Here is a 115,901-nt window from a genome sequence, read left to right on the forward strand (position 1 = left end):
TCAAATGGTGTAATAATAGATGATCGAATGGTGTAATAATAGATGATCAAATGGTGTAATAATACATTATCAATGGTGTAATAATACCTGATTAAATGGTGTAATAATACATGATCAAATAGTGTAATAATAGATGATCAAATGGTGTAATAATAGATGATCAAATAGTGTAATAATACATGATCAAATGGTGTAATAATACATGATCAAATGGTGTAATAATAGATGATCAAATGGTGTAATAATACATGATCAAATGGTGTAATAATACATGATCAAATGGTGTAATAATAGATGATCAAATGGTGTAATAATAGATGATCAAATGGTGTAATAATAGATGATCAAATGGTGTAATAATAGATGATCAAATGGTGTAATAATACCTGATTAAATGGTGTAATAATACCTGATTAAATGGTGTAATAATACATGATCAAATGGTGTAATAATACATGATCAAATGGTGTAATAATAGATGATCAAATGGTGTAATAATAGATGATCAAATGGTGTAATAATAGATGATCAAATGGTGTAATAATAGATGATCAAATGGTGTAATAATAGATGATCAAATAGTGTAATAATACATGATCAAATGGTGTAATAATAGATGATCAAATGGTGTAATAATAGATGATCAAATGGTGTAATAATAGATGATCAAATAGTGTAATAATACATGATCAAATCGTGTAATAATAGATGATCAAATAGTGTAATAATAGATGATAAAATGGTGTAATAATAGATGATAAAATGGTGTAATAATAGATGATAAAATGGTGTAATAATAGATGATAAAATGGTGTAATAATAGATGATAAAATGGTGTAATAATAGATAATAAAATGGTGTAATAATAGATGATCAAATGGTGTAATAATACATGATCAAATGGTGTAATAATACATGATCAAATGGTGTAATAATACATGATCAAATGGTGTAATAATAGATGATCAAATGGTGTAATAATAGATAATAAAATGGTGTAATAATAGATGATCAAATGGTGTAATAATACATGATCAAATGGTGTAATAATACATGATCAAATGGTGTAATAATAGATGATCAAATGGTGTAATAATAGATGATCAAATGGTGTAATAATACATGATCAAATGGTGTAATAATACATGATCAAATGGTGTAATAATAGATGATAAAATGGTGTAATAATACATGATCAAATGGTGTAATAATAGATGATCAAATGGTGTAATAATAGATGATCAAATGGTGTAATAATACATGATCAAATGGTGTAATAATAGATGATCAAATGGTGTAATAATAGATGATCAAATGGTGTAATAATAGATGATAAAATGGTGTAATAATAGATGATAAAATGGTGTAATAATAGATGATCAAATGGTGTAATAATACATGATCAAATGGTGTAATAATACATGATCAAATGGTGTAATAATACATGATCAAATGGTGTAATAATAGATTATCAAATAGTGTAATAATACATGATCAAATGGTGTAATAATAGATGATCAAATGGTGTAATAATAGATGATCAAATGGTGTAATAATAGATAATAAAATGGTGTAATAATAGATGATCAAATGGTGTAATATTAAATGATCAAATGGTGTAATAATACATGATCACAATGGTGTAATAATAGATGATCAAATGGTGTAATAATACATGATCAAATGGTGTAATAATAGATGATCAAATGGTGTAATAATAGATGATCAAATGGTGTAATAATAGATGATCAAATGGTTGTAATAATAGATGATCAAATGGTGTAATAATACATGATAAAATGGTGTAATAATAGATGATCAAATGGTGTAATAATAGATGATCAAATGGTGTAATAATAGATGATAAAATGGTGTAATAATAGATAATAAAATGGTGTAATAATAGATGATCAAATGGTGTAATAATAGATGATAAAATGGTGTAATAATAGATAATAAAATGGTGTAATAATAGATAATAAAATGGTGTAATAATAGATGATCAAATGAACTAGAAATCTCATGTAAAAATATGCAAAACAAGTTGGCGATAAAAACATCAACAATGAATAAAGCTAAAAGTGTCTTGGAGCAAACAACACTCCACAGTCCCAACTGCTCACTAGTGTCACATATGTGACTTAGTGTGCAGAAATAAGTACACAAGTATACTTTGTAACACTAACTGTGTTACAAAAAAGATCACTTATAATAATACATCATGTTGCATATAGACAACATACAAACACTTTATTTATTACATCAAAAATATTGAAATGCCTGAATCAGTCAATCATGTTGTATGCATGCATGTGTGATGTATCATGTTGTATGCATGCATGTGTGATGCATCATGTTGTATGCATGCATGTGTGATGCATCATGTTGTATGCATGCATGTGTGATGTATCATGTTGTATGCATGCATGTGTGATGTATCATGTTGTATGCATGCATGTGTGATGTATCATGTTGTATGCATGCATGTGTGATGTATCATGTTGTATGCATGCATGTGTGATGTATCATGTTGTATGCATGCATGTGTTATGTATCATGTTGTATGCATGCATGTGTGATATATCATGTTGTATGCATGCATGTGTGATGTATCATGTTGTATGCATGCATGTGTGATGTATCATGTTGTATGCATGCATGTGTGATGTATCATGTTGTATGCATGCATGTGTGATGTATCATGTTGTATGCATGCATGTGTTATGTATCATGTTGTATGCATGCATGTGTTATGTATCATGTTGTATGCATGCATGTGTGATGTATCATGTTGCATGCATGCATGTAGGATGTATCATGTTGTATGCATGCATGTGTGATGTATCATGTTGTATGCATGCATGTGTGATGTATCATGTTGTATGCATGCATGTGTGATGTATCATGTTGTATGCATGCATGTGTGATGTATCATGTTGTATGCATGCATGTGTGATGTATCATGTTGTATGCATGCATGTGTGATGTATCATGTTGTATGCATGCATGTGTGATGTATCATGTTGTATGTGTGTATGTGTGATGTATCATGTTGTATGCATGCATGTGTAATGTATCATGTTGTATGCATGCATGTGTGATGTATCATGTTGTATGCATGCATGTGTGATGCATCATGTTCTATGCATGCATGTGTGATGTATCATGTTGTATGCATGCATGTGTGATGTATCATGTTGTATGCATGCATGTGTGATGCATCATGTTGTATGCATGCATGTGTGATGTATCATGTTGTATACATGCATGTGTGATGTATCATGTTGTATGCATGCATGTGTGATGTATCATGTTGTATGCATTCATGTGTTATGTATCATGTTGTATGCATGCATGTGTGATATATCATGTTGTATGCATGCATGTGTGATGTATCATGTTGTATGCATGCATGTGTGATGTATCATGTTGTATGCATGCATGTGTGATGTATCATGTTGTATACATGCATGTGTGATGTATCATGTTGTATGCATGCATGTGTGATGTATCATGTTGTATGCATGCATGTGTGATGCATCATGTTGTAAGTGTATGCATGCATGTGTGATGTATCATGTTGTATGCATGCATGTGTGATGTATCATGTTGTATGCATGCATGTGTGATGCATCATGTTGTAAGTGTATGCATGCATGTGTGATGTATCATGTTGTATGCATGCATGTGTGATGCATCATGTTGTATGCATGCATGTGTGATGCATCATGTTGTAAGTGTATGCATGCATGTGTGATGTATCATGTTGTATGCATGCATGTGTGATGCATCATGTTGTATGCATGCATGTGTGATGTATCATGTTGTATGCATGCATGTGTGATGTATCATGTTGTATGCATGCATGTGTGATGTATCATGTTGTATGCATGCATGTGTGATGCATCATGTTGTATGCATGCATGTGTGATGTATCATGTTGTATGCATGCATGTGTGATGCATCATGTTGTAAGTGTATGCATGCATGTGTGATGTATCATGTTGTATGCATGCATGTGTGATGTATCATGTTGTATGCATGCATGTGTGATGTATCATGTTGTATGCATGCATGTGTGATGTATCATGTTGTATGCATGCATGTGTGATGCATCATGTTGTATGCATGCATGTGTGATGTATCATGTTGTATGCATGCATGTGTGATGTATCATGTTGTATGCATGCATGTGTGATGTATCATGTTGTATGCATGCATGTGTGATGTATCATGTTGTATGCATGCATGTGTGATGTATCATGTTGTATGCATGCATGTGTGATGCATCATGTTGTAAGTGTATGCATGTTGCAAACAAGCAGAAATAAGGTGAGTATGCTGGCATAGCTAAAGCTAACATTGACATCTCCTCATCACTTTAAGGACTAAGTACATTCACCTAAGCTGTAAGAGTTGGCTTTCAAAAAAAACAATCCAAAAAAAAAGGCTCACTGATGCTGTGCAGCTCATTTTAGCTGGTTGCGTGGAGACGGAGCGCCAGGTGATGCATCAGCCAGGTGATGCATCACCTGGCTGATGCATCAGCCAGGTGATGCATCAGCCAGGTGATGCATCAGCCAGGTGATGCATCAGCCAGGTGATGCATCAGCCAGGTGATGCATCAGCCAGGTGATGCCAGGTGATGCATCAGCCAGGTGATGCATCAGCCAGGTGATGCATCAGCCAGGTGATGCATCAGCCAGGTGATGCATCACCTGGCTGATGCATCACCTGGCTGATGCATCAGCCAGGTGATGCATCAGCCAGGTGATGCATCAGCCAGGTGATGCATCAGCCAGGTGATGCCAGGTGATGCATCAGCCAGGTGATGCCAGGTGATGCCAGGTGATGCCAGGTGATGCATCAGCCAGGAGATGCCAGGTGATGCATCAGCCAGTAGCAGGAAGCCAGAGGCAGATACAAGCGTCAAGGTTGGTGCGCTTGATGGATGCAAGTGTGGCCCCGAGCTCTAAATCATGTTTACTCCCCAAAACCTCCTGTGCACCTGATTATATCTCATCAGCAAGCTGAGATATCACACTGGCGTCTCCTCAAACGGATTTATAAGCTCAGCTGCCAACTGTTGGCTGTTTGCAAGCCCGGGAGATTCCCTTCAAAAGTGCATTGATGATGTAAACATGTACATCATTTAACCTCCTGACAACCAACGTCCTCTGCAGTGGACATCTGGCTTTTGCATAACACCAAAGAAACCCCCTAAAGCAGGCAGGAGTGGCCCCGTCATCTCAGCTCAGGGGCCACATGGAGGAAGATATATCCCCTAAAGCAGGCAGGAGTGGCCCCGTCATCTCAGCTCAGGGGCCACATGGAGGAAGATATATCCCCTAAAGCAGGCAGGAGTGGCCCCGTCATCTCAGCTCAGGGGCCACATGGAGGAAGATATATCCCCTAAAGCAGGCAGGAGTGGCCCCGTCATCTCAGCTCAGGGGCCACAAGGAGGAAGATATATCCCCTAAAGCAGGGAGGAGTGGCCCCGTCATCTCAGCTCAGGGGCCACAAGGAGGAAAATATATCCCCAAGTGGGCCGGACTATCTAAATCATGGCATTGAAACTAAAAAATAAAGACAACTTCGGATTGTTTTCTTTTTTTCTTTTCTTTTTTTTTTTTTTTTTTTTTAATAATGTCCTGCCCAGCTTCTCGGGCAAATCATATAGCAGATGTAGATGATCATATAGTAGATGTAGATGATCATATAGTAGATGTAGATGATCATATAGTAGATGTAGATGATCATATAGTAGATGTAGATGATCATATAGTAGATGTAGATGATCATATAGCAGATGTAGATGTAGATGATCATATAGTTGATGTAGATGATCATATAGTAGATGTAGATGATCATATAGTAGATGTAGATGTAGATGTAGATGCCCATATCGGCTGTTCAGATTTACTTTACAAAAGAGAAGTGTAGGATACTTCTCTTGTTGCATTACTTGTATTTTGACTTTATTAAATGTATTTATATTATCATTTGGTGCAGCCGGGCCGGAGCAGGAGGGGATAGAAAGAGAGAAAAAGGAAGACAGAGGGGGGAATTGTGGGGACAAGAGGGGGATTAGACAGAGAGACAAAAACAACAACAACAACAACAACAACAACAACAACAACAACAGAGCAACATCAGCAAATAGGACATGTACAAATATGATGGTAAAAGTAATAGCAAATAAGCAGTTAGCGAAAATTAAAAAAAAAAAAAATACAGAAATGACAATGAGCATTATTACACTAAAAATGGAGCAATATGAATACCAATAGAAATAGTGCTATTGATAATAAACAATACCAGTACTTTACCTTTATTATCAACAATACAATTGTTCAAATGCAACAATACATATACGTAATGATAACTTGAGATACAAAAGAATGCAGAAAAATGGAGGGGAAGAAAGAGAAGCAACCTTAACCTTGTAGATTGTTATAGTAACAATAGGTTAAGCTTTGTCAGTGTGCCATGTGTTACCCAGTTTACCCTAGGGCAACAACGTTAATATATGTTTGATGAAACGTGATTATGTGCATGAGTGTATGTGTGCATATGTACTTGTATATGTACAGTATGTGTATGTGTGCTTGTACAGTGAATGTATATGTACAGTATGTGTATGTGTGTGTTTGTACAGTGAATGTATATGTACAGTATGTGTATATGTGTGTTTGTACAGTGAATGTATATGTACAGTATGTGTAAATGTGTGTTTGTACAGTGAATGTATATGTACAGTATGTGTAAATGTGTGTTTGTACAGTGAATGTATATGTACAGTATATGTATGTGTATGTTTGTACAGTGAATGTATATGTACAGTATGTGTATATGTATGTTTTTACAGTGAATGTATATGTACAGTATGTGTATACAGTATGTTTGTATAATGAATGTGCGTGTGGATGTACGAACTTTGAGTGTGTAAATATGTACTGTATTTATTTGTATATGTATGTGGGAGCGTAGGTACCTATGTATGTGTGTATGTATGTGTGTGAGTATATGTGAATTTGCATGTACAATACATTTGACTCCCAGTGTGTGCGGGAGCCAGAGTACGGCCCCAGCCTCCCCGAGAACCCATCCCACAAACAGTAGGTGTGGTGCCCAGGGAACCAGGGGCCACCGCCCCCACGCAGCCAAGCCGGACAGCGACAGGAACCCCAGAGCCTGGCCCACCGTGCCGCCCACAAGGGCCAGCAGCAGGCCGCAGACAGACGCACCCGGCAGAGGACAAGGCACGAGAAAAACAGGGGGAAGCCAGACCCCAAGCCAGCGAGAGACCACACCCCACACGGACAGAAAGGCGGGACGCCCCGCCCGAGGGGCACGGAGACCCCCCGCAACCGGACGGGAAGACCACCCCCGCCCCACCGGCAACAGGGACCAGACCCAGCAGGCCCCAACCAAGACGGGCACCCGGAAGGGATGGACGGCGGGACCCAGGAGCTCCAGACACGCAGTCCGGATGCAGTAGCCTGAGGCGCCGACCCCCACCCGACAGGCAGGCCCAGAACGTACCCCCAGAAATATACATACATATATATATACATACACATAAACATACACATGTACACATACACACACATACACATGCATACACATACACATATATATACATACACATATATATACATACATACATACATACATACATACATACACATACACATACACAGTTTGTCAGCCCCGACAACCACCACGCGCGCGCGCTGCCACCAGTCACAACATCAGCCACCCCCCTGCACCAGACCCAGCAGCCACGGGCGCCCACACCACAAACAAACGGCAGCAGAAACAGCAGCCACAACACCCACAGACAGCCAGCACCACCCAATCAAATCAAAGCGATCAAAAAATAAACCGCGACCGGCAACCACACGCCAACAGGATCACAGATACCAGCCAGCGCCAGCCCGCCAGCAAGCCCAAACGCCAACAAGAGACACCAACACCCCCCCCCCCCCCCGCCAAAAGACCCCACCACCCCAACCCAAACCCGCACAAACACACCACCGCCCAAACAACCGAGACACAGTATCCAGACCAGACACGGGCGCCGCGCCGCCACATCAAGTCGCCAACAGAGACCCCACAGCGCAAGGTCGGGCCACGCGGGCACGGACCCCACCCAACAGGAAGCGAGACCCGCGCGACGCCACACACAAATAAATAATAAGATTAAACAAAAATAACAATAATTTAAAAAATAATAATAATAATAATAATAAAATGAAATAGAAATTAAATTAAAAATAACAAATACAAATAATAAAATAAAATAAAGTAAGTAAATAATAAAAATTATTTAAAAAAAAAAAAATAAATAAATAAATAAATAAATATATATATATATATACATATATACATACATATACATACACATATATATATATATATATATATATATATATATATATATATATATATATATATATATATATATATATATATATATATATATATATATATATATATATATATATATTGTAGATAATGCATATGTTTAAGAGCTATTTCTTTATTCATAATCATGTTTGAATCAGCTCATTTCTTTCCTTAATTTTACTCTGTATACTAGTTTCTCTTTGTCTTCAGATTGCCTGGTTAGATAGGGTCGTAAACCATCAGGAATGTGAACACAACCCCCAAGTCTCTCTTCTTATCAGTGTTGGGGGGAGGGGAAAGGCGGGCTTTCTTTGTGTGAAAAGAGTTGCTTTTGGCCTGTGGAAGGCCAGATCAACTTGGGCTGCGCATTTGTATGTGTTGTTCGAGGCTGGTCTCATTATTGCCAAAGCTTTGACAATAAAATTACAAAATACCTATTCTGTGCTTGGTGGTACGTTTGAGTTCAGTTGATATGTCATTAAGGAACTTGGGACTGACCAGCGTTTTACATCCCACTTGGAGGAACATCTGGTCAAACGCAACAATTTGGGGGCTTCGTCCGAGATGACACGCTGACAATTGGACCTTCTCTTGCAATCTTCTGGACAGACTCACATGGCCAAAACATAATTCAAGGTAAGCAGAACCTTTCTTTTTAGATAAAATCTGCATTAGGAGTCTGCCCAGAAGTCTGTAAGTTAAACACTGCTTTGTACCGCAGACACAGAATGGTGATTTTGATAGATTGATTGCATTTTTGCCGAGCCTGCCATTGCATTAAAATTGTAAATAGGTGGTCAACTCACGCCATTGTGTCTCGATTACCGTGACGGGCAGTTTCATTGACGAGTGAACTAATAGTTGGGTGTGGCTCACCCTGGGTAGTTGGTCGCCGCCTAAAAGAGTAACGGGTTAAAGGCCCTCGTATGATATGGAGGTTAGAGGCCTGCATATTGCACGATAAATTGCACGGGTTAGAGTTAGAGGCTCTAGCTGCGTATTGTACGAAAAATTACGGGGTTAAAGGCCGCCGTATGGTTTGTGGGTTAAAGGCCTTCAGGGGTTCGAGGCCCTTCTGAAAAAAATAGACACAATGGCCAAGGAGTGTGACAGAAAAGAATGTGATGACGGCTGGGGAAAATGTGATGAATCATTACTGTTTAATAATCCATTGAATGCACTGTTGTCGACAATGGAATTAGCAGGTAAAGTTTAAAAAGAAAATAAAAAAAAAAAAAAAAGAAAAGAGAACGTTCCTTGAAAGGGTTAAGAGGGAGTTTACAATACTCGAAAAGTTGTGAACTCAAACGTCTGGTAAAATAAAAAATAAAATAAAAAAGTAACTGGAAGTTTTATGGTAAAGTGAAACGCAGAGAGAGTGCTTACGTGTGCGTGGGTGTGTGTGCGTAGGGCTGTAGGCACTTGCTTGTGTGTGCGTGAGTGCTTACACGTGCTTGTGTGTGTGCGCGCGCTGGTGAAAATGGAACAGGGTTGGTGCTCGAGAATTTAAGAGTTTAGCGTATGATAAAAGTAAACGGGGATTACGTGGAAAAACGAAATGCAGCAAAAGAACCGATGATTAATGAGACAAATAGGACAGACTAGACTGATTGGTGTTTTGCCTGCCGCGCATGCGCAAGACAATTCAAACGACCCGCCCAGACTTTGACTAGGCCACCGCCCCCTACTCCAGTGAGAAGGAGGGAGAGAGAGAAAAAGAGAGCAGGTGAAGGAAGATTGAGGGAGAAGAGGATGGTTTGAGAAAATATGGGAAAAGGATGTTTATAACCTTACGTTATGTGAATGGTTTCTAGGAGAACAGAAAATAGAAACATTGTGTGAAGTGTAAGGAAGAGATGGATACAGGATGTTGTTTGTAAAGGAAAACGAAAGTGAAGAAAAGATGAGAAAGTGACAAATGAAGGTATTCGTAAATGGTATGCTGTTGATTGTGGTTAGCTGCAAGTTTGTTTATTTGTTTGTTTGTTTAGTTGTTTGAGTGAAATGGGAAGAAATCAATAGGAGACTTTAGAAGCATTTTGTATCGTTGTGTTTCCACACAAGATGGCAAAAATACAGAACAACAAGTAGGATTAATGGCTGAATCTTCGACCTCACCGATAACACCATACGTTACAAACATAGCTACTGCTATGCGCAGTCTCTTTCCTCAAGATGAGGATGATAAGGCTAATGACAGAGCAGCAAGGAAGCAACTCCTTAATTTACAGATCGCTGAAAATAAAAGGTTAAAAGAACCAAAAGGTCAAAGATCAGCTAGGATATATTCAGCAGTGGGTGACCTTGCTTTTGAGTTCCAACAGGTGGAGGAAAGAATCCTCAACAGACGTGCGACCAGACGGTTGGACTCGGGTGGTGGACAACACGATGCTTCAAAGCCAGTCCGGGGTGGAAACTGTTTCGGCTGTGACTAGCCTGGTCACTGGAGTCGTGAACATTTTCGAACGGGAAAGGTTCCGTAGTGCCAACAAACGAACACAAAAGCGTGGCAAAGGACGCCCACCGCAGGAGCCCCAGCAGGAGATACAGACTGGCCCCCTGCTGGACATGAGTGTCAACGACAATGTTATCAGTTCGTGATTGACACTGGCGCCACCCATTCGATTCTGAATGCAGAGGTACCAAAGAAACTGTGTGCTTCCTCTTTAAAGGTCGAAGGCTTCGCTGGGGTCACAAGGTTGCCTGTCACCAAACCACTTCCGGTTCAGATTGCTGGACCTCCTTTACAGACTGTACCCTGACATTCAAATCGCACAGAAGGAACATTCCTGGTGTTACCTGACGGCTTAACCACCAAGCTGCGACACCACTACCAAGGCTCCTACCACAGCCTGAAACAACAGGAATGGCTGACATCCAACTGCTCTAACAGTGAAAACCCTGACTGGCTGAGATGCTTCCGTGTGTTCTGCCACCCGACTCGCCATATGTTATGATCACCAGTTAGACACTCATACCAGGAGACCTTTGACTCCTTTGTATATTTATATATGTTGGAACTCATGGTGTGGTTGCTCATGTTGACCTATCTTTGCAACAGCTAGCATGATATAAGATGGACACAATTGATGTCCCACATTGTTCCCTTGCTCTCTGTCTCGCCTACAAAACCAGAGAACTTAGGTGCAATGATAAGACACGGCGTAGCTGCCAAACATTACACCGACACCCAAATACCACATTTTTAATTGTTTAGGTTTAGCACATAGTTGTGTTAAACACATAACTATGGGCTGCACTTTAGACACCTGTAGGCTACGAGGAGCTAGCAGCTACACAACAGCTGAGCTAAAACGACACATTACACATTTAAGCATATCAAATAATTATAGTTGCTCATTACATACACAAAGTTGTCAAGACAGAAGTCTGATAGAAAGTATTCAGTAACAAACGTGTCTGCATTATTCAACTTTCTACAACATGAGCTTGACTTAATGAATTATTGGGGCCACCAGGTGTGGTAAAATTTCAAAATACTATTGCTAAAGCATTCGCCACAAGGGTAGTATTTTTCTAGTATTGGTGACAATATAAATATAAGCATATTTGTTACTTTCACCATATTAAATAAGTTACATAAAAGTTAGGGTTTAGTTGAGTTTGAGTTAATTGTGATATTGCTAAGGGGTCCCCTACCCTAACAACACCCCCAGTGGACCATAGAGGCTAAAGAGACAATCATTGACCTCAAACATGACCTGTCCTCCGCTACTTGACTATTAGCTGACCTTTTTCTGAGATGTTTCTGAAAGTGATAGTATGACTAACACAGTCCTTTTTTCAGAAACAGAAGGGGGTGAGTGAGGGTGGATACAGACTCCTTGGAACAAAATCGACAATCATCCGACTCTGACACATTCCATAGTTTTAACGTTTTTCCCGTGGGTAAGAAGTTATAACTAATTTTAATTTGAAAATAACGATTTTACACATCGATAGTAGTTTAATAGATCAAATTTAGAAAATGGAGGAGGTGAGGGTGAACCATGTATAGTCTTTGACTTCACTGATATGATCAATACGGTACAAGGGAAAAGGTACGTACTGACTTGTGTTGACAATCACAGTGGTTGGCCGGAAGAAACAACAACCTCAAAAGAGGATGCAATATCAGTGATTAAATGACTTGTGAATGACCTAGTACCCCGACATGGTTTCCCCAAAAAGATTAGGTCAGACAACGGCAACCATTTAAAAAAACAAAAAAAAACAACCTCACTTAGCCTTGGTCGAAAAGGCTTTCGGACTAGAACACAGGTTTGGGGTACCATCCTGAGTCCCAAGGTAAGGTTGAAAGGATGGACCAGAACATTAAAAACTAATTGGCTAAAATCTGTGCACAGACCAAATTTAATTGGATTGACATGTTGCAATTAGCGTTAATGATCATTCGAAGGTCCGTGAATAAAACTGTTTTACCGCCCTTTGAGTTTTTTCACCCTATGAGCTGCATACAGGTCAGCCCAGGACCAGCAGCCGCCATGGAAGGAGGACTCAGCGTAAAACCAAAATGGTATTTTACACAAAAAATGCAGAATTTGTGTGCCAGTTCTTCTGTACAGATACGAGGATGACAGCCCGCCACTCCAGATTCCCTTCCGGCCGCTGAGAGGGTCAAGATCAAGGTCATCAAACGCAAGTGGACGGAGCCCAGGTGGTCCCTTCAAGGTCATGGAACGGACGTCTCACGCCCTTCGACTAGCTGGAAAAGGGGACACCTGGTACCACCTCTCCCTCTACACTCCTGCTGAAGAACCTGACAGATTACCAGCGGATGTCATTGCTGACATCGCCACTACATCTGCCCCACTCGACCCCCCAGCAGTGCCTTTTGAGCCTGAGGCAGCTGAAGAAGAACGGGAGCAGAAAACGACTCATTTTTAGTGTCATAGAAGAGCGAGGCTTTAATTACACACACATAATCCTACAGCCCAGAAGACGACGCTGAGAGAGAGATTTTCTACCTATATTACTCTTTTTAACTTCTATATTGTATATCCTTATTTGAGACCAGCCTTTATACTCGAAGTTATCCAATTTCTCTTGCTTGTTTTCAGCATAACTATCTGTGTCGTTATATTAAGTGAAATGTTTGATGTTTATCCCCGTTTCGTTACCTGAATTACTCTGATTTTGATAGACGAAAAGCAGGATGTCACACCCGGTAGTGTTCCCTGACGGACTGGTGCTTGGGCGTGTTCTACTGTCTTTGTGTCTCAGTTCTTCCTTCCTGACGACAGTGACTGACAAGTGTCTAAGAACAAACAGCGGACTTTAAATAGACTGGGTCAAAGGGGATAGCAAGACTTATTTTTTGACCTATGCAGTGTGATTAATTACGGGGGACACAATAGCTATTACCGTGGTAATAACCTCTATATTTGTTACGACTCAACCCTGAACCATTGGTGTCGCATGCAGACAACATACTCTGGTAAGTTGTGCCCATCTTCCCTTTTATGTTGTTTTGGGGGTTGACCTGACTGATACAGACTCTAATTATTAAAATTAATGTCCTTGAGAGGGCGTTAACTACCACACCCTCTGTAGCACCTAAAGTACCACCCCACCTTGGTGGTGTTTCAAAGGCTCTCACATCTGTGCGTGCTAATGACATCACCACCGAAGGCCTGGTAACTTTGACCTTAGGAGCGGGTACAGGTAAACCTGTGGCTCAGGTGGATGCCAAAACCTGGGTGACTGTGTTGCTTGTTCCGCTGGACGTCCTTTTCCCCACACTTACCCCGCCCCTTTTAAGTTGACTGACATAAATGGCTCAAACTGTCTTATTTCCTTGTTCTCTGAACCCACGCCACCAGGGTGCGATTTGTTGGCTAGTGTGTACCCTCCTGTTGACAATTCCACCCGACTTCTTCCCTTTGTGGCCCAAAAGCTGAATTACACGTGTTTTCAATTCAAAGGACCCTCTTCGTCCCCCAACAAATTGGGTGACATTAACCCTTCCTGGTGCACCACACTGATAGATGGCTCAAGGATAGGCCCTTGGGCACGAGCTGACTTATTCTGGTATTGTGGGGAGCACAGATTGTACATTAGAATCCCAAAGTTATCCGTAGGGCTTTGTGCTATGGTTAGACTGGTGACCCCACTCACCCTAGTGGGTACCAAATTAACTCCCCTTGTAACTCCTGTCTCAGCGGCCTCTCTAACTTCTCGCCGACGCTGCCATGTTTTATCTCGAAGGAGTGTAAAGGGCTCCTTTGATCTGATGAGAAACCCTGATGGTGTTTACTTTGATGCAATTGGACAACCAAGAGGGGTCCCCTCACAACACAAATTGTGGTGTGAATCCTGTGCAGGTTTCGAGAACCTTCCTATCATTGGTGCTATTTTCCCTGTGACTGCTACTAAAAATGTAGAACGCATTAACTATGTTTTTTATAATCTGTTGAGACTGAACAACCTGACTTGTGACGCCGTTGAGGGACTTGCTGAACAACTTGCCCCGACCTCCCTCATGGCCATCCAGAATCGCATAGCCCTTGACCGCATCCTAGCCAAGGAAGAAGGTGTGTGTGTGCAATGTTTGGTGACCAATGCTGTACCTTCCTTCCTAACAATGCTGCCCCCGTTGGCTCGGTCCAGAGCGCCTTAGAAGGCCTCAGAGCCTAAGAACTTACTGAATTTTCCGGTGTCTCTGACCCCTTTAAAGATTGGCTTCATAACACCTTTGGCAGGTGGTCTGACCTAATTAAGTCGGCCCTGGTCTCCATTGGAGTTTTCTTGGCCGTCATAACCTCATGCGGATGCTTTATTGCCCCTTGTGCTAGGTCTCTATGCACCCGCATCATTGTTAGAGCTGTCAAAGGTCAACCCCACCCTGGTTCTGGGCTTGCTATGTCACTGAAGGGGGTCAAGCATAGTGGTGACTTTCAGGGACCGTTAGTTTCCTTCCCTGACAATGACGACATTGACGTTGACTCCCTCCTTCTCTCTCCCATGTAACTATGGTTTGATTGTTTATCGATAGCTTGCTCGAAAACCAAAACAGCACCTACTTTAATGTAGGGCGTGCTTTAGAGGTGTTGCTCTCGTAGGAGAGATCTTTTGGATAAGATCTGAAGGGGGATTGTAGATAATGCATATGTTTAAGAGCTATTTCTTTATTCATAATCATGTTTGAATCAGCTCATTTCTTTCCTTAATTTTACTCTGTATACTAGTTTCTCTTTGTCTTCAGATTGCCTGGTTAGATAGGGTCGTAAACCATCAGGAATGTGAACACAACCCCCAAGTCTCTCTTCTTATCAGTGTTGGGGGGAGGGGAAAGGCGGGCTTTCTTTGTGTGAAAAGAGTTGCTTTTGGCCTGTGGAAGGCCAGATCAACTTGGGCTGCGCATTTGTATGTGTTGTTCAAGGCTGGTCTCATTATTGCCAAAGCTTTGACAATAAAATTACAAAATACCTATTCTGTGCTTGGTGGTACGTTTGAGTTCAGTTGATATGTCATTAAGGAACTTGGGACTGACCAGCGTTTTACATCCCACTTGGAGGAACATCTGGTCAAACGCAACAATATATACATACATATATATACACATTAAAAAAAAAAATAATAATAATAATAAATTAATAAAAGCCTGGCAGGCCACCAGAACGCAGTCCCCGGAATCCGCGCCGGCGGACGAGGCAATGAGGGGTGCGCCAAACCCCAACCCCCCCACATGCATGTGTACAAGGCCCCCAAAGTGTCTACTGTGTAGTTAAAATTAGGAGGTCAGCCATTACAGCCGACCTCCAGTCCCTATTGATGTGTGTACTGTAGCGTGAGTGAGATATGTATGCTTGTGGGAACTAATAATGCCATTAAAATTGGGGGACATCAAGGTCTTGGTGGGTCCCAACCAAGCCGAGCCCTCCAAATCCTAAGTGTCTAATATGCAGCTAAGATTGAGGGATGGCCGAGCAGGGGACAAGACAGGAGGACTGGAGCCCCATAGGAGGCATCCTCAACCCCCCGCCATGCCTCCCCGCAGGACAATCCCCCAAAGTCCTATATTTGTGTGACTGTGTGTGCTATAAGTAGGAGTAGAGTTTTCTTTTTCTTACTTTGGCCAAAAATAGAACAAACACATTCTGAAAATATTACAACAAAAATATAGAAAAAGCAGTAAAGTTTAGATCCATGAAGGAAAGAAGAAAGTCAATGAATGTTTATAAGTGAATACATTTACATAAACATGTGTTGTCTTTTGTATTATTATTATTATTATGAATGAAGTAACGTTTATGACAACCTTTTTCCAGAACACAAAATAGAATTTGAGATATAACAGGGTAATGTACAACACAATATAGAATGTGAGATATAACAGGATAATGTAGAACACAATATAGAATGTGAGATATAACAGGATAATGTAGAACACAATATAGAATTTGAGATATAACAGGATAATGTAGAACACAATATAGAATGTGAGATATAACAGGATAATGTAGAACACAATATAGAATGTGAGATATAACAGGATAATGTAGAACACAATATAGAATGTGAGATATAACAGGATAATGTAGAACACAATATAGAATGTGAGATATAACAGGATAATGTAGAACACAATATAGAATGTGAGATATAACAGGATAATGTAGAACAGTGGTCCCCAACCACCAGTCCGCGGACCGATTGGTACCGGGGCGCACAAGAAATTAAAAAAAATATATATATTTTTTTTATTTACATAAATAAATACAATCATGTGTGCTTACGGACTGTATCCTTGCAGACTGTATTGATGTATAATGTATATATTGTCTTTTTTATGTTGATTTCATTAAAAAAAAAAAATCCTTCAGATCCTTCAGCCTTGACTTTGACACTAAAGACAAACAGTTCAATATGGATGAATGGATGTATGGATGTATGTATGTATGGATGTATGGATGAATGGATGTATGGATGTATGGATGTATGGATGTATGTATGTATGTATGTATGGATGAATGGATGTATGGATGTATGGATGTATGGATGTATGTATGTATGGATGGATGTATGGATGTATGGATGTATGGATGTATGGATGAATGTATGGATGAATGGATGTATATTCATGAAAAGTTAAGAGTAATAATGCACAACAGTTCACAGTTGTATCATTCCTGTCTTGTCATTTTTGACAGTGACCTATTTTTTAATAATGTGATGAATGTGACTAAGGTGTTACTTTGGTTTCTTTAGCTCACACGCAGTCAGCAGTCATTTCTTCAACTTCTGGACTTTTAGTTCCTCAAGGCTCCGTTTGAAGTCCTGCTTGTTTTCATCATTTTGGGCAAGCGGCGGCTCCGAAGTTCAGTTGAAGTTTGTGTTGTGCAGCAGATTGTTAAACACGTCGTCCAGGTGATCTTTGACTAGCTTGTTTTGCAGGAGGTCCTTGAACACAACAGAGCTCTCCTGCCACTCGGACAAAAGAAATGACGCTCTAAGACATTTGTGGAATTGTGACTTGACTTCAGACATTCTGACAACTTTCTTTTTAAAAAGCATTTTATTACATGTTATTTATTTATGAGGACATTTGTGTTGCAAGCCTTCACCACAAGTGTTTTGGCAGCAGAAGTCACTCCTGTTAGAGCATTTCCACTAGAAGGGAAGGCATGCATTTCCAGTAGAAGGGAAGGCATGCATTTCCACTAGAAGGGAAGGCATGCATTTCCACTAGAAGGGAAGGCATGCATTTCCAGTAGAAGGGAAGGCATGCATTTCCACTAGAAGGGAAGGCATGCATTTCCAGTAGAAGGGAAGGCATGCATTTCCAGTAGAAGGGAAGGCATGCATTTCCACTAGAAGGGAAGGCATGCATTTCCAGTAGAAGGGAAGGCATGCATTTCCAGTAGAAGGGAAGGCATGCATTTCCACTAGAAGGGAAGCCATGCATTTCCAGTAGAAGGGAAGGCATGCATTTCCAGTAGAAGGGAAGGCATGCATTTCCAGTAGAAGGGAAGGCATGCATTTCCAGTAGAAGGGAAGGCATGCATTTCCACTAGAAGGGAAGGCATGCATTTCCAGTAGAAGGGAAGGCATGCATTTCCAGTAGAAGGGAAGGCATGCATTTCCAGTAGAAGGGAAGGCATGCATTTCCACTAGAAGGGAAGGCATGCATTTCCAGTAGAAGGGAAGGCATGCATTTCCAGTAGAAGGGAAGGCATGCATTTCCAGTAGAAGGGAAGGCATGCATTTCCAGTAGAAGGGAAGGCATGCATTTCCAGTAGAAGGGAAGGCATGCATGCACAATGCAAGTGCACGACGTTGACTGAAGCTAAACATGGCAGCTTTTCAAAGAGGGCGGTCAAAACACACGTGTAAACTTACCACCCTCAGTGGGATGCAATTCCTACATTTCCATTGTGTACTTGCTCTGAGACAGAGACATTGTGTACATGTTCCGACACAGAGACATTGTGTACATGTTCTGAGACAGACATAGTGTACATTGTGTACATGTTCTGAGACAGACATAGTGTACATTGTGTACATGTTCTGAGACAGAGACATTGTGTACATGTTCTGAGACAGACATAGTGTACATAGTGTACATGTTCTGAGACAGACATAGTGTACATAGTGTACATGTTCTGAGAAAGAGACATTGTGTACATGTTCTGAGACAGAGACATTGTGTACATGTTCTGAGACAGAGACATTGTGTACATGTTCTGAGACAGAGACATTGTGTACATGTTCTGAGACAGAGACATTGTGTACATGTTCTGAGACAGACATAGTGTACATTGTGTACATGTTCTGAGACAGACATAGTGTACATAGTGTACATAGTGTACATGTTCTGAGAAAGAGACAGTGTACATTGTGTACATGTTCTGAGACAGAGCCATAGTGTACATAGTGTACATTGTGTACATGTTCTGAGACAGAGACATAGTGTACATGTTCTGAGACAGACAGTGTACATAGTGTACATTGTGTACATAGTGTACATGTTGTGAGACAGAGACCTTGTGTACATAGTGTACATAGTGTACATGTTGTGAGACAGAGACATTGTGTACATAGTGTACATGTTCTGAGACAGAGACATTGTGTACATAGTGTACATGTTGTGAGACAGAGACATAGTGTACATAGTGTACATGTTGTGAGACAGAGACATTGTGTACATAGTGTACATGTTCTGAGACAGAGACATAGTGTACATTGTGTACATGTTCTGAGACAGACATAGTGTACATAGTGTACATGTTGTGAGACAGAGACATAGTGTACATAGTGTACATAGTGTACATGTTCTGAGACAGAGACATAGTGTACATTGTGTACATAGTGTACATGTTGTGAGACAGAGACATTGTGTACATAGTGTACATGTTCTGAGACAGACATAGTGTACATAGTGTACATAGTGTACATGTTGTGAGACAGAGACATAGTGTACATAGTGTACATAGTGTACATGTTGTGAGAAAGAGCCTCCCTCAAACATTAAGTTCCACTGATATGCACGACTTACAATGAAAAAGCATGTTTATAAAAATAGAAAATACATTGTGTATTTTCTATTGCTAGTTAAGATGAGGTTAAGATGAGGGAATTAAAGCTGGACAAAAACACGTCTACAGATTATATTCAAGAATGACTCAAACGCATTCCTGGAAAAAACTCTATTATGGTCATAAAAATAAGAGTAGAGTGTAAATATATTTTCATATTTATATTTTCCTGGCTGTATTTACAAGAATAGTTATGGTGATATTTGGTCACAATAAAAAGCCAGTTCTTGAGTCTCCTGTCCTACGTTGCTAAGTGAGACCCTTTCCTGACCTGGGACCAAAAGAGAAGTGCCCCACAAACAAGTCCACGGTCCCACCAAGCTCTGGTCTCCTGGAGCAGCAGCAGTCCTCAGCTTCATCTCTGGGAATGTAGCAAAGTCTCAATGTTTGCCCGCATGGACGTGACGTGTCAGCGCTTCTTAATGGCCGCCACCATTGAATGGGGAGGCAGTTTGGGCAGGCAGGGCTCCTCAGCACCTGCATCGTGGGAGAAGACCGAGTCCTCGCCTGAAGAGCAGGTGGAGCTGCGGGTGTTGGGGGAGTATTGATCCGAGGGCACGGACAGCTCCAAATACTCCTGCATGCATGCGGGACATCATTTAGATAGCAAACAAACATGGCTCACCTGTAATGAGGACAGCACGCACCTGGTTGGAGGTCATGGCCAGGCAGCGGTCCAAGTCCTCCACCAGCTGCTTGAATGTTGGCCTGTGGGAGGGAACGGCGTGCCAGCAGTCCCTCATCATCATGTACCTGCGCCAAGGACTACACTTGTCAAGCATTCAAAGAACGGCGTGCCAGCAGTCCCTCATCATCATGTACCTGCGCCAAGGACTACACTTGTCAAGCATTCACCGACATGTACCTGCGCCAAGGACTACACTTGTCAAGCATTCACCGACATGTACCTGCGCCAAGGACTACACTTGTCAAGCATTCAAAGAACGGCGTGCCAGCAGTCCCTCATCATCATGTACCTGCGCCAAGGACTACACTTGTCAAGCATTCAAAGAACGGCGTGCCAGCAGTCCCTCATCATCATGTACCTGCGCCAAGGACTACACTTGTCAAGCATTCACCGACATGTACCTGCGCCAAGGACTACACTTGTCAAGCATTCACCGACATGTACCTGCGCCAAGGACTACACTTGTCAAGCATTCAAAGAACGGCGTGCCAGCAGTCCCTCATCATCATGTATCAATCAATCAATCAATGTTTATTTATATAGCCCTAATGCGCCAAGGACTACACTTGTCAAGCATTCACCGACATGTACCTGCGCCAAGGACTACACTTGTCAAGCATTCACCGACATGTACCTGCGCCAAGGACTACACTTGTCAAGCATTCAAAGAACGGCGTGCCAGCAGTCCCTCATCATCATGTACCTGCGCCAAGGACTACACTTGTCAAGCATTCAAAGAACGGCGTGCCAGCAGTCCCTCATCATCATGTACCTGCGCCAAGGACTACACTTGTCAAGCATTCACCGACATGTACCTGCGCCAAGGACTACACTTGTCAAGCATTCACCGACATGTACCTGCGCCAAGGACTACACTTGTCAAGCATTCAAAGAACGGCGTGCCAGCAGTCCCTCATCATCATGTACCTGCGCCAAGGACTACACTTGTCAAGCATTCACCGACATGTACCTGCGCCAAGGACTACACTTGTCAAGCATTCACCGACATGTACCTGCGCCAAGGACTACACTTGTCAAGCATTCACCGACATGTACCTGCGCCAAGGACTACACTTGTCAAGCATTCAAAGAACGGCGTGCCAGCAGTCCCTCATCATCATGTACCTGCGCCAAGGACTACACTTGTCAAGCATTCACCAACACACTTCAAGTCAACGTCTCTGGGAATAACATACAGTATATATATATATATATATATATATATATATATATATATATATATATATATATATATATATATATATATATATATATATATATATATATATATATATATATATATATATATATACAGTGTTTCCCATAAACTGCCAAGATACCTGTGGCGGTGGGGGCGTGGCTATGGGCGTGGTCACCATGACATCATCAAGTAATTTGCATAATTTACTACAATGATATGATTTTCTCTAAAAGGCTCAAAAACTGTATAATTACTAATTAATAATAACAGTTTTGTTTTAAACGTCCATCCATCCATCCATCCATCCATTTTACAATATAATTACAACACTTTATGTACATATTTATATACAGATTTGAACAATAAGTTATTCACTGAAATATATTTATTAATTGTGGTTCTTACAAAAAATATATCTTATAAAATATAAAAGCTCAAATGTCTCTTGAAGCTCTGCCCCTTTAATTAGTGCATACTAAATCATTTAACTTTAGCCTACTACTACAAGCATATTATTTACCAGCAACATAAAGTGAAACAGAGGCAGAGGTGTCCTGCCACAGTCAGTAACAAATAAACAGAAAACAGTAGTGGTCAAATACAAATAAGGCAACAAGAGAAGTATCCTACACTTCTCTTTTATAAAGTAAATGTGAACAGCCTATATGGGCATCTACATCAACTATATGATCATCTACATCTACATCTACATCAACTATATGATCATCTACATCTACATCTACATCAACTATATGATCATCTACATCTACATCAACTATATGATCATCTACATCTACATCTACATCAACTATATGATCATCTACATCTACATCAACTATATGATCATCTACATCTACATCAACTATATGATCATCTACATCTACATCTACATCAACTATATGATCATCTACATCTACATCAACTATATGATCATCTACATCCACATCTACATCTACATCAACTATATGATCATCTACATCTACATCTACATCAACTATATGATCATCTACATCTACATCAACTATATGATCATCTACATCTACATCAACTATATGATCATCTACATCTACATCAACTATATGATCATCTACATCAACTATATGATCATCTACATCTACATCTACATCAACTATATGATCATCTACATCTACATCAACTATATGATCATCTACGTCTACATCAACTATATGATCATCTACATCTACATCTACATCAACTATATGATCATCTACATCTACATCAACTATATGATCATCTACATCTACATCAACTATATGATCATCTACATCTACATCAACTATATGATCATCTACATCTACATCTACATCAACTATATGATCATCTACATCTACATCTACATCAACTATATGATCATCTACATCTACATCAACTATATGATCATCTACATCTACATCAACTATATGATCATCTACATCTACATCTACATCAACTATATGATCATCTACATCTACATCTACATCAACTATATGATCATCTACATCTACATCTACATCAACTATATGATAATCTACATCTACATCAACTATATGATCATCTACATCTACATCAACTATATGATCATCTACATCTACATCAACTATATGATCATCTACATCTACATCAACTATATGATCATCTACATCTACATCTACATCAACTATATGATCATCTACATCTACATCAACTATATGATCATCTACATCTACATCAACTATATGATCATCTACATCTACTATATGATCATCTACATCTACATCTACATCAACTATATGATCATCTACATCTACATCAACTATATGATCATCTACATCTACATCAACTATATGATCATCTACATCTACATCAACTATATGATCATCTACATCTACATCAACTGTATGATCATCTACATCTACATCTACATCAACTATATGATCATCTACATCTACATCAACTATATGATCATCTACATCAACTATATGATCATCTATATCTACATCTACATCAACTATATGATCATCTACATCTACATCAACTATATGATCATCTACATCTACATCAACTATATGATCATCTACATCTACATCAACTATATGATCATCTACATCTACATCTACATCAACTATATGATCATCTACATCTACATCTACATCAACTATATGATCATCTACATCTACATCAACTATATGATCATCTACATCTACATCAACTATATGATCATCTACATCTACATCAACTATATGATCATCTACATCTACATCAACTATATGATCATCTACATCTACATCTACATCAACTATATGATCATCTACATCTACATCTACATCAACTATATGATCATCTACATCTACATCAACTATATGATCATCTACATCTACATCTACATCAACTATATGATCATCTACATCTACATCAACTATATGATCATCTACATCTACATCAACTATATGATCATCTACATCTACATCAACTATATGATCATCTACATCTACATCAACTATATGATCATCTACATCTACATCAACTATATGATCATCTACATCTACATCAACTATATGATCATCTACATCTACATCAACTATATGATCATCTACATCAACTATATGATCATCTACATCTACATCAACTATATGATCATCTACATCTACATCAACTATATGATCATCTACATCTACATCAACTATATGATCATCTACATCTACATCAACTATATGATCATCTACATCAACTATATGATCATCTACATCTACATCAACTATATGATCATCTACATCTACATCTACATAAACTATATGATCATCTACATCTACATCAACTATATGATCATCTGCATCTACATCAACTATATGATCATCTACATCTACATCTACATCAACTATATGATCATCTACATCTACATCTACATCAACTATATGATCATGTACATCTACATCTACATCAACTATATGATCATCTACATCTACATCTACTATATGATCATCTACATCTACATCAACTATATGATCATCTACATCTACATCAACTATATGATCATCTACATCTACATCTACATCAACTATATGATCATCTACATCTACATCAACTATATGATCATCTACATCTACATCAACTATATGATCATCTACATCTACATCAACTATATGATCATCTACATCTACATCAACTATATGATCATCTACATCTACATCTACATCAACTATATGATCATCTACATCTACATAAACTATATGATCATCTACATCTACATCAACTATATGATCATCTACATCTACATCAACTATATGATCATCTACATCTACATCTACATCAACTATACGATCATCTACATCTACATCAACTATATGATCATCTACATCTACATCTACATCAACTATATGATCATCTACATCTACATCAACTATATGATCATCTACATCTACATCTACATCAACTATATGATCATCTACATCTACATCAACTATATGATCATCTACATCTACATCTACATCAACTATATGATCATCTACATCTACATCAACTATATGATCATCTACATCTACATCTACATCAACTATATGATCATCTACATCTACATCTACATCTACATCAACTATATGATTTGCCTGAGAAGCTGGAAAGCACAAAAAAAATTAAAAATTAAAAATACATTATTTTTTTTATTTTTTTTTTTTTATTTGTGGCGGACGTAATTCTTTCGTGGCGGGCCACCACAAATAAATGAATGTGTGGGAAACACTGAGTATATATATATATATATACATATATATATATATATATATATATATATATATATATACATACATATATATATATATATATATATATATATATATATATATATATATATATATATATATATATATATATATATATATATATATATATATATATATATATATATGCCCTCGAGTCAAAAAGTTTGGGGACCCCTGGTTTATGTTGACAAACTGGTTTATGTTGACAAACATGGTTGACCGTGTATGTCGACGTGGACTTAAGCGGCCACTTTGTAGTAATCAGAAGAAGACTGGGAACTGGAACTTGATGACTTGGTGGACAGACTAGATGTTGACATAAGTGGGATCAACTTAAGCAGGTTCCACGCCACTAAAACAGAAAGAGTCATAGACGACCACAAGGTATCCCACCCCTCAGCCCCTGATAGTTTTAGTGAACGTGTAATATTTCAACAACACACTCAGGCTCACATGAGATCGTCTAAAAAAGCTCAACTATATTTGAAGAACATTTTTTATTGCAAAATATTAGCTAGCTACTAAACATTGTGGCTATGCATGAAATGTAGCCACAAGGTATAAACAACAATATATCAAAGCTAATGGCATTATTATATTACATACATAATAAGACAATTAGAAAATAGATGAGGTAGGAATCACGCAAAAATAGAACATTTTAGTGGTGTTTAAAAAAAAAAGGGGTCAAAAATTGTCAGTGCTATATTTTCTATGATTTAGTTTGTGAGCTGACAGACGTGTTCACACAGCTACTCATTATTTGAGTATTCCAGTAATCTATTAGTTAGTGAGCTGACAGATGTGTTCACACAGCTACTCATTATTTGAGTATTCCAGTAATCTATTAGTTAGTGAGCTGACAGACGTGTTCACACAGCTACTCATTATTTGAGTATTCCAGTAATCTATTAGTTAGTGAGCTGACAGACGTGTTCACACAGCTACTCATTATTTGAGTATTCCAGTAATCTATTAGTTAGTGAGCTGACAGACGTGTTCACACAGCTACTCATTATTTGAGTATTCCAGTAATCTATGAGTATTTCAGTAATCTATTAGTTTGTGAGCTGACAGACGTGTTCACACAGCTACTCATTATTTGAGTATTCCAGTAATCTATTAGTTTGGTCAACTAACTGCAAAGTGGATACAAAAAAAAAGACACTTCATAGCTTGAGTTGTATTTCATGGAGAATAGTTGAGCAATGTTTCTGCTAGAGCAGAGGTTCTTAAACTGGGTTCCATCCAAGCCTAGTGGTTCTGTGAGTCGGGCTCAGGGGTTCAGTGGAGCCTCCACCGCAGAGGTCAAGACACACCCGACTCATCGTGTAAATACAAACTTCTCCCTATCAGCGTCTTATGGATACCCTCAAACAATGTTCCCTCTAATGTTCCATGTGATTTGCAGGTGTGTCATTTGTTGTGACTTCATGTTGCTGTTGTTCTTTGAACAAGGTGATGTTCATGCACGCTTCATTTGGTGCACCACTAAAAAAAATATATAACTTTGTCTTGAATTTGAAAAACAATATATATATTATTTTTCACTAAAGAAGGGTTGGGTGAATGCGCAGATGAAACTGGTGGGGTTCAGCACCTCCAACAAGGTTAAGAAGCACTGTGCGAGACATAACCTTCATTCTTTTTTTGAGATCATAGAACATGAAACAGCCTGGAATAGCACGTTTAACATGAGTGCAGTTTAACATGAGTGCAGTTTAACATGAGTGCAGTTTAACATGAGTGCAGTTTAACATGAGTGCAGTTTAACATGAGTGCAGTTTAACATGAGTGCAGTTTAACATGAGTGCAGTTTAACATGAGTGCAGTTTAACATGAGTGCAGTTTAACATGAGTGCAGTTTAACATGAGTGCAGTTTAACATGAGTGCAGTTTAACATGAGTGCAGTTTAACATGAGTGCAGTTTAACATGAGTGCAGTTTAACATGAGTGCAGTTTAACATGAGTGCAGTTTAACATGAGTGCATGGATAGAAAGAACATGTTGTCAGCTGCACTTTAACTATTGCAGCACTCCCAATTTCATCAATTCTATAACGTTGATATTCTACATGAATCATAACTGCATTAAAGCCATTAAACCCATCAATTAATTAATTGAATGTATTCATTTGTGCAGCCCTATATAGAGTGAATGCAAGGACCATGCCATGTTTCTTCTATTGGACCCTTCCATACTTTGACACTTTTCAAAGCTAACATCATTATCTGGATCCTCACAAAGATGCAATAGTTAACTAAAACACTATCTTACTAAGAAGCTAACTAACTCACAAAGATGCAATAGTTAACTAAAACACTATCTTACTAAGAAGCCAACTAACTCACAAAGATGCAATAGTTAACTAAATAACTATCTTACTAACAAGCCAACTAACTCACAAAGATGCAATAGTTAATAACTAAATAACTATCTTACTAAAAAGCCAACTAACTCACAAAGATGCAATAGTTAATAACTATCTTACTAAGAAGCTAACTAACTCACAAAGATGCAATAGTTAACTAAAACACTATCTTACTAAGAAGCCAACTAACTCACAAAGATGCAATAGTTAACTAAATAACTATCTTACTAACAAGCCAACTAACTCACAAAGATGCAATAGTTAATAACTAAATAACTATCTTACTAAGAAGCCAACTAACTCACAAAGATGCAATAGTTAATAACTAAATAACTATCTTACTAAGAAGCCAACTAACTCACAAAGATGCAATAGTTAATAATTAAATAACTATCTTACTAAGAAGCCAACTAACTCACAAAGATGCAATAGTTAATAACTATCTTACTAAGAAGCCAACTAACTCACAAAGATGCAATAGTTAACTAAATAACTATCTTACTAACAAGCCAACTAACTCACAAAGATGCAATAGTTAATAACTAAATAACTATCTTACTAAGAAGCCAACTAACTCACAAAGATGCAATAGTTAATAACTAAATAACTATCTTACTAAGAAGCCAACTAACTCACAAAGATGCAATAGTTAATAATTAAATAACTATCTTACTAAGAAGCCAACTAACTCACAAAGATGCAATAGTTAATAACTATCTTACTAAGAAGCCAACTAACTCACAAAGATGCAATAGTTAATAACTATCTTACTAAGAAGCCAACTAACTCACAAAGATGCAATAGTTAATAACTATCTTACTAACAAGCCAACTAACTCACAAATATGCAATAGTTAACTAAAACACTATCTTACTAACAAGCCAACTAACTCACAAAGATGCAATAGTTAACTAAAACACTATTTTACTAAGAAGCCAACTAACTCACAAAGATGCAATAGTTAACTAAAACACTATCTTACTAAGAAGCCAACTAACTCACAAAGATGCAATAGTTAATAACTAAATAACTATCTTACTAAGAAGCCAACTAACTCACAAAGATGCAATAGTTAATTATTAAATAACTATCTTACTAAGAAGCCAACTAACTCACAAAGATGCAATAGTTAATAACTATCTTACTAACAAGCCAACTAACTCACAAAGATGCAATAGTTAACTAAAACACTATCTTACTAAGAAGCCAACTAACTCCCAAAGATGCAATAGTTAATAACTATCTTACTAAGAAGGCAACTAACTCACAAAGATGCAATAGTTAATAACTATCTTACTAAGAAGCCAACTAACTCCCAAAGATGCAATAGTTAATAACTATCTTACTAAGAAGCCAACTAACTCACAAAGATGCAATAGTTAATAACTATCTTACTAAGAAGCCAACTAACTCACAAAGATGCAATAGTTAATAACTATCTTACTAAGAAGCCAACTAACTCCCAAAGATGCAATAGTTAATAACTATCTTACTAAGAAGCCAACTAACTCACAAAGATGCAATAGTTAATAACTATCTTACTAAGAAGCCAACTAACTCACAAAGATGCAATAGTTAATAACTATCTTACTAAGAAGCCAACTAACTCACAAAGATGCAATAGTTAATAACTATCTTACTAAGAAGGCAACTAACTCACAAAGATGCAATAGTTAATAACTATCTTACTAAGAAGGCAACTAACAATGCATGTAACGATGCAGCCAACTAAATATGAGATGATTTCAATGCTGTTAAAAGAAAGTCGAGGGTAAGTTGAGGTGAAAAGGTGTCCTTACAGCTGATTGCTGTTAAAAGAAAGTCGAGGGTAAGTTGAGGTAAAAAGGTGTCCTTACAGCTGATTGCTGTTAAAAGAAAGTCGAGGCTAAGTTGAGGTAAAAAGGTGTCCTTACAGCTGATTGCTGTTAAAAGAAAGTCGAGGGTAAGTTGAGGTAAAAAGTTGTCCTTACAGCTGATTACTGTTAAAAGAAAGTCGAGGGTAAGTTGAGGTAAAAAGGTGTCCTTACAGCTGATTGCTGTTAAAAGAAAGTCGAGGGTAAGTTGAGGTAAAAAGTTGTCCTTACAGCTGATGAGTGCAGGTGGTTGGTTGATCCATGCGGTGACCTTCCTTCAACAGCTTGAACAGCTCTTCCACGGGTACACCGGGGTACGGAGAGCCTCCCAGGGTGAAGATTTCCCAAAGCAGCACCCCAAAGGACCAGCTGCAGACAATCACCGCAAAGGAAGCCATTAAGTCTTTGGATGGATATTTGGAGAGAAAGCAATGGTATGACACTCACACATCACTTTGGTGTGTGTAGATCCGATCAAACAGAGCTTCAGGAGCCATCCATTTGACTGGTAAGCGCCCCTGTGGGGAAGATGCACTTGATATTGCTGATTATCTGCAGAAGTATTAGTCCCCAAGAAGATGCACTTCTTATTGCTGATTATCTGCAGAAGTATTAGTCCCCAAGAAGATGGACTTCTTATTGCTGATTATCTGCAGAAGTATTAGTCCCCAAGAAGATGCACTTCTTATTGCTGATTATCTGCAGAAGTATTAGTCCCCAAGAAGATGCACTTCTTATTGCTGATTATCTGCAGAAGTATTAGTCCCCAAGAAGATGCACTTCTTATTGCTGATTATCTGCAGAAGTATTAGTCCCCAAGAAGATGCACTTCTTATTGCTGATTATCTGCAGAAGTATTAGTCCCCAAGAAGATGCACTTCTTATTGCTGATTATCTGCAGAAGTATTAGTCCCCAAGAAGATGCACTTCTTATTGCTGATTATCTGCAGAAGTATTAGTCCCCAAGAAGATGCAAGCACTTACATTGGTGGTCTTCTTGTAGTAATCAATGTGGTGGATGTCTCGTGCCAGACCAAAGTCGGCTATTTTCATCACATTGTCCTCAGTCACCAACACATTACGAGCAGCAAGATCTCTGTGGATGCACTGGACACAAGCACACATACAACTTCACTTTCTGTGGACACAAGCACACATACAACTTCACTTTCTGTGGACACAAGCACACATACAACTTCACTTTCTGTGGACACAAGCACACATACAACTTCACTTTCTGTGGACACAAGCACACATACAACTTCACTTTCTGTGGACACAAGCACACATACAACTTCACTTTCTGTGGACACAAGCACACATACAACTTCACTTTCTGTGGACATAAGCACACATACAACTTCACTTTCTGTGGACACAAGCACACATACAACTTCACTTTCTGTGGACACAAGCACACATACAACTTCACTTTCTGTGGACACAAGCACACATACAACTTCACTTTCTGTGGACACAAGCACACATACAACTTCACTTTCTGTGGACACAAGCACACATACAACTTCACTTTCTGTGGACACAAGCACACATACAACTTCACTTTCTGTGGACACAAGCACACATACAACTTCACTTTCTGTGGACACAAGCACACATACAACTTCACTTTCTGTGGACACAAGCACACATACAACTTCACTTTCTGTGGACACAAGCACACATACAACTTCACTTTCTGTGGACACAAGCACACATACAACTTCACTTTCTGTGGACACAAGCACACATACAACTTCACTTTCTGTGGACACAAGCACACATACAACTTCACTTTCTGTGGACACAAGCACACATACAACTTCACTTTCTGTGGACACAAGCACACATACAACTTCACTTTCTGTGGACACAAGCACACATACAACTTCACTTTCTGTGGACACAAGCACACATACAACTTCACTTTCTGTGGACACAAGCACACATACAACTTCACTTTCTGTGGACACAAGCACACATACAACTTCACTTTCTGTGGACACAAGCACACATACAACTTCACTTTCTGTGGACACAAGCACACATACAACTTCACTTTCTGTGGACACAAGCACACATACAACTTCACTTTCTGTGGACACAAGCACACATACAACTTCACTTTCTGTGGACACAAGCACACATACAACTTCACTTTCTGTGGACACAAGCACACATACAACTTCACTTTCTGTGGACACAAGCACACATACAACTTCACTTTCTGTGGACACAAGCACACATACAACTTCACTTTCTGTGGACACAAGCACACATACAACTTCACTTTCTGTGGACACAAGCACATATACAACTTCACTTTCTGTGGACACAAGCACACATACAACTTCACTTTCTGTGGACACAAGCACACATACAACTTCACTTTCTGTGGACACAAGCACACATACAACTTCACTTTCTGTGGACACAAGCACACATACAACTTCACTTTATGTGGACACAAGCACACATACAACTTCACTTTCTGTGGACACAAGCACACATACAACTTCACTTTCTGTGGACACAAGCACACATACAACTTCACTTTCTGTGGACACAAGCACACATACAACTTCACTTTCTGTGGACACAAGCACACATACAACTTCACTTTCTGTGGACACAAGCACACATACAACTTCACTTTCTGTGGACACAAGCACACATACAACTTCACTTTCTGTGGACACAAGCACACATACAACTTCACTTTCTGTGGACACAAGCACACATGCAACTTCACTTTCTGTGGACACAAGCACACATACAACTTCACTTTCTGTGGACACAACCACACATACAACTTCACTTTCTGTGGATGCACTGGACACAACCACACATACAACTTCACTTTCTGTGGACACAACCACACATACAACTTCACTGCACTGGACACAAGCACACATACAACTTTCTTATTACAGAACATGAGGCATTGTGGGCTCTGTACCGAGGATGTGGTTGTGGCTTGTGCAGCCCTTTGAGACACTTGTGATTTAGGGCTATATAAATAAACATTGATTGATTGATTGTTTTCCCTTTACCTTTCTTTTTGCTATCACATTCTAGTTGTGCATTTCAGCTGCCCTGTTGATGAACTACCATGCATCCAGAAAGTATTCACACTGCTTCACTTTTTACACATTTTTTAAATCTTACAGTCTTATTCCAAAATGGAATAAATTCATTTTTGTCCTCAAAATTCTGTAGACAAATATCCCACAATAAAAAATTTAAAAGCTTTTTTTTTTAATTTGCAATTTTATAAAAAATAAACACAAGTATTCATAGCTTTGGGCAGCACGGTGGCACAGGGGTTAGTGCATGTGCCTCACAATATGAAGGTCCTGAGTAGGCCTGAGTTCAATCCCGGGCTCGGGATCTTTCTGTGTGGAGTTTGCATGTTCTCCCCGTGACTGTGTGGGTTCTACTCCGGCTTCCTACCACCTCCAGAGACATGCACCTGGGGATAGGCCCCTCCCACCTCCAGAGACATGCACCTGGGAATAGGCCCCTCCCACCTCCAGAGACATGCACCTGGGGATAGGCCCCTCCCACCTCCAAAGACATGCACCTGGGGATAGGCTCCTCCCACCTCCAAAGACATGCACCTGGGGATAGGCCCCTCCCACCTCCAGAGACATGCACCTGGGGATAGGCCCCTCCCACCTCCAAAGACATGCACCTGAGATAGGCCCCTCCCACCTCCAAAGACATGCACCTGGGGATAGGCTCCTCCCACCTCCAAAGACATGCACCTGGTTGATAGGTTGATTGGCAACACTAAATGGTCCCTAGTGTGTGAATGTTTATTGAATGCATCCCCATTAGCTGACGCCAAGGCGACTGCTAGTCTTCCATGTAGGAACATACAAAATAAAAAGACATACATTACCAAACATTATACAAAGGAACATTACAACATAAGATACAATATGTGAGTGTGAATGTTGTCTATCTGTGTTGGCCCTGTGATGAGGTGGCGGCTTGTCCAGGGTGTACCCCGCCTTCCGCCCGAATGCAGCTGGGATAGGCTCCAGCACCCCCCGCTACCCCGAAAGGGACAAGCGGTAGAAAATAGATGGATTCATAGCCTTTGCTCAATACTTTGTTGATGCACTTTTCAGGCTGCGAGGAGGAAAGGGTGAAAGTGACAAAGATACAGTAGCTTGAGGGTGAAAGTGACAAAGATACAGTAGCTTGAGGGTGAAAGTGACAAAGATACAGTAGCTTGAGGGTGAAAGTGACAAAGATACAGTAGCTTGAGGGTGAAAGTGACAAAGATACAGTAGCTTGAGGGTGAAAGTGACAAAGATACAGTAGCTTGAGGGTGAAAGTGACAAAGATACAGTAGCTTGAGGGTGAAAGTGACAAAGACACAGTAGCTTGAGGGTGAAAGTGACAAAGATACAGTAGCTTGAGGGTGAAAGTGACAAAGATACAGTAGCTTGAGGGTGAAAGTGACAAAGATACAGTAGCTTGAGGGTGAAAGTGACAAAGATACAGTAGCTTGAGGGTGAAAGTGACAAAGATACAGTAGCTTGAGGGTGAAAGTGACAAAGATACAGTAGCTTGAGGGTGAAAGTGACAAAGATACAGTAGCTTGAGGGTGAAAGTGACAAATATACAGTAGCTTGAGGGTGAAAGTGACAAAGATACAGTAGCTTGAGGGTGAAAGTGACAAAGATACAGTAGCTTGAGGGTGAAAGTGACAAAGATACAGTAGCTTGAGGGTGAAAGTGACAAAGATACAGTAGCTTGAGGGTGAAAGTGACAAAGATACAGTAGCTTGAGGGTGAAAGTGACAAAGATACAGTAGCTTGAGGGTGAAAGTGACAAAGATACAGTAGCTTGAGGGTGAAAGTGACAAAGATACAGTAGCTTGAGGGTGAAAGTGACAAAGATAGAGTAGCTTGAGGGTGAAAGTGACAAAGATAAAGTAGCTTGAGGGTGAAAGTGACAAAGATAGAGTAGCTTGAGGGTGAAAGTGACAAAGATACAGTAGCTTGAGGGTGAAAGTGACAAAGATACAGTAGCTTGAGGGTGAAAGTGACAAAGATACAGTAGCTTGAGGGTGAAAGTGACAAAGATACAGTAGCTTGAGGGTGAAAGTGACAAAGATACAGTAGCTTGAGGGTGAAAGTGACAAAGATACAGTAGCTTGAGGGTGAAAGTGACAAAGATACAGTAGCTTGAGGGTGAAAGTGACAAAGATACAGTAGCTTGAGGGTGAAAGTGACAAAGATACAGTAGCTTGAGGGTGAAAGTGATAAAGATACAGTAGCTTGAGGGTGAAAGTGACAAAGATACAGTAGCTTGAGGGTGAAAGTGACAAAGATACAGTAGCTTGAGGGTGAAAGTGACAAAGATACAGTAGCTTGAGGGTGAAAGTGACAAAGATACAGTAGCTTGAGGGTGAAAGTGACAAAGATACAGTAACTTGAGGGTGAAAGTGACAAAGATACAGTAGCTTGAGGGTGAAAGTGACAAAGATACAGTAGCTTGAGGGTGAAAGTGACAAAGATACAGTAGCTTGAGGGTGAAAGTGACAAAGATACAGTAGCTTGAGGGTGAAAGTGACAAAGATACAGTAGCTTGAGGGTGAAAGTGACAAAGATACAGTAGCTTGAGGGTGAAAGTGACAAAAATACAGTAGCTTGAGGGTGAAAGTGACAAAGATACAGTAGCTTGAGGGTGAAAGTGACAAAGATACAGTAGCTTGAGGGTGAAAGTGACACAAATACAGTAGCTTGAGGGTGAAAGTGACAAAGATACAGTAGCTTGAGGGTGAAAGTGACAAAGATACAGTAGCTTGAGGGTGAAAGTGACACAAATACAGTGACAAAGATACAGTAGCTTGAGGGTGAATGTGACACAAATACAGTAGCTTGAGGGTGAAAGTGACAAAGATACAGTAGCTTGAGGGTGAAAGTGACACAAATACAGTAGCTTGAGGGTGAAAGTGACAAAGATACAGTAGCTTGAGGGTGAAAGTGACAAAGATACAGTAGCTTGAGGGTGAAAGTGACAAAGATACAGTAGCTTGAGGGTGAAAGTGACAAAAATACAGTAGCTTGAGGGTGAAAGTGACAAAGATACAGTAGCTTGAGGGTGAAAGTGACACAAATACAGTAGCTTGAGGGTGAAAGTGACAAAGATACAGTAGCTTGAGGGTGAAAGTGACAAAGATACAGTAGCTTGAGGGTGAAAGTTGCCAAAGATACAGTAGCTTGAGGGTGAAAGTGACAAAGATACAGTAGCTTGAGGGTGAAAGTGACAAAGATACAGTAGCTTGACGGTGAAAGTGACAAAGATACAGTAGCTTGAGGGTGAAAGTGACAAAGATACAGTAGCTTGAGGGTGAAAGTGACAAAAATACAGTAGCTTGAGGGTGAAAGTGACAAAGATACAGTAGCTTGAGGGTGAAAGTGACACAAATACAGTAGCTTGAGGGTGAAAGTGACAAAGATACAGTAGCTTGAGGGTGAAAGTGACAAAGATACAGTAGCTTGAGGGTGAAAGTGACAAAGATACAGTAGCTTGAGGGTGAAAGTGACAAAGATACAGTAGCTTGATGGTGAAAGTGACAAAGATACAGTAGCTTGAGGGTGAAAGTGACACAAATACAGTAGCTTGAGGGTGAAAGTGACAAAGATACAGTAGCTTGAGGGTGAAAGTGACAAAGATACAGTAGCTTGAGGGTGAAAGTGACAAAGATACAGTATCTTGAGGGTGAAAGTGACAAAGATACAGTAGCTTGAGGGTGAAAGTGACAAAGATACAGTAGCTTGAGGGTGAAAGTGACAAAGATACAGTAGCTTGAGGGTGAAAGTGACAAAGATACAGTAGCTTGAGGGTGAAAGTGACAAAGATACAGTAGCTTGAGGGTGAAAGTGACAAAGATACAGTAGCTTGAGGGTGAAAGTGACACAAATACAGTAGCTTGAGGGTGAAAGTGACAAAGATACAGTAGCTTGAGGGTGAAAGTGACAAAGATACAGTAGCTTGAGGGTGAAAGTGACAAAGATACAGTAGCTTGAGGGTGAAAGTGACAAAGATACAGTAGCTTGAGGGTGAAAGTGACAAAGATGAGGTATAGAAGACTATAGGATGAAGTATAGAAGACTATAGGATGAAGTATAGAAGACTATAGGATGAAGTATAGAAGCCTATAGGATGAAGTATAGAAGACTATAGGATGAAGTATAGAAGACTATAGGATGAAGTATAGAAGCCTATAGGATGAAGTATAGAAGACTATAGGATGAAGTATAGAAGCCTATAGGATGAAGTATAGAAGACTATAGGATGAAGTATAGAAGACTATAGGATGAAGTATAGAAGCCTATAGGATGAAGTATAGAAGACTATAGGATGAAGTATAGAAGCCTATAGGATGAAGTATAGAAGACTATAGGATGAAGTATAGAAGACTATAGGATGAAGTATAGAAGCCTATAGGATGAAGTATAGAAGCCTATAGGATGAAGTATAGAAGACTATAGGATGAAGTATAGAAGCCTATAGGATGAAGTATAGAAGACTATAGGATGAAGTATAGAAGACTATAGGATGAAGTATAGAAGCCTATAGGATGAAGTATAGAAGCCTATAGGATGAAGTATAGAAGCCTATAGGATGAAGTATAGAAGCCTATAGGATGAAGTATAGAAGACTATAGGATGAAGTATAGAAGACTATAGGATGAAGTATAGAAGACTATAGGATGAAGTATAGAAGACTATAGGATGAAGTATAGAAGCCTATAGGATGAAGTATAGAAGCCTATAGGATGAAGTTTAGAAGCCTATAGGATGAAGTATAGAAGATGTCCACTGTCACGTCTGTCAAAGCATGCATGACAGAAGACATTTATGAGGACAGGGACATAGAGAAGCCCCTTAAAGTGCTTCATACAACCAATGGTGGCCATATAAAAGTGTGTTAAAAGAGGCATTAAAGGCCTACTGAAATGAATTTTTTTTATTTAAACGGGGATAGCAGATCTATTCTATGTGTCATACTTGATCATTTCGCGATATTGCCATATTTTTGCTGAAAGGATTTAGTATAGAACAACGACGATAAAGATTGCAACTTTTGGTATCTGATAAAAAAAAGGCTTGCACCTACCGGAAGTAGCGTGACGTAGTCAGTTGAACATATACGCAAAGTTCCCTATTGTTTACAATGATGGCCGCATGAAGTGAGAGAGATTCGGACCGAGAAAGCGACAATTTCCCCATTAATTTGAGCGAGGATGAAAGATTTGTGGATGAGTAAAGTGCAAGTGAAGGACTAGTGGGGAGTTGAAGCTATTCAGATAGGGAAGATGCTGTGAGAGGCGGGGGTGACCTGATATTCAGCTGGGAATGACTACAACAGTAAATAAACACAAGACATATATATACTCTATTAGCCACACCACAACCAGGCTTATATTTAATATGCCACAAATTAATCCTGCATAAAAACACCTGCGTGTTTGTTATGCTAGCTCCTAGCTCCTCTGCTAGCTCCTAGCTCCATAGAACACGCCAATACAATTCAAACACCTGATCAACACACACAATCACTCAGCCCAAAAGACCGTTTACCTAACCCAAGGTTCATAAAGCTTATATATTTTTAAAAAGTTACGTACGTGACGCGCACATACGGTCAAGTTATCGAATGTTTAGCAGCCAAGGCTGCATACTCACGGTACCTGATATTCAGCTGGGAATGACTACAACAGTAAATAAACACAAGACATATATATACTCTATTAGCCACAACACAACCAGGCTTATATTTAATATGCCACAAATTAATCCTGCATAATAACACCTGCGTGTTTGTTATGCTAGCTCCTAGCTCCTCTGCTAGCTCCTAGCTCCATAGAACACACCAATACAATTCAAACACCTAATCAACACACACAATCACTCAGCCCAAAAGACAGTTCACCTAACCCAAGGTTCATAAAGCTTATATATTTTTAAAAAGTTACGTACGTGACGCGCACTTACGGTACGGTACGTGTTATGCTAGCTCCTAGCTCCTCTGCTAGCTCCTAGCTCCATAGAACACGCCAATACAATTCAAACACATGATCAACACACACAATCACTCAGCCCAAAAGACCGTTCACCTAACCCAAGGTTCATAAAGCTTATATATTTTAAAAAAGTTACGTACATACGCAAAAAAAAGCCAAAGCTGCATACTCACAGTAGCACGTCTGCGTCTTTGTCATCCAAATCAAAGTAATCCTGGTAAGAGTCTGTGTTGTCCCAGTTCTCTACAGGCGTCTGTGTATCCAAATCAAAAGTCCTCCTGGTTAGAGTCTCTGTTATCCGAGTTCTTCCATCTTGACTGCATCTTTCGGGAATGTAAACAAAGAAGCGCCGGCTGTGTACTGTTGTGGCTGACTACGTTCGAAAAATACGTCCATTTCGCACCGACAACTTTCTTCTTTGCTTGCTCGGCTTCCTTCTCCATAATGCAATGAACATGATTGAAACAGATTCACGAACACAGATGTCCAGAATACTGTGGAATTATGAAATGAAAACAGAGCTTTTTCTTATCGGCTTCAATGTGGAAGGCATACCCGTGTTCGCCGGGCTACGTCACACGCATACGTCATCCTCAGAGGCGTTTCGAACCGGAAGTTTAGCGGCAAATTTAAAATGTCACTTTATAAGTTAACCCGGCCGTATTGGCATGTGTTATAATGTTAAGATTTCATCATTGATATATAAACTATCAGACTGCGTGGTCGGTAGTAGTGGGTTTCAGTAGGCCTTTAAAACATCAGTATCTCCTCTTCGTATATTTGTGAAATAATGAACGTGTTTGTGTTAAATGGTCAAAAGGCTTCATGGACACGCTCTATTTCCATACCAGAGCTTTTTGAGGTTGCTGGTTTTTTTTTAAGTTTTTGGGAATGTTTTCTATTCAAAGAGTGGATTTACATTTCAGTCCATTTAGAAGAGGAAATCGAGCGAGGGTCGTCGTGCTCGTATTACTTCTATTACCTTCTTGGAAGACAGGTACTCCATGCCTCGGGCCACTTGGTAGGCACAGGACACCAGGTCTTTGATGGACATGTTCTCTACAGGGACTTGGTCCGGGTTGTAACAGTACTCCATGCCCGGAGGGCGTCGTGCACGCAAATACTCTCTTAAGTTGCCCTTGGATGCGTACTCCACAATCACATACAAAGGACCTAGAAGCATAATGATGGTCGGAATATTACGTTGAGGTTTTTTCACAGGTAACTAAATCAATATCTTCACCTATAATGACTACATTCCTGCCAATCTTATACACTTTGGCAAGGGTGAGTAAAAACTGACATCCATGAATCCATACTAGCTGTTACTCAAGGGATACATCAATTGTCAGAACTCTTACCATCCTGAGTACATGCCCCGAGCAGATTTATGATGTTCTTGTGCTTCCCAATGATCTTCATCATCTCCATCTCTGAAATAAGGTCCGAAAGGTCTTTCTCTGTGGCATCAGCTGGAGGGTGTCACAAATAAATGATGTTAGAGGACCTCAACTTCTCAGAAGCAAGCATTGCAGCTCTGAGACTTAAGATCTTTTACTGCAGTATAACATTTCCTACTTCAGCCATCCACATAATGAAAGTCAAAGAAAGAAGCTGGTGTAAAAGAAACACTTTGTGGACAAGGACAATTGACGACATAATGAAAGTCCCTCTCTGCTTCAACTACTATTCTGATTAGGATTAATGCTACTACCAATCAAATTAATTTCAGCCATTGACACATTCAACACTTTGACTTTCAGCTATTAAATAAAAGGTATTACTATTCTTATGACTCACACTGCACAGCCATTTGCAATGTTTCAAGTCTGGATGATGCTTCAGTGTAGTCAGTATATACACTGTCTCTATGCTTCAGTGTAGTCAGTATATACACTGTCTCTATGCTTCAGTGTAGTCAGTATATACACTGTCTCTATGCTTCAGTGTAGTCAGTATATACACTGTCTCTATGCTTCAGTGTACTCAGTATATACACTGTCTCTATGCTTCAGTGTAGTCAGTATATACACTGTCTCTATGCTTCAGTGTACTCAGTATATACACTGTCTCTATGCTTCAGTGTACTCAGTATATACACTGTCTCTATGCTTCAGTGTAGTCAGTATATACACTGTCTCTATGCTTCAGTGTAGTCAGTATATACACTGTCTCTATGCTTCAGTGTAGTCAGTATATACACTGTCTCTATGCTTCAGTGTAGTCAGTATATACACTGTCTCTATGCTTCAGTGTAGTCAGTATATACACTGTCTCTATGCTTCAGTGTAGTCAGTATATACACTGTCTCTATGCTTCAGTGTAGTCAGTATATACACTGTCTCTATGCTTCAGTGTAGTCAGTATATACACTGTCTCTATGCTTCAGTGTAGTCAGTATATACACTGTCTCTATGCTTCAGTGTAGTCAGTATATACGCTGTCTCTATGCTTCAGTGTAGTCAGTATATACACTGTCTCTATGCTTCAGTGTAGTCAGTATATACGCTGTCTCTATGCTTCAGTGTAGTCAGTATATACGCTGTCTCTATGCTTCAGTGTAGTCAGTATATACGCTGTCTCTATGCTTCAGTGTAGTCAGTATATACACTGTCTCTATGCTTCAGTGTACTCAGTATATACACTGTCTCTATGCTTCAGTGTACTCAGTATATACACTGTCTCTATGCTTCAGTGTAGTCAGTATATACACTGTCTCTATGCTTCAGTGTACTCAGTATATACACTGTCTCTATGCTTCAGTGTACTCAGTATATACACTGTCTCTATGCTTCAGTGTAGTCAGTATATACACTGTCTCTATGCTTCAGTGTAGTCAGTATATACACTGTCTCTATGCTTCAGTGTAGTCAGTATATACACTGTCTCTATGCTTCAGTGTAGTCAGTATATACACTGTCTCTATGCTTCAGTGTAGTCAGTATATACACTGTCTCTATGCTTCAGTGTAGTCAGTATATACACTGTCTCTATGCTTCAGTGTAGTCAGTATATACACTGTCTCTATGCTTCAGTGTAGTCAGTATATACACTGTCTCTATGCTTCAGTGTAGTCAGTATATACAGTCTCTATGCTTCAGTGTAGTCAGTATATACACTGTCTCTATGTTTCAGTGTAGTCAGTATATACGCTGTCTCTATGCTTCAGTGTAGTCAGTATATACACTGTCTCTATGTTTCAGTGTAGTCAGTATATACGCTGTCTCTATGCTTCAGTGTAGTCAGTATATACACTGTCTCTATGTTTCGGTGTAGTCAGTATATACGCTGTCTCTATGCTTCAGTGTAGTCAGTATATACACTGTCTCTATGCTTCAGTGTAGTCAGTATATACACTGTCTCTATGCTTCAGTGTAGTCAGTATATACAGTCTCTATGCTTCAGTGTAGTCAGTATATACACTGTCTCTATGCTTCAGTGTAGTCAGTATATACACTGTCTCTATGCTTCAGTGTAGTCAGTATATACAGTCTCTATGCTTCAGTGTAGTCAGTATATACACTGTCTCTATGCTTCAGTGTAGTCAGTATATACACTGTCTCTATGCTTCAGTGTAGTCAGTATATACACTGTCTCTATGCTTCAGTGTAGTCAGTATATACACTGTCTCTATGCTTCAGTGTAGTCAGTATATACGCTGTCTCTATGCTTCAGTGTAGTCAGTATATACACTGTCTCTATGCTTCAGTGTAGTCAGTATATACACTGTCTCTATGCTTCAGTGTAGTCAGTATATACACTGTCTCTATGCTTCAGTGTAGTCAGTATATACACTGTTTCTATGCTTCAGTGTAGTCAGTATATACGCTGTCTCTATGCTTCAGTGTAGTCAGTATATACACTGTCTCTATGCTTCAGTGTAGTCAGTATATACACTGTCTCTATGCTTCAGTGTAGTCAGTATATACACTGTCTCTATGCTTCAGTGTAGTCAGTATATACACTGTCTCTATGCTTCAGTGTAGTCAGTATATACGCTGTCTCTATGCTTCAGTGTAGTCAGTATATACGCTGTCTCTATGCTTCAGTGTAGTCAGTATATACACTGTCTCTATGCTTCAGTGTAGTCAGTATATACACTGTCTCTATGCTTCAGTGTAGTCAGTATATACACTGTCTCTATGCTTCAGTGTAGTCAGTATATACACTGTCTCTATGCTTCAGTGTAGTCAGTATATACGCTGTCTCTATGCTTCAGTGTAGTCAGTATATACACTGTCTCTATGCTTCAGTGTAGTCAGTATATACACTGTCTCTATGCTTCAGTGTAGTCAGTATATACACTGTTTCTATGCTTCAGTGTAGTCAGTATATACACTGTCTCTATGCTTCAGTGTAGTCAGTATATACACTGTCTCTATGCTTCAGTGTAGTCAGTATATACACTGTCTCTATGCTTCAGTGTAGTCAGTATATACACTGTCTCTATGCTTCAGTGTAGTCAGTATATACACTGTCTCTATGATTTTATAATGCTTCATTGTCAACTAAGTGAGCAACCATGTCATACACCATGAGCTTGTTAGCTTCCTTTGTCATGGGTGAGCAATGGAAATTGAAAAGAGACGGCAGAGTGTTATTGTAGCTGGAACTAAAGTGTCAATTTTATTACAAAAGTTGATCCCAAGTGGAAGTAGAAGTTGCTCAGGGCTGTCTTACAGTATACACACAGGAAATAATGTACTACAGTATACTTACAGTATACACACAGGAAGTAATGTACTACAGCATACTTACAGTATACACACAGGAAATAATGTACTACAGTATACTTACAGTATACACACAGGAAGTAATGTACTACAGTATACTTACAGTATACACACAGGAAATAATGTACTACAGTATACTTACAGTATACACACAGGAAATAATGTACTACAGTATACTTACAGTATACACACAGGAAGTAATGTACTACAGCATACTTACAGTATACACACAGGAAGTAATGTACTACAGTATACTTACAGTATACACACAGGAAGTAATGTACTACAGTATACTTACAGTATACACACAGGAAGTAATGTACTACAGTATACTTACAGTATACACACAGGAAGTGATGTACTACAGTATACTTACAGTATACACACAGGAAATAATGTACTACAGTATACTTACAGTATACACACAGGAAGTAATGTACTACAGTATACTTACAGTATACACACAGGAAGTAATGTACTACAGTATACTTACAGTATACACACAGGAAGTAATGTACTACAGTATACACACAGGAAGTGATGTACTACAAGCTGACCAATTACAGCCTTGACGGTCTGGTTAGATTTTGTGGGAGGTGCAATCTCAGCAGGAGTGATTGAGAACATCAATCATGTGTTCCAGATAATCCGACACAAGCCTAAATCATACTTACACTTTAACATTTTGACTGCAACCTTGGTCACACGGTTTGGTTTCTCTTTGTCCAGACCCAGCGCCTCTCCCATCACGACTTGACCGAAGCAGCCCTCGCCAAGGGGCTTCCCAAGAACCAGACTGCAGGAAAAGAATGTAGTAACTGTGATACAAGAGTATGTTTAAACAGTGTCTGTCTATCTGCCATGAGATGGCCACGGCTGGGATAGGCTCCAGTGCCCCCGCCCCTCCGAGAGCAACAAACGGTAGAAAATAAGTGGATGGATTTTAATTCCATAACACTCTAACACAGTAGTAGGGATGGAAATCTTCTTCAGAAGCGGTTCCCAGTGTATCAATTCCATAGAATAGCTTGCTCATTTTTCAAAGGGTTCCCTTATGGATGCCAGCGGTTGGGAATGCAACATGCGTAGTGACGTCAGAAAGCAACATGGCGATGCCCGGGCCAAACAAACGCTCTAGAGTTGACTACATTTGACAAGAAAGGATTGCAACAGTACTACTTGAAAGAACTACAAGACTGCTACTTCACCCAGAGGAGGACATCACTGCAATATGCTGAAACATTTCAACACGCAGCAAGCAACGACTACAAATGCATGTGGCATCAATCTCATCCTAGCAGGAGTAATGCTAGTCAATACTAACTGACCGCCTATCATGTCAGTGCTACTAATACTAACTGACCGCCTATCATGTCAGTGCTACTAATACTAACTGACCGCCTATCATGTCAGTGCTACTAATACTAACTGACCGCCTATCATGTCAGTGCTACTAATACTAACTGACCGCCTATCATGTCAGTGCTACTAATACTAACTGACCGCCTATCATGTCAGTGCTACTAATACTAACTGACCGCCTATCATGTCAGTGCTACTAATACTAACTGACCGCCTATCATGTCAGTGCTACTGATACTAACTGACCGCCTATCATGTCAGTGCTACTGATACTAACTGACCGCCTATCATGTCAGTGCTATTGATACTAACTGACCGCCTATCATGTCAGTGCTATTGATACTAACTGACCGCCTATCATGTCAGTGCTACTAATACTAACTGACCGCCTATCATGTCAGTGCTACTAATACTAACTGACCGCCTATCATGTCAGTGCTACTAATACTAACTGACCGCCTATCATGTCAGTGCTACTAATACTAACTGACCGCCTATCATGTCAGTGCTACTAATACTAACTGACCGCCTATCATGTCAGTGCTACTAATACTAACTGACCGCCTATCATGTCAGTGCTACTAATACTAACTGACCGCCTATCATGTCAGTGCTACTAATACTAACTGACCGCCTATCATGTCAGTGCTACTAATACTAACTGACCGCCTATCATGTCAGTGCTACTGATACTAACTGACCGCCTATCATGTCAGTACTATTGATACTAACTGACCGCCTATCATGTCAGTGCTATTGATACTAACTGACCGCCTATCATGTCAGTGCTATTGATACTAACTGACCGCCTATCATGTCAGTACTATTGATACTAACTGACCGCCTATCATGTCAGTGCTATTACCTGTTCCATTGATAAAACTGACCGCCTATCATGTCAGTGCTATTACCTGTTCCATTGATACTAACTGACCGCCTATCATGTCAGTGCTATTACCTGTTCCATTGATACTAACTAACCGCCTATCATGTCAGTGCTATTACCTGTTCCATTGATACTAACTGACTGCCTATCATGTCAGTGCTATTACCTGTTCCATTGATACTAACTAACCGCCTATCATGTCAGTGCTATTACCTGTTCCATTGATACTAACTGACTGCCTATCATGTCAGTGCTATTACCTGTTCCATTGATACTAACTAACCGCCTATCATGTCAGTGCTATTACCTGTTCCATTGATACTAACTGACTGCCTATCATGTCAGTGCTATTACCTGTTCCATTGATACTAACTAACCGCCTATCATGTCAGTGCTATTACCTGTTCCATTGATACTAACTGACTGCCTATCATGTCAGTGCTATTACCTGTTCCATTGATACTAACTAACCGCCTATCATGTCAGTGCTATTACCTGTTCCATTGATACTAACTGACTGCCTATCATGTCAGTGCTATTACCTGTTCCATTGATACTAACTAACCGCCTATCATGTCAGTGCTATTACCTGTTCCATTGATACTAACTGACTGCCTATCATGTCAATGCTATTACCTGTTCCATTGATACTAACTAACCGCCTATCATGTCAGTGCTATTACCTGTTCCATTGATACTAACTGACTGCCTATCATGTCAGTGCTATTACCTGTTCCATTGATACTAACTAACCGCCTATCATGTCAGTGCTATTACCTGTTCCATTGATACTAACTAACCGCCTATCATGTCAGTGCTATTACCTGTTCCATTGATACTAACTGACCGCCTATCATGTCAGTGCTATTACCTGTTCCATTGATACTAACTGACCGCCTATCATGTCAGTGCTATTACCTGTTCCATTGATACTAACTAACCGCCTATCATGTCAGTGCTATTACCTGTTCCATTGATACTAACTAACCGCCTATCATGTCAGTGCTATTACCTGTTCCATTGATACTAACTGACCGCCTATCATGTCAGTGCTATTACCTGTTCCATTGATACTAACTAACCGCCTATCATGTCAGTGCTATTACCTGTTCCATTGATACTAACTGACCGCCTATCATGTCAGTGCTATTACCTGTTCCATTGATACTAACTAACCGCCTATCATGTCAGTGCTATTACCTGTTCCATTGATACTAACTGACCGCCTATCATGTCAGTGCTATTACCTGTTCCATTGATACTAACTGACCGCCTATCATGTCAGTGCTGTTAGACTTAGACCAACTTTAATGATCCACAAGGGAAATTGTTCAACACAATCCTTGTGTATTGAACATTACCTGTTCCATTAAGACCAGAGACATTCTCCCTGGCTCCGAGGCGGGCAGTAAGGACTAGCTCCATTTCATGTCTGCCGGCTGGCGCTATAGCGTCTACTTTCAAGGAAGTGTACAAGCAGTGACTACGTTTGTGTTTAAAACTTGCACACATTTGCCACAGTGCTGCTGATTTTCATGAAGTGAATGTTCAATTGTAGTTGGAGAAAAGTTGCATGTTTTCCTGCAAGCACATTTTCACTCAGTCATTTCCATTATTCAGGTGAAACTCATAAAATTTGAATATTGTGTAAAAGTTCATTGATGGCAGCAGTTTAACTTGAAATATGAAACTAATATGTGATATTACCTCATTACATGCAAAGTGAAATATTTGTTATAGTTTTAATGATCATGGCTTACACTTTATGAAGACCCCACATTTGATGAGATTTTCAATTCAAGGTTTTCATAAACTAAGCCATAATACTCAAAATGAAATCAAAAGAAGGTATATTGTGTTGCATGTTACGTATATGATAGTTTCATCTTGTAAATATAAACAAAGCATTCTAATAGTTTGAGCGTCACCAATGTATTTTAGGGAGATGACAAAAGATTCTTAAACATTTTGAAAATGTTAATATAAATGTTACATTCTTGAGTATTTTCCACATGTTTTATTTTGTTCAATTCTACAGAATAATATGTATTTGTTATATTTATTGTATATGCTATGTGTCTCTTAAGACCTTAATGTTGGCTTTGTAAGGTCATGTTAGATCTAAACTAATCACAACTGATGCTAATTTACCTTTTTGTTCTGGTTTTTCCCAAATAAGAATAAATAAGAAAACAGTTAAAGAACCGTAACATTAAGCAGAATCGAAAGTGGAAAAATGGTAGGGTCTATGCATGCACAATTTTCCTTTTCACCATGGATGATTTAAGGACCTATTAGCAAAGAAATGGTAGAACATATACTGTACTAAACGTCACCCTTCTAAAAGTAAAGTAGTATCCTTGTTTAAAGTTGTAGTTTTCAGGACATACCAATCTCGTAGAAGCTCCCAGCGAGGATCTTGGGGGAGTTCATACTCAGACACCCCTGACAACATGGGGGAGCCGCTGGAAGATAGACGGGAAGGCCGCACCAACATCACACCGGAGTGGATAGAGGAACTTGAGTCCACAGAGACCTGAAGTAAAGAAGCCTGACATTACTCCCCTCATAGTGAAACACACACCGATTGCATATGCTAATTTAGCCAAGAGAAAGCCCAGGACTACAAATCCCACTAGTTTGACAATATTCCAAAAGAACACTAAACCTACCTGGTAAGACTTGCGCTCTTGACACTCTCAATGGAAGCGTGCTTTTTGTAAGATTATGGGGTCAACATACACTCATACAGATGTTTTACAAAAAAGGTATTGTAATACAAAAGAGTTGAAAGGTAAATATATTCCAAACCCCCTATCTACTTTCTGTTACCTGTCTGCGCAGGGGTATGCTTTTGGCCAGCTTGTGGACAGCCTGCTGACTGTTGAAGTCACTCTTCTTGGAGGAGGTGCGTATCTTGACAATGATTACGATGGCAATCATGACAGCGATGAAGAAGAAGCCCACACAGTAGATGACCACCTCCAGGTAGGTGTGGCTGGCCTCAGGATAGTGTGGGACAGCTAGACAGAGGTGGGGGAGCATTGCATCAACTGTAAATGAACTTGACATACATCTGCACAGCCAACCATACTCATACTCAAAAAAACCTATTCAACAACACTAGATCAACCACATTCATACTACGGTGTGTAAAAACCAGTTTGACACGTGTGGGTGCAACACCACCAAAAAACAATGGTATTTAGCCACATAGCAACAATTTGAGAGTGCCAAAGGTATGGTTGTTATACACAAAAGTCACTCACACATCACACACAAACCATGCTTCATAAGTAGTAATGTATATGTTTTGAAGCCCTAGTTCCCAATATGTGTAGGTGTAAGAGGGCACAATGTCATTTTAACTCATTAGTTTATGTGTTGGTGTGGGTGATAATATCATTGTTGAAGAAAAAGCCAATAACTATGCACTTGTGTGCTATATAAAGTGTAATGTGGAACTGATATTGAATCAGATTGTGTTTTTATCCTCCCATAAGCTAAAAAGGCCCAACTTGGATAACTTAGTATTAACCTCAACAGTTGGGACAGCAAAACAAAAAGGTACATGTTGGCTTGGGATGGGATTGTGTCATGCCTTTAAGATATTGTTTTGGTCATAGGACATAATTACACTTTGTAAGTGTAACAGGCACTCAAAAGTGTGCAATCTCATGGTAATGATGTATGTGCTACTAATTGGAATCCTTTAACCATCCCAAACCAAAATGTGCTCCCCAACAACAGCAACACACAAGACAGCTGCACTTATGTGAAGAGGCTGACCCACAAGCAACTTGATAATTGGACTAATGCCAGTTCCTCCAGTGAGGAATGAGACACAAAGTACAGAGGGCCAATTATCAGAGTCCGACAGCGCTCTCACAGCAGGAAATGACATGAGGCATACATGTCATTGGAAGCACTTGTCAAACAAATTGGCTTTACCCCAAATGAAATGTAAACATAAATCAAAAAGCAGAATGGTTTCAACAGTTCAAAGTGAAATCTGACCATGACTGCCAAACAATTATTTTAAAAATCTTAATCAAATGTGGCTGGAACACATAAGAATTGCTCCTTTTTACATATGTTTATTTAATTCTTATATAGGGCTAGATTTGAGGCAGCTCGTGATTTGTTTGGCATTCTTAAACTTCATGTAAGCACAGCATGGCATAGAGTGAGGAAGGACGCATACTGAGAGGAGGGAAGTTAGGTAAACAACCTGTCTCAGCTTCTGCTCACATTTTCCCAGATCATTTCATTCGCTTTCACTTCTGACAAAATGTGACGGCAGATAGCCAGATTGTTGCAAAGAACAGAAGAGAAATTTAAGGAGAGAGTGAGAGACAGAACCACTGATACCTTCAAAAACGGTCAACCATGCAGAGTGATGAGAGAACCCGATAGAATTGCCCGCCAAGCAGGTATACTCCCCAGCGTCATCAAGAGACACATTTCTCAGTTGCAGGACTTCCATTTCCTTGTCTGTGGTGTTAAGGCCCGCGGTCTAGAAAAGAAAGGAAGCAGACCCAACAAGAGGCCCAATAGGGAGAAAGGAACCATGAGTAAAGCATTCTGAAAGAGAAAAGTGATAGAGGAGAGTTGTCCTCCTCCACCAACACCAATTGCCCAACAAAAACCGAGAACCACAGCCAAGAACTTGTCCACGGCCACCCTAGAATCTGTTAGTGGAGGAGCTAGTTAGGTTGGATGTGTCTGGCTGAACACCACATTGGGCCATCCCGTCACCAGGTCAAATACCTCAGTCTCACCTCTACATGCAAGAGATGGGCAACATGGAAAAGTCCACAGCAGAACAGGTCACACTCACATTCCTTTCCCTGGACAGTGAGCGTTGGACACACAGCAGGAGGATGGTAAAAGATGAGGATAGTTGGGGGAAACAAAGCCAGTCCAGGGAGCAGGAATAATGAAAGAAGATGGCACAGGAAAGGAAAGAGTGAGACTTAAGAACAGGTCCAAAGTAAACCTGAGACTAAACACTTTCAACTGTTCTGCTGGGAATTTTCCATAGCGTCATTTACAGTCAGGAGCACTGAGGCAGGAGAGAAGGAGGGAGGAGAGAAGGAGGGAGGCAGGGAGGAGAGAAACAGCCGAGGTTGTCTCCAGTTATACGGCCCTAGCTTTTCCAGGTGCTCTTTAAAGTGTCTCCACTGTGTTGTCCCGTACAGCTGCAGTCATGTTTACCTGTGGCCTCAAATCTGGTGACAGTCAGCCAAGCCGACTGATTGGCCTCCCCTATATAATTGGACACTTTACATATATATTCTCCACTGTCCTCCTCTGTCACATTGTAGAGTGTCAGCAACTGAGCATCCGAACTATTGACCCCAGAATGCTGGAAATAAAGAAATGTTAGGTGCAGCTCATAACAAAGTAGTCGCACAACTCAATACTTTGGCAAAATCACGTTTTGACTTGCAGTGTTTGAAGCCTGTTGCCGTCATTCTTCTTATCATTTCAGCTATCAAAGGAAAATATTACAGTGTTTCCCACAGGACTGTCATCTATTTGTGGTGGTGTTCGGGGAGATGACAAATTGACGTCATCATCAAATTTGCGTATTAGACATTGATGCATTTGAAAACAATTGCAACAGATGCTGTAGGAGAATGGAGTAACGAGTGAGAGAAAACAAGTAAGTAAAACAAATATGTTTAGAAGTACAAATAAACTTTCTTCTGTTACTTCATTTTTACCAAATGCCATAAAGAAGACAGCGTGAGTGCTTTTAAATAGGGGAGGGGCCACCGCAGCACTGAAGTGAAGTGAAGTGAATTACATTTATATAGCGCTTTTTCTCAAGTGACTCAAAGCGCTTTACATAGTGAAACCCAATATCTAAGTTACATTCAAACCAGTGTGGGTGGCACTGGGAGCAGGTGGGTAAAGTGTCTTGCCCAAGGACACAACGGAAGTGACTAGGATGGCGGAAGCGGGGATCGAACCTGCAACCCTCAAGTTGCTGGCACGGCCGCTCTACCAACCGAGCTATACCGCCCCACTCACTGCTTCTTGAGAAGAGCAAGACATGTTTTCATGTCACGGTTTCAAAAAATCTCTTCAAGAGTTTTGTTGCTTTTTTGAAAAAGAGAGTATCTAGAGGAGTCTGCCTATTCGCTACATATTGCCACAAAGATGCTAACCCAGCAACACTAATCCCTCCTTTTCTTATTCACTGGCAGACCTGCTTTATGCAAGATGTGTTAGTGAGTGCAAATACCATGCATATTAGCACCTACAAGCTAATCCACAAACAGTCTCTGTATAAAGTGTAAATATGTTGTGGCGGTCCAAATGTATTCATGCGTGTGGGCAAAAGTAATGAATGTATGGGAAACACTGTTGAACAGCATCACTTTGATTATATGAAAAGACATCAGAGTGAGATCTTACCTTGAGTACGCGGACGTACGGTAAGCCGTCTGGACCGACACGACTCCCGTTGACCTCGATGTGTTTCAACCACTGGATGTGAGGCTGAGGATCACTAAACACCTTGCACACAAACTCCACATCACTGCCCACCACTGCACTGCGATTAGCAGGTAAGCCAGCCTGCAGGATTGGCCTGTGTGGAGAGCGCTCTGCAACAAATCCAAATACAAGATTTATGTTGCTGAGCAAGTATGATGACAACTTTCAAAATAGGCACACATTGAAAATAAAATATCAATGTGGTACAGAAAACAGAAGCAGCAAATGACACACAATTAACTTTGTATTGAACTGCAACTTGACAGGTTACAAGCTAAAAACAAAATGTCCCTTCCTGAAGCAATATGACTACTTGTCAGGGTTATGGTCCCCACTGAGGTCCCCACTGAGGTCCCACCATACCCTGGAGACACTGGCATGGGGAATATCATCTATGGCTCCAGAATGAGAGAGAGTCAAGACAGGACTGTGTCACGTCAACCCTCATCTATTTGGAGTATATATATATATAGGCGTGGCGCGGTTGGGAGAGTGGCCGTGCCAGCAACCTGAGGGTTCCTGGTTCGATCCCCACCTTCTACCAACCTAGTCACGTCCGTTGTGTCCTTGAGCAAGACACTTCACCCTTGCTCCTGATGGGTGGTGGTTAGGGCCTTGCATGGCAGCCCCGCCATCAGTGTGTGAATGGGTGAATGTGGAAATAGTGTCAATGCGCTTTGAGTACCTTGAAGGTAGAAAAGCACTATACAAGTATAACCCATTTATATAAATACAAACATATATACACATTTTTACGCACACATGCAGTATATATATATATATATATATATATATATATATATATATATATATATATATATATATATATATACATATATATATACATATATACATATATATATATATATACATATATATATACATACATATATATATATATACATATATATATATATATATATATATATACATATATATATATATACATATATATATATATATATACATATATATATATATATATACATATATATATATATATATATATATATATATATATATATATACATATATATATATATACATATATATATATATATATATATATATATATATATATATATACATATACATATATATATATATATATATATATATATATATATATATACATATATATATATACATATATATATATATATATATATATATATATACATATATATATTTATATATATATATATACACATATATATATATATATATATATACATATATATATATATATATATATATATATATATATATATACATATATATATATATATATATATATATGTATATATATACATATATATGTATATATATATATATATATATACATATATATATACATATATATGTATATGTATATATATACATATATATATACATATACATATACATATATATATATATATTATATATATATATATATATATATATATATATATATATATATATATATATATATATATATATATATATATATATATATATATATATATATATATATATATATATATATATATATATACAGTACAAGACAACCACACTAAAAATAACTCAATGTGTGCTTTTAGATGATACATATTCTCACATAACCAAACTTCTAATGCTGACACACAACATGAAAGTTAACATAATGGTGTGAGAAAACTTGAGGGAATGGTTTTGTGTGTGAATCACTTTAATGGAATCCCTTGTAAAGCATTGAAATTGATATTTCCTGAAATTCTAGCCAGAAAAACATGGAAATTCCCTCTGCGTTGTGATGAAAGCCATAACCTACCGACAACATCCAACTGGTAGGTATGATTGATGCTCCCATACTGGTTTTCCACCACACAGGTATAGTTTCCCTTGTCTGAGGGCACCACCGATTCCATGATGATGGTCCACACATGGTCACGAACCTGGGCATTGGAGAACAGATGCTGGTTTAAAATGTTTTACTTTTAAACAACTGCATAAACATTATGTTTGGAGGAAATCTGCTTGTAATGTGGGAATCTTTCAGGGTTAGTTATCAATGTCCACACAAATCCCTTCTGGAACCAAGTCTGCATTTGGAAGACTGCATACACTAAATGTATTTTGTTGGGTCCAACTGGCTCATAAATAAAACTTCTGAGGACTCAGAACTGGTGTACGGTACTCATTAAGACGAAACAAAAGCTAGTTATTTGTTGTCCATGAGCTTTTTGTGAATATGAATAATCCCCAAAAATGGTGGCAAACAAGGTAGATACATTGGAATGGGACAATAACAAGGTCCAGAGCTATTGTCACTTCCTGCTGCCAACATATATTTCCAGCAGGAGATCTTTGTTCTACTCACAAGAACATTGGGTGCATGTTTCATATTTGCAGCAGCCCGTCCTATTAGCACCACCAGATGACTGCTTCTTTTCTTCTAGACATGTTCTCATTTTTCTTCCATAAATCTGCCCAGACCAGCACTGTGTGATTAGCCAACAAAGCTCTAAGGCAATGGCAACATCAAACATGCATGTATTGAGACTAAGCCTTACGGTTTCTCCTGTTTGACTAAAACATGAGGGGACTCCAACTGCCTGCTGCCAGATGTGTTGTGCTTGGCTTCATACATGTGGTCTACATTATTCCCTTCTTCCTGCAGACCATATACTGCATATGAACAATGGAACCCCGGCCATAAAAACAAGAGTAGGAGAGATGAGAGGCATCCCGAGCCCACAATGCAGACCTTAGCTCTGGGAGTGAAAACACAGCAGCCATATGGTGAAAGTGTGCTTGCTGCCCAGCCTGGCTGTGCAAAGAAGGAGGGAACAGGCAGCTGAAAGGAAACTCCTAAATGTGTCCCAGCTGGGAAGGGAGAAGACTTGGGGATGCAGAGGACAGGGGCTGGACCAGCCTACATCTGGATGGAAACAGCAGACTTTCTTTATTTTTAATGTGCAAATGCATGGACCACACCTGTGCTACTGAATCTTTCCTCGTGTGAACACAAGATGACAAAAAAGCCCAATAGCTTTTCAAACCTGAAGCATCATGTGCCCAAAAGAAAGTGATTGATCGAGAATTTTACAACCGCTTAAATATCCAACAATCATTTATTAACTGTGTCAGGGGGAAGCATTTATGAAAAAATGTATATATATCTGGACATTTCCCGATTGAATAAATATTGGGCAGAAACTTGAGCTGTAACAGCTGCGAGTGGAGCCTACCCCCTGATTGAATCCTTCATAAAGTGGGTCACATGGTTTGTGTATTTGGGTATTTCAGACAATTACCCTTTAATACTTTCTGTCATGTTGCCTGGCTCTCAGAGCAAACTATGCATCCATGTGTGCTGTGCCATCTACATGTCAACTGCAGGCAGATCTTTTAACGCCTCTCACACTCTCCGCCCCTCTTCCAACATGGACATTGACAAACTCATCTGTCTCTTTCATTGCACCTGCAGGGACATTTTTGACTCAATTGCTCCGTTCATAAATAGGCAAGCAAAGCCTGCTAGAGAGCCGTGGCTTAATGACCCTACTCATGCACTCAAGCGTGAATGTTGTCACGCAAACAGAAAGTGGAAACAAAAATCATACTTATGCTTTTCTGGAGATTCTAAGCAACGGTCTAACTACCAAAAAGCTGTTAAGACAGCAAATCCCAGTATATGTCTCACAACAGTCAAAGCTCGGGTCTTTTTTTATGTTTTAAACAGAATTGCAAATCCACCTGAATTCACGGGTATTGCCCCATCTGCATCTTCATGTGACATGTTTTCTATGTTTTTATTGATGAAATCTTAAAACCTTTATGTTAACTATTTTTTATACTCCCTACCTTCTTTTGTGGTTCCTTAAACCAAGTAGTAAAACCACAAGTCTTTCTTGTCTAAGTTTAGCAGCTAATCTAGTGTTTCTCAATTCTTTTTTGTCATGATCCTCTAGGGCAGGGGTGTCAAAGTCAAGGCCCGCGAATGAATGATCTATGGCCCCCGGGATGATATTTGATTAGTATTAGAACCGGCCCACAGGCCACAGCCGCCTGCTGCTGTTTTGCACGCACAAATACTCCATCAGTGTTGGCGCTAGGAATATGGTGTCCCACAGTAAACTTTTTGGGTCCCACTTTTTTGTAAGCGTTTTGAAAACAAATAAATGTATGCATGATCCCGTTATATCTCACATTCTATATTGTGTTTTGGAAGCGTTACTTAATTCATGACAATTCATGCATATATAAATGTATTCAGTTATTCACTCCTGGCTGCCAAAGGAGAAACAGCTTTAGGAGAGAACAGCGAGATCTGTAGGAGAGCTCAAGGTCAAGCTCAACCATAACAACCTCTGCTGCACGGAGAGTACATTCGATGACAGAAAATCCGTTTGGAAATCAAGAGGATTGAAAATGCCAGACCGCAGAAAAGACAAGTCCAATCCACAGGACATGTCAACAATATGGAACAGTCTTGGTCACCCTTGAGGGTATCAAGGGCCAACTGGAAAGCCTTGATGGCATCAAGGTCCAAATGGACAACTTTATGAAGGAGATCCGTTACCTCAAGGACCAAAATATCAAAAACGACCAAGAAATAAAATCCCTGACCAACAGAGTTGAGGAGCTCGAGCAAGTTGGGAAACTCAACGATGTCATAGTGACAGGCCTGAAAAGAAGGCCCAGGGCTCAGTGTGAACCCAAATGAGTGCTGGAAGAGGTGAGGGAGAGATGAAAGTTGAGGAGTTGACTACCAATGAATGATGTCCCAATCATGTTTTTTTCATTTACATTTTGAATATCGATGGCAGAAATACAAAACCTCCCATTTGAGGAAAAAACAAAAAACAATCTTTTGGAAAACAAAAAACCTGTCAGTTTCTAACAGAATGCTTTTTGGTCAAGTGACTTTTTTGTCACAAGGGAATGTACTGCATTAGCGCAGTACATTGCAGGTGGTTAGTCAAAGATCTGGACAACATCATAGTCTGATATGATTCAATATTTTAAAGAACTATTTATGTTTTTTTATGATAAATAAGTGATGAATCTGTTTTTTTTCTGGCACACTGTGCACACTCTCATAAATTCGGTGTGCCCCAGTACAGAATTAGGTCTAGTGACGCCCCTGGCTGACACCCAATACAGGAAGTATCTGGCAGACCTCTGTCAGGTAAAGCGTTGCTCCAATCACAGACTTGGTATTATCTTGCACACTTACAGTTTACAAGCAGTATCACCATTTCCATTCAGCTTGCTTGGTTACAGGTTGTGCTCATGTTTGCCTTGTGTGGTGTAAGATTTCAACTGCCTCTGTTATGCATCTCATTTACACTTGCAGTAAGCATTCTTTACTCCAGGGGACGATATTGTGATTGTAAAGACCAGATCACTGTTATGTTCACACTTCTGGTCAAAAGGTTTGAGATTCAACAACCAAATGTTGAAGAGGGTGTTGTTCAGTCTACAGTTGATGTTAAAAGAATATTCACAGGTGTAAATTACAGTTTTACTAACCTTGAACCCTCCAATGCGATGGTCTCTTTTGAACTCTTTACCATTCTTGTACCATTTCAGAGTGGGTATTGGGTTGCCACTGGCCTGACAGCGAAACTTGACAGTTTTACTGGCAGGAACAGCATGAAGCTTTTTCTCCATTTTTTCTGGATGAGCCCACTGTGGAGCCATCGCTATAATAAACAGACAAAGAACACAATGTACACAAACATCAATACACTAAACTAAAACAACAATCAAAATGCTAATTGGCTGCCTAATGAGTAAGGATTCAATATTAGATTGTGTTTTTAAAATGTGCCGACTTTGAATTTCAGAGGCAGATAGACTCAAAGGGTCAGTCTGACAGGCATTCACAGAGAAATACTAACACACACATAAACAGTGCAAAAATTAGGATTTCCTACAGCAGTAATAGTGACTAAAAAGGAATCAGACAACTTACGAAGCAGTTTTTGACTGCCTAACAGTTTAGATTCCTCTGAAGAAGATTCTTCGTCCTCATCATCGTCCTCAGACGAGGCCAGAGTATCGACTGTTAAAATAACACAAATTTGGTCAGTCATTTTCAATACAGTATTGGTTTATACGGCTTGGGATTTGTGGTGGCAAACTAGCAATGTTACCATGTGATTTTATGACTCACACTGGTTGGAGTTTTATGACAATACCTGTGACGTTGAAAAAGATGCTTTGGTTGCCAAAGGTTGTGCATGTGTACAGGCCAGAGTCTGCCAGCTCCACGGTCTCAATCTCCAGCTGGCCATTACGGATGCGTGTGTGCTCTCCATCCACGATGGCCACTTGGTCTTTAGTCCAGTTGACAGCATGAAGGGAGTCCTTCGTAGAACAGCTTAGGTCCAGATGACCCCCAAGATAGAGGGTGAAGAGTTCTGCTGGTGTTTCTGTGGAGACTAAGAGGAACATTGGGTGAGCTGAAAAGAATCAGATAATACAGACATTGACAAATAATCACAATAAAAAAGCAGGTCCAACTCTAATATTAACACAAATCACAGACCGACAAAATGAAAACTATTGCTGACCTAAAACAATCAGACTGCACACATAAAGGAGACTGTCTCTTTTTGAAAAATGTTCTCTAATATTATGACCAAGGGACACCAGGAAATACTTTTCTTGATTTCCTTCTGGCACACAGCCTGTTGTGGCTCTTCCCCAAATTAAATTGCAACCTAAATGGGGCCCAATCATCTAACCATCAAGAAGCTACTCGGGATTCGATTACAGGAATGAAGAGCGAGGAGGCGTCACAGAGCGGGACACCTGAGCTCCCCTCTTCTAAATGACTACATAACCCAAGAGGGAGGGAGTAACCCAATTAGAATGACACACAGTCCGTCACAATGGTGTTGTTTGCAAGGCTACAAAGGTAAGAAGCAACTTTCCACTTATGAGAAAAGCACAAAGTGTACACTTTCCTAATTTATTTTATAGTTAGTTTTATCAATGTTTGCATCACAACATTTCTGAGTGTCAAACCTCTAAATGCATCACAGACCTAGCATTACAGCAAAGCCATGGACAGTGAGCATATGCACATGAGTGAGCAAGTGAGGGCCTGCAGCAGCAGGTTCTAGCGCCAGTTGCTATGGTGACCCCACTTGGGCCTAGTAAAGGTATTTCCTGGAATGCATACGTCTGACAGGCCCTTAATCCCAGCAGGAAAAGGGGCCAGGGGGTAGGATCAACTTTCTCCTCAGAAGCGCAAGCAAAGTGTCCAAAGCAGAAGAGCCATTTACAGTGATTGGTTACAGTTATCCAATCGACATACAACACAAGGAAACCTTTTTACTTTCTGTTCCTGCCCTCTAAATGGAGATGCCACTGATAAAGCTGTGTCAACATCCCAGCTGTTAATCTAGCTGCAGACATCATAAAACGCCCTGAAAAGCTGTAAAATCTGCTTGTTGTTTTATTGAAGACCACAGTCAAGACCATTTGTGCTTCTGTGACAACTGGGGTAAAAAAAAGTGACAGAATGTAGGTAAAAGGTGCCACTAACTGAAAAGGGTTGTGTGGAAATGGCATGATAAACACACAACTTCAGTTTCTACTCACACACTGAGCTAAGTGGCGACCTCTACATTTATTTTGAAAATGAGGATGTTTGATCTTAGCTAAACCTCCTGGTGCTATGATTGGATTATAAAGGATTAAAGATCCTAGCCAGCCATCTGCACACGTCTTCCGACTATTTGGAAAGACAATGATTGACAGGATTTAAAATCAGCCTAATAGGAACAATCCCAAAAAGGAATTTAGGTGTAGAGGTAAGCACTGATACGTTATCAACCAAGGGTACAAAAAAGCTCGATTTTGTGTAAATTCAGAAGGAATAGTTGGCGCCAGTCATCAGAACACGCTCTAGCTAGGCGATAGGAAGCAATATGCTGCATGAATGACTTCTGGGATTTCCTGCTCCCACTGAAGTGACGGCTAAATGCAGCAAAGTCTGTCTGGTTCTTCTACGCTGTAGTGGTGCATTGAGGAAAAAACATGTTTCCGTACTTAAACTGCCACAAGCAACTGAAAGGGTGGACAATGTGTAAAAGGGATTGATTAGAGACAAAAGTCAAGACAAGTAGAAAGCGAAAGAACAGGACCATGTCCATTAGCAAGCCCCCCAAATTCACCAAGAGGCTGTTTCTCCTGAAAGCACTCCAGTAGAGGACCTTTTCACTGCTGCTCAATTAGCATGGATTAACAGTTGGGAGCAACAAGGTTTAACACAGTGTTGTGCAAAGTTAACCTTCAAACTCATCCACTATCATTCAAATGAGCTTCACAACATTTAGCACTACACCACAACTTTAATGCCTAGTTCAGGACAAATAGGACAACCTACAAGAAACTTCTACAAAACACTTATTTTGCTATCATTACTAAGGCTATGTCTACACTAAGTTGGATAACCCCTTAAACCAATAATTATTTAGCTTAAGCCCCGTTTCAGCCACATTAAACCATCATTTAAGGTTCCCCTCCTCGGACAATTTTTTACATGGGTAAGTGCGCCGTGTATTTCTTGAATCTCCGGCTCTTAGCTTTGTATGGACTCATTGATCGTTTACAAACTGAGTTCAGAGAGGAAGTGACGCCAGAAAGACCGCGCCCCACACAGGAAGTGACATCAGAAAGAACGCACCACAGCCAGCTTCTCAATGAAGCGGTTTCGTAACTCGGAGCTAACCACTGGAAATATGGAGGTGAGTCATCCAGACATGCCGTGTTTCTCCTTCTTCTACATGTACAGACACTTGTGGAAATCACACATGAATACCTTAAGAGAAAACCATTGCAGCTATTTGGGATACAACACTTCTCAGACGGCAAGAGAACTTTCCAATGTCCAGGTCAGCTGTGACTCTATTTAGCCAAAAACTTTGTCCATTTGTCCAAGGAGAGACAACGAGAATGCGGGCTACCGTGGATGTGATAAAAAAAGATAGCACGTGCTTTGTATTACCTGGCCGACGAGTGAAGACTACGGGAAACAGCGAATGCATTTAGACTGGCAAAGCAGACTGTATCAGTTCTTGTCCGCCATGTATGTCCCGGACTCAACGTCTAGGGTTAAAGAGTTGTGGCTGAAATGTTTTCCACTTTGTCAACAAAACCTCCAAAGTTGATCAGTTAAAATATGTTTTTCTAAAACATGCTGTGTGTTGTATACACGTGGGAGGGAAAAAAGTTTTTAGAAGCATCACAGATGTTAATTATTCAGAATTAATTTATATTTGTCAATAATCGGTCGATTAATGCTGGTATGAAATAAAGTTGGAACCTGAAAGTGACATTTCCTAAGGATAAGCACGGTGGTGAGAAAATAGCATTTCCAATACAAAACTAAAGTTACATTCAAACTAGGTGAATCTTATTTTGCTTAAAGTCTGGCCCAATTAGCTTGTGTAGTGCTCTGATCTCTGCTCAGTTGCCATGATTGGAATGGGTGGACCAGGACAGGGCAGGATGGCATGTACAGTCCGTCCCTCGCTACATCACACTTCCAATGCGGCTTCATTAACTTTTTCTTTTAAAACACATTCTACATATTTTTGGACAAAAGTTAAATAAGTTTTAATGTATGTATTATATGTAATGGAGTATGTGTCTTATTTTCTGTTAGTATTACTGGTCACTATGTTGTGGCAACCGACAAATATTCTCCAAGCACAACTTCTATTGCCAGGTTAAGGGTGATGCCTACTAAACTCAACATAGCACTAATGCTAGCGATACTCTATCTTCACCGCGACAATCTCAACTTGACCCTTTTGGCAGAACAACTTTCTGATGGACTTCATTTTCAACTCCTATCTCATCAATAACACATGTTTACATTGGTGAGCCTTTGACGCTAGCGATATCGAAAGACAACAGCTGGAAGTAGCATTGGACATTCGGCGAGACACCTTCCGCTAATGGAGACTGCTATCAGCTATCAACCGCTGTCCAGCCAAAGCGGAGATTAAGTCTTTCAATGCACTTTATATTCCACATCAATAACACAGCTTTGACTTGGATAATGTGGAATGACAACGCATACATGGAATGCTAATACGGAATGCTTACATCAAAGCTAACTAATCTAGCTGCGACTGTCAAGTTTACCAAGTTTTTGCAGAACAACACACGCGAGTGGTTTCTTTTTTTTTTAAACTTAAATTTTTATTCTGTCACATGCATACATATATCAACAGGGTCAACATCTTACAATATATACATAGTCAATTTATATTCCATATCAAGCATTTGTGGTGTCATTTTCCTGAGTTTTGTATTCAGTCCATTTTGTCCATTTCTCAAGAAATAGTTCCTCCTGTATTCTGAGTCTATGTGTAAATCTTTCCATTACATATAGTTCTTCCACAATGCACAGCCACTGTTCACAGGTCGGTGAGCTGCTACTACGCCACAGTCTTGTAATTGCCTTTTTGCTGGCTGCTAACAAAACCTTGACTAAATAGAAATCATCGAATTGCATATATTCCTGCGTCAAGTTTCCCAAGTATAGTATCATACTTGTTTTTGGAATGTCATATTGTAGTACTTCTTTTATCACTGACCACACGTCATACCAATATTTTTCAATATTGGGACAGTTCCAGAACACATGTTCGTGGTCAGCGTCCATATTTCCACATAGCCTCCAACATGGTTGTTTCTTTGCTGCGACTCTTCCGCTTATTTTTGGAGTTATAAAGTATCTAGTCATGTTTTTCCAGCAAAACTCCCTCCATACCCTAGAACTCGTGGCCGTGCACTGCGTTTTACAAATATTATACCAGTCCTTTTCAGTGATCTGCTCCCCAAATCCTCTTTCCCATTTCTCTTTAATGTACATGGTTGAAGTCCCCTTGCTTGTCATCAATCCCTGGTAAACAGCTGAGATCACTCTACATTTTTTATTATTATAAGCTTGTACCATTATTCTAATTAGCGGGTTCATTGATGCCCTTTTAATTTTTTTAATATAGTAGTCCCTTATCTGTAAATACCGGAAGAACTCATGTTTGTCTAGATCATATGTCGCCCGTAGGTCTTCGAAACTCCTCATCTGCCCATCTTCCAACAGTGTGCACATTGCCGTCAAGCCTTTTCGTTCCCACTGTTTAAACCCATGATCTTCGAACCCAGGCTTGAAATTGGGATCACGTGTCAACCATCCTAGTATCTTTCTTTCATCCTCTAATTTGTATTTTTTTGAGATATTATTCCAAATTCCAATTGTAAATTTAGTAATCGGACTCAGTTCTGCCTCTACTCTCTTTTCTATTGTTTTATTTGCCAACAAGTTTTGGATAAGATCTCTCCCCTGGTCTAATTCAATTCCCTTCCATTTCGCTTCGTATTCTGGTCTACACCAGCATACTAGATACCGAAGTTGGGCTGCATGGAAATATTCTTTCAGATTTGGCAATGCCATTCCCCCTTTTACCTTGGGCAGCTGGAGAGTTTCGAACCTAATTCTGGGTCTTTTACCCCCCCATATGAATCTCGATATATTTTTATCCCACTCATCAAATTGTATTTGTGGTACTGCTACTGGTAGGGATTGAAACAAGTACAAGAGTCTCGGCAACACATTCATCTTGATTATTTCTATTCTTGAGCTTAAGTCCAGACACAGCACTGACCATCTCTCCAGATCCATTTTAAGCCTCAGATTTATCGACCCATAGTTGGCTTCATATAGTTTATCTCTTTCCTTTGTTATATTAACTCCCAAATATTTGACCATTTCCAGGTCCCAATTTAGTTTATACGTCTCTCTAATTTCTAATGAGGGGTTATAGTTTAACAATAATATTTGTGTTTTTGTGACATTTAACTTATACCCCGAATATCGTCCATAATCTTCGAGGGTTCTCATTAATCTAGGGAATGTTTCTTCTGGATCTCGGAGATAGATCAGTACATCGTCTGCAAAAAGCCCCACCTTGTGTTCATTATGTCTAATCTGTATACCTTTAATTTCCTTGTTTTCTCTAATCAGTTGGGCTAATGGTTCTATAAATAATGCGAATAACGTCGGGGATAAACAGCAACCCTGCCTGGTAGACCTCTCCAATTTGAAGCTTTTCGAAAGACTTCCATTTATTTTGACTCTAGCTGATGGTTCTTGGTATAGTGACTTTATTATCTGTACTGATTTTTTGTTAAAGCCTAGTCTTTCCATTACTTTATACAGGTATAACCAATTTACACTGTCGAATGCTTTGTGAGCATCAACACTCACGAGCATAGCACTTGTTTTTGTCTTCTGTATTTCATCAACTAAATGTAAGGCTCTCCTTATGTTATCCTGAGTTTGTCTTTCCCTAATAAATCCAGTTTGGCAGTCCTCTATTAGATCCGACATAAAGTTTTCAAACCTTTTTGAAATAATAGATGTATACAACTTGTAGTCCACATTCAGTAGCGAAATAGGTCTATAATTGTTACAGTCTTCTTTATCTTTACCTTCTTTATGTATTACTGATATAATCGCTTCTTTCCATGAGGGGGGAATTTTTCCTTTTTTAAGGGTGTAATTAAAGGAGGTCTGTAATAAGGGAATCAACTCTTCTTTAAATGTCTTGTAAAATTCGGCACTAAAGCCATCTGTCCCCGGGGATTTGTTATTTTTGGTCCTTTGTATTGCTTCTTCAATTTCCCCAATTGTTATATTAGCGTTTAGCATCTTGTTTTGGCTAACTCCCAATGAAGGCAGGTCCAATGAATTTAAGAGAAGTTCCATTTCCTCCTCTCTTGCCGCAACTGGTTGTGTATATAGTGTTCGATAATAATTTTCAAATACGTTTTCAATCGCTTCTGGATCGTATAATAGGTTGTTGGTCTTGGGGTCCCTTATTTTGTGAATATTATTTAATGTTTGTTGTTTTTTCAGTCTCCTAGCTAACATCTTTGTTGCTTTAGAGCCTCCCTCGTAGTATGTTTGTTTCACAAACCTGGTCTTTTTTTCGACCTCATCCATAAGCATTTCGTTTACTTTTTTTCTCATGTCTTTAATCTGATCCATTATCTCAGAGGTTCCCACTGTTTTATGTTGTTGTTCCAAATCTTTCAATTTTCCGATTCGTTTTTGATATAATTCTAATCTTGCCTTTTTCATAAAAGATGTTTGAGCTATCAACTTCCCCCTTAAGACCGCCTTCAGAGCATCCCATAAAATTGTCGGCTCCACCTCCCCGTTATCATTCTCTTCTAAGTATGAGGTTATATCTTTTTTTGCTGATTCTATCACACTTTCACTATTCAGGATGCCCACATTCAATCTCCATAACGTGTTTTTCTTCCTACTATTTAGATGAATTGTCAAGTATATGGCACTATGGTCTGAGAGATCCGTTACTCCTATGTTGCACTCCTTCACTCTGTGTATTTCTTCTTTGTTCATCAGATACATATCTATTCTACTGTACATTTGATGTGGTGCTGAGTAATGAGTATAGTCCTTCTCCAACGGGTGTAGTTCTCTCCATATGTCTATTATTCCCAATTCCTTCATCATTATGTTCACATATTTGCTAATGTGTTCCTTACTTCTAATCGTGCTTGTCGTGTCTAAGTTATAATTCAAAGTCAGATTAATGTCACCTCCACACAGCCAAACCCCCTCTGCTTCTTTGTTAATAACATCAAATATTTTCTCATACGTGGATTTACCGCTATCTGGGGGGACATAGACATTAATTAACGTTACTGTTTGGTTTTCCAATTTCCCTTTCACTATTATATATCTCCCCTCTTTATCACATATTTCCTTGATTAATTCAAATTTAACTGAGTTCGATATTAATATGGCGACACCCCTCCTATTACTCTGTTTTAAGAATGTACTGTAAAATGTATTGTTGTACCCGAGTTTCCTGAATTTTTCATGTTCCTGTTTAGATAAGTGCGTTTCCTGTAAATATATTACCTGCATCTTTTCCTTTTTGAATTTAGCCAAGACTTTGCTTCTCTTAATCGGATTGTTTAACCCATTAACATTCAATGACACCACCCTTACTTCATTACTTTGCATAAAGGTTTTCCTTTCGTACTTTTTCTGTCTTCCCTGTATCACGTCTGTTGCATGTTTCAGTTAAATTTTTTTGAATAATGAAGAAAATAAAAATAAAAATAAAACAAGAAACAAAAGATGACCCCCAAGGTACAGAGGCTCGCTCGCGTGATCCTCTCCAATCCTCAACCTGGCTAGCTTTAACCATTTCCTATCTCTATCGCACAGCGAGCGACTCTCCTCTACACAGGTCCCTCAACCATAACATTGTGAGTTAGAATAAAAGAAAAGATAAACAAAAACCCCTAAGAGGGTATATAGGAGAAAAGTCAATGTTCCAATAAGAAAACAAAAAGTATCAATATCCACGGTTCATGATTCTATATCAAAGTTAAATCTCTGGGATTATATCTATATCAGGACAGAGAGCATATTCCTAGTTATACTACCTAGTAACCAGTGTTCTTTTTTGAACATGAGAGACAAAAAAACAAAACAGAAAAAAACCGGTAATATATATGCGGACCTATATGTGCACATACATGTAAATACATATACGCACTCACCCACAACCACGCATATATTCACTTGAAAAAAGGAATGTGGTAGTATTCATTTCGCATATCAAACTACTTCCATTGCACCAGGGTACGTATAGACCTGTCTCCCGAGCGCCCCAACGGGCGCCACCGCAGCACCACAACACTAAACCGGCTGTCGACCCAGCTACGGCAGCACCCACCACAGCGCCCCGGAGACAAGCCCACCGGGAACGAGGACAGGGGAGCCCCTCTACGCTAGCATGTCCAGTGTAAAACAAAGTCAACAACTTATCCATAATATTGACGTATATATAGATCGGTCTCATCCTCAACATATATGCAGTACAACTGAGTAATAAAATAGAAAATAATAAAAAATATAAACAAATAGAAAAATATAGAGGGAGAGAGGGAAATAGGTGGTGAAAGCAGAGACAACAATCGAGCTGAGACGAAGGGGAAATGCCTTCCAAATCCCTCTTTTAGTACACAAGAGTATGAAAAGATATTCAGGTTGAACCCTGTACAGATCAGGTTCCATAATGTTTTGTCGCCTGTATGATATCCAATGTTCAACCAATTTAGTCCCTTAAATATTATACATTCTCCCCTATACCGTCATCTTTCCTCTCTCCCTCCGTGGAAAATATAAATAAAAAAGGTTTACAGTAAAATACATAAAGGATCATTACAAACATGTAGTGCTTCTAAATGTTTATCAGATACCCACGTAAAATCCCATTCACACATACATATGCATACAAAAACATGCGAACTTGCCCACATTCCCACAAAAGCACCCACACACGATCCATGTCCTGATGTGGATACTCACGCACGCACCCACACACATATGTATGAATGGATACACACACACGCACACACCCACACACACACACACCCACATACACACACACACACACAAACAGAACAAAACAAAAAAAAAGGTTTGTATTCTATCTGATTCCAGATCTAATATCTTATAGAATGAGAGTTCAAACATAGACTAAACCAATAAACCATACCAGCGTTTCCCTTATTTCCCCTGACCATCCCCCTCCCCCCCGTGAGTCCCAAGTTCTTGCAAAAGTCCAAAAGAAAGTAAATCTCTGTCCGTTTCCCATCAGTCTATTCCCTTCAATGTGTCCATTTCCTTGGCAGGCAACCGTGGATGTGTCTATTTACATAAGTGTCAGTTGTAGTGGTGTTCTTACCCCATTTCTCGGATCAATGCTACTCAGTACCGTCATTCTCGTCCAGAGCCCCGATGTTGTCTCCGGACTCGCTGCCGCTGCCGCCGTCTTCTTCTTCGCCGTCGTTCACCTCGTCGTTATATTCTCCTTCCACGCTGATGCCTCCCATCGCCTCGTCCTCTCCTCCCGGACCGTTCTTCCCGTGCGTTCCATCCTCTTCGTTGCCTAGTCCAGCGCCGTTCTCCTCCTCTCTCTCCCGGCCGGTGTCGCCTTTCTCCTGGGTGGTGGCGCGCCCTCTTCTCGCTGGTTTGGTAGTTGTGTTTCTCTCCATGTCCGGGAGTCTGGCTATACGCCGGTCATAGAATCGTTGTGCTTCATCAGCGGTCTTGAATGCATGCGTTTTGTTTTTAAATTCCACCTTTAAAACAGCTGGAAAGACGAGGCGGAATCGGACATTCTTCTTCCACATTTGAGCTTTTACCTTGGTGAATGTGGCACGAAGTTTCACAGTAGCTGGCGCATAATCTGGATAGAGCATAATTTTCTGTCCCTTCCATTGTAGCAGGCTCCTGTCTGCCCGTAGTGCACGCATCTTGTCCTGAAAGTAATGGAAGCGGACAATCATCACTCTAGGCCTCGGGTTGGGCCCCGGATTTTCCTTACCGATCCTGTGCGCTCTGTCTAGTATGGGTGGCTCGGTGAACACGTCCCCAAGTACTGTGGCAAAAAAGTTTTGCATGAATTGAACACAGTCGTTCCTTTCCCCAGGACTCGGTAGTACGTTCGTGACGCGCAGGTTGCAGCGTCTAGACCTGTTAGAGGCGTCTTCCATGCGTTCGTTCAGTGACTCGTTCTGGGTCAAGAGCTGCTCACATATAGCCTCAAGAGCGGTGACTCGTTCAGTTAGCTGCGTTGCGTTTTCTTCCAAGTCGACGATCCTTTTGCCTTGATCCTCCACAATTATCTTCACTTCATCCATGGTCCTCTTCAGCGGAGCTATTATATTCTCCATTGATGCGGTCATGAGTCGGTGTAGGCTCTCCATTTCTGGGGGTAGGCTGGCTGCGGTCATGCTACCAGCATTAGCCTCTTTAGCAGCTACAGAGCTACTAGCTGGAGAGGCTAAGCTAGTCCCACTGTTTGTAGTGGTAGTTTTACTATGCCGAGTAAAGTGCGCCTTTATCCCCTGCTGTGGAGTTTTGCCGCCCCGCGAAGCCATAGTGTGCCTATAATCACTTATGTTCTCCTTTCAACTCGAATTTCCTCACAATATGTGGTTTTTATACAATTTGAGTGTCAAATTCACGGAGAGTCGCTCGGACGCGTCCTCCCTCCTTCACATCTTAACCGGAAGTCCACGCGAGTGGTTTCTAACTTTGAAGAATTACCCAGGATGTGATTGTGTTGTAGTGGCCGGGCGACGGCCATAGCAAAGAATCTTAGAGGATCCTCTGGGCTACCGGTAAGTACAATATGGAATCTACAATAGAACAGACTCAAGGCGACTATATTAGCTAAAACAAGTGTAAAGGTGACTATATGGGTGGTTTAGACGGCTCTAATAAGGTGCTTTTTAAAAAGACTAATTTAGAAGGTCGTAAATGTTTTGTTTTTTTCAAACTTTGAAAAATATTTGATTTATTAAAAATATTCCTACTTAGTTGTGATGACAACTCTGTGTTGTGTCAAGACAACTATGAATATAAAATACAGTATTTGTGTCTGTGGACGTTCTCATTCATCCAGGTTATTGTAATCTCGGGGCATTCAATCAATCGCAACTGGGCGGCTTGATTTGTCTTAGAAGACGTTTCGCCTCTCATACAAGTAGCCTTTACCAGTTCATGCTCATAGACTTCCATTGGTCAGATCTCGTTTAGACTTAGATTGGTCCGATTGAGATGAAGTCTACTTGGATGAGAGGTGAAACGTCTTCTAAGACAAACCAAACAGTCCAGTTACGATCAATCGATTGAATTCCCTGATAATACAGTATATTTATTTATACGCAGGGTTAACAGTAAATTAAGTACCTAGATTCTAATCATATTGAACTCAATAAGTGCATAACTGCATATTGGACAACATCATAGGTAACATACTGTACGTGTATTGATATTACACAGTCACATTATTAACCACCAAATCAATATTTTCTACAAACCACTGTCACGCATTAAAGTAATTAGGGTAAAATACTGCAAAGAAAAAGTAAAACATACAGAAAGTGAATAACTAAAGCCACCACATCTCTTGGGAACTGTGACTGTAGAAAAGAGTAATTTCTTATGTGAGCAACACAACATGAAGTCCTCAGACAAACAATGAAACATGCATAGTACGTGACCATTTCCATACAACTATTTGGTTTCCCCGGTCAAGACAAAGGGAATGCAACCAAATGCTTCTGCTGTGATTGTTTGTAAACAGCTGAAGCCATCCGTCACCCAGCAGGGAAGTGAGGCAAGTTAAGTCTGCGGGGGAGCAGCAGGACAAGCACAGAGTTAGTGCCTCACTATTTGGGGTTTCAAAAATGAAAGGAATGAAAATGCATTACCATTTGTCCATCTAAATAGAAATGTATCACCTTGGAAGATATCATTTCCCACCAATTTTTTTTTTTTACTGACAGTGTATAGTAGTGTATAATCTTTCTCGTTATATCTTTTAAAGTATAACACTAATAAACTTTTTGCTATCCATTGATATTTTTCTTACACTAACAAAAATAAATGTTGGTTGCAAAGTTCAGTTAACCCTTGGTAACATGACGATGTTTGGGCTTCAGATGGGATGCATAGACTTCAGCTGGTCCCAGCACGGGACCAGCTTAACTACAACCAATACATGTTCCTTTGAGGGCTCACAGCCCAAGACAGTTCCTCTTGCTTCATCACTTGGACACTGAGCTTTATTATATTGTCCTGCCCCTTCCCAATTCCCACTGAAGAAAGTCAACACCCAAATGTATCTACTGTCATGTCCAGGCAGCTCTTACACTGCTGGACCCCATCCAAAAGGCACATTTTTAGGTTTTGAGTTTCAGCACATCCTTATCCTTTATTGGGAGTGAAACAGTTGAGGCGGGTGTGTACATTATCATTAATATAAGCACACACTTACACAGAAGTGTACATTATCTTTAATATAAGCACATACTTACACAGAAGTGTACATTATCTTTAATATAAGCACACACTTACACAGAAGTGTACATTATCTTTAATATAAGCACACACTTACACAGAAGTGTACATTATCTTTAATATAAACACACACTTACACAGAAGTGTACATTATCTTTAATATAAGCACACACTTACACAGAAGTGTACATTATCTTTAATATAAGCACACACTTACACATAAGTGTACATTATCTTTAATATAAGCACACACTTGCACGGAAGTGTACATTATCTTTAATACAAGCACACACTTACACAGAAGTGTACATTATCATTAATATAAGCACACACTTACACAGAAGTGTACATTATCATTAATATAAGCACACACTTACACATAAGTGTACATTATCATTAATATAAGCACACACTTACACAGAAGTGTACATTATCTTTAATATAAGCACACACTTACACGGAAGTGTACATTATCTTTAATATAAGCACACACTTACACAGAAGTGTACATTATCTTTAATATAAGCACACACTTACACAGAAGCGTACATTATCTTTAATATAAGCACACACTTACACATAAGTGTACATTATCTTTAATATAAGCACACACTTACACAGAAGTGTACATTATCTTTAATATAAGCACACAGAAGTGTACATTATCTTTAATATAAGCACACACTTACACATAAGTGTACATTATCTTTAATATAAGCACACACTTACACAGAAGTGTACATTATCTTTAATATAAGCACACACTTACACAGAAGTGTACATTATCTTTAATATAAGCACACACTTACACATAAGTGTACATTATCTTTAATATAAGCACACACTTACACATAAGTGTACATTATCTTTAATATAAGCACACACTTACACATAAGTGTACATTATCTTTAATATAAGCACACAGAAGTGTACATTATCTTTAATATAAGCACACACTTACACAGAAGTGTACATTATCATTAATATAAGCACACACTTACACGGAAGTGTACATTATCATTAATATAAGCACACACTTACACAGAAGTGTACATTATCTTTAATATAAGCACACACTTACACAGAGCCCAGGAAACATCATGAATGTTTTTTGTAATGGCCTGTGCATGTTATAATAAAACAAACACCCATTAGTCAATCACTTCAAGTCCTTCTGTCACTACATGCTGGACAGATAGTATTTTTGTTGTTTTTATTTCATGAATTCATATTCAGAATGTTTGAGTTTCAGGAAGTTTATTGCAGCTATTTGTTGCATAGTGACTGAATGATGCTCTCCCTTGATTGGAGTTTACTCTGGGAACCGCTAACAGATTGCTCTCAGAAGATCTTAGTGATCTAGAGGGCGTATATAGTGGGAGCATATCAGTGATATACTAGACCATGCAGTGATTTATATGTGAGCAGGAGGATTTAGAAATCACTTCTCTGATGTACAGGGAGCCAATGGAAGGATTTAAGAATTGCTGTAATGTGCTCCCATGTTTTGGTGTTTGTTAGAACTCTAGCAGCAGCGTTCTGAACAAGCTGTAGCTGCCTGACACTGTTTTTGGGAAGACCTGCAAGGAGACCATTACAATAGTCTAGCCTACTGGTAATAAAGGCATGTACAAGTTTTTCTAAGTCTTGAGCTGACATGAGCCCTCTAAGTCTTGTTACATTTTTGAGGTGATAGTAGGCCGATTTTGTTACTGATTTCATGCGACTTTCGAAATGTAAATCAGAATCTAAAATAACCCCAAGATTTCTGGCTTTATTTGAGGTTTTCAGGGACAGTGATTGAAGGTGTTGGACGACTTTAAACCTTTCTTTTTTAGCACCAAAAACAATTATCTCAGTTTTATCTTCATTTAGTTGTAGGAAAGTGACTAGGATGGCAGAAGCTGGGATCGAACCTGGAACCCTCAAGTTGCTGGCACGGCCACTCTACCAACTGAGCTATACCGGTTATTGATGGCGACTTTCAATCTTTAAAATCATTTTTGAAAAATCAATCTTGTAGTTAATTTTGTGGCGAGTTTGGTCCGTTTTACAAAATAGTAAAGCCACAAATCATATGGAGAACTAACTTTGCTGAACGTCTATTTTTTTAAATACACTCACACACCGAGCACCTGCTGGCAGAAATGTAGATTGGCGCCTGAAGCTCTGTCTGCATGGTAACCTTTGTATATCACATCACTGATGTGACATAATGCCTCACCTGTAGTGATGCTGTGACATAATGCCTCACCTGTAGTGATGCTGTGACATAATGCCTCACCTGTAGTGATGCTGTGACATAATGCCTCACCTGTAGTGATGCTGTGACATAATGCCTCACCTGTAGTGATGCTGTGACATAATGCCTCACCTGTAGTGGCGCTGTGACATAATGCCTCACCTGTAGTGATGCTGTGACATAATGCCTCACCTGTAGTGATGCTGTGACATAATGCCTCACCTGTAGTGATGCTGTGACATAATGCCTCACCTGTAGTGATGCTGTGACATAATGCCTCACCTGTAGTGATGCTGTGACATAATGCCTCACCTGTAGTGATGCTGTGACATAATGCCTCACCTGTAGTGGCGCTGTGACATAATGCCTCACCTGTAGTGATGCTGTGACATAATGCCTCACCTGTAGTGATGCTGTGACATAATGCCTCACCTGTAGTGATGCTGTGACATAATGCCTCACCTGTAGTGATGCTGTGACATAATGCCTCACCTGTAGTGATGCTGTGACATAATGCCTCACCTGTAGTGGTGCTGTGACATAATGCCTCACCTGTAGTGGTGCTGTGACATAATGCCTCACCTGTAGTGGCGCTGTGACATAATGCCTCACCTGTAGTGATGCTGTGACATAATGCCTCACCTGTAGTGATGCTGTGACATAATGCCTCACCTGTAGTGATGCTGTGACATAATGCCTCACCTGTAGTGATGCTGTGACATAATGCCTCACCTGTAGTGATGCTGTGACATAATGCCTCACCTGTAGTGGTGCTGTGACATAATGCCTCACCTGTAGTGGTGCTGTGACATAATGCCTCACCTGTAGTGATGCTGTGACATAATGCCTCACCTGTAGTGGTGCTGTGACATAATGTCTCACCTGTAGTGGTGCTGTGACATAATGCTCACCTGTAGTGGTGCTGTGACATAATGCCTCACCTGTAGTGATGCTGTGACATAATGCCTCACCTGTAGTGGTGCTGTGACATAATGCCTCACCTGTAGTGATGCTGTGACATAATGCCTCACCTGTAGTGGCGCTGTGACATAATGCCTCACCTGTAGTGATGCTGTGACATAATGCCTCACCTGTAGTGATGCTGTGACATAATGCCTCACCTGTAGTGATGCTGTGACATAATGCCTCACCTGTAGTGATGCTGTGACATAATGCCTCACCTGTAGTGATGCTGTGACATAATGCCTCACCTGTAGTGGTGCTGTGACATAATGCCTCACCTGTAGTGGTGCTGTGACATAATGCCTCACCTGTAGTGGTGCTGTGACATAATGCCTCACCTGTAGTGGTGCTGTGACATAATGCCTCACCTGTAGTGATGCTGTGACATAATGCCTCACCTGTAGTGGTGCTGTGACATAATGCCTCACCTGTAGTGGTGCTGTGACATAATGCCTCACCTGTAGTGGTGCTGTGACATAATGCCTCACCTGTAGTGATGCTGTGACATAATGCCTCACCTGTAGTGATGCTGTGACATAATGCCTCACCTGTAGTGGTGCTGTGACATAATGCCTCACCTGTAGTGGTGCTGTGACATAATGCCTCACCTGTAGTGGTGCTGTGACATAATGCCTCACCTGTAGTGATGCTGTGACATAATGCCTCACCTGTAGTGATGCTGTGACATAATGCCTCACCTGTAGTGATGCTGTGACATAATGCCTCACCTATAGTGGTGCTGTGACATAATGCCTCACCTGTAGTGATGCTGTGCACAGACACAGACAGAGCCACCAGAAACTACAGAGGAATAAAACTCTTGCTTTAATCTTGACGAGCTATAATTGCTATCAGATCAGAGCTGTCAAGCACGGTGTGACTGTCAATGTGTGTGTGTTACAATCTTTGTGTTGGTGTGTTGTTCATATTGCCTAACATCAGGCCTGTGCTAAGAACCAATTTTGCTTGACCTACAAACTATTGCAGATAAACAACATTATATATATATATTTAATTATTGTAAATATTTTGAGACAAATCCACCACTGATGGAATGATAATACATAATAATAATGCAAGTATGCCCTTTCAAATACAATAAACTTGTATTTGTCAAATACTTTAACATTGTCAATGGAATGTGAACCATCAAATATCCCACTTAAATAAAACGAGAATATCCATCCATCCATTTTCTATAAAACAAGCAACAAATAAAAATCAAATACATTGTGTCTGCTATCAAAAGGTAGCACTTGAATACAAATCACAAGTAAAAGCAATGAAATAGGTTGTGTATCTGTTACGGGACCCTAAAATATACAAAAACAAAACAATGCATAAAATGCTTAAATAAAGTTATTGTGACCAAAATGACAATGGTTATCATTATTGCTGAATGTGCTCAAAGAGTACTTATACACACACTAAAATCGATTAACCTAGTTATATTATTATTTTATGTTACTAAAATAAATAGACACACCGCCTTCCGCCAAAATGCAGCTGGGATAGGCTCCAGCATCCCCGTCACCCTGAGAGGGACAAACGGTAGAAAATGGATGGATGGACAATATACTTTCTTTGCAGAGGAAACATTTAATATTGATTTTCACAGGATGCGGAACGCCAGCGAAACGTAACCTCCATGGAACGTAACCTCAATATAACAGCGGCGCCATCTGCCAATCACTACCCATCTTCTGTTGCGTCTCGGCTGTGCAGCCAAACAGCGTGGACTTTTAAGAGAGCTCGCAAGTACGTGCAAAATCGTGTGATAAAGTGAACACTAACACTGCTCGGCGGAATGTTTCAAGCTTTGCCGTCCATCAATACCCAGAGGCGGACGCCATCGGCTTGACTTGACTCTTGAAAAAGACGACAGTTTTGCGTTGCAGAACCATGACTTTACTTCTTTTGTAGCAAGCAAGTTGCATCATCCCTGGCAAGAGTTGTACACACACACACACACACACACACACACACACACACACACACACACACACACACACACACACACACACACACACACACACACACACACACACACACACACACACACACACACACACACAACTGCCACGAACCACGCTCCTGATTCCCCGGCCGCCGTAGCTGGCATTTGACACAGGACCCCATATGCGCACATAGCTGCCAGGGATATGCCCGTACATGATTCTTTCATTTTGGAGCTCACCAATCAGCTATTGGGTCAGCAAGGTGAAATTAGGTCTGAAAGCCTTTGACAATTGGGCCCTAATGTGTGAATGTGTCGTTTGCGATGAGGTGACGCCTCGGCCCCCCACGCAATTTCTATCCATTAAAGAACACCACTGTCCTTTGAATATTTGCACATTGCACATTTTGTAGCTGGGTGTTGCTGTCTTTCACGGATATATTCAAGTGTGTCCACCTCGCAGACATGCTTCCTACGATCCAGACAATTGCTTACGTCATCCTTACATCCTGTTTCGACAGTGCTGTTTTGGTGAGCAAAATTACTTGGTGGCCAAATTTTCGGTGCATCACTAGTCAAAAGCGCGTAAATAATAGACTATATACTGTATATTATTGCCAAAATAATGGCTACTACTACTTAACCATTATTAAGTAAAAATGTTCCTGTGTTTACAGGGCCTCAATGTCCAGCAGATGAAAAAAGAAAACATACTTTCTTACAGACAAAATCAGGCTTCATCAAGAAGAGGATAGAAAAATGTTTACAACTGTAATTAAAGCTGCAAGCAGCGATGGACGGGACCGACTTTGAGGGCTCATAAAATCCAAACCGGAGCAGTAATTAAAACTCTTTCATCAACTTTTAATCAGAAGGGTTCCATCTCTCTCCTGTGCTAATTTGAAGCCGACACGACAAACGCGCTCAGAGGAGATGTTTGAAAAAAGGTGACTGTTTTTACACAACTTTTGTTTTGAAGGGGTAATTGCAAACTTCCTGTTGATTTTTGCTGGGGGTTGTCAGTGTATGAAATATAGGTCTAAGTGAGACCTACATAGAGGTTTTTGTTTCATGTCTCTACGACATTCCTACTGGGAGTTACAGGCAGTTTTGTCTGTGTTTTCTTCCTAGGGGGCGCGAGAGTGCAATTTTTAGTTTTGGGGTTTTGATGTGTGTGTCCAATTTGGTGAGTTTTGAAGCAAGTTAAGGGGGTCAAATTACAGCTCAAAGAGGCGGCGGTATAATAATAAAACACTAGAAATACAATAGGGTCCTCTGTCCCAAAGGGACTCGGTCCCTAAAAATACTATGTAAAGAAGCACTACTTCCAAACTGAATAGTCTTTTAAATACATTTGCTCAGGGTAAATGGTAAATGGGTTATACTTGTATAGCGCTTTTCTACCTTCAAGGTACTCAAAGCGCTTTGACACTATTTCCACATTCACCCATTCACACACTGATGGCGGGAGCTGCCATGCAAGGCCCTAACCACCAACCATCAGGAGCAAGGGTGAAGTGTCGGTAGAAGGTGGGGACGAGGTCGGTAGAAGGTGGGGATCGAACCAGGAACCCTCAGGTTGCTGCCACGACCACTCTCCCAACCGTACAGTATATATGCAGAAGTGTAATGGGCACAGTAACAACACAGTAAAGTCTTATAACGGTGTTGTTATTTCTTGTAAATGCTGAGGCAGAACAGCAAACACACATGCTTTGTTTTCACCATTTTCAGTGCATGTACCCTTTAAGAAGCGTTTTCCAGATGGAAAATACAGCTGTAATGTTAACGAATAGGCAGAATAACAAACATTAGCGGTTTGCTGTTCAAAGCAGTCTTCTGTAAATGGTCTTTTAGGAGGACTCAGTGAAGTGCACTCAAATAACACAACTGTGATGGGGGTGGAGGCAGAAAGACCAAAGTGACAAAGGGCAGAATTCACAGAATGCTGCAGTGTGTCAAATACATTCCATGACAAGGAACAAAGCTTTGATTCTCAACAGACTATTTCTCATGAGTAAACACAAGTTAGGGCTTTAGTTCAATCAGTTTTATGTGATTAAAAAATCCTAGCATGAAATGTGATCATGCCAACTTACCGTCATCAGGGCTAGCAGGACGGCACTGTGTCCTTAAAAGCTGGGCAAAGAGAGCCAGAAACAGAAGTACACTTGGCCTCATCAGCATCCTGTTGAGGGAGCTACAACTGTTGGCTCTTTGGCGATTGGAACTCCATTCAGAACCTGACAGCAGCAGGTCACTCGCGAATTTGAACTGTGAAACAAAAAACAAATACTTGAATATGAGCTGAGTCGAGATTTGTTCAAGAAAACAAAATTGTGCTTGGACAACAGAAGAATGTGATATCATTATAGTGTTTACAATGAAGGAAATATGCGCAGTATGGAAAAAAGGAGCAAAAAAAGCAACAACACAATGTAATGGTAAGAAACATAAGTCCACAACTATGTGGACAAAAACCCAAGGACAGCAGAAAAAGTGAAAGAAGTTGCTTTGAATGACTGCATGGTTCAATGGAGTGTTTCAGCGTGTACAAAAACATGGATAAGATTGCAGATAAGCAGTCTTTCTAGAGTTTCAGCAAAGGTAGAACAAATGCATCTTGCGAAGTCTGAAGGAAGCAGAATTTGTAGTATAACTTGCAGAATGGAGTGACACATGCACACATCTGCTTGCATCATCAGCCTCCAGCATGTGTCCCATCCCCCCTGGGGGGAGGAACCACAGAACCTCAGTCTGTTATGTGACACCGTTGTAGAGAGACATCATTTCCACACTTTCACATCTATCACCTAACATTTGGTTTTGAAGAAAGCCCGACAACCATTTGCCCTCATAAGAGACATGCAAAACAAAACACACGATGTGTTGAACGCTGGAAACTAAGTTCTGTTGGGAGAATCAACATTTAAACAATGTCTTTGCTCAACTAGGTGGGGAAATGAACAAATAATGACTTGATTGAGTGTTATCTTTTTAATGTCCTTTTGGTGGGATGAGACTCTCTCTCTCCTGTTGTTGGCAGGTTACTAAGTACAGTAGGTAGCAAGTTAATGCTGCTCAAAGGTCTGCAGAAATGTATTTCAACTAGGGTTGCGCGATATAGACGATAGGAATTTGGGCGATGAATGAGCTTTTAATACTATCGTTTTATTGGCAATATGGCCTGAAAAAAAATCTCAGATTTATTCAAAAATTTTCAATTTACAATTGTTCCCCCAACTTAAATAAAAAATCAATGAATAAAAATGACAGAGATCATTCAAAACGAGGTTTGCTTTTATTTGATCTAAAACTATTTGTTTGAAATGACACTGCATCTTACTCTTAGCAAAAGACCAGTTATAAATTGTACTTTTTATGCAATCATTTGCAACTAACTACATTTAAGAGCTTCCTCTGTGAAGCAATAGTTCTGCTTGAATAAAATACTTTTGTAAACAAAAATATATGCAAATAAATAATCTCCAGCATTGAGCATCATTACAATGTGCAAAGTAATGACACAAATCCAATAAATCAATAGATATGTTTAACCATTAAGTAGTAATAAAAATCAATCAGATCAATAAAGTGCAAGGTTGAAATAAAAATGTAGTATTGTACATGTTATGCAAATAAATAAACTAGCACAACATTGAGATGACTGTGTAGTTTTAGTAAGGAGATAAACACAGCTTCTTCCATCTTGTATATGTGAACTGCTGTTAAATACAATACATTGCACATGTAATAGAAATACAATGTAGACTATATTGATGATTAAATGTCTTGTTGTTAAGAGTTTTATTTCCCCCACTCGGCTCGACGCTGCAATAAGTTTGTTGTTCTGCTGCCTTTTTTTGAACAAACTTTGCAATGTGCAGTCATTTGTTCATGGCCTGTTGCCTCAAATCTAAACCACTGACAACACTTGTATTTTCTTTCTAACAAACCTCTCGCTCTCGTTAGCATTAGCCACGTTTTGCTAGTCTTGTGAATCTCCGCTGAGGGAGTAAGAAGGCGGCTAAGGGCTACGGAAGCTTATGCTTTAAAGAAAAAAGAAAAAGCAAGGCCAACAACACTCGTGTCCTTCTTATAATTTGAATATAAACTGCTAACAAACACAGACCGGTTTCGACAAAGACGAAGACTTAGCTTTTTCTTTAAGTACACTTTTTGCCGTGCACCTCTTTATTTTGGTTTTATTACGTTTTTAGAGAGAGTGCATGTTTTTTCTGTATTATATAAACAAACACTAAAGGGGCGGCGTGGCGAAGTTGGTAGAGTGGCTGTGCCAGCAATTGGAGGGTTGCTGGTTACTGGGGTTCAATCCCCACCTTCTACCATCCTAGTCACGTCCGTTGTGTCCTTGGGCAAGACACTTCACCCTTGCTCCTGATGGCTGCTGGTTAGCGCCTTGCATGGCAGCTCCCGCCATCAGTGTGTGAATGTGTGTGTGAATGGGTGAATGTGGAAATAGTGTCAAAGCGCTTTGAGTACCTTGAAGGTAGAAAAACGCTATACAAGTATAACCCATTTATAATTTATTATTTAAAGATATTTGACCAAAAACCAATGAAGCATCATCACTGCCATCCATCCATCAATCCATTTTCAATCGCTTGTCCCTCTTGGGGCCATATTACCCAAAAATATAACGGGATGAGTTTTGATAATTGTATATATTTCTCATTTTTAAAAGTTATTTTTAAGTGTCTTAATGGATTAGCCCCTGATGTGATGTGTTAAAAATAAAGACATCAGATTTTCTCTTTTTTTTTTTTTTTTCAATAGACCAAGCACATTCTGAAAATGTAGATTATATATTTGTTTACACTTCAATGTTGTGGTTATTCTATCTTCATTTGTCGTTATTTATACTTTCTGAATAAATTATGCGATAATGCTCATCAGTCAAATAGGTGGAATTGAGTCAAGCAGAGTTTTAAAAATGCTCCCATTGGTGGTCATTTTTAATCGATCAGAAGATGAAATAAATATTCTCAAAATCAAACTACAAGATGTTATTAATTACTAATTGTCCTCAACTTATGTACTACAATCATCTGGTTTATTATGTACAAAAGGTAGCATCATTTACAACAGAACTTGGGAATTTGGATTCATTTCATGAATCACACATGAAGAGAGAAGGTCCTTGGTACGGTACATATCACACATGAAGAGAGAAGGTCCTTGGTACGGTACATATCACACATGAAGAGAGAAGGTCCTTGGTACGGTACATATCACGCATGAAGAGAGAAGGTCCTTGGTACGGTACATATCACACATGAAGAGAGAAGGTCCTTGGTACGGTACATATCACACATGAAGAGAGAAGGTCCTTGGTACAGTACATATCACACATGAAGAGAGAAGGTCCTTGGTACGGTACATATCACACATGAAGAGAGAAGGTCCTTGGTACGGTACATATCACACATGAAGAGAGAAGGTCCTTGGTACGGTACATATCACACATGAAGAGAGAAGGTCCTTGGTACGGTACATATCACGCATGAAGAGAGAAGGTCCTTGGTACGGTACATATCACGCATGAAGAGAGAAGGTCCTTGGTACGGTACATATCACACATGAAGAGAGAAGGTCCTTGGTACGGTACATATCACGCATGAAGAGAGAAGGTCCTTGGTACGGTACATATCACACATGAAGAGAGAAGGTCCTTGGTACGGTACATATCACACATGAAGAGAGAAGGTCCTTGGTACAGTACATATCACACATGAAGAGAGAAGGTCCTTGGTACGGTACATATCACGCATGAAGAGAGAAGGTCCTTGGTACGGTACATATCACACATGAAGAGAGAAGGTCCTTGGTACGGTACATATCACACATGAAGAGAGAAGGTCCTTGGTACGGTACATATCACACATGAAGAGAGAAGGTCCTTGGTACGGTACATATCACACATGAAGAGAGAAGGTCCTTGGTACGGTACATATCACACATGAAGAGAGAAGGTCCTTGGTACGGTACATATCACACATGAAGAGAGAAGGTCCTTGGTACGGTACATATCACACATGAAGAGAGAAGGTCCTTGGTACGGTACATATCACACATGAAGAGAGAAGGTCCTTGGTACGGTACATATCACACATGAAGAGAGAAGGTCCTTGGTACGGTACATATCACGCATGAAGAGAGAAGGTCCTTGGTACGGTACATATCACACATGAAGAGAGAAGGTCCTTGGTACGGTACATATCACACATGAAGAGAGAAGGTCCTTGGTACGGTACATATCACACATGAAGAGAGAAGGTCCTTGGTACGGTACATATCACGCATGAAGAGAGAAGGTCCTTGGTACGGTACGTATCATCGTATCAATACGTATCGTATTGAAGAGGCTGCTTGCAACATTTCCACAGCTGCCTAGGGGGCGCCAACTTTCTAATGTATTTTGAATGTATATTCTATCATAACAACAACATGACTGCAAATGATTTCTTGCCTCTCTTGGACTGCTTTCGTATGTGTGCACACCCTCCCTGAGCGTACGTGTTGACCAGACCACCGTAAACACCAATCATTTCATTTGTGCCGGTAAAAAATGTTTATAACATAAACTTTGTAAATGTAAAAAATATAGACAATTGTCAAACAAATGTGTTCTGATAAACCACTAACACTAAACGTAAGCCAGCTCGTGGTGCTTTTGTTATATTTTTTGCTTTGAAAAATGTAACTGTGAGGAAGTTGCAAACAGCACCTTTAACATAGCCCCACCCCTTCTGAAGTCATGAGCGCATTCGTGGAGGAGATACAAAGAATTGCTATTGCGCCACCCAGTGGACACATTTAGAACAGCAGTTTCTTTCATTCAAAAATGTCAGCTCATTTTCCTACTTAAACTCATCCCGCCTGATCCGGCCCATGGGCCGTACATTTGACACACTGGCACCAACGTGGACATTATTGTTTTACACTTGTTACGCAGGATGTTCCTGCACAATTTCTGCACTTCAAATACATGTTGTGGTAATGAATATGATTATAACATTATATCTGCGTTCGATTACAGTAAGTGTGTTTATCCTAAACATTCTTGCCACCTCATTTTACACACTATGGCATCTTTGCATGTGAACACATGGTTTCCCCTAAACTGCCAAGATACCTGTGGCGATGGGGGTGTGCTTAAGGGTGTGGTCACTAGGGGTGTAACGGTACGTGTATTTGTATTATACCTTTTCGGTACGGGGGTTCCGGTTCGGAGGTGTACAGAACGAGTTTCCACACGGACATATTAAGTAGCGTAACGAACGTAGTGTAAACAATGCACACTGAGGCACAACACACGGCATGCTAGCAGCTAACGGGCTAGGATAGACTGACCATACGTCCTCTTTTCACCGGACATGTCCTCTTTTGCGGAGCTGTCAGGGCGGAGTTTCTTAAATGCCTCAAATGTCCGGTTTTTTGAGTTAGGGTTGCGTGTATTTTCAATGTACGTTCAGGGTTAAGAAGGGGTTAAAAACAAAACAAACAGCAGCATTGGTGAGGGAGGGGCAGAGACAGAGAGACAGAGAGAAGTGTGAAGTGAAGTGAATTACATTTATATAGCGCTTTTTCTCAAGTGACTCAAAGCGCTTTACATAGTGAAACCCAATATCTAAGTTACATTCAAACCAGTGTGGGTGGCACTGGGAGCAGGTGGGTAAAGTGTCTTGCCCAAGGACACAACGGCAGTGACTAGGATGGCGGAAGCGGGGATCGAACCTGCAACCCTCAAGTTGCTGGCACGGCCGCTCTACCAACCGAGCTATACCGCCGGTATATATATATATAGAGAGAGTTATGATAAACGCGCATGCGTCACCAGGCTCTGCTTTTCATCCATAGATTTAATTTTTTATTATCTATAGCAGGGGTGTCAAAAGTGTGCCCCGGAGGACATTTGCGGCCCACAGCTAATGTTTTAAAGGCCCACGGCACATTCCAAAAATACTATTAAAATAAACAAAAACATAACAAAAGTGAAATAAAAAAAGCTTAAAGGTTAAATGTCATTTAGAAAAAGTTGCAATGTTGACTAATAAAACAAAGCTGTTTTTTTTTTCCCAAACTGTCATTGCTCAAAACATAATATTGAATCAAAATCAATGTTATTATGAATTATTGACCTATCCAAGGTTCCCATTACTTCACATCAAATATTACACTAAGAAAAATATTTTTGGTGGAAGATTTTGCAAGTTTGGTAAATAAATAACCCAAAAATGTATAATTTATTGTTTTCTTACTGTACCGAAAATGAACCGAACCGTGACCTCTAAACCGAGGTACGTACCCAACCGAAATGTTTGTGTACCGTTACACCCCTAGTGGTCACAATGACATCATCGAGTAATTTGCTATGATGATATTTTCTTTAAAAAGGCTGAAATAATGTATACATACATTCAAAACAAATCTGTTATTTGAATTAACATACCGGCATATTTTTTATCGTTCTGCCATATTTTCAATTGTTGCTGCTTTTTTCAAGTGTTTACAGACTTTTAGTGACTTTTTTTCCAATGAAAAACAACTGGCAACAAATGTAGCATATTGATCTGGTGTTATCATAGAATGTACTTGTGTTTAGAGACTCTTGACTTGTGTCCCTGACTCAAGCAGAGTGCTACAGCAAGCATATATGACCTCACACTTGCTTCACGCTGTTGCTCTCCTTGGACTTTCTCTTTTTAAAAGCCGCCGCTGTCCTCTTAATATTTGCACATTTTGTAGATGACTGTCCGCGAGTATATCTGCAATATATATACACATCACGTCCAACTCACAGATACGCTCACAACGCTCCAGACAATGGTGTGTGTTTTGTTTACATCTGGTTTTGGTAGCACTGTACAATAAGCAGCAACAATTTAAAATACAACAAAACGGTATTATGTTACAAAAATATGTATGTTAATACGGTGCTTAATATAACAGATTTGTTTAAAATGTATAATTAAATGTGTTTATCTTTTGAAAGAATATATGCATCACAGCAAATCATGTGATGACATCATATTGACCACGCCCCTAACGCCACAGGTATTTTGGCAATTTTAGGGGAAACCCTCCATAAGAAACGCAAAACATGAAGATTAGTTGGTTTTCTAACTGTCTGTTTATTTTGGGTTTAAAAAAAGAAAGAAATAGGTGAAAATATTTCAGTGTGTGTATGAGTAGCCACCACAAATAGCATTCTGTCTGACCTTCAAGACAAGAACAATATTCAATTCTGTCAAATTATAAACATCAATTTGAACATTCAATGATTTTTTACTCTGCCAATCTTCAGTTCCAAGTACTGTTAGTAGTAAAGTGAGTCAATGTCCTAATTGTTTGTATTTCTTCAACCACAACACTGCGGCTTCTTTTAAGAGTTCATCAGCAGTGAGTGTTGCTTGTGTACTAAGTCGCCCTCCAATTTCTTTTCTCTTTCCCAGAACACTTGGCTATTATTCCAGCAGCTGAGTTTGGCTGGAGGCATTGGAGGGTGACGAAGAAGCTCGGTCATCGCAGCTTTGCAAGCAATGAGTCACGCCTTGGGATGACTCCAAGAAAATGTTTCTGTTGCAGAAATGTTCCCTGCTCTCTTGTGACTGCCATGAGCAGCCAGGGAGGAGGAGGATGTCACTTGTCACTAAGCTCTGTCATCCTCTACTCTCATGAGCAGTCAGGGAGGAGGAGGATGTCACTTGTCACTAAGCTCTGTCATCCTCTACTCTCATGAGCAGCCAGGGAGGAGGAGGATGTCACTTGTCACTAAGCTCCGTCATCCTCTACTCTCATGAGCAGTCAGGGAGGAGGAGGATGTCACTTGTCACTAAGCTCCGTCATCCTCTACTCTCATGAGCAGTCAGGGAGGAGGAGGATGTCACTTGTCACTAAGCTCTGTCATCCTCTACTCTCATGAGCAGTCAGGGAGGAGGAGGATGTCACTTCGCACTAAGCTCTGTCATCCTCTACTCTCATGAGCAGTCAGGGAGGAGGAGGATGTCACTTGTCACTAAGCTCCGTCATCCTCTACTCTCATGAGCAGTCAGGGAGGAGGAGGATGTCACTTGTCACTAAGCTCTGTCATCCTCTACTCTCATGAGCAGCCAGGGAGGAGGAGGATGTCACTTGTCACTAAGCTCTGTCATCCTCTACTCTCATGAGCAGTCAGGGAGGAGGAGGATGTCACTTGTCACTAAGCTCTGTCATCCTCTACTCTCATGAGCAGCCAGGGAGGAGGAGGATGTCACTTGTCACTAAGCTCCGTCATCCTCTACTCTCATGAGCAGTCAGGGAGGAGGAGGATGTCACTTGTCACTAAGCTCCGTCATCCTCTACTCTCATGAGCAGTCAGGGAGGAGGAGGATGTCACTTGTCACTAAGCTCTGTCATCCTCTACTCTCATGAGCAGTCAGGGAGGAGGAGGATGTCACTTCGCACTAAGCTCTGTCATCCTCTACTCTCATGAGCAGTCAGGGAGGAGGAGGATGTCACTTGTCACTAAGCTCCGTCATCCTCTACTCTCATGAGCAGTCAGGGAGGAGGAGGATGTCACTTGTCACTAAGCTCTGTCATCCTCTACTCTCATGAGCAGCCAGGGAGGAGGAGGATGTCACTTGTCACTAAGCTCTGTCATCCTCTACTCTCATGAGCAGTCAGGGAGGAGGAGGATGTCACTTGTCACTAAGCTCTGTCATCCTCTACTCTCATGAGCAGTCAGGGAGGAGGAGGATGTCACTTGTCACTAAGCTCCGTCATCCTCTACTCTCATGACCGACGCACTTGCAGTAAAAAATGCTTGGTTTGGTGACACACACATGAATTGTTAACTGATCTCAGTAGAATTCAGGTCATCACAGGTAGTAATTGGATCATTTTTATTTTCACTATTTCATATTATCCCAAATTGTTAGATCCTAGCCAAAGTTGAGTCTTCTTCTTGAGCTAGAGTCTTTATAAAAGAGCCTAGACAGTAAATACATGTACTGATGTGTTACTAAACAACTAGGAAGATACAGTATAGCATGTTGAAAATCATTTCCACAAAACAGGAAAAAACTATATTTCTATTCAGTGATTTAAAATCCTCTATATTCACATAACCTCAAAAGTATGTAAATACCTAAAACCTTCAAAATCCTTCGGTGGTAAAAACCGTCATTGTATTTAATGACATTAATATGCATCATTTTCAACTTATATTTATAATCAAGCCAAAATTAAGTTCATGTTTTCTTGTTAGTCCACAATAGGGATTAAACAATATGAACATTTCATATCACGGTAATTGCTACCAAAATGTTCATTATTATAACATTATTGTTGAATGTGCTCAAAAGGTATTTGTAAACAAACACACTGAAATGTTCAACAATGTTTTTAAATGAGATAAACAGACACAATGAATATATTTTGCTTGGCAGAAGAAACATTAAATATTGTTCTGGCTTATTAAGAGACAAATTGTTATTTAAGAATTTAAATATGATTACCTTCTTCCTTTTAGATTGGTGTATGTCATTTGTAATAGGGAAACAACATTAACATGTTTTGTATTCATGTTATCATTTCAGCTAGGTAGCGATTAGCGTGCTAGCAGCTTTTCCGGGAAATGAGCAGTATCAGTAGCCATGTGTAAGATGGACAACAATTATTTATTCTGATCATCATTCAGATTAGAATGTTACTGTGTACATTGACCCTGAAAAAATGATCTGAATATGATGTGCATTTTCATGCATCACACCTTAAATGGGAATGCTTTACTTTGACATGCGTAGAACCTAACATCAACAGAAAGGTATGTTATTGTTTGTGCTATGGCGCCATCTTTTGAAGGTGTTTGTGCACTGCAGGTGCTGAAGAAGCAGTAAACTTCCACTGTTATCAAACATGGCTTTGTGCATTGCTGCTGGTCCCACATTATCATGATATTTATTTATCATTTTTTCCTTCTGTTCACTACTTTTGTCTTACCTCTCTTTTTGAAATGTAAATGTTCTGTGCTTTTCATGTTGTGATTATGTTCGGGTTGCAGCGCCTCTTCATGTTTCAACATTCAGCTATCGCAGTTAGCACTTGGAGTAGCTGTAAAGTTGTGAATAAAACAGCTCGTTAAGACGACAACTGGATACCTTATTTTATTGTTACATCGACACGTGACACTCCATACCATATTTTGATTTTTGCTAGTCTCGCTTTAAAGCAAAAAGCTGAACAGTATTTGACGCTACTTGTGTACATTTTGAATGGGAGGAGACTATTAAATACATTTAATAGTCCCCACTCCGCCACTAAAGTACATCTGACATCAAAGACATGCGCAGTAAAGATAATTCTAACCCGGATTTTAGAAGAAGTGTTGTCACGCGCTCCAATCTGAATGACTTTTGGCAGAAACCAACCATCTCGATCGGAATGAAATTTTGATCCGAACGTCTGTGATCGGGTCAGAATATTCCAAATGGCGTGTTTACATGAAGCATTTTTATTCTGGTTAGGCTTTTAATCCGATGAAATGTGTCCATGTGCACATACCTACTGTGAGTTTATCAAAGTACGGTAATCCATCACGGATTTACAATTATAAATATGTTAAAAGGTCAAACTAACTGTAGTGAATTTTACCACCGTTTAGCAATATACTGCTAATCGCTACATTCCTAGTCCACAAGAAAATGTCAAAAGATTATAAATTGTGTTAGTGAAAAAAAATGATTTCAATTTTGCTTTACATTGTGAAAATGATTCATACCCCCAATCTTACTGCACAGTTTGAGGAAATGCATTTTTGCGCCATTCCGAAGAATCTCATTGCATAACGTTGAACATTCCAGTCAACTAGAAAAGTACACAATTAAGATCTCCGGATATATGTTACAGTCTTCTAGTCCAGTGGCTCTAAAACTTTTTTGTTTACAATGAACCACATCAGAAAACACTTGGCCATTCAAGTACCATCACAATACCAACATTTAAATACAGTAGCATAGTAGGCCTAAATATTGGTTAAAAACAAGGCAGAGGTTTTAATTAACAAGTGTATTTAATAATTTTGGCTAATGTAACAATACATTTGAACAGTAACACTGTTTGAATTTTTAATTAAGTGATTCTTGGGCGTACCACTTAATGCAGCCCACTTACCACAGTTTTAAGAATAACTGTTCTAGACTATTGCCACTTTGCTCACTTTTAGCAAAAAGATAACCAAAAAAAGAATCTACTTTTGGTCAGGGTATGAATACTTGTGGGCTTAATTAATAATAAAAGGACATATCAGTTCACTTTCTAGTTATAATTTATGAAAATTTGGATAAAACAAAAAATACAGAATTAAAAGAGAAATACTAGCCAAGTCTATGTCAAATGAAGAATGGTCGCATGGAAATAAGACAATATATTAAAATATTGTCTAACTACAGTAATTTGCTGGGTTTTAGCAAAACCCAAATATTTCCACAATTATATCAACCATTGTATTTCTTTTTATCATATTTCCTTAAAAATGGTAAATGGGCTTTCTTTTCCACCTTTAAGGTAGTCAAAGCGCTTTGGCACGGTTACCTCCTTAAACTACTACTGACAGAAGCAACAGTGCTTGCAGTATCTTGTCCAAGGATACTTTGACATGGTCAAAGACATGAACTTATTCTGGGGGGACTGAAGATCCAACCTGCAACTATCCGGTTAAGAGACAACCACTCTACCACCTGAGCCAAATAGCACATTTCAATCCACAGAGCAGTAATCTTTATAGACAAAAATACAAGTTACAGGCCTGACCCATAACATGCCCTGTGACATAGTTACGGATCAATGCCAACCATGCATAAAATTCCTTTGCTGCCATATTTGGAAGTCTCTTGACGGTTAGTTCCGCTCCTTCCGTTCAGAGACAGAACAGCGTCAGACCATTCCTTCGAGACTAAGGTGTAGGAAAACACCCTTTTTGCACCTTTTACAGCTTGGATCTGTGGTTCACCAGCAGGCCATGGGAGTAGGTTGCTGTGAGATTACACTTCAATGCAAAAACAATCAATGTCAAGCTGCTTGACACATTGCCATTTGCTTCACATGCTCATCCAAAGTGCCTTTTACAACAAGCTTAATGAACATTGTGTTTACATTTCCCAATGGGGAGTTGTAGAGACACATACATTAAAAATTGAGGACCAGCTCAGTTACAGCTCATGTTATTACCTACTCTGTGTTATATGTGTTTTATGTTGCACCATGAAAAATTCCTAGTTTGTGAACCCGTTCTCAGACAATGGCAATGAAACTATTCTGATTCTGACCAAGAGGAGCAAACCTTTGCAAAATACTTTCCTAAACCAGATAGTGCTTGTCCCATTCATAACAGACTTCATGACAGTTTGAATAGGATATCAAAGAAGTATTTCACAAGCAGTGCAATTCCTTTTTTTGGCTGAGTTGAAGAATTTGTAGGCACCAAAGAACTGAAGTTTAAAGTGATACAATGACAGATATGTAGCTGCACAACAGCAATTTCATTCATTATATTTTAGGTATACTGGTAAGATTGCACACATTTTTGGGAGAAATGCAGGACAAATTTTCTTCACTGTGTCAGTGCTATTCAACTGGCGGCCCGGGGGCCAAATCCGTTGGAAAAGACCGACGTTTTTGCAGAAAACATTAGAATGCTGTCATACAGATGATCTTTGGCTATCTATTTTGCAGTAGATGCTTAAAAACTGCAGATTTTCAGGAATATACAAAATAAGAATAATAGTGAAGAGAGAAGTCCAGCCCCCTGGTCCTTAGGTCTCTGGAAATGTGGCCCCCAAAACGACTTAGTTGAATATCCCAGTACTATGCTGTTGAGATTCAATATTTTTTTTGTTCAGTAATGTCTAGCATGTAATTGGTAGAAAAAGTGAAACTTGTTGCTTGTGTTCATCGTAAAAGAAACTTCATCAAATCAGGTCAATGGAGTGACTTTATAGCGACATGCATGTTCAGTTCAAACCTTTAGCCGAGTCCTAAAGCCAACTGAGCACGTCTTTTAAACGCAGACCACTTCTATAATATAGAGCAGGGTTGTCAAAGTTGTTTTCATAGAGGGTGACATCGCAGTTATGGCTGCTCTTAGAGGGCCGCTTTTAATAGTAAAGTTCTTTTGTTTTTGTTTACATACACAGTAAAAAAAATGTGGATTTTACAGTAAAAAAAAACTGGTAACTCAGTTACCAAAATGTTATTGTAAAATATACAATTTTTTTTTACAACATATTACGGTACATGGAACAACAATACCAGCGGATATTTGAGTATTGATTTTTATTTTAACAAAAGAAATGTTTGGAAAGTATGATATTAAACATTTGTTGCTATATTGGATTATACCATAGTTTAAAAGATATGCAATTTCATGCAGTAGTAGGGGTGTAATGATTGATCAATATATCAATTTATATTCCTTAATTTCAAGCATATTGATTTGTGTTTGGTAAGTTTGCCATCTGGAAGATAGGTATCAATCCAAGATCGTTAAAAAAGGGAATTGACAAGAAAGAGTGAGAAGAGCCTGAAGTGTAATGCCTGCAGCTACAAGCAACTGTGTGAGAACGTATACTCCAATATCACCATAGAGTCATTTTCTATATCGCACAGAGACAAACCCGCGATATATCCAGTATATTCCAGATATTGCCCAGCCCTAACGTGAAGATATTCCAACACACTTCTACAGAGCTGAAAATATTTTGTGGCGTACCTGAGGGATCAATACTTGGACCAACATTGTTTAATCTCTATATAAATGACATGTGTGAAGTTACAAAAGGACTTAAAGTTAGTATTATTTGCAGATGACACAACTGTGTTTTGTGCAGGAGAGAACACACAGAAGATAATACAAATATAACAGAAGAAATAAACAAATTAAAAAGATTGTTTGACAAAAACAGACTATCTTTGAATCTCAGTAAAACTAAAATAATGCTAATTGATAACATTAGAAGAGAAAGTCTAACACAAATACAGATCGACGCTGAAGACATTAAAAGGGTGAAATAAAACCCATATTTGGGTGTAACAATAGATGATAAAATGAATTGTAAATCTCATGTAAAAAACATACAACATAAAGTAGCAAGAAACACGTCAATAATGAACAAAGCAAAACATGTTCTAGACCAAAAATGACTTCATATTCTCTACTGCTCACTAGTGTTACATATCTGATTATTGTGCAGAAATATGGGAAATAACTACAAATGTGCACTTCATTCACTAACTGTGTTACAAAAAAGATCAGTTAGATTAATACATCATGTTGGATATAGACAACATACAAACACTTTATTTATTGAATCACAAATAATGAAATTCAATGATTTGGTGCATTTACAAACATGTCAAATGATGTACAAAGCAAACTATAACCTGCTAGCCAAGAATGTACAACAAGTCTTCTCAACTAAAGAGGAGAATTATAACCTTAGAGGGAAATCTAATGTATGCTCGTACAACACTTAAAACCTTTAGCATATCAGTATGCGGAATTAAATCATGGAATGGATTAAGCAAATAAATCAAACAATGTACTAAAATGACTCACTTTCAGAGACTGTTCACACTACAAGTGTTCACTAAGTACACACAACAAGAATTATAAAGAACATCTTGAACCCTTTTTTTATTTTCTTATTGAGACAAAGATATTTATGTATTTAATACTTGTTTACTTACTATGGTATATTATTTATTTGTTCAGTGTCATGTCACAGAGAACAAGGAAATAGGATTAAATTGCTATGGTATGAAAAGGGGTAGGATTAAATAAACTCAGCTTCTTCCTACTCCTTTTTAGACGTGCTGTAATGAAACAAGTGTAAATATGTGATGTATTACATTGTATCGTATGCATGTTCCACTGAAACTAAACTGAACTTAGTAAGGAAAGGTAAGGCACTTTATTGACGCATATTTGTCTTCAAGCATTGGTGGGCTATTTCAATTCTGTGAAGGGCCACTTTTGGCCCCCGCCTTGAGTTTGACTATTGAGGATCTTAGACCAGCGTGTTTGCTGCGTGGCTTTAAAATAGAAGATCTAACAGCAGATTGGAAACTCAAGACAGCCATGACATGATGTTCTTTACACGTGTATGTAGACTTTTCACCACCACCTTTGGCCATTAAAAGTCATTTCCAGGAGTTCTCTCACCTTCTGAGTAGCCTCTGATTTACTAATACTTTCTAATGTGCAAAACTAATATTACATTTCAACATTTATGTCCCTGCGACACACAGTCCTTTTGATAGTAGGCTACTATAGCTAATATGTGAGTGTGAATGTTGTCTGTCTGTCTGTGTTGGCCCTGGGATGAGGTGGTGACTTGTCCAGGGTGTACCCCGCCTTCCGCCTGTATGCAGCTGAGATAGGCTCCAGCAACCCCGAAAGGGACAAGCGGTAGAAAATGGATAGATGGATGGATGGACACTTACGTCATTATAAGACTTATATCCATCCATCCATCCATTTTCTACCGCTTGTCCCTTTTGGGGTACACGGCTTTTAAATGTTTGCAGCTCCAGACAGATTATCCATACATCCATCCATTTTCTACCGCTTGTCCCTTTTGGGGTATACGGCTTTTAAATGTTTGCAGCTCCAGACAGATGAGTTGTTTGTATGTTTGGTCCAATGTGGCTCTTTCAACGTGTTGGGTTGCCTTATCGGGGATCTCCTTGGGGACAATGCGAGGCTCGGAGCACGTCAACGTGGAATAAAATGTGTTTTAGTGGGAAGAAAGCAAGAAAAGGCGGCTCACCTTCCTGGCGATGGCGATGACGAGGACGAAGACGAAGACGAGGACTTAGACGAAGACGAGGGTCTGCTGGGAGACGACCAGCGTTAGTCACTCCGGAGTTGAGATTACAGGCAGAAAAAGTCGCCCACCAAACAAATCCAAAAAAGGAGAGTATCCACGATCCACACACAAAACAAACAAAAACAAAACACCAGAGAATCCACACGCGGCGATCGAACTTTGTAAGATTTAGCTCATAACGTTGCTCATATTTCCCAGAAAGAGAACGTAACAAAGCTGGGAAAAAGCCCCAAAAGGTGAAATCGAACGGAGTTAATTTGATGGAGAAAGTACTTGTTTGAATCAAGCAGCTAAAAGCTGCTGGCTAACTTTCTAGTTGTAACTTTGTAGTTGTAATCAAGCAGCTAAAAGCTGCTGGCTAACTTTGTAGTCTCGCTCGTTCGTCCATTGATCGCATCTCCTTCTTCCTTCTTCCTTCTTCCTTCTTCCTTCTCCTAGGAATATTCCCTTCACCTCCGCTAAAGTACAAATCCTTGAAAAGTTGCTGAAGACGGTGAAATGTGTGTAAAAAGAGGGTAAAAGCAGCTAAAGTAGACTGTATGAAAGATTGAGGAGGTTTGCCGGAGTAAAAAGTGTAGAATGTAAAGTTAGTCCGCGCAGCTCCAACGCATCAAACCTCGGAGAGCATTTATGTGTCCTCGGGCTGTTGTCAATCCCCGCTACGCAACAACCACTACTTCCGCTCTGGCCTTTCTAAATAAAAGCGCAACTTTGGCAATAAATGGGCAGCTCACCTTACACTTCATTCATTAACGGTGTTACAAAAAGATCAATTAGAATAATACATCATGTTGGATATAACTAATAAAACATGAATAAAATCTGGACGGCATGGAGTGCCCTAAATGCGTAGACATAGTTTTGGCAGGGTTGCTGCAAAAGAGCGTACATGAGAGCGGTGGTGCGATCTGTGTGGTGGTACAGATTTTGTGTCGCTTTATTGTGGATACTAAAGTAAACATTGACATGTGCAAAGGCGGCAATATGTGATAAAACAAGGCGGCAGGCAGGGGCGTCACTAGCTTTTAAGGACAGGGGGGGCTTAGCCCCCAGGAGATGCACAGGATGCGAGCGAACGTAGCGCACAAGCACAAATCTACACAAACGGCTAACAAAGACTTAGAAATGATTCATTGTTATTATTATCATTTCAGTGGGTTTATTTTCAATGTGTGTTCAGTACAACAACAAACATGGGTTTGCACAGTGACATTTTGTTTCCAGCATCAACAAGAAACAATGACTTGCATGATCCTTCAAGATACACTCAAACACAATAAAAGTCATGGCATTAGCTTCTATGTTATTCTGTCACAACATAGAGGCTAATGCCACCACTTTCGCTCACAATACAATAATTGTTTGTTCCCAAATATTTTGAAGTTGCACAGATTACATTTTGGGCACATATGTGACTAAAATGGTTGTAAATTCAAGCCCTGGAAATATTACTTAATTCCTTGAATTAAAGTCATATCTGGATCGGGATCATTTGGCTTATATATATATATATATATATATATATATATATATATATATATATATATATATATATATATATATATATATATATATATTATGGCAAGCCGTTAAGGAAATTAAATATATATGGAAGTCTGAATAGAAATGAGAAATGTTTATATGTACTGTAAATAAGAAAGACTTAGAGTCCGTCTGCTGATCTGAAAAAGAGCCAAAGCTGTCAAAGAGCTGAGGGACCATCTTCAAAGTGCAATGCTGAAACAAATAATGTAAACAATAAAATGTAACTTCCAGGGCTTGAGACTAATGTAGTCCCGTCGTCCCGGGGGCGGTAAAAAAATGCACGGGACGAAATGAAATCCTCCCCGGGACGATGGCTTTTAACCATTTTTTTTCTTTTTCTTTTTATGTATTTGTTCATTTTACATTTTATATTAAATGTCTTGGTTTTTCCTCCCTCTGAAAATCCTATGAAATGTTTAACAAGCCATCCTATAATACAACAGCTATTAATGAACAATACAATAAAACAAATATATTTAATGATGGTTTTTTTCATTATTTTAACAATAGGCTAATGTGTATTACTTTATATAGATTCTATAGAAACACAAAACATAAAAACTAAATTATTTACAATTGCAGACACAAGGTTTCGTGCAGCTCCACTCATTGTAAAGGAAGACGGAAGTCCACGCAGGAGAACAATGACTACAAAGATGGTGTCTGGGTTTTCCTTATATATATATACAGTATATATATATATATATATATATATATATATATATATATATATATATATATATATATATATATATATATATATATATATATATATATATATATATACATATTATGTGCTCATAAGTTTACATACCCTGGTAGAATTTATGATTTCTTGGCCATTTGTCAGAGAATATGGATGATAACACAAAAAGCTTTCTTCCACTCATGCTTAATGGTTGTGTGAAGCTCTTTATTGACTAACAACTGTGTTTACTCGTTTTAAATCAAAATGACAAAAGAAAGTACCCAAATGACCCTGATCAAAAGTTTACATACCCCCAGTGACTTTGATCTGATAACATGCACAAAAGTTGACACAAACAGGTTTGAATGACTAATCAAGGTTCCAATCCTCACCTGTGACATGTTTGTTTGTAATGAATGTGTGTGTATAAAAGCTCAGTGACTTTGTGACACACCATTGCATCTTTCATCCAGTGCTGCACACATGTTTCTGGATTCTGAGTCATGGGGAAGGCAAAAGAATTGTCAAAGGATCTGCGGAAAAAGGTAGTTCAACTGCATAAAACAGGAAAGGGGTATAAAAAGATATCCAAGGAATTGAGAATGCCAATCAGCAGTGTTCAAACGCTGATTAAGAAGTGGGAAATGAGGGATTCAGGTAGACCAGCAAAGATTTCAGCCACAACTGCCAGGAAAATTGTTTGAGATGCAAAGAAAAATCCACAAATAACTTCAGCTGAAATACAGGACTCTCTGAAAAATTGTGGTGTGGCTGTTTGAAGATGCACAATAAGGAGGCACTTGAAGAAAAATGTGCTGCATGGTCGAGTCGCCAGAAGAAAGCCATTTCTGCGCAAATGTCACAAAGTATCCCGCTTACATTACGCCAAACAGCACAGAGACAAGCCTCAAAACTTCTGGAACAAAGTCATTTGGAGTGATGAGACCAAAATTGAACTTTTTGGCCACTGTACAAACATACATATACATTCACTGTACAAACGTACATATACACATACTGTACACATACATTCACTGTACAAACGCACATATACACATACTGTACATATACATTCACTGTACAAACACACATATACACATACTGTACATATACATTCACTGTACAAACGTACATATACACATACTGTACACATACATTCACTGTACAAACGCACATATACACATACTGTACATATACATTCACTGTACAAACACACATATACACATACTGTACATATACATTCACTGTACAAACATACATATACACATACTGTACATATACATTTACTGTACAAACATACATATACACATACTGTACATATACATTCACTGTACAAACACACATATACACATACTGTACATATACATTCACTGTACAAGCACACATTTACACATACTGTACATATACATTCACTGTACAAACACACATATACACATACTGTACATATACATTCACTGTACAAACACAGATATACACATACTGTACATATACATTCACTGTACAAACACACATATACACATACTGTACATATACATTCACTGTACAAGCACACATATACACATACTGTACATATACATTCACTGTACAAACACACATATACACATAATGTACATATACATTCACTGTACAAACACAGATACACACATACTGTACATATACATTCACTGTACAAACACAGATACACACATACTGTACATATACATTCACTGTACAAACATACACATACACATACTGTACATATACATTCACTGTACAAGCACACATTTACACATACTGTACATCAGGGGTCACTAACGCGGTGCCCGCGGGCACCAGGTAGCCCGTAAGGACCAGATGAGTAGCCCGCTGGCCTGTTCTAAAAATAGCTCAAATAGCAGCACTTACCAGTGAGCTGCCTCTATTTTTTACATTGTATTTATTTACTAGTAAGCTGGTCTCGCTTTGCCCGACATTTTTAATTCTAAGAGAGACAAAACTCAAATAGAATTTGAAAATCCAAGAAAATATTTTAAAGACTTAAATTCATAATTTTTTTTACTTTGCTTCTTATAACTTTCAGAAAGACAATTTTAGAGAAAAAATACAACCTTAAAAATTATTTTAGGATTTTTAAACACATATACCTTTTAAATTCCTTCCTCTTCTTTCCTGACAATTTAAATCAATGTTCAAGTAAAAACATTTTTTTTATTGTAAAGAATAATAAATACATTTTAATTTAATTCTTCATTTTAGCTTGTGTTTTTTCGACGGAGAATATTTGTGAAATATTTCTTCAAACTTATTATGATTAAAATTAAAAAAAAAAATTCTGGCAAATCTAGAAAATCTGTAGAATCAAATTTAAATCTTATTTAAAAGTCTTTTGAATTTCTTTTAAAATGTTTGTTCTGGAAAATCTAGAAGAAATAATGATTTGTCTTTGTTAGAAATATAGCTTGGTCCAATTTGTTATATATTCTAACAAAGTGTAGATTGGCTTTTAACCTATTTAAAACATGTCATCAAAATTCTAAAATTAATCTTAATCAAAAAAAAATACTAATGATGTTCCATAAATTCTTTTTTTTATTTTTTCAAAAAGATTCGAATTAGCTAGTTTTTCTCTTCTTTTTTTCGGTTGAATTTTGAATTTTAAAGAGTCGAAATTGAAGATAAACTATGTTTCAAAATTTAATTGTCATTTTTTTTCGTGTTTTCCCCTCTTTTAAACTGTTCAATTAAGTGTAAATATCTTTAATTATTAATAATATCATAGAGTTAAAAGGTAAATTGAGCAAATTGGCTATTTCTGGCAATTTATTTAAGTGTGTATCAAACTGGTAGCCCTTCGCATGAATCAGTACCCAAGAAGTAGCTCTTGCTTTCAAAAAGGTTGGTGACCCCTGCTGTACATATACATTCACTGTACAAGCACACATACACATACTGTACATATACATTCACTGTACAAGCACACATACACATACTGTACATATACATTCACTGTACAAGCACACATACACATACTGTACATATACAAGTACATATGCACACATACACTCATGCACATAATCACGTTTCATCAAACATATATTAACGTTGTTGCCCTAGGGTAAACTGGGTATAACACATGGCACACTGACAAAGCTTAACCTATTGTTACTATAACAATCTACAAGGTTAATGTAGGTTGCTTCTCTTTCTTCCCCTCCATTTTTCTGCTTCCTTTTGTATCTCAAGTTATCATTACGTATATGTATTGTTGCATTTGAACAATTGTATTGTTGATAATAAAGGTAAATCATTGGTATTATTCATTATCAATAGTGATATTTCTATTGGTATTTGTATTGATCCATTTGTAGTGTAATAATGCTCATTGTCTTAAAGAACATTTTACAACAATCAATCTAGGGATGTAGACATCTGGTCAGGACACTCCTCACTCTTTTGCCTTCACCTTCATTGTCCATTCCTTTTTGGTGACTTTATAAACTCTGGACCTAGACGTTGAGTCCGGGACATACATGGCGGACAATAACTGATACAGTCTGCTTTGCCAGTCCAAATGCATTCGCTGTTTCCCGTAGTCTTCCCTCGACGGCCAGGTAATACAAAGCACATGTTATCTTTTTTTATCACATCCACGGGAGCCCACATTCTCGTTGACTCTCCTTGGACAAATGGACAAAGTTTTCCACTAAGTAGAATCCCAGCTGACCCGGACATTGGAAAGTTCTCTTGCCGTCTGAGAAGTGTTGTATCCCAAATAGCTGCAATGGCTTTCTCTTAAGGTATTCATGTGTGATTTCCACAAGTGTCTGTACATGTAGAAGAAGGAGAAACACGGCATGTCTGGATGACTCACCTCCATATTTCCAGTGGTTAGCTCCGAGTTATGAAACTGCTTTATTATGAAGCTGGCTGTGGTGCGTTCTTTCTGATGTCACTTCCTGTGTGGGGTGCGGTCTTTCTGGCGTCACTTCCTCTCCGAACTCAGTTTGTAAACGATCAATGAGGCCATACAAACTAAGAGGCGGAGATTCAAGAAATACACGGCGCACTTACCTGTGTAATTAATTATCCAATGAGGGGAACTGTGGGGAGGCGTGGCCGGCAGACCGACAGCGAGGCAGGGCACGCCGGGGCCCACCCCGAGATGGCGGCGAGGAGGCATGGCCGGCAGGCCAGCGGTGAGGCGGGGTGCGCCGGGATCGACGCCGAAACAAATATCAGGTGCGTGGATCGCACACCTGGGCACAATTATATAATCTCCTCCCAGTGTGTAAAAGGGCGGCAGCCGAGAACGTCGGGGCAGAAGGAGTGGGAGAGCCAACAGTGGATGCAGCGCGGAAGACAGCGAGAGGCAGACAAAGACGACGCGGCAGGCTGAAAAGCGGACCGAAGAACGAGCAGGAAGAGGAGCTGAAAAGCGACCCGAAGAGACTGAGTATTATTGAAAAATAAACAAAGTCAAAACTGCTTGCAGTCATGTCTGTGCTTGGTGGTCCATGGAACCCGGACGACAGCGGTAGACTGTCACAGGAACCTTAAACGATGATTTAGTGTGGCTGACACGGGGCTTAGGCTAAATAATTATTGGTTTATGGTAAATGGTAAATGGTAAATGGGTCGTACTTGTATAGCGCTTTTCTACCTTTTTTTTTTTAAGGAACTCAAAGCGCTTTGACACTATTTTCCACATTCACCCATTCACACACACACATTCACACACTGTTTAAGGAGTTATCTGGCTGAGTGTAGACATAGCCTAAGTATGTTTGAATGATTACGAGCGTGCTGTGGTAGGTTTAAAGTCAGTTGACGTTCTCCTTCCTACGAACAAAAGCTGTCTTTCAACAGAGTCTATTTTAGGACGAGGTGGGGCATTTTTTAGGTCACTGTTCACTCCTTCCTGTGCAATGAAATGTGCCAGACACGGTTCAAGCCAAGAATATATTATGCAAAAGTCAACCGAAGCCAGATTTGACCGCACATCAGCATGAGGGCAAAGAGGGATTCCTGCGACAGGTAGAGTGAACAATATGTGTCCCGGAGATGCTTTGCATCATCGTTTTCCTAGCAGCTTCTTCATCACCCCAAAAGGATGTCTCATTGTCCTCGCTTGTGTTTACATTCCATTGTACAAATGTCATCCCTTTATGCACGAAACCTCTTCCACTCTGCTCAGCCCTCATCCATCTATCAGCAGTGACTCGGTCCTAAGCTGGGCTCACCACCCCCAGCCTGCTCTTTCACACAACGCTCTTGTGCTTTTCCGGGGCTTTATGCTGCCCGTTGTCTGAGACAGATTGAAGACCCTTTGTGTGTGTCGGCCCCTGTCCTGAGTGGCCGGGAGGAAGCAGCCGGGCTGCTGGAGGGACAGGAATGCCAATATGAAAGAGCCAGTGTGTGTCGGGCACCTGCTAATAGAGGGACCACATGCCTCTATGGCTCTTAGTTCATCCGTGTTACCATCTTGTTCACTTACTGTGTTACCTACGCTGATCACTTACAATGGTAACGCGACTTAAGCGTGTTTTGAGATAAGGGGGGGCAGTAAATCTAAGGACAGCTTCAGACTGGAGAAACTGATCAGGCTCTACGACGGGAATAAAACTGGACTCACTGGTGACGGTGGCAGAGAAGAGGACTGGAAAAACTAGTGAGCATCATGGATGATGGCAGTCACCCTCTGCATAGCCAGAGGAGCATGTTCAGTACTAGACTGTTCAGTGCTAGACTGTTCAGTACTAGACTGTACAGTGCTAGACTGTTCAGTGCCAGACTGTTCAGTACTAGACTGTTCAGTACTAGACTGTTCAGTGCTAGACTGTTCAGTGCTAGACTGTTCAGTACTAGACTGTTCAGTGCTAGACTGTTCAGTGCTAGACTGTTCAGTACTAGACTGTTCAGTGCTAGACTGTTCAGTACTAGACTGTTCAGTACTAGACTGTTCAGTGCTAGACTGTTCAGTACTAGACTGTTCAGTGCTAGACTGTTCAGTACTAGACTGTACAGTGCTAGACTGTTCAGTGCCAGACTGTTCAGTGCTAGACTGTTCAGTACTAGACTGTTCAGTGCTAGACTGTTCAGTACTAGACTGTTCAGTACTAGACTGTTCAGTGCTAGACTGTTCAGTACTAGACTGTTCAGTGCTAGACTGTTCAGTGCTAGACTGTTCAGTGCTAGACTGTTCAGTACTAGACTGTTCAGTGCTAGACTGTTCAGTACTAGACTGTTCAGTGCTAGACTGTTCAGTGCTAGACTGTTCAGTACTAGACTGTTCAGTGCTAGACTGTTCAGTACTAGACTGTTCAGTGCTAGACTGTTCAGTGCTAGACTGCTTCATCCCAAGTGCAGGAATAATAGACTCAAAAGCTATTTTGTCCCACACGCCATCAGACTGTAGAACTCCTCTCTGGGGGGAGGGAGGGGTACTAGGATGACAGGGGATGCAAAACAATAACCAATACCCCCATTATTTATTATTTACTGTTTGAATTACAGTATATCTCAACTCTGTACACTGCTGCTGGAATTTTAATTTTCCTGAGTTTTCACTGAGTTGCTTTGTATAATTGTTTTCTTGTCAAATTTGAAGGTGTTATCCTCAAATAGATGCTGGTGTCTAGCAGGACCGATAATCAACATTTCAGTTTCCTTAGCATTAAGATGCTAAGATGGAAGATTGTTCTCTCAACGCAGACGTCATAACGTCATCAAACTTCACTTTTATGAATTCACACACAGCAACAACATTTTTGGAACCAGGATGAGATGATAAAAGGAAGTTAACATATTATAAATCTATCAGTGGCTGCACTAGACAAAGTTATGTTGAAGTTTCACTTTATTATCTTATAGAACAAGCATTGAATGGTGGTGCGTTCAAGGAACCTTGAAGGAAAACAAAGATTTTACAGATGGGGTAGAATTAACCTTGAGTAGATGCACTCATAATGATATAATAAAGATGAGGAGACAACACACGTGCACACTCTGCCATGTCGGACTGGATACTGAAGCCTTAATGTGGGCACACCTGCCAAGCATTTACCTGATGACTTGCCTTAATGTGTGCCCACCTGCCAAGCATTTACCTGATGACTTGCCTTAATGTATGCCCACCTGCCAAGCATTTACCTGATGACTTGCCTTAATGTGTGCCCACCTGCCAAGCATTTACCTGATGACTTGCCTTAATGTGTGCCCACCTGCCAAGCATTTACCTGATGACTTGCCTTAATGTGTGCCCACCTGCCAAGCATTTACCCGATGACTTGCCTTAATGTGTGCCCACCTGCCAAGCATTTACCTGATGACTTGCCTTAATGTATGCCCACCTGCCAAGCATTTACCTGATGACTTGCCTTAATGTATGCCCACCTGCCAAGCATTTACCTGATGACTTGCCTTAATGTATGCCCACCTGCCAAGCATTTACCTGATGACTTGCCTTAATGTATGCCCACCTGCCAAGCATTTACCTGATGACTTGCCTTAATGTGTGCCCACCTGCCAAGCATTTACCTGATGACTTGCCTTAATGTATGCCAACCTGCCAAGCATTTACCTGATGACTTGCCTTAATGTGTGCCCACCTGCCAAGCATTTACCTGATGACTTGCCTTAATGTATGCCCACCTGCCAAGCATTTACCTGATGACTTGCCTTAATGTATGCCCACCTGCCAAGCATTTACCTGATGACTTGCCTTAATGTGTGCCCACCTGCCAAGCATTTACCTGATGACTTGCCTTAATGTATGCCCACCTGCCAAGCATTTACCTGATGACTTGCCTTAATGTGTGCCCACCTGCCAAGCATTTACCTGATGACTTGACTTAATGTATGCCCACCTGCCAAGCATTTACCTGATGACTTGCCTTAATGTATGCCCACCTGCCAAGCATTTACCTGATGACTTGCCTTAATGTGTGCCCACCTGCCAAGCATTTACCTGATGACTTGCCTTAATGTGTGCCCACCTGCCAAGCATTTACCCGATGACTTGCCTTAATGCAGGGGTCACCAACGCGGTGCCCGCGGGCACCAGGTCGCCCGTAAGGACCAGATGAGTCGCCCGCGGGCATGTTCTAAAAATAAATAAATAAATAAATAAATTAAAAAAAAAAAAAAAAAAAAAATTTTTTTATTTTTTTAAATTAAATCTACATAGAAAAAAACACAAGATACACTTTCAATCAGTGCATCAACCCAAACAACCTCCCCCATGCACACTCATCCACACCCACTCACACAAAAGGGGTTATTTCTTTCTGCTACCAATATTCTGGTTCCCACAACATAGACAACACATCTGCAAGGGACACAGTCCCTGAACACAACATAGACAACATATCTGCAAGGGACACAGTCCCTGAACACAACATAGACAACATATCTGCAAGGGACACAGTCCCTGAACACAACATAGACAACACATCTGCAAGGGACACAGTCCCTGAACACAACATAGACAACACATCTGCAAGGGACAAAGTCCCTGAACACAACATAGACAACACATCTGCAAGGGCCACAGTCCCTGAACACAACATAGACAACACATCTGCAAGGGCCACAGTCCCTGAAGCACACATGATTGTATAGGCTGCTGGTCCACTAACATTTTCATTAATTACTATTTTTTTATGTAATTATTTTTATATTGTTTTACTTTCTTTTTTATCCAAGAACATGTTTTTTTATTTATTTATCTTATTTTATTGTATTTTTAAAAAAAGGGCCTTATCTTCAACAGACCAGGTTGTCAATGAAATTAGATTTGTTTAAAGGGTTTTTTAAACCAGGCCCAGTCCAGATAATGTCCAAGTGGGACTCAGCAACACACACCTTCATTCATGTACACAGAAAAAAATTAGGGAACACAACAGATTGCATATAATTTATAAACAAAATTACATTTTCAAAATAAGCATTTATGTACAGTCCAGATTATGTCCAGGTCACTCAAATGAGGGAACACAACAACAGATATCATATAATCTATAAACATAATTATACTTTCAAAATAAGCCTTTGAGGACTTCTCATCTTTTTTTTAATGTTTTTTGGCATCATTATCGTTTTCAACCATGTAACTTTCTAAAGTTAGAAAATACTGAATAAATGTTTTAAAGAAAGTAATACTAAGTGAATATCTGTTTTTGGCCTTAAAAATAAACCTTTTACGGAGTACTATAATTAAATTGACTAAATCATGATTGTCAATGAACTCTCCTAAAATAACAGAAACCACATTAAGCTTCATAAACAAACCAATCCTTAAACACATTTTTTCAACTTCCACCCAAAACAAAGACACAATATGACAATACCAAAACAAATGCAGGGTGGATTCAGGCTCCTGACAACAAAATGGGCAATCATCCGACTCTGTCATATTCCATAATTTTAACATTTTCCCTGTGGGTAAGAAGTTATAAATAATTTTAATTAGAAAATAACAATTTTGCACATCGATAGTGGTTTTATAGATTAGTTTGAATATGGCATCCCATGGCAACGGGCAGTCAAAAAAGTCCTCCCATTTTCCATTTGTGTTGTATGAGGCAGCCTTCAAAGATTTCTTTATTAAATAAAAAGTATATATTTTTCTATTTATTTTAGTTCCTTTTTGCCAACTACAATTTCTTATTAGAGGTTTACAAACTAATAATTTAGTAGTTCCATAATTAATTATTTGTTTCCATCTTTTCCCAATTACTCCAGTTAGTTGATCAAATGAAAAGCTTGAGCAAGCATCACCATACATAGCTCTAAATTCATCATACTTCATCATTTTACAATTCTCATTGATAATATCATTGACAAAAATGATTCCTCTTTCAAACATATTTTTCCAAAAGAAAGGCTTTCCATCTATTACAATATTAGAGTTCATCCATATTAACTGCTGCAAAATATCCTCTCTTTTTTCTGGCACATCAAATTGAAAACACCACTATGAGTGGATTGTTTCCTTTATGAACCCCGCCATGTTTCCCAGCAGACTCTTTGGGAGGGGATCACTTGTAAAAAAAGGATACAATTTATTTTGTTACAGTACATGTTTTTTGTCCAACAGGACATTTGTGTACCACTCAATGTTGAAATACATCTTTGGAACAATTGATGCTTTTAAAGACAGACACATAGCTTCAAGGTTGAGAAGTTTCAGGCCCCCATATTCATACTCTTTGTACAAAACCTTTCTTTTAATCTTTTCTGGTTTGCCGTTCCAGACAAAATCGAAGACCCTCCGCTCATAAATCTTAAAAAAGTTTTGTGATGGAGCTGGTAATGACAAAAACAAATAAATAAATTGAGGAATAATTAACGAGTTGGCAATAGACATTTTACCATACAAGGTTAGGGATTTCCCTTTCCATAATTGCATAATTTTGTCCAGCTTTCTTAGTCGATTATCATAATTTACTGAGCCTAGATCTTCCAGATTTTCTGGGACAACAACACCAAGTATGTTAACTGGTCCATCTGTCCACAAAACAGGCACTTTGCATTCCATTCCAAGGACGTTCCCTTTAGATTTACGATCCTTAACATTTTACATTTATCATAATTAAGCTTAAGGCCAGATTGCTGTGAAAATATGTCCAAAAGATTAAGAAGGTTCCGCAAACAATGAGGAAAAATCTTATCTTTGTGAATCAGCCTTTTCTGACATGAACTTCATCAAGAACAAACACAGAACACGCCTCACTGATGCACATCTGCAAGACTCACTCAGAGTTGCAGTGTCAAGTTACACACCAGAGTACAACACACTAGTTAACAGCATGCAATGCCAGGCTTCCCACTAACTGACAAAGAAACAGATAACAGATTTGGTGTCCAGTTCAAAGTGTGACATGATTTACAAATTTGAGAGTTGACTTTTGTATTTGACATGAGTTATTATTTGTACAAACATGGTGCAAAGTAATTCATGATTTGTTAAAAAATGTTAGTGGCTAGCTAGTTAAAATGGGATATTGTGATTTCACAAGACTGTCTTAGAAGTCATCATTTGAAAATGTTCAATTTGAAAAATGTGCACTTAGAGAAAATATAAAAATAAAGTGTTGCATATTGATATTTATCTGTTTCTATATATATTTATTGTGAGAAATCATTAAGATGATCAGTGTTTACACAAAGATAAATATCATTAATTATTAATAATAACAGAGTTAAACGTAAATTGAGCAAATTGGCTACTTCTGGCAATTTATTTAACAAACTGGTAGCCCTTTGCATTAATCAGTACCCAAGAAGTAGCTCTTGCTTTCAAAAAGGTTGGTGACACCTGCCTTAATGTGTGCCCACCTGCCAAGCATTTACCTGATGACTTGCCTTAATGTATGCCCACCTGCCAAGCATTTACCTGATGACTTGCCTTAATGTGTGCCCACCTGCCAAGCATTTACCTGATGACTTGCCTTAATGTGTGCCCACCTGCCAAGCATTTACCTGATGACTTGCCTTAATGTATGCACACCTGCCAAGCATTTACCTGATGACTTCAGACATCTGGGTTGTCTGAGAGTAGAAGACATGAAGATAAAGTCCCTCTTGTACCTCAGAAGAATGCAGGGCTGTCCTAAGTGCGGTCCAGGGACCATCCTCTGTCCACAGCTTGCTTTTTTATTGGCCCTTGGCATATTCTTTTCAAATATTTCTTATACCTCTGACTTTCAGCACATAATGACATAAACCAGTGGTTCCCAACCACCGGCCCGTGACACATTTGCTACTGGGCTAGAGAGAAACATTGAATAATTTATAAAGGACTGCATTTTCTCCCACTTAACTTTGGCCTGTCCCACTAGACCAGGGCTGTCAAACTTGTTTTCATTGAGGGCCATTGCCTATGAATTTAAATATTATACAGTTTTTTTATAATGTAAAAAATAAAAACAAATTATTTACAGAAAAAAACTGGCAGCTTAGTTGCCAGACTGTAAAATATATGGTGTTTTATTATTATTATTTTTATTACTACAACATATTACTGGTAATAGAAATACAGTAATGATAAATGATAAATGGGTTATACTTGTATAGTGCTTTTCTACCTTCAAGGTACTCAAAGCACTTTGACACTATTTCCACATTCACCCATTCACACACACATTCACACACACATTCACACACACATTCACACACACATTCACACACACATTCACACACACATTCACACACTGATGGTACCGCTGTTTATTTTTATTTTGGCAATACAGCTGCCAGTTTTTTACAATAATAAAATGTGGTACCAAAAGATCATCAACTGTGGATTTTACAGTTAAAAAAAACCAAAAAACTGACGACAGAATTTTACTGTAAAAAAACCAAACATTTGTCCTTTTTTTTTCCAACTTACAGTAATGTGCTGTAAAAAACTCCCTAAATATTATAGTCAAATCTGTTGGTCCTTTTTATAGTGTACAATTTCATGGATAACTTGCTTTGAAAGCAAAAGTTAAGCAGATATTTTATTTGGATTTTGACCAACAAAGTTAGATAATATAATATTTGTTGCAATATTGGACACTATTTTGTTTCCTGTCAAACTAGAAGAAAAAAAACCTAATACCTTTAGTAAGAAAATAAGAAAGTAGACAAAGAAAATATAAGGTATTTTGTTGACAAATATTATTTCCAGGCTTTTGCGGGCCACATGAAATGAGATGGAGGGCCAGATGTGGCACATGAAATGAGATGGAGGGCCAGATGTGGCACATGAAATGAGATGGAGGGCCAGATGTGGCACATGAAATGAGATGGAGGGCCAGATGTGGCACATGAAATGAGATGGAGGGCCAGATGTGGCACATGAAATGAGATGGAGGGCCAGATGTGGCACATGAAATGAGATGGAGGGCCAGATGTGGCACATGAAATGAGATGGAGGGCCAGATGTGGCACATGAAATGAGATGGAGGGCCAGATGTGGCACGTGAAATGAGATGGAGGGCCAGATGTGGCATGTGAAATGAGATGGAGGGCCAGATGTGGCACATGAAATGAGATGGAGGGCCAGATGTGGGACGTGAAATGAGATGGAGGGCCAGATGTGGCACATGAAATGAGATGGAGGGCCAGATGTGGCACATGAAATGAGATGGAGGGCCAGATGTGGCACATGAAATGAGATGGAGGGCCAGATGTGGCCCCCGGGCCTTGAGTTTGACACCAATGAGCTTGTTTATAGATGTACAATAACACTCCTCATAGGAAGTTGTTGTAACTTTGTGACATGATACAATGCACATTAATGCACATATCAAATAGAGATAGATTGTAGCCAAAGGCTGATTTCCATCAGCATCTCATTGCAAAGAAACAAGCTCCCACTAATTCAGCATTATAGTCACTTGTATTTTTCATGCCTACATTAAAAGCGGGCCGTGGTGCCAAAAAGGTTGGGGACCCCTGACGTAAACTACGGCAATACCTAACACAAACGTGCATGCATTTGTGTGCCATCCAGCAAGGTTTAGCATTACTAGCTATCATTGAATGTATATTCTATCATATTAATAACATGACTGCTAATTGTTAGTTGCTTCTCTGGGACTATTTTTGTGTTGTGCACACGCTCCCTGTGTGTGTGTGTGTGTGTGTGTTTGTGTGTTGTGTGTGTGTGTGTGTGTGTGTGTGTGTGTGTGTGTGTGTGTGTGTGTGTGTGTGTGTTTGTGTGTGTGTGTGTGTGTGTATGTGTGTGTACGATACCGTGGTGAGTGACAAGCCGAAGACTAATTCGTCGGACCAATCAGGGTTCACGACACTGAACAGCGTTGATTCCCTCTGGAACAAATCCCACGGAGCAGATGGATGTGTGGATGCAAACAATTGTCTGCAGCTAAACTCAGACAAAAGTGAAATCATTGTCTTTGGCCCACAGAAGCAAAGACAAACTATTATTAGTCACCTTGAGACCCTCGCCATGGAAGCTAATAATCAGGTTGGCGATCTCTGGGTAATGAAGGACTCAGACTTGAACATGAAGTCAGTAACATCAGCAGCTTTTTACCACCTGAAAAACATTGCCAAAATCAGAGGAATAATGTCTAAATCAGACTTAGAAAGACTAATCCATGCTTTTGTCTCCAGCAGGTTAGACTCCTGCAATGATCTTCTCACTGGGCTCTCTGAAGGCATGTGATAATGTGATTTCAATGAATTAATGAAAATAACATAACATAACAAATGAGATAGTTGATACATAGAATGGACTGCAATCTACACATCCAGAGGGAGTTTTCATCGTGACAGGGGACATTAATCAAGCTAACATGAAAACTGTGTTCCCCCATTTCCATCATTATGTGAATTTTGCAACCAGGGGTGGAAGCAAGTTAGACATGGTCTACAGCAACATCAAACTGGCATTCAAAGCTGCACCCCGCCCCCACCTCAACTCCTCAGACCATCTCTCGGTGATGCTAATTCCTGCATACAAGCCCCTGCTGATCAGGAATCAAACTACAGTGAAGCAGGTGAGGACCTGGCCAGAGGGAGCAATGGAAGCATTACAAGACTGCTTGGAAAACACAGACTGGGACAAGTTCAAGGCAGCTGCCACCGACAATCATCACACATGTGTGGAGGAGTATGCAGAGTCTGTGTCCGCATACATTCAGAAGTGCATGGAGGATGTTAGTGTGATCAAGAACATCCCCACACGGGCTAACAAGAAATCCTGGATGAACAGTGACGTACATGCAATGCTGAAGGCTCGGAACAAGGCTTTTAAATCTGGCGACATGGTAGCACTCAAAACAGCCAGAGCTAACCTGAACCGTGCCTTTAGGGTTATAGAAAGCGTGCTCACAGTCAGAAAGTGCAGGACTTCTTGGAGAACCCCTCGAACACTAGATGAATGTGGCAGGGCATACATGTCATCACGGACTATAAAGCACCCCCCGTCCCTGTGACAACGGCATCAGCTTTCTGAATGACCTCAACAACCGCTTTGCGAGGTTTGAGGCACTTAACACCACTCCGGCGAGGAAATCCATCCCTCACCCTGATGAGCAGCCGCTCAACCTGGACACAGCAGATGTCCGGAGAACCCTGAGGTCCTGGACATCAACAAGACCAAGGAGATCATCGTCGACTTCAGGAGGCACCAGTCCAGCCACACTCCACTCTTCATCATCGGCACAGCAGTGGAGATGGTAAGCAGTACCAAGTTCCTGGGGGTGCAGATAACGGACAATATGACCTGGTCCCTACACACCCGAGCTCTTGTAAAAAGAGCTCAGCAGCGCATGCACTTTTTGGGTGGGATGAAAAGAGCACAGCACCCTCCCCCCATTCTCAGCACATTTAACAGAGGCACCATAGAGACCACCTGCATCTGTCTGGACTGGAGCCTGCAGGGCCTCAGACTGGAAGTCTCTCCAGAGAGTGGTGAGGACGGCGGAAAAGATCATCAGGACTCCTCTTCCTCCTATCCAGGAGATGGCAAAAAGCCGCTGCCTGACCAGGGCTCAGAATATCTGCAGAGACTCCTCCCACCCCCACTAAGGACTGTTTTCACTGCTGGACTCTAGAAAGAGGTTCCGCAGCCTCCGAAGCAGAACCTCCAGGTTCTGTAACAGCTTCTTCCCACAGGCCGTAAGACTCTTGAACGCATCACAATAATCCCCTCAAATCCCCCCAAAAATGGATGAAGTGGCTGGAATATAAAGACAATGTAACATCCATCCATAAACATGGAATATAAAGACAATATAACATACATCCATAAACATGGAATATAAAGACAATATAACATACATCCATAAACATGGAATATAAAGACAATATAACATACATCCATAAACATGGAATATAAAGACAATATAACATACATCCATAAACATGGAATATAAAGACAATATAACATACATCCATAAACATGGAATATAAAGACAATATAACATACATCCATAAACATGGAATATAAAGACAATATAACATACATCCATAAACATGGAATATAAAGACAATATAACATACATCCATAAACATGGAATATAAAGACAATATAACATACATCCATAAATGTGGATGCATATGCAAAAGTGCAATATATTTATCTGTACAGTAATCTATTTATTTATTTATATCTGCTCCTTATTGCTCTTTTATCCTGCACTACATGAGCTAATGTAACAACATTTTGTTCTTATCTGTGCTGTAAAGTTGACATTTGAATGACAATAAAAAGGAAGTCAAGTCTAAAGTTTTTTAATTTGCATTGTAGAGACACTGAGATTAAGTCTAAATTCATTGTGTTCTTGAAACGGCACAGATTATTTTCTTGGTATTTTCAACTAACTTGAAGTGTTTTGTCAAGAGGATTATTGGTAATGTGTACATTTTTACAATGTGCTTGTTCCATTTTGGGCCGAAGTAAAACAAAGAAAACAATCTGAAGTTGTTGGATTTTTAAGTTATGTCATTATTTTACCCGTCCGTGAGAATAGATTTTCTTACACGTGGCCCCTGAGCTAAAATGAGTTTGACACCCCTGGTTTAGAATGTGATGGGAGGGGGGGACTTTAGCAGTCTTGTGTATGGGGGCCCAGAAATTGGTGCTACACCCCTGTCTATGGGACAACCAATAATGACCCGTAGGCCGTAAATGCCCTCCAAATTGGTGCTACACCCCTGTCTATGGGACAACCAATAATGACCCGTAGGCCGTAAATGCCCTCCAAATTGGTGCTACACCCCTGTCCATGGGACAACCAATAATGACCTGTAGGCCGTAAATGCCCTCCAAATTGGTGCTACACCCCTGTCTATGGGACAACCAATAATGACCCGTAGGCCGTAAATGCCCTCCAAATTGGTGCTACACCCCTGTCTATGGGACAACCAATAATGACCTGTAGGCCGTAAATGCCCTCCAAATTGGTGCTACACCCCTGTCTATGGGACAACCAATAATGACCTGTAGTCCGTAAATGCCCTCCAAATTGGTGCTACACCCCTGTCTATGGGACAACCAATAATGACCTGTAGTCCAAACTCTAGAGACCCCCAATCTTGGTATATTTGGACTTAACTTGGACTGGTTTCAGCATACTTGATGCACAAAATATATCAAAGTATAAGTATTAACCGTGACAACTGGAAAACTAGAACCATGACACCACACCGTTTTAATTACCCCTTGTTGATGAGAGTTGCCTTTTAAAAAGTGCTGTTAAAAAAAGTCCCAGACACGTTTAAAGATTGGCAAACAGACCAGCGTCTATTTTGGATGTGAATAACATCCATTCCCGGTTAAACGTGGGCTCATTATGGTGGAAGTGGTTCCCGGGCCAGGAAGTTTCATTGCTTTCCAAATAAATCTCACTAAACAGAGCTGTGATCCAAAGTCCTCATCTTGTGGAGTCCTCCCTCCGTCTCCGCATGACGTGAAAGTGCTGAAAGAGGTGGGCATAAAAATCACACCTTTTCATTGTGGACATCACAACATGTCAACAGATCAAGCTGACTTGAGGACGGCAGTTTGAAAGAAACACTTTTCGATCAAACAGAGCCTCACTTTGTCTTATGCCTGTCAACAGTCCGCCTTCATTACCTCCTCCTAACTTGCATCATATGACATCAATCAGCATGTGTGCCACACAACTTCACTGCAAGTTAGTTCAAATAGCAGATTGTTTTTAATTACAACCATGGGTTTATTAAATAGAAGAAACAAAATCTCCCTCATTCATGTTGGGTGATCTTAGTTGTTGGCTGTGTGTGAGGAAGAAGATGTCAGCGAGCGTAAACATCTCTCTTGGCATGGCTGCAACCCCCCAACAGTCCATCTCCTTGTGCTGTGTGGCGTCAGCTGCAATGAGCTCCAGATGTGGCCTGGCACCTCTCCAGTCCAACCACTGGATGTGGTTTAGGAGGTAGTACGGGAACACCACCCACTGGCCCACTCCATGCAAGTTCTTCAGTTTGGGAGTGAGCACTTTGTGTCGGGGTGTGATGCTCTGCACTGTTTGCACTGCACAATGGCAAAGGTCAGTATTTGTCTCAAATGCAAACACCACTACGACTCAACTGGCGGCCCCGGGGATCAAACCCGGCCCAGCAATGACATCATACGGGCCCTGGAGTTCAGTTCAAAACTTGGGAGACAACCTTATTTGCAGCAAGATGGGAAAATCAGAATCAGAATCAGAATAGTTTTATTGCCATTGTTTGAAAACGGGTTCACATCACAAACTAGGAATTTAGAGAGAGAGAGAGAGAGAGAGAGAGAGAGAGAGAGAGAGAGAGAGAGAGAGAGAGAGAGAGAGAGATTGCTGCTGTTGTATAGAGGAAGTTGGAGTACGCTAAAAACATTGGCAAGTGCACTGACATTTGAACCGTGCTAGCCAACATAGAACTGGAAGTGTGTTGATAAAAACAGACTGAAACAAAGTGATACATGAGTTGTGCCAAGCTAAAGGAATTTGTAAACGGAATAAAATGAGAGCAGATGGTGTTCCAATAATGAGGATGAATGATAAGTACAATGTTTATTATAATAGTTATACATATTGTCCAAAATCCAGAAAATACTAAAAGCTACTTTTAGTCCGAAATCAAGCTCCGTTTCGTCCACCAGGCGACCGTGGAGTGATGGAGGCAGTGCAGCGTCCTGCCCACAGCTCCAGCGCAGTCCTGCCCACAGCTCCAGCGCCGTCCTGCCCACAGCTCCAGCGCCGTCCTGCCCACAGCTCCAGCGCCGTCCTGCCCACAGCTCCAGCGCCGTCCTGCCCACAGCTCCAGCGCCGTCCTGCCCACAGCTCCAGCGCCGTCCTGCCCACAGCTCCAGCGCCGTCCTGCCCACAGCTCCAGCGCCGTCCTGCCCACAGCTCCAGCGCCGTCCTGCCCACAGCTCCAGCGCAGTCCTGCCCACAGCTCCAGCGCCGTCCTGCCCACAGCTCCAGCGCCGTCCTGCCCACAGCTCCAGCGCAGTCCTGCCCACAGCTCCAGCGCCACACCTGGACAGACAGCAGAGGGGAGCAGCACAACACACCACACTCTCAGCCTAAGACTTTAGCTGCACCAACAACATGCAGGGAGCCAAACTCACTGGCGAGGCAGGAACTGATTGCCCTGCCACTGCGTCTTGTCCGCACTATGGTGCTGCATGTAGTCCTTGATGTGGTCCTGCTGTGGTTGTGCGCCACGGTCCTCCTCACAAGCAGTCTTGTCCGCACTATGGTGCTGCATGTAGTCCTTGATGTGGTCCTGCTGTGGTTGTGCGCCACGGTCCTCCTCACAAGCCGTCTTGCCCGCTTTCCTCTTCCGCCGCCTATTGCCCCCGTCAGGTCTTTTATCTTGCTCAGGTGTGTTGATTCCAGGGTGACTGAT

At 39.8% G+C, this 115,901-nt stretch overlaps 3 protein-coding genes across 6 annotated transcripts; all 3 read right to left on the reverse strand.

Annotated features, from left to right (window-relative positions):
* Positions 1–17,951: 17,951 nt before the first annotated feature.
* LOC133652699 (dynein heavy chain-like) lies at positions 17,952–19,787 on the reverse strand. The gene is made up of 2 exons (XM_062051716.1): positions 18,889–19,787; positions 17,952–18,836 (listed from the first exon to the last, which is right to left on the reverse strand). Exons 1-2 carry the CDS (start codon positions 19,785–19,787, stop codon positions 18,797–18,799), a joined length of 939 nt encoding a protein of 312 aa, XP_061907700.1. The 3' UTR covers positions 17,952–18,796.
* Positions 19,788–19,831: 44 nt separating this feature from the next.
* Positions 19,832–94,985, reverse strand: fgfr1a (fibroblast growth factor receptor 1a). 4 transcript variants are annotated; one of them, XM_062051712.1, is made up of 18 exons: positions 94,259–94,985; positions 78,530–78,704; positions 58,526–58,768; positions 58,300–58,389; positions 57,855–58,027; positions 54,148–54,271; positions 52,275–52,465; positions 51,066–51,216; positions 48,681–48,871; positions 48,239–48,384; positions 44,275–44,396; positions 40,229–40,339; positions 39,850–40,040; positions 30,803–30,925; positions 30,266–30,336; positions 30,050–30,187; positions 20,618–20,723; positions 19,832–20,547 (listed from the first exon to the last, which is right to left on the reverse strand). In XM_062051712.1, the coding sequence occupies exons 2-18, from the start codon at positions 78,615–78,617 to the stop codon at positions 20,380–20,382; spliced, it is 2,427 nt and encodes an 808-aa protein (XP_061907696.1). In that variant the 5' UTR covers positions 78,618–78,704; positions 94,259–94,985; the 3' UTR covers positions 19,832–20,379. The 4 variants fall into 4 exon arrangements, with proteins under 4 accessions (XP_061907696.1, XP_061907695.1, XP_061907698.1 ...); XM_062051711.1 differs by having other exon boundaries at positions 48,239–48,383; positions 48,674–48,871; positions 94,259–94,984; XM_062051714.1 differs by lacking the exon at positions 51,066–51,216 and adding an exon at positions 50,220–50,364 and having other exon boundaries at positions 19,843–20,547; positions 94,259–94,983.
* LOC133652698 (uncharacterized) lies at positions 67,550–69,467 on the reverse strand. Its single transcript, XM_062051715.1, has 3 exons — positions 68,786–69,467; positions 68,604–68,720; positions 67,550–68,467 (listed from the first exon to the last, which is right to left on the reverse strand). Exons 1-3 carry the CDS (start codon positions 69,339–69,341, stop codon positions 68,163–68,165), a joined length of 978 nt encoding a protein of 325 aa, XP_061907699.1. The 5' UTR covers positions 69,342–69,467; the 3' UTR covers positions 67,550–68,162.
* Positions 94,986–115,901: the final 20,916 nt, after the last annotated feature.

The sequence above is a fragment of the Entelurus aequoreus genome, linkage group LG06, assembly GCF_033978785.1.
Source record: "Entelurus aequoreus isolate RoL-2023_Sb linkage group LG06, RoL_Eaeq_v1.1, whole genome shotgun sequence".
NCBI lineage: Eukaryota > Metazoa > Chordata > Actinopteri > Syngnathiformes > Syngnathidae > Entelurus > Entelurus aequoreus.

Bases quoted from the DNA above. Each gene is read 5' to 3' on its own strand.
- LOC133652699 (XM_062051716.1), bottom strand. From the start codon at position 19,787: ATGTACACTATGTACACAATGTCTCTGTCTCACAACATGTACACTATG. The intron at 18,837-18,888 runs TATGTCTGTCTC...GAACATGTACAC, and splicing joins AACATGTACACAATGTACAC to AATGTCTCTGTCTCAGAGCA.
- fgfr1a (XM_062051711.1), bottom strand. From the start codon at position 78,617: ATGCTGATGAGGCCAAGTGTACTTCTGTTTCTGGCTCTCTTTGCCCAG. The intron at 58,390-58,525 runs GTATTGTCATAA...TTATTTTAACAG, and splicing joins CATCTTTTTCAACGTCACAG to TCGATACTCTGGCCTCGTCT. The intron at 58,028-58,299 runs GTAAGTTGTCTG...TGTTTATTATAG, and splicing joins AGGCAGTCAAAAACTGCTTC to CGATGGCTCCACAGTGGGCT.
- LOC133652698 (XM_062051715.1), bottom strand. From the start codon at position 69,341: ATGGCTTCGCGGGGCGGCAAAACTCCACAGCAGGGGATAAAGGCGCAC. The intron at 68,721-68,785 runs GTAAGGAAAATC...CATTACTTTCAG, and splicing joins AGACAGAGCGCACAGGATCG to GACAAGATGCGTGCACTACG. The intron at 68,468-68,603 runs GTAAAAGCTCAA...ACCGGCGTATAG, and splicing joins TTCGTGCCACATTCACCAAG to CCAGACTCCCGGACATGGAG.